Source organism: Bos indicus x Bos taurus, chromosome 8, assembly GCF_003369695.1.
Source record: "Bos indicus x Bos taurus breed Angus x Brahman F1 hybrid chromosome 8, Bos_hybrid_MaternalHap_v2.0, whole genome shotgun sequence".
Taxonomy (NCBI): domain Eukaryota; kingdom Metazoa; phylum Chordata; class Mammalia; order Artiodactyla; family Bovidae; genus Bos; species Bos indicus x Bos taurus.
Genome location: NC_040083.1, coordinates 73,463,652 through 73,596,937, shown reverse-complemented (window position 1 = coordinate 73,596,937; position 133,286 = coordinate 73,463,652). Strand labels below are relative to the sequence as shown.

The following is a 133,286-nucleotide window of genomic DNA, read 5'->3' as shown; positions in this document are numbered from 1 at the left end:
ATTTTATGACATAAATGTCCAATATCCTTAAGTAAATTGATACTTTTCTCTAAACTAAAAGTAGCAACTGGAAAATATTCTTTTAACTTTGGAAGTAGGTCAGATATTTCTCCACTGATTTGTAATGAAAGCAAACAGTCCCTCTACACGGATAAACTTTTTTTAAAAAGTCAGAGAAAGGTTTCATTATTCCAAAAATTTCAATAATTTGCTATTAAAGCCCCACTTTGACCCCTGAACTACAGATAAAATCCCAAGCCACAGATTATCTGTACAATGAGTTCATCTCCTGTTTTTCAAACTTGTGCAACTTTGCCCAACAAAGAACTTCAACTTATCAGCAATTTGGGTAGTATTAGACGCCTGAATAAGTTGTTTTGCAGAGTGTCCAAAAATCACTTGAAGGAATCAATAAGCCTTCTTGTTTTGTTCAGTCCAGATTTGTGTATCAGGCTTAAAAAAAAAGAGTGAAAGGCAAGAGAAGCATAATGAAATGTGGCACCATCTAAAAGCTTTTCAATAACATTTAAAGCAGTTCGCCCTAGCTCCAACAAAACACTTTCTATCTAGCAGATTTCCCGAAGCAACATTTTGATACTATACACACAGGCTGAGCATCCTTGCACTTCTGTAACAGCTAATACAAATGTATCAGCACCTGATTGGTCAAGGACATCAAAGACCTCAGGGGTCTGTCAGAACAGGGAGGAAAATCATCACATGGAGTGCAACCCCATTTTTCTGTTACATGGTCAAAGGTAAAGAAAAATTCCTTTGCTTTCTGTGATGCCAGGGACATATACTAACCAAACAGCTAATTTGTATCACAGAAAAACTGGAGTGCAATCAAGAAACAATATACTACAAAGAGATCCATAGGCAGGTCACCTCTGTACATTAGGTGGGATATAACACAGGGAATAAATAAGAAACACACAAGATCAGGGGATTGTGGGCCACTGAAGAGAAGTGTCCTGAAAGGAACACTAGATCGGGTGAAAGTAAAACCTCAGCTCTAGGATTTAGCCTGTGGTGAACTTGGACAACACACCTGACTCTAGACTTGTTTCTCTCTTTTTATGTGCTGATTTCTGCTGTACAGCAAGGTGGCTCAGTTACACACATAAATATATATTCTTTTTTTACATTTGTTTCTAATATGGTTTATCCCAGGAGACTGGATATAGATCCCTGTACTATACAGGAGGACTTTGTTGTTTATACATTCTAAATAGACCTGTTTCTTTACCAGTAAAGAACAGTGGACAGCTACTGCTAATGTTTCTTCCCGTTTTAAAATCACTTGCTTTTAAAAGAGTATGTTTAAAAAAAATTCTTTTTAATTAATAATTTTTAAATGCATATTAATATGAGGCAAATAACATTAAAAGACAACGAAATTAATCCTAATTTACTGTAGGAAATAATACATAAATCTTACATTCCAGAACATAAGACACTTCAAATTTTTGAAAAGTCAACATTTAAGGAATCACTTAATCAAAAGATGGAGCAAGAAAAATAAGCACTGAAAACATTTTTTAAATACTCAAATTCTATCTCAATATTGTGAGGAAAGGAACTCTCTTCTTTAAAATAATTGTTGGGCCATGTTGAACACCTCTCCCTGATCAAAGATCTTGCAGTGCTTTTAGTGTCATTTAAGCATCCAACTGATTTTTAAACGACTTTATGTGGCCATATGTTAACTGTCCCAACTACCTCTTTCAAAAGGCAAATTACAGGAAGGTTAGGCAAGAACCTTCCCAAGACTTTCAACGAGCTTTAAAGGGAACTGGGAAAAACCTCAGAACAAGATGTCTAAGCACCAGAATGTTAGGAAAAGCAACCGTATTTGGTCGTAATTCGTAATTCGATATTGGCATTGACTTTCAACAGCCCACTTTTAACACATTAAAAACGAATGAGTTTTTAATCCCGTCTCTGAAAATCCATTGCCCCAGACGCCAAGATTTGTGCAATCTTGGACGGTTCAAGAGGCTGTTCATAATCAGGTTTACAGGACACACAACACGATCGTTTAAAAAAAAAAAATTACTTGAGCAACTCTGAAACATCTTTTTTAAAAAAAAGTAGCATAGCCTCCTCACCCCCACCCTCACGTGATACAAGTAACCACTAAATTACCAAATAATTTTCCTGGCCAGCCTGTGCTAACAAAAGAACGCAACAAGAGGGCTCACGTTCCGAGCCCAGGGGAAAGGCCGACCCAGAGAGGTGGGGTCAGCCGGGCCTGGCCCAAGCTCCCAGCACCCTTGACCTCCCGCCCGCCCTCGGCCGCCCCCTCCTCTCGGCCTGCTGCCCGCGTCCATCCCCCGGCGTCCCAGCCGCACGTCCCCATCTCTGCCCACGTCCCCTTTGCTGCCCGCTCCGCCCACCCTCCCCCCCGCGCCGCAAGGCCCACCCCTCCACACCCCGATTGGCTCCTCTCTGGGGCCCACCACAGGTGGGATCTGCTCGACCCCCTCGTCTTCCCGCCCAACTATCCTCCCCAACCGCGAACCCAAGCCGTTCCCCATCCAAGACCCCAGGAGAGAGCGGAGCCAGGTTAGGAGGAAGACAGAAGCGACTCCTCCAGTCCTGTGACGGGAGCTGTCAGTCATCCGCACATCCTCGGCCTTGACCAATGGGCTGTCTTCTCCTCCCGCCCCCCGCGCGGAGCTGGCGGCGGCGACCCGAGCAGCTCCTCCTCCCCCATCCCCTTAACCGAGTCCGCTGGCCCAGCACTCACTGTTGAGGCCGGCAGGCGGTGGCAGAGACTGTTCGCCTTCCTCACAGTTATTGTTGTTGTTGTGCGGGGGCGGCGGCTGTTCTACTAAGTGAGACGACATTGTCTGGCGGCTGGAAGAGCTGCGGCCCCGCAGCAAGGACCGTCTCCGGTTCTCGGGCAGCAACACAACAAGCCGAGTCCCCCGCCCCCCTTTCCGCGCCTGCGCAGTCCCTCCCCCACGCTGACGTCAAGACCCGCCCCGACCACGTGAGGACAACACAACAAGCGACGGGGCGGGGCGGGGGCGTGCCCAGGCGAGCAAGGTACGTGGAGACGCGGGAGTCGCGCTGACGCGCGCGCCAGGAATGAATTCCTGCGTGTCATTGACTGGCGGGATGGAGTAAGGTATGCGGCTGTAACTGGAATAGAGGATGAGGAGACGTGTAATGAGGAAGTGCAAGGGCCTCAGGTGCTGACACGCAGGTCTCCCACACCTGCGGGATCATTGTTTTATCCCACCCGTGAGCATTTCTTTTTTAATTTCCGTAAGGACTCTTTAGATATTTACCATAGGTATCGTGGTGACACAAGGGAGGTGCCTCCCCGTCATAAATCTAAAATCAAGCTGGTGGAACACTGACACGCCAAACAAGGAACAATATAAGGCAGGCCAAATTTTTTAGTTGTTAAACAATTTAAAAAAAAAAACATAATTACAAACAACACGCCATCATTATTTTAAAAATGGAAAATTTCAGGAAAACAGAGAAGAATATAATCACATAAATCGCATCACTTGGCCCATTCTGGAACAGGACATGTGAAACGTTGTTTCCTATAGGTGGGTTAACCTTAAACCATGTTCCTTAACCCTCCACCTACGTCCTATCTCCGTGTCTTTGTCGTTTCCTTGGTCTCATTTATGTGTGGCATCTATTTCTCTCGGTCTGTCATTTGTTTTTTTAACCTTGTTTCACTATAATGTGTTCTCTCTAGTGTTAGTCGCTCAGTTGTGTTCGACTCTTTGCGACCCTATTGGCTTTGGACTGTAGCCAACAAGGCTCCTCTGTCCGTGGGATTCTCCAGGCGAGAATACTGGAGTGGGTTGACATGCTCTCCTCCAGGGGATCTTCCTGACCCAGGGATCCAACCCGGGTCTTCTCCTTTGCAGACATTCTTTACCAACTGAGCCACCAGGGAAGTCCAGTATTTCACTATGCTGATGTTAAAATTTTCAGGCAATCGGATATGTTATTTTTATGACTTGGGAATACCCTCACACCATGATTTTTAATCTATTCCCTAGAATTTTTTTCTAATAGGTTGGATTTTTATACTTATACCTTAGTCCATCTGAAACTTATTTTTGTATATTGTAAATTGCTTAACTTCAGTTCTTCACAGTTGATCCAACAGTATTTATTAAACCATCCTTTCTACACTGATTTGAGAGTACACCATTATCACATTTTGAGTGAGTGAGTGGAATCGCTCAGTTGTGTCCACCTCTTTGCGACCCCATGGACTGTAACCTACCAGGCTCCTCTGTGCATGCGATTTTCCCGGCAAGGATACTGGAGTGGCTTGCCATTTCCTTCTCCAGGGGATCTTCCTAACACAGGGATTGAACCCTGATCTCCTGCATTGCAGGTGGATTCTTTACCACTCAGCCACCTGGAAAGCCCTTTATCAGCTTACTTGAGATATAACTCACATACTCTACAATTAACCCATTACAGAGTTGTGCAGCCGTCTCCACAATCTAATTCTCAATTTATGTCACCTCCAAAAGAAACGCTATGCTCATTAGTTATGTCTGATTTTTCCTAACTTCTTACATTTGATACTTATTCCATTCATTATTTATTTGGGTGTTTAAGAATTTTTCTCTGTTCAGAGTATGTTTTCGTACTACTTCTAGTTTGGCGATTTCTCTTAGGTTTTCTCTGGCGCCTAATTTATGGTTAATTTGGGGAATGTTCCATGAATATTTGAAAAGAAGGTATGATTCCTGTGTTGAAGACAGCACATTTGACATATCTATTGGAACTACCTTAATAATTATTTAAGTTTTTTGTATTTTTTCCCTCTGTGTATTTCAAGAGGTCAGTTAGTATTTCACTCCTGATATGTTTCTGTTTCTTCTCTTTTGTTGTAATTGAGGCTTCACTATTTGATGCATAGATGTTCATAACTGTGTCTTTATCATTATGAATTGGTCATAGTTTTGTCCTCAGTCCAACCTTGTCTGATACCATGATTCTGGGTTTTATTATTGTTGTTGATGTTTGTGTTTAGTTGCAACATTTTGAGAAGGCAATGGCATCCCACTCCAGTACTGTTGCCCAGAAAATCCTATGGATGGAGGAGCCTGGTAGGCTGCAGTCCATGGGGTCGCTAAGAGTCAGACACCACTCAGCGACTTTACTTTCACTTTCCACTTTCATGCATTGGAGAAGGAAATGGCAACCCACTCCAGTGTTCTTGCCTGGAGAATCCCATGGATGGAGAAGCCTGGTTGGCTGCAGTCCATGGGGTCGCACAGAGTCAGACACGACTGAAGTGACTTAGTAGTAATAGTAGCAACATTTTGATGTACTTCTACCCATTTTTTTTAACTTAAAAAAAATATTTATTTTTAGCTGTGCTGGGTCTTTGTTGCTGCATGGACTTTTCTCTAGTTGTGGCCAGCGGGGTATTCTCTAGTGGTATGCGGGCTTCCCATACCGCAAGAGAAGTGGTAGCTTCTCTTGTTGCGGAGCACGGGCCCTAGAGCACAGGCTCAATAGTTGTAGCACAAGGGCTTACTTGCTATGCGGGAAGTGGGATCTTCCCGGACCAGGGATCAAATCCATGTACCCTGCATTGGCAGGCAGATTCTTTACCACTGTGCCACCTGGGAAGCTCAGCAGCTAAACCTATTGTGCACTTAATCTGAGCCAGGCTTTATGACTATCTCATTGAGCTAATTTCCTATTTAATTCTCCCAACCATCTTAGGAGTTAGGTATTGTTACTATTTTATAAATAAGAAAACCATGACACTTGCTAAGTACCATACACATGATGGCGATACAGCTGGTACTTGGACCTGGAACCATTTGACTGCCAAGTACAGACTCACCACTACCATGCTCCCGTTTCATTTCCACACACATGTGAATGAAGCTGCCAGTGTATTCTGATTATCGTCTTGCTTCTTAGCCTCCAAGGCACTGTCTAGAAAAATGGTTCCAGTTGAGCCAGATTCCTCTTTACCCACATTTAGAGATCCCACCTGGATACAGTCTGCGTTATCCTAACCAGCTGCACTGCCAGGCACCCTTCCTTTGGAACTTTTTTACTATAGATCACAGAGTTCCTACTTATCAATTATGGGCTTATGCAAAGTTCAGTATGTTAGGTGTAATTATTTACCATTTCATTGGTAGGAAAGAATGTTTCCTTTCAGACACTAAAAAAAAAAAAAAAAAAAAATGCTGCCTAAATGCTGGTATGTTAATCCAGTGAGTGATTTCTCTCAAATTATAGTTTTACTTTGCTTTCAAGAGAAGAGCCATAATTGTATCATGCAGAAAGTGTTTTCCCTTGATCTCTGAAGTTTTGTCAAGTTTGAGAACACTGCATTGTTATTGCCTTTGAAAAAATAAGGACCAAGTGATACAAATCAGTCAGGAAATGGACATTTTGGTCCACAATTTTTGGAAATTGCTTTGGTACCTATAACACTGATAGCTAAATTAGGACCTTAACTTGTCTCATTATGTAACAAATCTTTGTCTACAACCATTCTGGTGCAGACTGCATCCAGATTTTAAATGTAGTCTATTGGTCTAGAACTTTCACTTTTGGGAAATTGGCCTAACAAAATAATCAAAGAGGTCTGTCCATGGATAATCACTGCAGTATTACTGGCCACAAAAAAACATAGATAAAAAATCTAGATGTGGCCAACAGAAAGTCAATAACAGTGGTACTTACTTCCTTGTCATGTAGTCATGAAGAATGAAAATGTTGATCAGTGATGGGAAAATGTGGGCCATCATGTGAAAACAGTTTACAGAACAGTATGAATAGCCCTCCAGCTTTTGTATCTATATGAAACCAAAAGAAATGTATCTGAGAGGAAGAACTGTGGATAGACTTGATTTTTATCTTCCTTTCCTGGCAGTCTATTAAAGAAGTGGTTAAGACTGTGGGGTCTGGAGATGACCCAGTTGGGTAGTATTTACGAGTCATGTGGCTCTGGGCAAGTTACTTTGAGAAAATAAGTTAATTTGTGTAAAATCCTTAGTAAAGTGCAATTATCATCATCATTACCATTATGAAATGGAAATTAAGTAAAAATACATATGTCTTTAATATCAGAGAGGCATCGTGTATAAGATAGAGCAAAAAACATGGGACCCAGAGTAAGAAAAACTGATTGAGTCCAGGCTTTCCAGTGATGAGATGCTGGGCAAGTCACATCCTCTCTGAGCCTGATCGAGGGTGAGCTAGGAAAAGTAATCCTCTTTCACCATCTCGGGTATGTAGTAGGCATCAAATGAGATGTTTGTAAGACATAACCATGATGTACTCTGCAAACCATTATTGTGTGTGTGTGTGCTCAGTTGCTCAGACGTGTCCAACTCTTTGTGACCCCCATGGACTGTATTCCCACCAGGCTCCTCTGTCCATGGGTTTTCCAAATAAGAATACTGGAGTGGGGTGCCATTTCCTCCTCCCAGGGATCTTTCTGATCCAGGCTCCAACCCACATCTCCTGCGTCTCCTGTATCAATTGGCAGGTGGATTCTTTACCACTGAGCCACCCAGGAAGCCCATTATAAATTATATTGAGTGTTGATTGCATATTGTACCCAATTACAAATAATTTTGCCTTGTCTTGGCCCTAAAGCAGAAGAGGTGTGAACTCAGTGGTTTCAGAAGGGAGGAAAGGAAGCAAACATGGTAGAATCAAAGCATGAGCTCTGAGAGGCCTTCTCATCCAGTGACCAGATCAGCTTCTCTGCAAGGCCCATCAGCACTCAGCTGCCAGCTGAGACAGTGAAGAGGCTCAGAGGAGGAAAGAACTTTATAGTATTTTCTTAGACTGGCAGCATTCCTGGTGTGGCATTTCACCACATCCTAATCACCTTGTTCTTTCCTACTGAAGGCAACAGCTACCTGGCCTGATCAGTGGATCCTTTCAGGCAGTACTAAGTAAACTGGGCAGCAAGAGTTTGATCTGGATTGGGGCTAATACATTAACATTTTCAAAGATCCTGTGAGGAAGCAAAATGTCACTTGGAAAACTTCAAATTGTGATGGTTCATTCTGCCGACTCTGCTGAGAGATTCGGAGGATAATAAAACAATAATACATTTCAATTCTCGAAAGGGACAGATACTGCAGTTTTCTTTGTAGTGACTCACAATTAACATGACCCTCAACACAACAATTTTATATTGTGTCATCTTTAAAATGAGGAGTTTGGTTTAATGAAGTTTGAGGTCCCTTTAAACAATAAAGTAATTCTTTGATGTATAGGTCAAGATTAATTAATGCTAATGAGGGACATTATTTGGTATTTTGAAGTGAACACTTCACCTGTAGTAATTTTTCTCTCATAACCTTTAATGGAGTTCAGAATTAGAACAAGAACACCAGTAATAGAAATTAAAATGTATTAAGAAATAAAAGCATCAAATATAAATATGAACATAAAATAACTTTTTCTCATTTTAAGCTGGGGAAGACCTAACTACAAATGAATAACTCTTTGGTTTGACTATAAAATAAAAAATTAAATCCCAGTTTATAGTATTTTGAGCAGATTAAAAAATGAGTGTTATTAACTGTGGTCTTAAACCTGACAGTTTGTAAAATGGACAATTTCCTTGAAGGGAAAACAGCCAAAACTCATTTAAGTAATAGATAATTTGTATAACTTTATGTCTTCAAAAAAAATTAAACTCAGTTAACGTTCTAAAGAGACCCAAAGGGCATCACTTGTGAATTCTATCCAACACTGAAGGAAGAAATTATATGAATTCTGCCTACAGTCTTTGATAACATAAGTAAGAAGAGAAACTCATTTTATGAGGTCAATACTACACAGACCAGACAATGACATTGAAAGATAAACAAACTATATGTTAATATCCCTCATGAACCTTGCAAAAATACTCAACAAAATACTAGCAAAAGAATCCAGCAATGCTCTGGGAATGCAAGGCTGGTTCCACAGTTAAAAGCCAATGTAATTGACTATGTCAACATCATGAAGAAAAACTACATGATCATTTTTAATAGATACAGAAAAAACATCTGGCAAAACCCAACATCCATTCATGATTAAGAACGCTCAGAAAACTAGGAGTAAAGGGGAATTTCCTCAGCCTGGTGAAGACTATCTACAAAAACCTACAACTACTAAACTTAATGCTAAAAGACTGCATGCTTGTTCCCCTGTATCGGTGATGAAGCAGGTTGTGTCTAGCATCACTACTCTTTACACCATCATACTGGAAGGTCTAACCAGTGCAGCAAGACAAGAAATAAAAGGCATTGGAAAGGAAAACTGAAAAGACTGGGAAAAATAAAACATTTATTATAAATAATAATAATCTGCAGACATGGCTATGTAGAAAACTTTAAAGAAATCTACATAAGTAATCTGGCAAAGTGTCAGGATACAAGGTCAATATACAAAAATCAATCGTATTTCTAGATATTAGCAATGAACATTTTGGAAATTGAAAATTTTTTTAAAGTACCATTTATAAAAGCACACACAGAGAAAACCAGAAAGTACTGATAACGTATTTGCGAGATCTTTATGCTAAAATCTAAAAACACTAATAAAAGAAATCAAAGACCTCTATGAATGGAGCAATATGCTGCTGCACTCATGGACTGGAGGGCACATATTAAGATGTCCTCTCTTCCTGAAGTGGTCTACGGATTCAATGCAAATCATTAGCAAAATCCAAGCAAGTGGTTTTGTTCTTGTCAACAGGCTGATTCTAAATTGTATATGGCAAGGCAAAGGATCTAAAATTAGCAAAAGTTCTCAAAAAGAACATAGCATTTATGCAAAGCTACCGTGATCATGCAATGTAGTATGAGTGAAAGTTCAGACATAAACTTAACAGAATAGTTCAGAAATAGACTAATGGTGTGTCAACTGATTTTCAACAAAGGTGCAAAGAAAAATGAACCTTAATCTATGTATGGTACATATGATTTTTATATGTAGCACATAAAAACCAACTCAAATGGATTACATTCACATCACTAAATGTAAAAACTGAAAACTATTAAGTTTCTAAAATATTTAAAAAACTTTGTCACCTTGTTAGGCAGATTTCTTAGATATGATACCGAAAGCATAACCCATTAAAGAAATAGTTGAAAAAGTGAACTTTTGTGAAAATTAAGAACTTCTGCTCTTCAAAAAGCTCTGTGAAAAGAAAAAGAAAGCAAGCCTCATTCTGAGGAATATTTATAAAGCACATGGGTGATAGTCTTGTAGCCAGATTATAGGAAATAATATCTGACTAAAAATATGTAAACACAATTTGGCTTATCATTTTTACTTTTTCTGATTGACAAAGATAAAACATGAGATTTTTATCCTTAGTTAGGGGTATATTTGTGACAGAACTTCCATTTTTGGAATGGAAATTTGACAATATGTACCAAACTTTAATACAGTAATTTCTAGGAATGTATCCTAAAAATCTTACACACCAAGGCTGGTGTGTATGTTCACTATTCCAATACTTCCACTTGCAAAAATGAAAATAAAAATCTCTCTTGATGACAGGACTAGTAAATAAGTAATGTATCAGCCACAAATTGAGGCTATTCGAAGGGGAAATCTGGCTTCAAGTATGCCCAGAAGAGAGCCAACAAAAGTACATAAAAATATGAATGGGAATTTTCTCTGCATGGTTACTTCTGGGTATTTTTTATTCTTTCTGAAGAATAAATTCAGAAGAAAAAAGTTAAATTTTTTTTTTAAAGGAATTTAGACATTCCAGAGTTAAGAGCAACATGAAACTCCTGGTCTTCTTTATGGTACATAAGGATCTGATTTTGCAAGAAGGGGGCAGGCTGAGTAATCTCTGACTAAAAGAAAAGGCAGCTCATAATTTTCAGTGTCATTTTTGCTACTTCTGCAGTAAGGCAGACCATGGACAGATAGCAGTTGACATCTGGGTCGCCCCTCAGTCACTCACTCTAGGGTTGTGTTAAATAGTGGTTTTGTTTGGGCATAAATACACTTTTAACTTCCCCTTTGTTTGGTTCCCAGTTTGGTTCTTAATAATGAAGCTCTTTTGGTATCTCATTTATGCATTCTCAAAAACACCTCCTAAATGTTGGTCGACTCACCTAGTGCCCCCTAGTGGGAAAGTCCTCAAATAACTGGCTGCTATTCACATATTTTTGTTTGCTGAATTCCTTCTTTTGGAGAAAACTAAATTTTGTAGTGTCTTCCTTTTTACAGGTAGCGTGCTAAGGTGGCCTTTTCATATGTATTATTAACTTTAGGCGTGCAATTCTTACATAGTAGGTCACATAGTTTAAAACCATTATGCAATAATCTGTCAAGCAGACAAAACTCAATTTATTACTACACTTACAACATTTGAGAATCCCAAGATTTCTCTCAACTTCTGATTAATACTAAAGATGTCTTGACCTTATATGCATAGTTGTAAGATGAAGCAGAATCAGTTTCCAAGGCTTTTTGGAGAGGAGGGGTGTGTAAAGAACTTTTTTTTTTTGTAAAAAACCTTTTTAAACCGTGGTGTCTCTTTTGCTCTCACAAACAGCTTTAATTATAAACCATCTGAACGTGTAAGTACCTAAAATAGTAGTGCTCTTATATACTATAGTAAATGGGCTTCATTCTTGATTGCCTAGCACTACCTTTCTATTCTGAAGGTTGGAGCTTGGTTTTGTTCTTCTATAAGTACACACTACTATCTCCATTTAGTGTCCCCCAGCAAGGTAATGGCCTAAATTTCACTAAAAATACTTTTATCAGTTAACTGTTTCGTTTTCACAAATAATTTTCCAAGAATAAACACATTACTTGTATAAATATTGTTAAAAAAGGTAAGAACCTCAATTTTATTGTTTTCTTTAGGAATGTCTATGACCAGAATAATTCTCACATTTAAGGTTTTTTAAAAATCCTCACTTAATCTGAAAGGAAAAAGTGTGAATGCACTTTTCTATTCCAAAAGTCTAAGGGCTTCACAGAAGAAAGCTTAACATCCAACAGTTACATGAACATGTTTATATAGATACAGAGATTTAGATAATAACTATTGCCCAGCCACTAAAGATCGAGATTAAAAGAATGAAAGTTCTCCTACTATTATTTTTCAAAAAGGTTGAGCGAGAGGGACAGAATATGTATGTTTATAGGTGTCAAGAGAATGGGAGAATATTAAGCAACTTGACAAGACTAAGTTTAACTTTTATTAATAAAAGGATTAACCATGACCATGAGTGGCTGGGCTTATAGTTTGCTACATCAAAGAAATTAAAAATTGATTCTTAAGAATATTTATAATAGCATTCATTTTATAGAGGCATTTTAATTTTTAAGCAATGTTTTTTGTAAATATATAAAACTAACCCTTAGTGTCATGGAGGAGAATCATCATAACTACTGCTAAATCAAAGAAGAATTTCCGAGAGCTGCCTGACGATGTTTATCTCAACACCTACACCCAAACTTTAGGGAAACAATCTCTCTTTAGGGAAAGATCTGGAAAACTGCCTGATCAGAGTCATCAGTGTCTGCTTGTAGCCAGGGAATAGCCCACTTCCAAGTCAAGCATGAAGAATAACACAAAGTACAAATGTACCCAAGATCCCCAAGTAAATTAGGAAAAGTGCCATTATTTTAAGAATTATCAGACATATAATCAGTGTTTAAATACAAATTCCGATTTGTTAAGTCCGAAAGATAACAGTAATTTTATTACATATAATTTCTCCTGTGTGCTAAAAATGTAACTTACAAGACACAGTACTTGTATACCTGTGGAGGGGTTACGGTGGAGTTGTTGAATCATTTTTCATTGATGAGAACAGAACGACAAGGTAGTGGACAGATAAGCACTTGGGTCCTCTAAAATTCAAAGCGGTACTACTGCTCAACCAAAACACACTACCATTCTGTTAATATGAATGCCTACTCATTTATCTTTTAAAAATAAAGTCCATCTTTTTCTCCATTAAAGCTTCTGCAAGATTGACACAAGGTTCCTTCTACCTGTTAAAATAGGGGTGCTCTTCATCTTTGGACAAGGTATCACCATTTAGGGAAAATGTAATCATATACATTACTAAATTTTTACTTGAGGCAGCTGTTGGAGTCCATTAAGCACTTTTGGAACACTGTACCTTTAAAGTTTGTCTTTAATATTAATTGCTTTGGAAAACCAAAAATAGAAGAAAAACATCTATGGCAAAGTACATTTCATTCAGATTTGACAGCAGTAAAATACGCGCCCCCCCCCCCCCAAATATTAGTGCAGTGTCAATTTTGTCTATGTAAATCACTTGAGGATAGTTTTGTTATGGTATGACTGAATAACCAAAAAAGTTTTAACTTGTTTAAAAAGTTTGTCTTTGACTTAGTATTCAGTAATGCAAAAATGAAATTAAGCACTGTAAAAAGTCTTTAAAAATGAAGTTCTACAAATGTGGTTCCCATTTACAACAGTTTTCATGAACAGATAATGAATTAAGTGTAGACACAATGTATCCAGTACCCTTATAACTACAATTAAAAAAAATCTCTAGTAGCATGTATATAGATCGTGATATCTTTAGGAATACCAATATATAGTCAAAATATGTTCATACAGAACCAATACCTCTCCTTCTCCATGTAAAGAACACTTTTTAAAAATAATTAACAAAAATACCAATTAAACAGTGGAACCTCATTTCACTTGACTGCACCCAAAGGTATGACACAAAATATTGGCTTAAAGAGGTAGATTAAAAAGAAAAAGGAAACCAGATTCTCCATTCTTTGTCACTTTTATTCAGTAGTAGTATTTTTTTTCCTTATTTTCAGTGCCAGACACGGCAAGGAGTGATTACAGCCAACTGTTATTAAAACATTTGTTCGCAACATGTACCCCCTTTACCACTGACCCCAAACTGACTCGTGTGCTTTCGTTCTTTCCTTTTTATACCACCACCAAGACTGGGTGGAGGGGCAAGGGGAAGAGATGGAGGGGAAGAGTCCAGGAGCCAGAGAGGAGGAATGCTACAAGCCACAGTAAGAATGAGCTGTATTTAATTTAAAAAAGGGGAGGAGGGGTGTACCCCACAAATGATACAGTAATGAGGATACACAATTAAATCCCATAAGCATGACTGAAGGCTTTCACTGTGTTTGACGTCATCACAATGGAAGGCATAAAAAGTGGAGTAAATCAATGTTGACACAGTCCAATCTAGTCCATTAGGCAAGATGGTGCAAGAAGTCATTTAAATTAAAAGTGCCCTACCCTTACCTAAATGGCTAGCAGACATGGAGAACACCACAGGGAGGGATCCACAGAGCTTTCTCCATGTAGCTATGGAAAATGTGTTGTCGAATGGCACATTGTCAAACACTGGAAAAGGGGCGCCACAATGGACCTCTCTCTTTTTTAAGTACGAATGCTAGATTCAACTATCTCAACTAAGCAGGAAGTGGGTTCTTCTGCTAGGAAGGCCAACCCTAATTCACTTTGTCTTGAAATATATACAGATTGTTTGTAGTAGCTACAGCAATGATATTTTCCTTGGGGTGCCAGGCTGTGTGAAGTATTTTCTTGTTGAAGTCTAGGCTGTCGACACTGATTTCATCTTTCTTTCGCTTGCCACTTGCACACACTTTGCGTGGCTTCAGAACCGTGCGAGGTTTATTGTTTTCTCGTGATGCTTCCAGGGTTATGTCTCGCTTTGTGTTCCGGTCAAACATTCTGAAGAAATTATTGTAAGATCCAGTCATGACAACACTGGAAAAGGAGACAGAGCATCCAGTCAAATAATGAAAATGAGTTTTCGATGAACATTTCGCTGGTGAAACTCAGCCTACTGCTCCAAAGCAGGAGCTACTGCAAGCAGATCTGGGTTTAGGGAGAGGGCTGCTGGCACCAACCCAGAGACCGATCACTGGAATAAACTAGGAATACGGTATTAGTACTTTGATGTCTATTCATGACTCCTTTCATGACTGCCCAAACTGTCACCAAAGTTGAAAGCATCCTCAAGTAAGGCTTGTAAGTAGTAGTGAATGGTCTTAAATTGAAAACATTTACAACCCCAGTCTATGCAGTCCTCCAGACCAGCCAACCAACAACAAAACATAAAAGTATGGTATACACTTCTAAGAAAACAAAGCTTTATTCTCTGATTTACATTATAAGCTACTGATGTTCCCAGGACACGTCAGGTTCAGAAAACAGCTTCTTATGAATGCTTTAAAGAAATCTGCATCAAAGAATATAAAACAAGTAGCATATATGATTTTTATTAATAAAAAACTCACTTAACCTAAACAATATATTGTAAACAAATATTTTTGACAGATATTTTTATAATTTCTGTAGTTTAGACTGGCATTCCCATGTTACCTGCATTTGTGAGGTTTTAATGGATTTTAATGGATTCTGACACCTAGTCTATAGCTATTTAAAAGGTGTTGCTAGCCAGCATTTCTATGGTATTCTTGCCAAGTATAACCTGAATCTAATCATGAGGGAGTATTAGACAACACTCAAATGAAGGAAAATTCTATACAATGAATGGCCTGTGGTTTTAAAACAAGCTGAGATCATGAAAGACAAGGGAAGAATGAAGAACTGTTCCAGATTAAAGGAGACAATGAGATGGGACAAAGAACACGATTGAGGGAACTTGTGATATTTACAGGGATCTGTGGATTAGACAGCAGTACTGCATCCATGTGAATTTTTCTGCCTTAGATGCCCACACAGTCATTATATAGGAGAGCATCTTTCCAAAAAAAATTTTTATGTTAAGGGAAACAAACAGTTTTTCTATAGTGTAAGATGCTGTTCAAACACAAGGAGAATGAGCTGGTGTAGCTGCGCGCTGCATCCTACTCCAGCAGCGCCTTCCCTTTTCTGTTCCCCTGATGCCTCAGGCAGGGCAGTGGTGGTCAAAGGCGAAGCCTGCTTACTCCTTCAGCTTTACTGTGGCCAGCCTACTACGTGGCCTCATATTATAACCAGATAAAAATAATTAAAAAAAATCAGACAACAGATAAATGATTCAAGTTCTGTTATCTTCAATAGCACCAGGAAACCTGAATCACTTATCAGGCTTCAGTGATAAAACTATTGTTGAATAAAGTACTCTAATGAATATCTTGAAGGTAGGTTTAGTAATTCCAGAATTATGTTTTCTTTTACTATTGTCTGTTCTCCTGGAACATAATGAATGGTAAATAAATACATGGAACAACAGACTGGTTCCAAATCGGGAAAGGAGTACATCAAGGCTATATATTGTTACCCTGCTTATTTAACTTATATGCAGAGTACACCATGCGAAATGCCGGGCTAGATCAAACACGAGGTGGAATCAAGACTGCCGGGAAAACTATCAGTAACCTCAGATATGCAGATGACACCACCCTAATGGCAAAAAGCAAAGAATTAAAAGAGCCTCCTGATGAACGTGAAAAAGGAGAGTGAAAAAGTTGGCTTAAAACTCAACATTCAGAAAACTAACATCATGGCATCTGGTCCATCACTTCATGACAAATAGATGGGTAAACAATGGAAACAGGGACAGACTTTATTTTTTGCGGCTCAAAAATCACTGCAGATGGTGACTGCAGCCATGAAATTAAAAGAGGCTTGTTCCTTGGAAGAAAAGCTATGACCAACCTAGACAGCATATTAAAAAGCAGAGACATTACTTTGCCAGCAAAGGTCCGTTTAGTCAAATGTGATTGTTTTTCCAGTAGTCAGTCATGTATGGATGTTGAGAGTTGGAAAGCTGAGTGCCGAAGAACTGATGCTTTTGAACTGTGGTATTGGAGAAGACTCTTGAGAGTCCCTTGAACTGCAGGGAGATCAAACCAGTCAATCCTAAAGGAAATCAGTCCTGAATATTCATTGGAAGGACTGATGCTGAAGCTGAAGCTCCAATACTGTGGCCACCTGATGCAAAGAACAGACTCATTGGAAAAGACCCTGATGCTGGGAAAGACTGAAGGCAGGAGGAGAAGGGGATGACACAGGATGAGATGGTTGGATGGCATCACCAACTCAATGGACATGAGTTTGAGTAAGCTCCAGGAGTTAGTGGTGGACAGGGAAGCCTGGCATGCTGCAGTCCATGGGGTCACAAAGAGTTGGACATGACTGACTGACTGAACTGAATAAATACTGACAACCAAACTGAAAAGATTAAGACTTATCCTTTGAAATAATGATGCACATTTTGATGGCACAGTAAAAAGAAACTGTACTATGGCAAAGCTGTGGATTATAACAAGCCTAATCACTCGTGGTAATATGGTTAAAATAATACATAGTAATTACTTCTTCTCTTCTATGAGGTATTGATGTAGTATCCAGAAAAACTGGTGTGTAAAACTCCAAATGAAGTATCTATCACCTAAATATTTCTAAAACCAATTTAACAGCAAAGTAACAAACACACTGAAATTTCACCATTTAAACTACTGGTATGTAAAAAAAGTGATTGATATGGTTCATTAAAGGGATAAATTAACATTTATATAATAACATTATAAGTTTCTAGTGTATTTTCACATTTACTTAATGAAACACAATGTTTAATTTTTATCTGCCAATATTGCTGTAAGATTTCAAGGAAACCCTGGGGAAAATAAAGTTGGGAAATGTAATTTATCTCAGTTGAAAAACACATTGGCCATTAGCAAATGTGGCAATCATACTAGGAGTGAAATAGTAAATTTCTTTCCTCTAACAATTCACATTTGAATAAGATGTTCAGTTCAAATTAAAATCAATTTACCTGTCAGATCCATTCCAACAACATTCAAATTTGTCAAATATGCAGTCATTTTCATACAGTGAACAAAGTTTACTTCTGAGGTATTCATGCACCTGGGGCGGGGCAGGGGAGAAAAAAATATTATACACACACACAAACACATGGGTACTTAGCTTATATCACATGATCTACTGCTCTTGAAACTGGAAAATGATTCAACAAGTCTGTATCTTTTTAAGAAGGAATATATAGACACATGGATTGAGTGAAACTCACTCAGTCGGGTCCAACTCCTTTACGACCCTATGGATTGTACCCACCAGGGTCCTCTGTCCATGGAATTCTTAGATCATATACATACTTTAATCTCATTAAAACTCAATTCTCAGAACAAAACAAAAACTCAATTCTCTGAGAAATAGTAAAGGTACCGAGCTCCCCGTTCCACAAATACACATTTTTCATTCATACAACTGAGAGATATACCCTCTTGGGGATGGCACATTTACTCTTTGTAAGTTTGACTAAAATAGGAGGCCAGAAAACATCTTAAAATGGCACAGATAAGACACTGATTAAAGAATATATAGCAATATTTGAATTTTCCAACACTTGATTTTCTATTAATTGTTGATTAAAAAACATATAATACTGTGGCTTTACTTCCTTTTTAACTACCGTTTTTGGGGCATAACTAACTGAAGCCTACAGTACCATTAAATGCATATGTTATGCACTGCATGACCCTGCCCTGATCCAGTGATAAATTATATGGTTACTTCATGTATGCATCATGGAAATATCTGACACACTTGTTATTGCTTACACACAATATGTACTCGGTCACTCAACCATGTCCAACTTTCTGTGACCCCATGACTGGCCCACCAGGCTCCTCTGTCTATGGAATTCTCCAGGTAAGAATACTGGAGTGGGCTGCCATTTCCTCCTCCAGGGATCTTCCCAATCTAAGGACTGAACCTGCATTTCCTGTGGATTCTATATTGGCAGGTGGATTCTTTTACACTGAGCCACCTGGGAAGCCCATTTCTTATATAGTACCCAAAGCTAATGAAAATAGTTGTTTTTTTAAGTACAATTCTATATTCATTAGTTTTCCACAAAGGGATCAACTAGAAAATAAATTTTTAAAGCATTCTTAGAAATGATACATTTCTATATTAATATTACTATGTTGTGATCATAAGGGAAAAAAAAAGAGTCTCCATCTCACTGTTCTTTTTCATTTAAATGAGAACCTTAAAATGAAGTAATGATAGAAAAGAACAAGTACTTTTTCAATGCTTAGAATTCTCTATGAAACAACCTAACTCATTTTAAGTGTCTGTTTTATCTTTAATGGAATGATTCAGACCACTGTGTGTGACATTTTAAGTGAAAATCTGTTAACACAGAGGATTTACAACACTTGTGGGTTAGGACCCACCATGAGTATGTGAGGCAAATAGTAATGTTAACATTACCCTTCCATCACATAACAGGTCAGCTAGATGCTTATACAAACTCAGTGGGAGTTGAATCTGCACCTGCTACACTGAGTATGATGTGAGTCTACTCCAATCACTAAGCCAGGCCAGCACAGGTAGAAAAACTGCACCCTGTCCCAGCTGTGCACATCTTCATTCTCTTCTCCAGAAGAAAGGGACCCACGGGAGCAGCTTGGCTGACAGGGAGAATCCAGAATTGACATTCTATGACAGACAGGCAGCCCCCAAAGCTGTCTGCTGGGTACTCATATGCCCCTCTCCTTCAGCTTAAGACAACAGTTACCAGCCAGTTCACCTGACTGGGCAACACGCCAGGGTTAACCTCTAATTCAACTAGCACTGTCCACACTCCATCTGGGATGCCTCTAGTGAAGGCCTGGCTATTCTCCCCCGTCTTCTCCCCAGACCTCGGTAGAGACCTAAATTCCATCCTCACTTCAAATGTAGATAACAGTAGGAAAAAAAAGTTATCACTGAAACAAATTGGTAGCTTTACATTTTAATTGTAAAACTAAATAGAAAACACAATCTATAAAAGTAGATATAAATTTAACATAAGGAAAAGCAGTGTATTCATGGATCTCTGAAGGAAAAAGCCCAATGGTGAACATACACTTTGTACTAGGGTTAACACATACAGGCTATATACTCATTGAAAGAATTCCAAATACCTGGTATGTTTCCACAGGCCTGTTTTCCATATTTAAGTCCCAAATTTTGACTGACAAATAGTCTCTAGTCATCATATATCGACCACTATGGCTGAATTTTACATCAGAAATTGAAGAGATGATTTCAGAAAAAAAAGACCTGTTACTGGGATCTTCAGGTTCTTCAAACACTGAAAACAAGCAAAAAAGGTTGGGACCATCTGTAATTACTCTGGCTTGGACAAAGCATTTACACAAAACATTATTCACAAACTTCCTAGCAGTGAGCTAAAAATGACAGGCTAATAAAGAACTGGAAAACATCTCAAAGAACATCTGTAAGATTGTAACCTCCCTGAGAGAGTTTCTTAGGAGAATGAGAATACAGAAGCTGAAGAAGCAAAGTACATTATGTAGCACAGCACTTTCCAGAGTCACGTGGCTAATTCACCAGAACCAGACTTGTCTGCCACATCTGACATGTGTCAGCTCTGTGGTCCTACATATACCTCACTGACTTTGCCTATACCGTCACCACAAGACACAGACCACCTTTGCCACTCCCATGCATACCCACGGTTTTCAGTGGTCAGGTAAAATTAGATTGGTAAGAGGTATGTAACAGTCTTTGTAAGTTTTTTAAAAATTCAACATGGAGGTAAGAATAATGCAACCCCTGAATTTCTTAACCTTGTACTCTTCAAACTTAAACGAGCCAAAGAAACCTCTTCTCAGGAAAAAATCTTCCTAGGAAGCCCAAAACAGGAAGGAAGGGAGTGGGGAGAAAAAAGAGGGAGGCAGGCAAGAAAGGAAATGTTCTACTTGCAGACAGGACTGGAGAACCCAAACCCAAGTTCCCAAAGAATAGCATTCTATTAAAAGTACATCTACTGAGACTCAACAGATGTGCCCCAGAGATAGTCTTCTATGTTTTTCCAGTAGGAGAACCTGTAAAGTCTCAGGTTGAGTCAGGCAGCTTACCAAAAGGTACAGGAGGTTTAAGACCCATGTGCTGTGCTTAGTCGCTCAGTCCTGTCTGACTGTGCAGCCTCATGGACTGTAGGCAGCCAGGCTCCTCTGTCCATGGGATTCTCCAGGCAAGAATACTGGAGTGGGTTGCTATGCCCTGCTCCAGGAGATCTCCCCAACCCAGTGACTGATCCCAGATCTCCTGCAGGTGGATTCTTTACTGTCTGAGTCACCAAGAAAACCTATGTACATGTAGTTACAACGTCTGAAGACAAACAGAAAATGTTATCATTTGAAAATAAACTTACGTTTAGAATGCCTATCACAGAGGGCGGATGCCCTCATGTCACATAACCGAATGGTTCCTTTACTGCTACTGTATACAAATGTGTTACAGCTGTTGGGATGGAATTCTGCAGCTGTAATCACCTCTGTCAGCTCTTCCATATTGGCAGGCTTGATATCCACAATATCTGGAGAGCATTTTATTAAGGAATTTCCACTTAAAAGAAAGGTCAAGTATAATTTTATATTTCTCAAATCTACAGCTCATTCACAGACTTAAGCACACATATTAATTCTATTTTAGAATGTAGAGGGTTTTTTTTTTTTTCTGAGTATATAAATCCCAGAAGACATAAAGAAAAGATTGCTAGGCCATCATCCTAAATATCAAGAACTTACCATATTTCCAAACAAAACAAAAGGAAAAATCTGGAAGGCAGCACAATGGGGAAGCTGCACACAAACAATGGAGCTGATTTACCTGATATTAAAAAGGTGCTTAAAAAAAAAAAAACCTCCAATAAGAATATATGCAAATCCAATGAAAATTTTGGAAAAGAACAAAAAGAAATGGTTGAAAAAATATGAAAACATGCTGAAGTCTACTAAGGATGAAAGACGCAAATGAAAACAACTAGAGACCCTTTCACTAACTAGACCACGAAAGGTATAGGAAAGCAGGCATTTTTTATGCATTACAGGCAGACCTTGTTTCTTTGCTTTGCTTTACCGTGTTTCACCTATCAGTTCACTGCACTTCACCTATGATTTACTGCATTTTTTATAAATTGATGTTTTGCAGCAACTGTGCATCAAGCTAGCCTATCAAACACCATATTCCCAACATCATCAGCTCAAACCTTTACATTATTATTACATTTGTTTCGGCGATCTGTGATCAGCTCAGCTATCTTTGATCCTGTAATCGTGTGGGGGTGCCATGAACTACACACACAAGGTGGTGAATTTAGTCAACTGCTGAAAGGACAACCAAGGGCTGAGAACATTACAAAAACTTAGCTGATAAAGCAGTGGCAGGGTTTGAGAGGGCTGACTCCAGTTTTGAAAGAAGTTCCACTTGCGTGAAATGCTGTCAAACAGCACTGCAGACTACAAAGAAATAATTCATGACGGGAAGAGTCAAAATTGATGTGGCAAACATCACTGCTGTCTTATTTCAAAGAAACTGCTACAGCTACCCTAACCTTCAACAATCACCACTGATCAGTCAGCAACCTTCAACGAGGCAAGACCCTCCAGCAGCATAAAGATTACCGCTTGCTGAAGGGGCAGGTGATGATCAGCATTTTTCAGCAATATTTTTAAACTAAGGTATACATATTGTTTTTTTTTAAAAAGACATAATGCAACTACATACTTTAATAGACTACAATGTAGCGCTAACATTTATAAGCACTGGGAAACCAAATAATTTGTGTGACTTAATTTTAGGGCAGTATTCACTTTATTCTTGTGGTCTGCAACTGCATCTGTAGTATCTCCGAGGTATGCTTGCACTGGTAGAGTATGAATTATAGTACAGTGTTAATTTTTCAAATGATATCTATTTGGAAAGATATACATTAATAGTAGTATGATAATTAACATTTATCAACAACTTAAGTACTTAAAAACAAACATGTATATACATTTCTATATATGTGTGTGTGTATATCTCATAATCACAGAAAATTTTTAGGAGGATAACATAAACAATGAGAAGTATTTAGACCATCATGCATCATGCCACGGATCTTTTTCCAACCTTAATGAGAATACTTTTATAATTAAAAATATTTTAAAGATAATACTCCACATATTTGTTTCTGTTACAAGAAACAGCTATTAAAAGTTTTTCTATTTTCATAGGTACAGAGAGAAAAATTCGTTAAAATTCCAAGAATCCAGTTTTTAAATTGATACATTATAAGCCTTTTATCAAATAATTTCACCCAGTGTTTAATAACACAAAAAAGTGCTACAAAATAATAAGCTATTATGTAAGAATCAAAACACCCCAAGGAGAGAATGAAAATAAATCCAGTATGAGGATAACATGCCTTCTTTACCCAACACCGAAAAAGGAAACCAAATGGATACTAAAACTCCTGTCTGTTATTTCCAGATGCCAAAGATTAATCCGCAAATCATCTGCAGATAAATATGTTTCATAATCACTATTAATAGAAATAGAGTTGATGTGATATGTATGAGCATTGGCAAATATTCTTCGTGGACTGGCCTCAACCATTAGATCCATGGGCCGAAAGACTGGCACCTGTCAATAAGACATGAAAAAGAAGTGATTACAAAATATTCACTTTCTACAAGAGAACTGAAGGTTCAGAAGACTTCATTACTCCAGTTTCTGAGGTAATATTAAACAGCATAATACTACACAGATTTAGTTTTATAAAGTAACTGATATTGGTTGTTTAAAGTGCTGACAGGGGAAGAAAAATGAAAAACAAATTTGCCTTCCTACGCTGGGGTGGAGGAAGCACAAGCTGGAATCAAGATTGCCAGGAGAAATCTCAATAACCTCAGATATGCAGATGACACCACCCTTATGGCAGAAAGTGAAGAGGAACTAAAAAGCCTCTTGATGAAAGTGAAAAGTGGAGAGTGAAAAAGTTGGCTTAAAGCTCAACATTCCGAAAACTAAGATCATGGCATCCGGTCCCATCACTTCATGGGATATAGACGGGGAAACAGTGGAAAGTGTCAGACTTTATTTTGGGGGGTTCCAAAATCACTGCAGATGGTGATTGCAGCCATGAAATTAAAAGACGCTTACTCTTTGGAAGGAAAAGTTATGACCAACCTAGATAGCATATTCAAAAGCAGAGATATTACTTTGCCAATAAAGGTCCGTCTAGTCAGGGCAATGGTTTTTCCAGTGGTCATGTATGGATGTGAGAGTTGGACTGTGAGGAGAGCTGAGCGCCGAAGAATTGATGCTTTTGAACTGTGGTGTTGGAGAAGACTCTTGAGAGTCCCTTGGACTGGACGGAGATCCAACCAGTCCATCCTGAAGGAGATCAGTCCTGGGTGTTCATTGGAGGGACTGATGCTGAGGCTGAAACTCCAACTTTGGCCACCTCATGCGAAGAGCTGACTCATTGGAAAAGACTCTGATGCTGGGAGGGATTGGGGGCAGGAGGAGAAGGGGACGACAGAGGATGAGATGGCTGGATGGCATCGCTGACTTGATGGACATGAGTTTGGGTGAACTCCGGGAGTTGGTGATGGACAGGGAGGCCTGGCGTGCTGTGATTCATGGGGTCGCGAAGAGTCGGACACGACTGAGCCACTGAACTGAACTGAGAGCAATACTATCAGAATTTATAGTTTTTCCTAGTTTCAATCTTTTGCTTGAAAGACTTGCAAAGCTAATAAATGTTTATGATTTAAAGTGGCTAAAAAGGAAATCAGCCCAAAGCATCAAATTCTTGGTATTCTTCATTGCAACTAGAAGATTTAGTCCATTTTTATTTTTTTGATCTCCAAAGAAAGTTAATCTTGAAACTTAACCTTCTAATAGCTGACAACCAAACCATAAGAACAAAAGAGAGCATGGTGGCATAGTGAAAAACAAAACAAATCAAAACACAGTCTTGTGTTGAGTCCTGGTTCGGCCCTGGCCACGGTGAGACTCATCTGTAGGTCGGGGTCTGTTTAAAATTTGAGTCTTTAATGTTGTGTCTGGTCACACAATCTTGGGAAGGGGCAGAGTGTAATTATTCCTATTCATGTTCTGTTGAGGATCTAGACTACATAATAACAGTACAGAAGACTATTCATTGGAATCAGATTTTTTTTAACATGTACTTACACGTAGTGTAGTGACTGTAGTAGGATCTCTATACCTTCCATCTTCCTCTTTCAAGTTATACCCTTCCGGTCTTTTGTCCCTTTCACTGATTTTCCATAACTTTATTGTTTTATCTGGGAAAAAATAAAGAAAGTCTTAAAAAATGAGAGATTAACCTCGACAGAAGAAACACATTTTAAGTATACTTAAACATGTGATTTCATATCTCACCCAAAAGGATCCCAAGAATAAAATCCCTGATCCGACTCAACAAAACACAAACTTTCTACTACCAGGTGAATAAAAACATCTGTACATATAAAAACAGCACAGAAATAAAAAAAATCTATGTTAATGCCACTCATTAAATATCACTTAATATTAAAATCAGGTCACAGCCAGGTCCTTATCCTTCAAAAATTATTATAGCTAGGGGGGGCGGGGGAACTCTGTGTGTGTGTGTGTGCGTGCGCTAGAGGGGGTGGGGGAAACCGTGTGTGTCTGTGTGTGTGTGTGTCCATCCCCTGGAGGAGGGCATAGCAATCCACTCCAGTATTCTTGCCTGGAGAATCCCCAAGGACAGAGCAGCCTGGTGGGCTACAGTCCATGGGGTCACAGAGTCGGACACAACTAAGTGACTAAGCACATGCTTAGTCATATGTCTATATATGCATAATGCTTAATATTTAACTTTTACACACACAAAAAGTCAGTTAAAATAGCCTAAGGGTTAGTCGCTCCTTCATGTCTAATTCTTTGCCACCCCATGGACTGTATAGCCCACCAGGCCTAGTTTTTCCTAGTTCATGGAGTTTTCCAGACAAGAATATTGGAATGGGTATCCATTCCTTTTTCCAGGCTATCTTTCCAACACAGGGGTGGAATCTGGGTCTTCTGCACTGCAGGCAAATTCTCTACCATATGAGCCACCAGGGACTATTTAGAGTAAAAGTTACATTTGTGATTCAAGTAAGTACAAGGCCCTGAAAATAGTTTACCAATTAAAAGCATACATCCCCAAGTCCTTCAAGACAAAATTATTCAGTATCGAGAATATATAAAATAGTGTTTTTTACAATAAACTTTACCTCTGAAGTAAGTCTGCAATGAGTGTTTCCATATACTCTTTACCCAGTTTTTTCCTTATGTCAGCATCTTATGCAACCACAGTACATTTGTTGAAACTAAGAAATTAACATTCCACGTTACCATTCACTAGACTTCAGACTTTACTCTGATTTCATCAGGTTTTCCACTAACGCCTCTTTCTGTTCCAGGATCCAAACAACACCGTATTTAGCTGTCACGGCACCTTAGTCTCTCTGCAACAATTTCTCAGCCTTTCTTATTTTTCTTCATCCTGACAGTTCTGAGAAGCAGTGGCAAAGTGTGTGGAATGTACCTCCACTGGGCATGTCTGTTGTTCCCCTCATGATCAGATTGAGATCATGGGGTATCAGGAAGAGCCCAGAGTGAAGTAAATATATACATAGTACTGACATGACTTTTCCACCGGTGATCACTTGGTTAGGAAAGAAACTGCCAGGTTTCTCCACTGCACACTTACTCTCTCCCGCTTTGGAAATGAGGCATTAAATCCATCTATGTCTAATAGGACAAGTTACAGTCCGGGCAGGGAGGAGTATCCATCCACATGTTATTTGGAATTCTCTGTAACAAGCACTTTCTCCCCACTTATTTACTCAACCAACCATTTACATCACGATGGAATCAAGCACATTTATTTAACTCGGTGTGCCCAAGTGGCCCAGTGTAAAGAATCCACTTGCCAACACAGGAGATGCAGGTTCAGTCCCTGCATCGGGAAGATCCCCTGGAGTAGGAAATGGCAACCCAATCCAGTATTCCTGCCTGGAGAATCCCATGGACAGAGGAGGCTGGAGGGCTACATCCCATGGGGTTGCAAGGAGTCGGACACAACCGAGTATGCATGCCCATTATAAGCTTAAAACTGGACTTATAAAATGCCACATCTTAATGGGCCTTCATATGCAAATGAGTATACCAGAATCTGAAAGGCAGTGTATAGAGTAATTTGTAGTGCTCTATACAGAGACATAGCAGGGACTCCTCCAGCCTGGCCACCCCTCTGCCCAGTGGAGAAGAGCACGCTAAGCACCACTGTGGGTGCCCCAGCAGAGATGACATGTACACAGAGAGCAACTGCCAACTTTACTAGCTTGCAGCTAACTATTTCATCTGAACCCTATGTACCTGGAGTTTTCAGGTATATTGCAGTTAAGTTGGAGAAGGCAATGGCACCCCACTCCAGTACTCTTGCCTGGAAAATCCCACGGGCAGAGGAGCCTGGTAGGCTGCAGTCCCTGGGGTCGCTAAGAGTTGGACACAACTGAGCGACTTCACTTTCACTTTCCACTTTCATGCATTGGAGAAGGAAATGGCAACCCACTCCAGTGTTCTTGCCTGGAGAATCCCAAGGACAGGGGAGCCTGGTGGGCTGCTGTCTATGGGGTCGCACAGAGTCAGACACAACTGAAGTGACTTAGCAGCAGTTAAGTTATATGTGTTTTCTATGTGCCATTTGGTTTACATATATTTATATAATTTAGGTAAAGAATGACAAATTTTAGAGTATTTAACCTGTCCCCAAATCTATCATATAAATGAGCCATGCCTGAATTCTACATTTTGGAAGAAATTATCATCTAAAGATTATAAGGATGAACCCCTCCAACACCATCACACACACATTCCCATGATTTCTTATGGCCTGCTCAAATTCATCATCCTTATTAAAGATCCAGATAAAGAAATCACAATAAACTTATCAAACATTTCAAATAAGATGTAATTAGTTTGTGGTTCCTAGTAGTGTTATAGAAAAAAAAGAAAGAAAAAGAAAATAAACTGGGCAAACAGATTTTTGAAATAAATTAAACTTCAGAACAAAAAATTTTAAGTGATAAAATCTGTGACTTAAGAGAGTGCTAAAAACTTTTAATGGCATAAACAAAAGACCGAGAAGTACTACACAATATCAGTGCAGTACTTGTGAAAAGGCAGGTTGGGAATTTAAAAAAAAATCTAAATTCTTATATGTTCTACAGTATTTTTTAGAACTTTTTTTGGGGGGGGGCTGTGCTGCTGGGCTTGTAGGTTTGTTGCTTTCTTTCTTTTTTTAAAGATTTATTTATTTATGGCTACATGGGGTCTTCGTTACTGTGAGCAGGCTTTCTCTAGTTGCAGCACGCGGTTTGGGGGGCGGGGCAGAGGCCTACTCTCTAGTTGCGGTGTGCAGGCTTCTCGTTATGGTGGTCTCTCTTGTTGTGGAGCATGGGCTCTAGGGTGCTTTAGTAGTTGCTGCCCATGGGCCCTAGAGCAGAAGCTCAGTAGTTGTGGCACAAGGGCTCAATTTTTCCACAGCATGTGGGATCTTCTTGGACCAGGGATCGAACTTGTGTCTCCTGCATTGGCAGGCAGTCTTTACCACTGAGCCACCAGAGAAGTCCAGCAGTTACTTTTACCTGGAATTTTGGGCTTGTAGTTGAAGGTACATGAGAATAATCAAAGTCCAAAAAACTGCACACAAGAGTATGTGAATATACTCATTTTCTGTGAAGAGGGTTATTAGATTCCTCAGAGAATTGTTACAGTCAAAAAGTTAAGAACCATTGCTCTACAGTGTTCCCCGACATTGTGAATACTGATATCTCAAGTGTTTCAGAAGTTCAGAGTCCTGGTGTTCCCCTCACCACAGAGGGTTAGAACAGGGAACACCAAAGCTACCAAGTTTCCTTTCCAAGTGGATGTGCGGCTTTTACATACAATCCAAAAAGCTTCTTATTAATAAGCTGTTAATACAAGCTATTCACAAGTGAACTTTTATTAATTATATATTCAAAGACCCATCCATGGTCAACAGATTTTAGAGCTGGATGTTTCTGCAACATACAGAAACTGAAGAGAATTCAGAGAAAGGCAAAGGAGGTTAAAGAGAAAGAGAATAAAGTCACCCGAATAAACATTAAATGAATAAAGTTATAAGAAGAGGACTATGAAATTATTTAAGTAAAAACAATCTGGGAAATACTTGAATAGCGACGATCACAGAAAGCCAATGCAAAGATGAAGACTAATTCTGATCACTCAAAGTTGGAACGTTTGGTCCTATTCTCCCTCAGTCTCCCCAGCAGTTTTCTAACCTTTCTGTGAGTATAAAGACCCATTACACTATGAAGAGAGAAAGTACAGATATTATGCTGTCTGTCAGAGAAAACTCTACCAAATAATACAGAGACACTGCTCAGATTTAACCGAAGTTGACATTTTTCCATATTTGCCTTCTCTCTTTTCAAAGAATAAAGCTTTTCAGATGCAGCTCAAGTCCTACTCCTCTCATCGCTTTTCCTATTCTCAGCACCCCCAGATACTGTGGTTTGTAAAATTTCCATACTTGTTACATTCTTCCACATTGGACTCTACTTTTAGCACAAAAAATAATACAGCTACCATCCCAAAAGTTGTGTTTTACTTAGTATTCATTAACAACAACAACAACAAAAAACCCCAAACAGGTACAATGCATTGTGTATTGCTCTTAAAAATAAGCTGTATTACTAATCAATGATTTTTCAAATTTACATAATCCTATTTGGGGAACACTGTTTTTTCTGTCTACACAAAAACAGCACTTAGATTCACGTAACCCCTGACCCAACCCTTGGAATTTCCAGTGGTTTCTCCTGCCACTGAGCTCTTGTCGAGTTCAGTGTCTATAAAGGCTGGGCTGATTATATGATGCCTTATTTATTTCAAATCACAAAGGAAACCTGCATGGATAACACGCAGAGATACAAATGAGAACTGAGATGAAATGGGGTTTGCTTTCAAATAATACTGAGAAGGCAGGGTAAGAAGTACCAACGAAACACAACTGGTGATGAACTGAGAACTGCTGAAGCTGGGTGTTTGGTATATGGGACTTCATTATGCTACTTCAACTTGTATTTTAAAAATTCCCCTCTATAAAAAATAAAACAATTTAGCCTGTAGGAAGTGAACTGCCAAAATTACTATGAGCAAACACACTTCCTGGGACATTTACTTCCAAAGTAGAAACTGCCTAAATTGTATAACACATATTGCATGCATGCTTAGTCACTTCAGTCATGTCCGCCTCTCTGTGACCCTATGGACCATGGTCTGCCAGACTCCTCTGTCCATGGGATTCTCCAGGCAAGAATATTGGAGTGGGTTGCCATTTCCTTCTCCACAATAATACACAGTGGATGTCAAAGAGCAGTACCTGAAGTGCTCTTTGAAAGAACTCAACTGTACAAATCAAAACTGAACCAAGATTAGAAACCAACATACAACATGAATAAACATATAGCCTCCATTTATAATGTTGTAAATTACAAGCTTTAAATCATTATTTTTATGTATTTTTTTTTAATAAGGAGAGGAAAATGCAGTTCATGTTATCAGCCTGTGGTATCATTCTGTGGAATGCATTTCCAAGAATTTGACACAGTGGGTGAGACGGCCTAAGGTGACGAAGTGAAGTGAAGTGAAGTCGCTCAGTCGTGTCTGACTCTTTGCGACCCCATAGACTGTAGCCCACCAGGCTCCTCTGTCCATGGGATTCTCCAGGCAAGAGTACTGGAGTGGGTTGCCATTTTCTTCTCCAGCACTTAATGTTTTCCACTGTGTCAACCAAAGTCACCTGAGTTTAGATTCTGCAAGTGCTAAAGAATGGTGAGTTCTAGGTGCTAATATCTGATTTTACTAATACCAAGGGGATGAGAAAATGGAAGTCTTTCCCCAATCCTTGTTCCAACATCAAAAAGCTTTTAATTTAAATTTTTACAGACTGGCTACCCAAAACACCTGGAAGTACTCCTCAACCATGCTAATGACTCTCTTTAGACCCAAATCCACAGGGATAAGCCAAGTCACAACTCAGGTGAAAATAAGAAGAACAAAAAGAAATGACCCACTTCTTAACCTGTCATAAAGGACTTTAAATTCTTATAGTCATTATATAATTCTAACCTTCATTTAGTAACTCTTCCTACAGAAACAAGACAGAATGGCAATGAGGCAACTCCAGTTTGTGTCCTTCCTGAACGAGGATCAAGTAGGACGAGCACTCTTCTATACAGTGTCCTGGAGTGGGGACTGTCCTTTGACAGTGTTTTGCATTTATAGTATGAAATACTCTTTGGAGAGTTAGGCACAGTTAAAAAGGAAGAGGGAAGGAAATGAACACATACTGAGCACTCACTGTGTACACCAGGAGTCATCCCCACAACCAGATGGTAGTGCAAACCCACCACCCTGAGTGTGCACACGAGGAGACCCGAGCAGGGTCAGCAACCTGCCCAAGGCTCCTAAGCCAAGAAGGAGCAGGAACAGAATCTGACCCAAAGCAGATGTAAACCTCATTCTTTTTACTACAAACAGTGTGTGTACTAAAGACAAGGACACCTAAGGAGCTCTTTCAGAGAATTTAAAAACTGAAAGAAAATAAAAAAGGAAAAGACAAAAAAGAGTTTACATTCTATATGAAGAAGAATATTTCCAAATGTCTATCTCCAGAGCCCTCTTAACAACTACTCCTCTTTGAAAAGGGGAAAGAAACCCACAGGATATGTGTACATAGTGGGTATATGAAAAGAAAAAATGTACACTTACCATTGGTAGACAATAAAAACTGAGCAGCATTTTTCTGGGGTAACCACCTAATTTTGTTGATCTTTTCTTCTATTTCTAAACTTTTCAAGTAGTCAAACTCTGGTTCATGGCTCTGAAAGGTGCTGTAAACATTATATTCTCCTCTGCTATGAGACTGGATTTTGTTCTAAAATGGAAACAAAAATATTTGGACCAGTTGAGAAATATTTCAAATTAATCAAACATTTAATCAATTCTAACAGACCCTGTATCATCTTTTATACAATTCTATTGTTTTTTATATTTAAAGCTTCCAAGGAATCAATACAAATGCTTTAAAGAAAAAAAGGAAAAGCTAGATAAATCCTTTACTTAATTAGGCCCAATTTATTAGGAAAAGTGATATTAAAATATGTATCATTTTGATTGCTACTTTACCGTTATATATGACATACTTAATAGAGGACTACTGAGCATACATAACAAGTTTCATCGAAAAAGTAAAGACTAAATAAGAAAAACTCATCAGAAACAGCAGAAAGAAGGATGAGGCACACCTTGTTTCTCTGCCTTTCTCATGCCTGTCTTTAGGTCGTTTCACTGCTGGAAGCTCTTGAAGAGAAGAGCCCTCATAAGTGCAATGGAACATTTGACCCCAACCTCCCCTACTCAAGACCACATTTACAGGGCTGTATTACTCACTGAGACCACATCCAACACTACCCAAAAACGCTAACCCTCCTTAAATTATCTTTCTTAATTATGAGCCTAGCATACACCAATGATTTATTTAGTATCAGTGCGAGTGAATATAACATAAGCTACTGGATAGAGACTACTTGTGAACTTCTTCAGTTAACACTAATACCTTAGCAAAAATGAAAACTGTAATCATTTCTAGAGTTTGACTTATTAATCCATCATCACACAATCAAAAACATTTCCAACAAAAACATTAAATGTCTAATTCAAAGAACCAATGGAAAATTCGTTTAAAAGAAAGGTTAGTATTTATAATCAACTATTTCAACTAAATATGAATTAACAAATGAAATGTTTAAGATGATGTGATACTAAGAATAGCCTATTGGTCATTATTATTACTCTTTATAAAAAGAAAATCTTATTGAATCATTATCTCATAAGCATAGGTTTTAGGTTGTTGCTTCCAGTAGTTTGATTATCTGGATTGATCACTCATGGTCACAGTTCTATCTGGATTAATTATTATTGAGTGCATTCACCAATACTGAGAATGCAGAACACATCACAGAACATAATGCACTCTGGGGATGTGGAAAGGGTAAAATTCAAACTGAGAATCTCGGTCTCATTATAATACTCTTACACCAAATCTAATAACCCAACCCATTTAATAGCTATATACCAAATCTCTTTACAAGAAATTCCATATATCTTCCACTGAAAATTACTTATTCAGTCTCAAAACATTTGTCATATTATTCTCCAAGAAAGTTACAATAAACAGCAATTCAATTTTTTTTCTTTTTTTTTTTCAATTCAATTTTTAATATGAATGCTATTTTCAATGTAAGCAAAAGACTACAGTACTATGTACACTGGGTCCCAGAGGTGTACAGAGATTTAATAACAGAGAATCTCAGCCTTCAGGTAACTTGTGTATAAGAAACTTTAGTCAAGAGTAGAAACTGAAGTTCATATAATTCAGGTAGGCCTGAATTAGGACAAAAGTGGAACTGCTGGGCCAGGATGGTCTTTTCACTAAATAGTTTTCGGTTTATTGGTTATTCATCTATTCAATATAATAAAACAAACCCTGACCCTTACTACACCCACCTTAAACCACTCATATAAATTGACTGCAGGTGAATTATCAGGAATATAACTGTAAATGCTTCTAGTACAACACTATCCAAGAGAGCTTTCTGCAACAATGGAAACAGTCCTTATCTGTGCTGTCCAATATGGTAGCCACCAGTCATATGTGGTTGTTGAGCACCACTGTAGCCACTGTGACTAAGGAAGTGAAGTTCACATTTATTTTAACTAATTAAATTCTAAATAGCCACATGGAGCTAGTAACTACCATACTGGAAAGCACAGATCTAAACAATAACAGGAATATATTATCTTCCTGGACCTTGGGGTAGAGAAGTATTTCTTTTACAGGAAAGAAAAAGCAGTTAAGTCTAGAGAAAAACATAGATAAACTGAATTATATTAATAACCTCTACTTATCAAAAGATATCATTCCGAAAAATAAAAAGGTAAGTCATAGAATGGGAGATACTTCCAACAAATACAACTGACAAAGGGTTAATATTCAAAAGGTGCTAAGCCTACATACACATCACTGAGAAAAACGACAGACAATCCGGTAGAAAAAAGTGCAAGAAATTTTAGTAGGTACTTCACAAAAGATGACATCCAATGGCCCATAAACCCATAAAAAGATGCTGAACCTCAGTATTATTCAAGAAAGTACAAATTAAAACTATAACAAGACACCCTCATAATCTCAAAATGCTTAAGTTATAAAATTAAGGACAAAGCATTGGCAAAGATGTGGAAGAGCCAGAATTTTCATACATTGTTCATGAGAATAAAATGGGCAGAACCACTTTTTAGTATTGTTGTTCAGTCGCTCAGTCGTGTCCGACTCTTTGCGACCCCATGGACTGCAGCACACCAGGCTTCCCTTTTTACTATGCTTTTTTTTTTTTTAACTTTTTACTATGTTGTCTTACAACTTTTTATTCTTTATAGCCAGCCACAAACTGAACCAACCAAAACATCCACATCTGTAACAGAATGGATAGATTATGGTACAGTAATACAGAAGACCACAATACAGTAATGAAAGAGAACAAATTATTACACCAACAAAAACTGAGCAAAAAGGCCAGACACAGAATGCTTACTGTAGATTCCATTTATAAAAAGTTCTAAAACTACAGGCCAAACTAAGTGTTCAAAGACTTATGAAGAGGAAAGAGAAAGGAGTGGCTTGGAAGGGGAATGAGGAGGGTTGATGGAAGTGGGGAAGTTCTAGCTCCTGACTGAAGTATCTGCTGCGTGATAATCCACTAGTGTTTTGTGCATTTTTCTGTGTATATTTCAACAGAGTTAAAAACAAACAAACAAACAAACAAAATAGCATACAAATTGTGTGGCCACTTTGAAAATAGTATGGGGGTTCCTCAAAAATATAAATAATAGGGACTTCCCTGGCACTGCAGAGGTTAAGACTATGCTTCCACTACAAGGGCCATGGGTTCAATCCCTGGTTGGGAACTAAGATCCCGTATGCCACATCGAGGGGAAAAAAAAAAGGAACTACTGGATGATCTGGCAATCTGGGTATATATCCAAAAGAAGTAAAAAAGGAATCTCAAAAGACATTATTCACAATAGCTAAGAGGTAGAAATAATCTAAATGTCCACTGACGGATAAGTGAATAAAGAAAATGTGGTAGGTGGGTATGTGCCCACACATGTGTATATACATATAAATTATTCAGCCTAAAAAAATAAATGAACTCCTCTCATAGGCTACAACATGGATGAACCTTAAGGACATTATGCTAAAAAAAAAAATAAAGCCAGTCATTAATGATAAATACTGCACAATTCCACTTACATATATGGATTATCTAAAGCAGTCAACCTCACAGAACAGGAAGTAGAATGGTGACAGCCAGGGACTGGAGGGGGGCAGGAAGCTGCTGTTCCTTGAGTACAGGGTTCCAGTTATTCTGGGGGTTTTGCTGCACAGTAATGTGCATGTGGTTGGCAAGACTGTGCTGTACACATGGAAACTGCTGGGAAGTTGAATGTTATATTTTGCCACAAATAAATACAGTTCAGTACACAAAAACAAAACGAAAATTACAAAAACACATTCAAACAGTTATCTATGAAGTGAGAGGTGAATGGCAGCACGTTATGCAAATCAAAGTTCATGTGTGCACTACTGCACACCTATATGCAGGTTTACTTAAATAAAGGGCCTGGCCATGACCTCCAGTGGCAGTGTCACGAACTCAAGTATGCCCCTGAGATTCAACCAACCAAAACAGAAAACAGCAGTAAAATCCAATGGTGTTAGAGCCAAACAAACATTTGGAAAGAGAATTAGAACTTCATTTCTTACACAAAAATAAATTTCAGAGGGAGCCATTCTTCAATTCCAATTCAGTGTGGGTGACAAAGTGAAATTTAGAAGTTGTCTACTTGATATTTAAATCTTTATTAAATCTTTCTTTAAAAAAAAAAAAAGTACATAAAAGAAGCTAAGAGAAAGTACAGTAGTGAATTTCTATATAATTCTCAAGTGAAAAGGCGCTTCTAAATACAAAAGTGAAAGCAAAGAGCAGAGAAAGGTTGACTTCTGACAAGGTAAGAAGAAAAATATTTAAAAGTTAAAAAAAAAAAGCACACTAGGGAGAAAAGTGCATCGTAAGACAAGGTTACTACCTTTCATGTGTAAAAAATGTTACTATCTTTTCAAGTCCTTAAAAATAATTAGTAAAAATATTAACACTCTTCCCCTTGAGAGATGAAAAGGTCAACAGTTGGTAGCTTAGCTAAAAAATGGTCAGCAAATATATAACTACTCATCACTACTACGCAAAATTAAAGAATAATGTTTTGCCTTTAAACCGGTGAAGAATTTAAAAAATGATAATGGTCATTGCTTTAAAGATGAGAATATGGACAAAAATTATACACTACAGGGAGAAGTATAAATTTACACAGCTTTTCTGGAGAATAATCTGTCAATACTTATTGAAAGCCTTAAAAGATGTACTCAACAATTCCACTTCAAAGTATACCCTAATGAAAAACAAGGTACGCAAAGATGTATTAACATAGGGGTTATGGTGCCAAGTTTCTGCACAGTGGGAAGTCCAGGTACAACTTGTATTTGGTCCTCTATATTGTGGATTCAACCAACCATGGGAATGTGTAAGTTACAGTTAATACAGTTGATCCCTGAACAGTGCAGGACTGCTTTTACATGTGTATTTTTAATAGTAAATACAACTGTACTATGTATCAGGGAATGCAGAGGGCTGACCATAAATTATACAGGGATTAACTCCATGTTGTTCAAAGGGTTAAATGTAATGCTTTAAAATGTTATAAAATCTAAAAAGGTTAAAGTGCTATGATTCAGACTGTATCAGTTCAGTTCAGTCACTCAGTTGTGTCTGACTCTTTGCGACCCCATGAATCGCAGCATGCCAGGCCTCCCTGTCCATCACCAACTCCTGGAGTTTATCCAAACTCATGTCCATCAAGTCGGTGATGCCATCCAGCCATCTCATCCTCTGTTGTCCCCTTTTCCTCCTGCCCCCAATCCCTCCCAGCATCAGGGTCTTTTCCAGTAAGTCAATCCTTCGCATGAGGTGGCCAAAGTATTGGAGTAAGTAAGGACTTCAGCATCAGTCCTTCCAAAGAAAACCCAAGACTGATCTCCTTCAGAATGGACTGGTTGGATCTCCTTGCAGTCCAAAGGACTCTAAGAGTCTTCTCCAGCACCACAGTTCAAAAGCATCAATTCTTCGGCGTTCAGCTTTCTTCACAGTCCAACTCTCACATCCATACATGACCACTGGAAAAACCATAGCCTTAACTAGACAGATCTTTGTTGGCAAAGTAATGTCTCTGCTTTTCAATATGCTATCTAGGTTGGTCATAACTTTCCTTCCAAGGAGTAAGCATCTTTTAATTTCATGGCTGCAGTCACCATCTGCAGTGATTTTGGAGCCCCCCAAAATAAAGTCTGACATTGTTTCCACTGTTTCCCCATCTATTTCCTATGAAGTGACGGGACCAACTACCCAGGATAATTTAGTTCTAAACCATGACACAGAATAAAAGGCATAGAGCAATTTTAATTACTGGGAATATTAAGAGGTAAACTGAAACTAGGAATCTGGAGAACAGATGGCTGAACAAGAGAGGTGCTTGGACAAGTTAATGGATATGAATGAGGACTAGAGCCCAGGTCTCTAAACTCTCGAGGCTTCCAAACTCCAACTTTTCTGTCACTAAACTTCTACAGAGAGGACATCATTCCTTAATGGCTATTATTAAAAAGTCTGAGGACCAAGTCTTTTCTCATTACTATAAATGAAACGGATTTTCTTGATTTATAAGATTCATTACTTAGAGGAGTTAAGACTTGTTTTTCATTGTGGATATTCATCCCAATTTATACCGAATTAGCTTTTCTTTTTTTAACCCACTTGACTAGCTGTGTGATCTTAGAAAAGGCATTTAACTTAGGTCTCAATTCACTTATAAATCTGTAATAAATTGAGATGTAGTAAGTAAGCATAACATCTCCATTACTTTACTGTGAAGATTAATAAGATTTAGGGAGCTTGGCAGAGAGTGTGGCACATCAACTGTTGTTGCTAAACCCGGGTCAGAAAAGGGAATGCAATGGGCAGGGAATCGGGAGCAACAGCAAGGGTTCTAGAGTAAGAGTTCACTTCTTTGTTAACTGTACCACTTCTGACCAGTAATCTGTCTGAGCTCCTCCATTTCTTTATTGGTAAAAGCAAATTGCATTGCCAGGAGTTGCAAATCTAGGGCCCCCATACTACTCAACTCCCAAGAGAACGCTACCCTGTCACCCTAAAACAGCAGGTTCTATCCCTTCACTTTAATGAATACACTAAACCAAGCCCTTTGTATATATGATATTAAATTCTATTAAACAATACCGTGCGGTTGAGTCTCATTCTAGTCTTTCCAAATAATGTAGAAAGGGAATACAAACATATAAACAATACTATCCATCTTTTGAGATAAACATGCTAAAGGTTTCTTCTAAACCATGTTAGTTAAGTCAAAGTCGCTCAGTCAAGTCCGACTCTTTGTGACCCCATGGACAGTCCATGGAATTCTCCAGGCCAGAATATTGGAGTGGGTAGCCTTTCCCTTCTCCAGGGGAATCTTCCCAACCCAGGGATCAAACCCAAGTCTCCTGCATTGCAGGCAGATTCTCTACCAGCTGAGCCACCAGGGAAACCTAAACCGTGTTAAGTTTTAGGAACACTACATTAAGAACAGAAAAGTGAGAAAGAAATCCTAGTAAGTAACCAGCAGTGGTAGAAAACAGAGAACAAAGGCTGCATAACAATCCAGAAAAATCAGTAAGAACAACCTTTTTGTTCACCTTTCTCCTTAACTGTCTATTAAAAATATTAACCCTCCCCCAACATTTTAGCTTATATGTATCAAAAAGCCTCAGAGAAACCAGAAGAAGGTCTGAGCAATCCAAAGCCAACAGGAAACCAGTTACTTCAACAAGTGCTGACCACCTCCTGTGAGCACCCATAGAAATAAAGATTCCTTAAAAAGTATGGAACACCACAGTCTGACAGCTGCTTGGGCTCTCCCTCCACATTACCATCATCAGAAAGAATACTGCCCCATCCACTTTGATGTCAAAAGCTATTATTTAAGCTGTTACAAAAGTAACTGCAGTTTTGCACCTGTTGAACTTTGCTGTTTTGATATTGCAGTCAATTCAGTTCAGTCCCTCAGTTGTGTCAGACTCTTTGCAACCCCATGGACTGCAGCACACCAGGCTTCCCTGTCCATTACCAACTCCTGCAGCCTACTCAAACTCATGTCCATCGAGTTGGTGATGCCATCCAACCATCTCAGCCTCTGTCATCCCCTTCCCCTCCTGCCTTCAATCTTTCCCAGCATATGAGTCAGTTCTTCACATCAGGTGGCCAAACTACTGGAGCTTCACCATCAGTCCTTCCAGTGAACACTCAGGACTGATTTCCTTTAGGACTGACTGATTTCATCTCCTTGCAGTCCAAGGGACTCTCAAGAGTCTTCTCAACACCACAGTTCAAAAGCATCAATTCTTTGGCACTCAGCTTTCTTTATGGTCCAACGCTCATGACCATACACGACTACTGGAAAAACCATAGCTTTACCTAGATGAACCTTTGTCAGCAAAGTAATGTCTCTGCTTTTTAATGTGGTGCTAGGTTTGTCATAGCTTTTTTTCCAAGGAGTAAGCGTCTTTTGATTTCATGGCTGCAGTCACCATCTGCGATGCTTTTGGAGCCCCCCAAAATAAAGTCTGTCACTGTTTCCATTGTTTCCCCATCCACTTGCCATGAAGTGATGAGACCAGATGCCATGATCTTTTTCTGAATGTTAAGCTTTAAGCCAACTTTTGCTCTCTCCTCTTTCACTTTCATTAAGAGGCTCTTTAGTTCTTCTTCACTTTCTGCCATAAGGGTGGTGTCATCTGCATATCTGAGGTTATTGATATTTCTCTTGGCAATCTTGATTCCAGCTTGTGCTTCATCCAGCCCAGCATTTCGAATGCCGTATACTGCATATAAGTTAAATAAACAGGGTGACAATATACAGCCTTGATGTACTCCTTTTCTGATCTGGAACCAGTCCACTGTTCCGTATCCAGTTCTAATTGTTGCTTCTTGACCTGCATACAGATTTCTCAGGAGGCAGGTCAGGTGGTCTGGTATTCCCATCTCTTGAAGAATTTTCCAGTTTGTTGTGATCTACACAGTCAAAGGCTTTGGCGTAATCAATAAAGCAGAAGTTTTTCTGTAACTCTCTTTTTTTTTCTATGACCCGATGGATGTTGGCAATTTGATCTCTGGTTCCTCTGCCTTTTCTAAATCCAGCGTGAACATCTAGAAGTTCTTGCTTCATGTACTGTGGAAGCCTGACTTAGAGAATTTTAAGCACTATTTTGCTAGCGTGCAAGATGAGTGCAATTGTGCGGTAGCTTGAACATTCTTTGGCATTGCCTTTCTTTGGGATACATCCGTAAATAAATGTGGTTATGTTATATAGCATTTTAATGTGCATTTCCTACTTTATGTTTTTTTCTGCTAATGATTTATTACTAGGTGTTTATATTTACTTTAGACTATGGAAATGATGTCAGACAAAAGGCAAATTCGAGCTACTTTTTTGAGTTCAAAATGGGTCATAAAGAAGTGGAGACAACTCGCAGCATCAACAGCACATTTGGCCTAGGAACTGCTAACGAATATACAGTACAGTAGTGGTTCAACAAGTCCTGCAAACGAGACAAGAGCCTTGAAGATGAAGAGCACAGTGGCTGGCCATGGGACGCTGACAATAACCAATTAATTGAGAGTCATCATCAAAGCTGATCCTCTTACAACTACATGAGAAGCTGTAGAAGAACTTACTTAACATGGAGCATTCTATGGTCATTCAGTATTTGAAGCAAATTGGAAAGATGAAAAAGCTAGGTAAGTGGGTACCTTATGAGCTGACCAAAAATAGTTGTTTTGAAGTGTTGTCTCCTTTTATTCTACACAACAACAACAAACCATTTCTCAATCAGATTGTGACATGCGACAAAAAGGGGACTGTATATGAAAACTGGCAGTGGCTGGACCAAGCAGAAGCTCCAAAACACTTTCCAAAGCCAAACTTGCACCAAAAAAGGTAATGGTCACTGGTGGTCTACTGTTGGTCTGATCTACTACAGCTTTCTGAATCCTGATGAAATGATTACACCTGAGAAGTATGCTCAGCAAACCAATGAGATGCATCAAAAACTTCAACACTTGCAGTTGGCATTGATCAACAGAAAGGGCCCAATTCTTCTCCAAAACACAAAGCTTCAAAAGTTGAACAAACTGGGCTACAAAGTTTTGCCTCATCTGCCATATTCACATGATCCCTTGCCAGCCAACCAACCACTTCTTTAAGCAACTCGACAAGTTTTTGCAGGGAAACTGCTTCCACAACCAGCAGGAGGCAGAAAATGCTTTCCAAGAGTTCGTCAAATGCTCAAGTATGGATTTTTATACTACAGGAATAAACATTCTTATTTGGCAAAAATGTGTTGACTGTAGTGGTTCCTATTTTGATTAATGAATATGTGTATGACCCTAGTTATGATTTAAAATTCACTGTCTGAAACCACACTTTGTACCAACCTAATACACACAAGCTGTGAAAATCAGCAAGATGGGTGCCTTATTTCAGGACACACTACACAGAGCACTGGGTGAAACTCCAAAGTCTGGACTCTGACTGTGTGATGGGTGTGATGCCTCCTGGAAACTCGATCTACCCTGTGCCTCAATTTCCCTACATGCCCTGCTTCTATCAGAGATTCTGTCAAAAAGAAAATCATTCAAACATGTTAGTTTAAAACACACACACACACACACAAAACAGTAGACCATGCTACAGAATCACCAGGCTGAAATACACTTGAACCAAATGAAAATCTTGTAAATGAGCACCCAGTTTCTTTGCCTGGGGAACAGATGGACAGGCAGCAAAGTGTGCCCGACAAGATGACAGGAAGGGGACCTGCCACACCTTAAGAATAAAGTGAGACAGAAAGGTGGGATAAAGCCATCAAAGTCTGATGTGCAAGGTTCACTGCTACTGTAGCATGACCTTTTCTTCTTAATTAAGTAAGGTCTATAAAAGGAGTGAGTGGAAATATTTAAGTCTCCAGTCAAGTGAATTTTAGCAAGGAACCCTGCCACTGTAGACACAACAGTTCAAACATCATTGTATTTTGCAAAGAGAACTAGCAGGTTCTTAAAACTGCTCACTTGTTAAGTGTCAGCGTACCCTGGAATGTATGTATAATAGCTGTGGTGTTTAGAAGAAGCTACTGAAATTTAGGGATCCAAGTTCTAATCCCAGGCCTTTGCTATTAAACTGAGCAATGTAACTTTATGTAAACTTTTGCTGAAATTTACCTAAACATTAGAAAAAGACTATCTCTAAGTTCACTTCCAAGTTTCAAACTCTAACACTATTTTACAAACATTTAGCTATGAACTCATAAAATCTAACCTAAATATGTTAGCTACTGATACAAGGCACATACATTTATAATTAACATAGGTACTGAATGTCCTGAAGACAGCATAATGTTAGAAGCTCCAGAATAAGGGCTTTAAAAATGTAGAAAATATATTGGGTGAAATGCATCAAATTAACATTAACAACATCAATTTCAAGAAGGAGAATAATTATCATCTTTATTATTTATCACTAAAAAATACACTGAAATTTACACTAAGTAATTCTCAAAAGACATACTACTAATCTGAAGTTCTAGATAATGGATTTCTGTCTTGAACACTTACATGCAGTTAAGAATGACAATTTATACTTTTAAACAACACAAAGCCCCCATTAAAAATGTAGGCTCAGAAACCCACAATGTAAAGCCCTTCAAGATGGAAATGCTTGGGAAGCAAACTTAAATTTAAATGTTTATCTCCAAACACCTTTTGTTTTTAAAACAAAAATATATAGAATGTCATTAATTTTCAGTAAAAAACCAAACCAAACCACAGAAGGGCAGAGAATGTCTATAGGAAATCCAGCTCTAACTTCTAAAGAACAACATTAACACTCACATTTTGGTGACTTAACCTGAAAGGCACTGGAGTGCACCGAGAGGGGACATGCTGGAAGTTCTGGGTTCTGGTTGTGAGTCTGGATAATCAAGTGATCTCTTAACAATCTGCTTTCTCATTTGGAAATAAAGGTAAACTATAATGATCTGTAAGGCTCTATTTCGACTCCAAGTTTTCCTAGATTGTTATGGTCAAGTTTTTAGCTGCTTGAAAACAGAACAGAAAACTGATTTTGCCCCCACTTCCCACAAAAACATCCTTTGCCAAGAAAACCTTGAGTCTTATTTTCATATTTCCTTCCAACCAAAAAGAAAAATAATAAAAGGAGACATATTTAGTGCTTGTGCACCTTCTAATCAGACACTATTAATCATTTCTTTTAAAATTAAATTACCTACCTCACTGGGTGTTGTGAGGATTAATTCATTAGTGTTTGTAAAGCACTTTGAGATCCTCAGGTCAAAGGCGCTATAGAAGTGCAAAGTAGTAGTATTATTACTAGATTCTTGCTTATTTAAGGAATTTCACAATCCTTTAAAAGCTAACTCTGTGTTATGATTTAGACATCTGTTCATAAAACCCTGCATTTTATCCACAGTACTTTCAACTCTTTTTGAAGATAGTATAGACAGGGACAGAATGTTTGGAAGCAAATGATAAATTAGCTTTGATCTACAAATGTAGAGGGAGACTAAGGGAAAATCTAGTGTGACAAATCTTGTTTAGTATAAAATTTTAGTGAGAAATCTAGTCAATCAGATTTAGAAGTGTGCCTATGTTGTACACAAAACCAAACCAACCCTACTTTAATCACAGATTCTGCAATGAGAAATCCCTTTCTTCAAAGAGAAAGGAAAACAATTTTCAAATCCACTTTAAAGAAGGGTAACTAAGCTTATAAATTACGTACATTACATGTGTATACATGCAACTATCATTTAAAACCTTTATACTTAAATTGCAGTAATTGTATTAGTATAAACTGATATCAAAATAGTTGAGCAGTTTTTTCCTTTAAACCAGGCTCCCACCCCTAATTACACAAGGAAAATTATTCACTGAGAAGAGGTCAAAACAATTTTACTTTATGGAATTTTAGGAGAAAAAAAAGTGAGGGCCAAGGCTGTAAAATCAATTAAAATCTTGTATAACACACTTCTCACTCCTTTCTCTAACCAAATCCTTTCACAATTAAATCAAAACAACACACACATGTACACAGACACACAAAGCTAAGAGAACTAGAGCTACTTACACATTCAATATTCTGCTTGATATACAACAAATTTTTAAAGAAAAATTTGCCAACATCCTCTGATGAGATTCTCCAGCATAAGCTCCAGTCCCAAGAGCAAACTGAAATTTAGATACCAAACTTTAAACACTTACCTCCTGCTCCTGCTGAAAGATGACAACTCTACCACCTTTATCTCCGGTTGCTAGTAACTCTCCAGAATGATTAAATTCTACTGTAGAAATTATATCTGCTGTATAATTGAAACAAACAAAAAAGACATTAGTTCTTCTCTCCCAACTCACGAAAGAGTTTCTTAGTAAGAACTCAGCATGTTTTCCTAATATATTCCAAGTCTATATATCAACCTGCCCTCAGAAATAAAGTAAATCTAAAGTTCTTTCATGAAATTTTGAGTCATGAATATTTGGTTCACTCCCCCCACAAAACTCTTCCCAAAGTAAACCAATGACACTATTTTTTAAAAAAACAGGCACGTAACAAAAAATATCAGTGCTTTATTAATAATTCACTAAATTCATGAATATAAAGAAATCAACAATTCATGAAACATTCCATGATAGCACATTAAATGTCAATAATTATTGTGCTAATTTTTTCTTATATACTTCTGATAAGCTGATATACACAAACCCAAAGGACTGTAAAATTAAGACAGATATAACTAAAATGGGGAAATTCTTTAAATGCAAAAATAATTTCAGATAGAACTTTAACAATCATAAATAAATAAATTCAAATTATGGCCTCAAACAAATGTTTGTAAATAGAACACACTTATACTAGCAATGCTTTGTGCTATGCACCTTCAAAATGCACAGCTCTTCTTGTGGTTCCCACACATAGACACAGCAGGGGCTACTAGAATCAGTCATGTTACACTCAAAGTCGGTGCTAATTTCACAGTCAAGTTCAAATAAAATTATCAGGTTTTTTTCCTTGCTTTTTGACACCAGTCATTTTCCTAAAGAAAAAAATCTAAGTTACAGAATTGGGCATTAAGATAAAGCAATCACACTACACAATTCCCCACTGTTACAAGTTCTTCACTACTAAGCATTATGCTAAATTTTATGTAACATCCATCAAACGCATGTTACATAAAAAATCAAACTCTTACTATGGGAGAAGGGTCGTTTTCTTGCCAACATTAGATCACTGTAAGAATTTTAAAAGTGACTTTATATAATAATGGAGAAGGAAATGGCAACCCACTCCAGTATTCTTGCCTGGAAAATCCCATGGATGGAGGATCCTGGTAGGCTACAGTGAGCAACTTCACTTATATAATAAAGAACATTATATACTTTAAATTTTAAAACTTACTGACCAATGTAGCACATCAATAAACTGACCAGCACTGCATTTTATCATTTTCATTTCAGTGATTTTTTCCAAGTTGAGCTTGATTTTGCAAAGCTTTCTTTGCTTCCTCCACTGTCTAGGTCCAAGGCACTTTATCTTTTTGGAACTCTCTGAGAATGTACTCAAAGTTATACACACTCTCCCAAGGAACTGTACACATTTAAGTACACACAAAAATTTGCACGTAATTTCAAAAGGTCTTGGACAGCACCCCATCTCCAGCTTAAAACCTTTGGCCCAAACAACCCACCATGGTTGGTGCTATAAGGAGGAAGGAATAAATCTAGTGTTTATGCTACATGCATATGTAACACCAAGATGTAAAACTGAATATATTGTACTATTTACTCTATAAAGCCCTACATCAACCAGTACTTAAAAGCCATTCTATTAGGTGCTCTGTATTTATTTCTGTATTGAGTATAATAAGGGATTAAAATCACACAGTCTTTGCACTAAAAGCACATTATAGTACAGTTACAGAGAGAAAATAAGCAGGGGCTAACTATTTGACAGAGCAAATGGCTGCATGTTACTTGTAGGTCAGATTATAAAATCAGGGAATAAGGGGGAAAAAAACTCCCATACATAGTAAAAATTATCTTTAAATTCAAATCCCTCAGACAGGCACCACTTTGGAGATGCAAACGTTCTCCTGTTCTTTTAAATCCAACTCAGCCAGTTTCCCCTACAGCATTCATACTTTGTATTTCCCATGAAATGAACTAGTTAATTTGGCTAAAAACTCATGCTATACCAAAAACTCCTGACCTCTGGACTCCAGGATATACTCTTGGCTTGGTGAAATGCTCACACTTTATACCAAAATCCAGATTCATTATCCAGTTCACTCAATGGAGTAACAGGAAGTCATACAGGCTGAGGAACCCTAGAAACAACTGACCTAAAGCGAGAGGCTGACTGTCAGGAAACGACAAGAGCCAAAGATTTACACCATAAAAGTCAACCCACATTAAATCCTTGAGGGTGGGAAATACAGAGAGAAAGGCAAATAATTTTCTCATTTCAGCTATTTTCAAGGCACTATTGTTTTGTGACTATTTATCTTGCCAAAAGCCAATGAACAAACATAACATTTTAGAAATAGCTAACTAAGCCACTGATGCTTAGGTGAATAGTAGAGTAGAATTTTATCTGGGGGAGAGGTATGCAGATTCATGGCTTCCTCACTATAATTTTTTTACTGCATGTATTTAATATGGTCATATCTCAGATAGGTAAATTATTTTCATGACTTGTATGGTGAAATTAAATAGGTACATGTCATGGTGTTCCTTCCTCCCTCCTATCAAATAAAGGAGAAATGACACACCATGACTTCTGCCGGCTTGGCCATCCATACGTAAAGTGAGAGAGCCACTAAGTACAGAAGCACCTATTAAATCTCCAAGTGTGTGAATGCTTTCAAAGTTGTTCTCAGTTGTAAAATGCCTAGATCTCACAAGGTCTTCTTGGGAATATGACATATAAAAAGGATGAGTAACAGGGAGAATAAAATCAAATCCTGCTTTACAGTCCAAGAGGAATTTTATCCAGGAATCCATTAAGGAGTACGCTATGAAACTGAGCTTTGAGCTGTATGTGCCTCTCTGCAGCACACTAGTATGCCAGGAAGGGGATATGGGTTTGCAACCACCCAAACCTAAGACTTCCAGCCTGGAGCCCACACTTGACCTCAGAGTGCCATAGAAACATTTTTGCTCTCAAGTATGCCACAATGTGGAAAAGATAAGGAAGCATGGCTCTAAAAACAGTGCTCCCATTTCGTGAGGAGCGATACCCAGATGAGTGAGTGAGTGAGTGAGTGAAGTCGCTCAGTTGTGTCCGACTCTCTGCGACCCCATGGACTGTAGCCCACCAATCCATGAGATTCTCCATGAGACTGGTCAAGTACTGCTATCTCGTGTTTTTGAAAATAACAATAACCCTGCTTCTAGAAAATATTCTTCATTGCTCTGATTTCTATACCATTAAAAAAAAAATTACACAGTAGATGACTGCAGGAATAGCACTGTTTGCACAATAGCACTGTTCAGCAGAAATCTGTTACCATAGAGGGGTCCTATATCCGTGCTATTCAATACAGTAACTACGAGCCACGTGTGGCTCCTGAATTTTTAACTTTAGCCATATATGGCTAGGGGCTACAGTACTGGAGAGTCTAGGTCTAAAACATTACAGAGTGGACACTGACTTTTAAAAGACAAGAATGCTGAAGCTAAGAGAATCCTGAAACTTTAAACAGGTAAAATAAAACTACTGTGTACGCACACACCCAGATTGTTACCTCAAGGAGCAGGCTGAAAATATGAATGTACTTCATGAAAATTCAGATTCCTGCACACTATTCTTAAAACAAAGTATTAATGAAAGCCTTGAAAATTTGCTAATACTTTACTCTTGAGATTAAAATAACTATCACATACTTTAAAAAGACAAGGACACTAACCTCACCGTTAAGAGTCACGTTACTGAACTCGAGGCAGGGTCCAGTATAACACATCAATTATGTCTGTTCTCATAAAGGATTCCTAAGAATCCTTCCTATGACCAGTACAAATGCTTTTTCACAATGAAAAAATAGTGCCTGTTTAATATCATATAAAAGAACATTCAAATACAGTTAATGAAAAGGAAGGACTCTGGATGAGAACATCAGTCAAGGACCCTCTACTGTGCATCCAGTCAACACACAGCATTCTAGGCACCTTAAAGACAAGGCTTGAAAGGCACAATCTGACTGCTGGCAAGAAAACTTAACCACAGTGTTCTCGACCTTTGATGCGAAATTCTACATAGTATTAATAAAAACCAATAAATTTATAATGTGTTATATAAAATGGAACTCAATTTCTTCAACCCTTTTTTCCTGAACCATCAGCATCCAGGTTTCATCCTAAGAAGATGATATGATTGCTTTCTTTTGGGGGCAAGAATGGTTAAGTGGTGGTGGTGGGGATGACAACACTATTTCTGGTCTGTCTTTACTTCATCAGGCACACCACACCTTTCCCTTGTTACTCACCTTCTCTACTTCTTATGTACTCTAATCAGTGGAAAAGGACAGAGACAGCCAGTCAATGGTTAAAAAATACAACTCACTCAACATAAAAATCTCATGATGGAAAATTAATAGACAATATATATGCATAAATGGTAGTAATTAACAATAATTACTATATATTAAGTGTTCAAATTATTATTAGCTCTGACATTCTCTAAATACGTCAACTCTTGCACTGTAAGACACTTTATGGGTTACTCAGTGATTTTATAATTCCACTTGAGGACTACAGTTCAAACAAATTATCTGAAAGAAACCAATTAAAATTAGCACCAACATGGTTATAGGTGAATTACCTATATACAGGCATACTTCATTTATTGTATTTCCCTTTACTGTACTTCATAGATACTATGTTTTTAACAAATTGGAGGCAATCCTGTGTAGACAAAGTCTATCAAAGCTACTTTTCCAACAGCATTTGCTCACTTAATATCTCTGTGTCTCATTTTGGCAATTCTCTCAATATGCCAAACATTTTCATTATTATGCTTTTAACAGTGATCTGTGATCCAGTGGTCATAAATATTATACTGCAAAAAGACTGTAATTTGCTGAAGACTCAGATGGTAGTTAACATTTTTTTTTTTAGCAATAAAGTATTTTTCCAACTAAGATATGTACATTTTTGGGGACATAACTCTATCTCACACTTAAGAGACTACAGTACAGTGTAAACAACTTTTATATGTGCTGGGAAACCGAACAATTCATGTGACTCTATTTACTGCAGTCATCTAGAGCCACATCCTGAATATCTGAGATGCGTCTATAATGAAATAAGACGAACGTATTTCAAACATCCAATAATGAGGAGATATAAACGCAATCTCTAGTACCTAGGTTGGAAAATTATGGCCCGCCAGCTATTTTTGTAAAGAATGTCTTATTGGAACCCAGCCACGCCCATTTGTTTATATATTGTCTTTGGCTGCTTTCAATTGACAACAGCAGGGCTGAATAGTTGAGACAGACTGAAAATATTTACTACCTGGTCCTTTATAGAAGATGCTTGTCAACCACAGTTCAAGTATATTAATACGACTGAATGCTGTGCTAAGTCGCTTCAGTCGTGTCCAACTCTTTGTGACCCCATGAACTGTAGCCCTCCAGGCTCCTCTGTCCTTTGGATTCTCCGAGCAAGAATAAATGAATATTAACATTAAAAGAACAAATATGATTTATGTGGGGACAGAGACCCGAATAACCAGTGTCAAAGCACACTCTATTTACAGAAAGATTCAACTATAATATGCCAAGCACTGTATTAAATGAGCATTTATATATATATTCTCATTTAATCCTTATAATGCCACTATGATAGAGACAGCACTTTCAATTAATAGGAGAGTGTACAAAAGCACTGAGGCATTAAATAACTTGCCTTTCACACCTCTGTCAAGTGTCAAAGCCAGGATTCAAATTTAGCAGGTGTGAACAATCATTACGTATAAGGAGGCAGCATAAAATCCTGTAAGCCACTGGATGATGAATAAATAAATAATATAAGTGTTCAGTTTACTGCTTCTTTTTCACTGCCAAAGTGCCTGTGTTCAAAAAAACATTTAAGGTCAAACTACATCAACCTTACACTATTTACTAATGATCTCATTACAATTACTGGTCTGGCCCTACAATAAAACTAAGCATTTTTCCAGCACCTGCTATACTCCAGGGGCTGGGTGATCCAGAGTCTAAATTGTACCCTTTAAAGAGGTTTATAAGCAAAATGTTATTAAAACAGGTAAACAGCTAACCAAGAAAAGATTTAGTAAATGTTTAAAAGAACCAAAGAAGGAATATTGTAAGCATTATAAAATGAATTCTAAGACATAAAGACTGAGTAAATATATAAAGAAGCTCCCTTTATTTTAAAAATAGAGGGGGAGGAAATCAACTGGAAGCAACTGCTCACACGTATATTTAACCTTCTGCTATACAGTCCCCAAAGGTTCACCTGAAACAGTTAACAAAGCATCCACTGACTGTTGACACACCTGATTCTGTTATTTTTGTCAATAGGCTTACTCTCTGTTTTTTAATTTTTGCTGACTTGGAATTTTTATTGTTAAATATATATATAAATGAAACAGGAATGTGCAGTGTTCTTTCAATAAAATTGTCAGATCAGAAACATTTTACTTAATCCTAAATTCAACTTTATCTTTACTGCACCCAGAAAACAATGCAAACTGTATCTTATCTTGCAAATTCACCTGCTCACAAAAACTTTACTTCACTCTCACTGTGCTGTCACTGAGACATCAGTAGTAAAAGCCCCTATAAAAGCAGCTCCTATTTATACACTGCTTGCAGGGCACTGTGCTCAATTCCCTCAATACGACTAGTCTTTAAAGCCAAGCAACAGAGAAGAAAATTTAAAAGGTTAAAACTCAGAAAATACTATAAACATTGTTACAGTAAATAGTTCCAAAAATTCAGGCAGATTTGCCTTATGCATCACGAGACAGCATAAATCTCAAGACAAGAGGTTTGAAATATTCACAGAGAAAAACATGAGGTTCACAAGAATTCTAGGAATAACCTCTGCTTCTTAAAATTCTACATTCTGAATATTATCTCAAAAGGGACTGCTCTGGGGGGAAAGTGAGTGTCAGCAAAGACTTGCTGCAAGAGCCGCTGCCAGCATGGCCTTCTAGGTATCAAATGAAACTTTCAGGTCTGGAAGAAAACGAGCTTATTAGCAGGTTGGATATGCTGAATCTTATCTTTCTGCAAACAGTACTTAATTACCTATAAAACTCTACCAAGGTAATCAGTCTTCTTTCCTTTTTGTTATATTTCAGTAAAAACAAACATTAACAAAGAACATTAAGGCTACCTGCATAAACTGTCTCCAAAAAATACCCAATGAAAACATGAAGCAACTTTTAGCACTTCAAAGTGAAAGAGAAAAATCAAAATTAAAAATCTGTAATTGGTCTTCTGCTTCTGGCCATGGGGAAGCAAGACCATCTGGATTCAACCTCTAGCTGGGAATGACTAGAAAATGAACAGAGAGAAAGTTCAAGGGATCTACAGAAATCACTTAGAATCTTTAAAGGGTTTAAGACTGATCTGAGGATAGGAGGGCATGGCAACCCACTCCAGTATTCTTGCCTGGAGAATCCCTTGGACAGAGGAGCCTGGCAGGCTACAGACCATGGGGCCACAAAGAATTGGACACAACTGAAGCAACTGAGCATGCACGCACGCACACACGTAATGGTGTAACACTCCACAAGGCCTACAAAAGAACTATCAGGAAGCTTAAAAGGTCTCAAAATAAACAGAGATCCCACTCAGCCAGAGGAGGCTGGTTGACAATGGTTTAATCGATAATTTGTGTCTGACTCTTGCGACACCATGGGCTGTATAGTCCCTCAGACTCCTTTGTCCATGGGATTTTCCAGGCAAGAATACTGGAGTGGGTTGCCATTTCCTTCTCCAAAGGATCTTCCTGACCCAGGGATCAAGCCCAGGTCTCTTGCATTGCAGGCAGTTTCTTTACCAACTGAGCCACCAGCCAGAGTAGAGAAATGTAATTAACATGGCATCGAGTGGAGTCCTCAGAAGAGAATCACCTCAGAGACCAAGTCAGCGCCAAACTGAATTAATCCTGACAAAGCTTCACATTGAAGAATTGATCTCAAATAATTATGTGCAAGAATAAAATCCAACACTCACCAACGCAAATTCACATTGTCTGGGGTCTAAAATCATCAGGAATGTAAGAAGGCAGGAAAATGTGACAAAATAAGCCAATAGAAACAGAACCAGAAATGCTAAAAACGATGGACGAATCATTTCTGGAAGACAAGGACTTTAAAACAGCTGTCGTAAATACGCTCCATATGTTTAAGACAAAGGAACATGTTAAAATGAAAAGTATACTATCTGAAATGAAAGATACATTGAATGTGATTAACAGATTAGATGCTGCAACAGAAAAGATCAAGAACTTGAAGGTCTCCTAAGAGTCAAAAAAAATGATGCAGAGGGGGAAAAAAAGAACAAAGACTTGCCTAGCAAGAGAAGATCTAGTGTTCCAACATACGTATCACTGCAGTCCCAGGGGAAAAGTTGGGGAATATTTGAAAAAATGACCAGGATGGAAGTCCTCCAGCATGATGACATTATATGCAGAATAATCAAACCAAGGTATAAAGGCAGACTTACAAAGGTACACAGTAGTGGCAACTCAATAAATTAGTCTTGTTTTTAGGATATGACTGTAAAATCATGAAGAATTCCGACATTTCAAAGCATAATATTTCCCTAATTTACAAAGTAAACTTTAGTATATAAACACATGCAAAAAAAACAAAAATACAGTTGGGTTTTTAGGCTTAGAAAATAGTTTTTTTCAACACCACAAACATGGCACAATATTCTAAACCATGAAGACTATGGAACAACTTTTTCTAGTTCAAGATTGTCCTGAAAACTTCAGAACAGCTAGTACACTCAAGCCTATGACTAGTAAATGCCAATAATGCCTTCACTCATTGGTAAAATTAGATAAAAAAAGAATTCAATAGGACAAAAGTTTATATTATGTTTATATTTATTTGATAAAAGGTACAGTGAAGATGTAACGGTCATAAATCTTTATGCGCAAAGATTGTTACTTTATATATTTCAGGGTTACCAGGAGTAGAAGAGTTGACAATAATTGTCCAGAAGCTGGACAAATCATTTTCCATGCCTGACAGATTAAAAATAGGTGGGGCAGGAGGCAGGAAAGCAGGGAAAAGAAGGGACAGACACATGAAAAATGTAACTGATACACATACAGAATTTATACCAATACAAAATACGTTATTTCTTCAAATGAGCTTTGTGATTTAAAAAACTCACATTTACTGATAGAGTCCCTTAAGGAATTCTAAAGACCACATTGTCTAAGCACAATAAAATTAGCTACTGATAAGTAACTACTGGTTCTAATCAACTACTTAGTAACCTTAAAACCCTAAGGGCAAGGACAAAAATCAGTACTGTAATAAAAATATTTTTAAAGATTTACAGGAACACAAGTATATAAGTATTTAAGATAGTACTGTTCTTTTTTAAAAAAAGAGATACAAGGATCACTATAAAACTAACATAAAAACTGAAATAAAAAACCTGAAATCCCACCACAAGGAGTAACAACCATAAAGTAATAAATGAACAATATTTTAGCAAACACGCAAACTGCAAAATACATATCAGATGTATTCATATATAAGATCAATTTCAGTAATGGAATTACAATTAAAATTTACTTTTTTTTTGATCACACAAATTACTACTTTGTTTAAAAAAAAAGAAAGAAAGAAAAAGATAATCATTCACTCTTAACCCCACTTCTGAGAAAATTTCAGTCCAGTATACCCTTCCAAAGTTTGTCCACATGTACTTGCTGTCCTCAGTACAAAAAAAAAAAAAATCTATTGTACTGAGAAAGAATGTTATCTATAATATATATATTTTAAAAGTTACAAATCATGCTTTATCCTATTGGTGCAACATAAACAAATCCATCAGAGCATTATGGAATTGTTGACCAGAGCTTAGATAGGAGACCAGGTACAGATACATTTTCTCATTCACGTAACAGTAACATAGAAACGAACTGACTAATCTCTACAAAGTAAAAAAAAGTAGTGAGGTTAGCACTACACAGTATTCAAATGACAACCTTTATTTAAAAACTGACAGTGGCTGGTGCTGGTATTGAGGAACTGCAACCCTCCCATATAGCTGGTAGGAATGCAACCCTCTTTGTGGGAAGAAACAAGTTTTTCAGCACTGCCAAACACAATGCAACCCAGCAATCACTAGATATTTACCAAGTCTAATGAAAACTACCATTCATACAAAATTCTGAATGCAAATGCTTACAGCAACTTTATTTGTAATCACCAAAAACTGGACACAACCCAAATGTTTCTCAACTGGTGAATGAATAAACAATATGTGGCATATATCCGTACAATGAAGTACCACTCCACAACAAAAAGGAACAAATTATAGATACAAGCAGTAACATGAATAAAATTCAAAACACATCATGCTAACGAAAAGAAGCCAGATTCAAAAGGTTGCACACTATATGATTCCATTTATCTGACATTCTGGAAAAGGTACAACTAGAGGGATAGAGCGGAGAAGGCAATGGCGCCCCACTCCAGTACTCTTGCCTGGAAAATCCCATGGACGGAGGAGCCTGGTCGGCTGCAGTCCATGGGGTCACTCAGAGTCAGGCACGACTGAGCGACTTTACTTTCACTTTCATGCACTGAAGAAGGAAATGGCAACCCACTCCAGTTTTCTTGCCTGGAGAATCCCAGGGACAGAGGAGCCTAGTGGGCTGCCGTCTATGGGGTCGCACAGAGTCGGACACGACTGAAGCGACTTAGCAGCAGCAGCAGAGGGATAGAGGGAGGGTAGAGGCCGACTTCAAGGGGACATGGAACTCTTTGGAGTGATAAAACTGCTTTTTATGTTGACCAAGTTGAAGAACTGTACATAAAGGATAAATTTCACAGGATGTAAATTGTACCATAAGAAAACAACAAAATCCTGGAATCTCAGACATGCCAAAATGTGTTTCTTCTGTTTTACTTACAGGTTACAAAATGCTTTCCTGCTCCAAAACCTTCAAGGTCCTCTAAGGATTACAGCAAGATCTGTGAAGTACTGAGTGGCATCCCATCTCCTCCATAATATGAACCCTTCCCTTAAGCATACCAACGTACTTCCAAGGACCACAGCACTCACCACATTCTCCAGTGAAGCTCATGTTTACACCTCCCACATATATACTTATGCCCAGGCCTCACTACCTCTTCTTTACACTGGATATGTGGTCTACCTTGCCTGAAATACCTTCCTTCCTCTCCTAGTTCCTTCAGCCCTTCCCTATGTGCCCCATCAGGGAAAAGTTTCTTAAAAAAGCATTAATTCACATTAGAATTCTGGTGAGGTAGAGCTACACCGGAAGATTACAATCTACAAGTGTAATAAAAGAAAAATGTGATTTTTGCATAAATAAATAGAAGCCAAATAGACTAGGAAAAACACTTGTATTTTTAGAAACAGTTCTTACAATGCAGCAGAACAATTCACAGAAGAGGAATACTAGTAAAACATAAGGAAACAGCCAGTCAAATTAAATTAAATACATTTTTTAATAAGACACCATTTTCTATCTCCTACAGGGAAAATACAAATTGTTCACAAGGCTGGTATTTGCTCTATGTGTTCAGTCACTTTATACTTTTATCTACAATGTAGGTTACCTGCCTACATTGTAGACAAAAGTATAAATTATTACTGTAGAAAACTATTCCATAGTTTATAACAGAAGCCACAAAACATTCATTCCTTTGGAACGTGATCAGTTCCAGAAGTCATCCTACTGAAATAACCCCCCCAAATTTTTTAATGTATAGTCACTAATGCTTTTATATTATTTAAAATGTTAAAGAATATATGAGAAACATCAAATGTTCTTACTCTGCCAATATCCTTTCACATTTTGCTCTAATCCTCCTCCACATTCACTACAAGCTCTGGCTCTTCATTAACCATGAAGAGCAAGAGCAACAAGATACCTGGGGAAACAGTCTCAGCTCTGCTATTAAGTAATAATTTGACTAGGAGTAAGTCAATTAATCCTTATGAACTTCAGATTTCTTACCTGCAAAGAAATATGGATAGATGATCTCATCAGAGAATGTCAGAGCATGTACTCTGACACTTAAACCCAACATATTTAAGGAAGGAAGAAAACAGAATAATGGCTGGAGGAAAATAACAAGCTTTTATTAGGATGCATAAACATCTAATATATGAAATTAAAGACTGAAAGGACAACCCTTCTGCAAAAGCTGCATAGCTCTACCCAGGACCATGTGTCTCTACTGAAGATCACACAAGGACAAAAATTGATCCCAGACTTATTTCTTCTTTAATGTGGAACTAATTAACAATAGTGATTTACTTCCAATTAGTTCTAAGCTACTCGATGGTGAAATAGGAATGAACCCAGACAATGAAGCTGCTCTGCTCAACATGAGCCACTGCTGCCGCAGGGAAGCACCAGAGATTCTCACGTCATCTGTCATCACACAACTTCAGGAAATGGCATCTTCCTCACTTTTACACAAAGTCAGAGACTGCTTAATACATATACACAAAGCGGCAAAGTTCCCCATTTTTCCAATGTCACAGAACAAAAGCTGACTAACACAAGAGTTAATTGAGCTGGATCTTTTTGGCTTTTGTAAGTTTATTTTAGCATAATTTTGGATCTACAGAAGACCTGCAAAGACAGTAGAGTTCCCATCTACTCTCAGGTGGTTTCTCCCACTGTTTATATCTTACATTACTATGCTACATTTGTCACAAACTAAGGAACTGACACTTGAATATGATTATTAACTAAAGTACACACTTTTGCTCAGATTTCATTTGATTTTCCCTAGTGTTCTTTTTCAGCTCCAGGACACTGCAATTAGCTTCTTATGGTCTGTGACAATTTATCAGACGTTTCTTATTTTTGATGACTTTGACAGTTCTGAAGAGTACTAGACAGGTACTCTGCAGCAAGTATCTCAAGTGTGACTGCAATGTGTTTTCCTCAAGGCCAGGCTGCAATTATGGGGCTTACTGGCAGAAAGATCACAGAGATGAGATACCATTTTTATCACATCATAGCAAGGGGACATCCTACCAGCATGACTTACTGATGATAATCTAGATCATCTGGCCAAGGTATGGTTTGCTAAGTTTCTCCACCAGTCACTTCACCCTCTTAAGGTACTCCAGAAGGAAATCACTAAAGGGACTGAGTGCATATGCATTAACTAAGCTCCATCTATTTGAGGGGGGAGCAGCTAAATTATCTAGAATTCTTTTGTCTGGGAAATTTGTCTCTTCCCCCTCATTTATTTATCCAACCAATCATTTATCAGTAAGAATTTACAGGTATTAATGTCATACTTCGGAGAAGGCAATGGCACCCCACTCTGGTACTCTTGCCTGGAAAATCCCATGGACGGAGGAGCCTGGAAGGCTGCAGTCCATGGGGTCGCTAAGAGTCGGACACGATTGAGCGATTTCACTTTCACGCATTGGAGAAGGAAATGGCAACCCACTCCAGTATTCTTGCCTGGAGAATCCCAGGGACGGGGGAGCCTGGTAGGCTGCCGTCCATGGGGTCGCACAGAGTCGGACACAACTGAAGCGACTTAGCAGCAGCAACGTCATACTTTGGGTTATAATCTAATAGTATGTAATTTATTGTGCTGCTCAAACTGTTCCAGATTTGGCCACTGAGAACTCTTTTCAGGTTGGTTCCTGGGTCCCTTTGACATTTTCCTATTCTGCTTTTTGAGAAACTTTGGAATACTCTTTTTAATGTAAACTTTCAGATAGTCTTAATATTACCACAAATTAAAGATGACTTGTATTTTAACTCTTTCATTCTATAGTTACATACTAAATTTTAAGAACTGAACTCTCAATTCTGAAGTATAAACATACTGAAAACAAAAGGAATAACTAAAAGAAAGATTAGCACCATAACTAACGCTCATCCTTGGAATAACTGACCGTGACTAAGATTTCTACATGGCCCAGTGGCACAGCAGTGAAGAATCCATCTGCCAATCCAGGAGACATGGATTCAATCCCTGGGTTGGGAGGATCCCCTAGAGGAGGGCATGGAAACCCACTCCAGTATTCTTGCCTGGGAAATCCCATGGACAGAGGAGCCTGGCGGGCTATAGTCCATGGGGTCGCCAACGAGTCAGACACGACTTAGCGACGACACAACACAGATTTACATCCTGGAACAGATTCTCATTTGGCCAGCTGAGGTTCTGGAAGTTAAGAAGCTGTGTGTGTTAGCCAGTACACTTGGATTTCTTAATTCTAATCTTCAGGTACTCACTGCTTTTTTTTTTTTTTTCAGATGTTGGGGAGATGGGGTTAAAACACAGCAGCAAACTACTCTGTTACAGTCATGGGCCTGCTGTCAAGCATTCTGGCACGTTAACAGCACAGAAATGAATTCTCATTTGATCCAGTTTGTTTCAACAATTAGAGCTCTCATTAAGAAGCATGTTATCTTGTTTGGAAACATGACCAATTTTTACAATCTTTTCTCCTCTATTCATTTAATACAACCTATGTGGCAAACACTGGACTTCAGGATTGGCCCCACATAGCTAACTAGAATATAATTCACCCAGATTTCTTCCCAAAGGTAACTAATTCCTCCCCAGTATAAGACAGTATACTTTGTTGGATAATGCAGCCATAAAATGCTAGTTTCCTGATAAAGGGTTGGCAAGCTTTAAGTATAGTTATTTCCCTTCACATTACTATGATGTTCATTTATCTCTGTTGACCTCTAGAGGGAGCTCAAAGTTCTTATTACATTTTCCCCTCAAGGTCAGGACACTCCTCCCACAAATTTGATGTGTTCAAAACTTAAGAACATTTTATTTCAGCACTCCGAAGGGAAAGCTAAGTGTGTGCCATCCCCTTAGGAACTGCTTGCTTCTCAGGGCTGAGTATGACATGACCTGCTTACCGGCTCCTGGGGTGAGCAGACCCCAACCATTTCTTCCTTTCTCCCTCCCTGACTCCTCTTTCCTGCTTGGCACTGACTAGGGCACATCACTGTCATCTGAAAGGCTGTGAGCACTCCCTGCTGCAGCCAGTGCACCACCTCCTCCCTCCAGTGGAGAACATTAGCACAGAGGGGAGAGGAGGCTGCTCCCAGCCGCATTCAAGAACCCACCTCCAAGGACTGAGGGACTGTTAACTTAGCACACCTGCACCCCATCCTTGGGGCCACATCTGCAGGGAACTTGGGCAGCAAATGACCAGAAGCCAGACCGGTCATTTCCCCACTGTCAAATCACTACTTCTCCTGTCCATATGATCCTGAGGAAGTAACAGCACCTTAAAGACTTAGCTTCCTCATCTTAAAAAGACCTACCTCAGAGTTGCTTTTAGGGCTAAACAAGCAGTAAATGCAAAGAAATAAGCCTTGAATGAGGCACACAGTAGGCACACTGCTTGAAAAAAAAAAAAGACATGGGCTGGAATCTGGGCTTTGTTGCATGAAGCAGAAACAAGCATTTAGCCTTATTCGTTTCTAGACTATTCTGCTGAATCCTAGCCTAAGTAAAAAAGTTCTCCAAATGGTCCAGCGTAGCTCCCAGGAGCCTGAGGCTAAAGCCCAAGCTAGGAACAAAGTCCTGCAACTGCCTGGCTTGCTGCTTCTCTGCACAACTTAGGAGGCCTCAGGCTGAAGCACAACTGACCGAGAACAGGATCTTGCACTCCTATCTCTCGGCCCAAATACCCCCTCAATACACCATCATTTCCACAAACAACGTAAAGTGCTAGCGGCCTATAAGCCTTTCCCCAGCCTCTGACTCAGTGACCTGGAACATGTTATGAGATAAGCTCCACAAAGACCACTGGCTGTCGATGCTCACACAGAATCTACACTGTAATGTTGCCATGAGAGTCAGGATCCATAGGGTAATTCCAGAGATGTGTTCTGGAACCAGTCTCCCTTCTTTTTAACTTGTTCCTGGATAATCTGATATCATGTTTGGATAAAATGGAATGGAACCATACCCTCCTGCAACAAAGCACAGAAAGATACACAGTTGCTAATACATTTAGTCTACAAGGGTGATCTTAACAAACAAGCCCTGGTGTATCAATGTTACACACAATGTCTGAAAAAAGAGCTCTAAATTGACCATTCTAAACCTAGTTACCATATTCATTAGATGTTCACCAACTTTTAAAGAAGTCATAATTAAGTCCATTAAACAAATCATCTCATTAAGCTGCCTTATCAAAATGGACTGTAAATAGTTTCTCGTGGAGATCATACAAACAAGCAATACTGCACAAAGCTCCTGCATCTTCGCATGTATTAAGACACTTTTACAACCAGAATGGTTATCTGGTTGCTGATATCTCTCTAAAATCTTTACAAACTAGGATTATTATGGCCATTTACAAGAATCAGGAAGCACTTCACTGGACAGGTCTTAGCAGACTGACAACCAAAGCAAGTGTGTTTTCCGACAGGATTCCTTCAGCTCACCTACAGACTGTGTATAAAGAGGCAGAATATTTTAGAGAAAGAAGTTAAGAGAACTTTACGATAGAAAAAAATATTACAGACTTTATTCCAATGACAAAAGGAAGCCCACTGGGTAGATATGCACCTTAGATTACTCACAGCTGAAGCAGCCTGGGAATTAGGAGAAGAGTAAGCAGGGGGCAGTACAGAGACAAACCCAGCGTCATTCCAGAAATCCTGCTATGTGATGACTAGGACCCAAGTGAATCAGTATTAGCACAGTAACGATGTTATCAAAAGTAGCCAACATTTGAAATTCAGGTTAAGTATTTCATCTTCACAACAAACCTCTGAAGCTGGTTATATTAATATATCCATTTAAGAGATGAAGAAACTAAAGCATGGAGGCAAAAGAGGGGACAGAAGTCTACACACTTTAAAATCTATTTATGAAGTATATAAAGCAAGGCTTGATCACTGCTAACGTGTGGAAAACCGAAGACGAAAGCAAGCACAATGTCCAGCTCCTCAAGCTGGATGAATGTATTGATACTTACTATTATCAGTGGACAGATATTTACCTTACATTAGGTATTATTTCGGAGAAGGCAATGGCACCCCACTCCAGTACTCTTGCCTGGAAAATCCCATGGACGGAGGAGCCTGGAAGGCTGCAGTCCATGGGGTCGCTGATGGTCAGACACGACTGAGCGACTTCACTTTCACTTTTCCCTTTCATGCATTGGAGAAGGAAATGGCAACCCACTCCAGGTTCTTGCCTCAAGAATCCCAGAGACGGCGGAGCCTGGTGGGCTGCCATCTATGGGATCACACAGAGTCGGGACACGACTGAAGTGACTTAGCAGCAGCAGGTTATTATTTAACAGCATCTAAACAGCTAAACAGCTAAACAGCTAAACAACATCTAAACAGCATCTATTATTTTTCAGCATCCCCTGAAAAAGAGGAAATGGCAACCCACCCCAATTTTTGCCTGGGGAATCCCTTGGACAGAGAGCAGTCTCGCAGGTTACAGTCCATGAGGTCGCAAAGAGTTGGGACACGACTTAGCAACTAAACAACAACCCAACTCGCAGGTCCAACTTCAGGTAAAAGAAAAAAGTTAAGCCCCATTAGCTAAGTTAAAGATTATGTCAAGAATGATTTCATGAAAACTCTTGAACCAAAAGGGATACATCATATGTTACTAAAAAAAAAAATTAGCTCAGAACATTCTTTTTGCTCATTTTTCCTGTCTTAAATCTTTTTCTTCTCAGTTCTACATTAGTCTGCGCAAGGTGATAATTCCCTGACCTTCTTTTCAACTGTATTTACACTGTAATCATTGTTTCTACTATACTGTTTAAACAACTATGTTGGACACTCCCGGTTATGCCAGCATTTCTAAGTGCTAGGGATACAGGAGTTCATAAGACATCCCAAAAGATCCCCAGTCTCATGGACCATAGATTCTAGAGATGGGGGTATATTATACAAATTAAAGATAAATATAAAACATATTTGGTAGTGCTAAGTACTATACAAACACAGTAGGGTAGTAAGAGAAAGCCTATCTGAGATGACTTAGGTAGAAACCAAAATGAATAGGGAATCACTCATCCTACCTTATAAGGAAAGCATTACAAGCAGAGGACCTAAGTAGAAATGAGTTGATAAGACTAATGCAGAACAAGGTGGAGGAGAGATGGCACATTTAACAGATGACAAACCATATTCAGCCTATAAGCCAAGGGAGGACTAAGACTTTGTCATAACAGTGATAAGAAGCTACTGCAGAGTTTTAAATTTGTTTTAAAACCCTTATCTGGTTCTTAAGTTATTGCAGTATCCTAAGCAAGAGATAACGATGGTCTGAACGCAGGTGGCAGCCAAAGAAATGGATGAATTCAGAATACATTCTGAAGACAGCACTGCAAAACTTGCTGAGGTCTCAAAAGAGGTGTCAAAGGATGATTCCAAGGTTTTAGTACCACATCCAATGGAACAGCCAGTGCCATTTACTGAGGAGACACATACCAGGAAAAGAGCAGCTTTGGATTAAGAAAGGAGCCCAGAATTCCATTTTCCATCTGTGGTGTTGATTTCGACCAGACACGTAAGTGGAAATGTCATCTAGGAAGCTAGACAGATTTGACAGTTTAGGGAAGGAAGAGGAGATATAAATTAGCGTATCATCAATTAATAGAGGCATTTAAGGACTAAATGTGATTTCCTAGTGAACAAGTACAAATAAGAAAACAAGAGGTTTGGCCTCAGGACTAAACCTTCAGGTTCTCCCATAATTAGCTGAAAAGGATAAAGCAGATAGGAAAGAATACCCAGGTGCTACTGGTGTGGTAAGGAGACGTTTCTAGAAGCCAGGTAAGAAGATCTTTCTAAAGGGAGGCAGTAATAGGGACTTCCCTAGCGGTCCAGTGGTTAGGACTCCACGCTGACACTGCAGAGGGCACAGGTTTGATCACTGGTTGGGGAACTAAGATTCCGCATGCTGCGGTCATAAATAAATAAAGGAGACAGTGATGAATTGTGCCTAGAGTGCACAGAAATCAAGCAAAGGCTAAGAAATTAAACTTTGATTTGGTGACATGCAGATTTTTGGGGTGATTTCAACAAAAGTGGTTTCAGTGGATTCAGTTCAGTCGCTCAGTCGTGTCCAACTCTTTGCGACCCCATGAACTGCAGCACACCAGGCCTCCCTGTCCATCACCAACTCCTGGAGTCCACCCAAACCCATGTCCATTGAGCCAGTGATGCCATCCAACAGTCTCATCCCCTGTCGTCCCCTTCTCCTCCCGCCTTCAATCTTTCCCAGCATCAGGGTGTTTTCCAATAAGTCAGTTCTTCGAATCAGGTGGCCAAAGTATTGGAGTTTCAGCTTTAGCATCAGTCCTTCCGAAGAATATTCAGGACTGATTTCCTTTAGGATGGACTGGTTGGATCTCCTTGCAGTCCAAGGGACTCTCAAGAGTCTTCTCCAACACCACAGTTCAAAAGCATCAATTCTTCAGTGTTCAGCTTTCTTTACAGTCCAACTCTCACATCCATACATGACTACTGGAAAAACCATAGCCTTGACTGGATGGACCTTTGTTGACCAAGTAATGTTTCTGCTTTTCAATATGCTGTCTAGGTTGGTCATAACTTTCCTTCCAAGGAGTAAGCGTCTTTTAATTTCATGGCTGCAATCACCATCTGCAGTGATTTTGGAGCCCAGAAAAATAAAGTCAGCCACTGTTTCCCCATCTATTTGCCATGAAGTGATGGGACCAGATGCCATGATCTTAGTTTTCTGAACGTTGAGCTTTAAGCCAACTTTTTCACTCTCCTTTTTCACTTTCATCAAGAGGCTCTTCAGTTCTTCTTCACTTTCTGCCATAAGAGTGGTGTCATCTGCATATCTGAGGTTATTGGTATTTCTCCTGGCAATCTTGATTCCAGCTTGATTCCAATCTTGATTTCAGTGGATGGGCATCCTTAAAATAAAAGTTATTTTCTGTGGCTTTATTCTACAGTTGTCAGGAGAAGCAGCTCTGGCGCTAAGCTGGCAAGGTTGAAATCAGTGCTCTGACAGTATGAAATGTGGTTTACAGAGGGCGTCCTCTTTATGTCTGACATGGATGAAGATCTCCCCTTACTTTTATTAAATCTATGTCTTGGGTTATTCTGGGAACCAGAGGGTTAAGCAAACACTGAAGCTGACTCACCATGCTCCTGAGAGGCTGATTTCTCAGGGGGCTGGGTGCACTGAGAGTGGTGTTTTTTTCCCAAGAAAAGCACTTGAGTGATATACTTTGAGTCACTACAAGCCTGAAAAATGCTATTTTGTTGCCCTATGTGAAGCACAGTCTCACCAACCAAAGATTCTTGGGTTACACAGCTTTCCTCTTAAGTTCTCTAGATGCCACTCCACTGTTTTTCACCAACACAGCCAAAGTGAGGAAGAGAGCATTCTCACGTCAGAGGCCTAGCTGCTCCCCTGAGCTTCAGCACTCTCTTCTTTCTGATCTTATACCTTTCAATAAAGCCACTGAGTAGGCAGATTTGGATTAAAGGAGGGAACCAGAAAAGGGCCCCCCAAGTTTTTAATCAGGCAAAATGCTACAGTCTAGCTTTTCACAATTCTGTTTTGGACTATGAAACACAAGCTAAATTAACCTAAGGCTACACTGCTCTCCTTTGTCATTGCCCCTTATGAATACATCTCTTTGTTAAGTCCCATGGGAAAATGGCATGGCCATGTTCAACAAGGTACTCCTGCATAGTTCAACAAGGCTTTCTGATCACAGAAATGTTCTATTCTGCACTGTTCAACATGGTGGCCACCAGCCACCCATAGCTACTTACTGAGTACTTGAACTGAGAGGAGCAAAACTGAGGGAATGAAATGAGTTAAATTTAACAGCTGCATGAGGCTAGTGGCTACCACTAACTGAACAATTCTAGCATACAGAAGACAAACTCGATGTCTACCTGATATACCTTCCTTCCTGTCTCAATACTTGAATTATTTATTTCCACATCCTAAAATTTAGAAATCCACTAGGCTATTTCTAGGTGTGGATCCCACTTATTTTCTTGGTATGCACTTCAGTTATCTGTAAAAGGGTAATATCAACAGATCCTACCACGTGGAAGCTGTGTAGACAATTTTAAATGAGTTTCAACTTGCCCAACACAGGGTATACACTAAGTGCTCAATAAATGCAAAGTATGTTCCCTGAATCCATTTGATCTGTTCTGACTTTTCACTTTGAACTCTCATTCTAAACGGAAATCTATTATTTGTGTTTCTTATATTTGTGTCCACATTATTCATCTTTATTTATTTCCCCTGAGTTGCAAGAGTATTTCTAGAGCCCTGCACCTACCTGCCTGCCTCCGAAGAGTCAATAGGTTAAGAATCACATATTTCACCAAAGAACTTTTTCTGTTCTCTGTTACTTCTTCAAATGCTCATGAGTCTCCTTGAGAATACTAACTAGTTTTTCTTTAAATTTCAACGTTTTCTCTTATTTCTTGCAATAAATCTGTCACCTTCTCTTAGACTGAGTCTATGTCTATCTTTTCATGTATTTAACTTTAAAGAGAAAGGTCTACGTTTATGCAACACTGGGAACTGTACTGGGTTCAGTCAAAAAACATTCAGAAAACCAAGTTAAAATCTTTAAGCATGGGGAGATGTTTACATGGTTACTTCCTATATTATTGATAGCTCGCAATTGCTGCCTGACAAATTACCCTCAAATTTAGCAGTTTAAAACAACAAACTGGCATCAAGAACCTGGGTGTGCTGAGTGGTACACGTGTGGCTCAGGATCTCTCAAAAGGCAGCAATGTGTCAGCCAGGGTCTCTGTCATCTCAAAGCTTGATGCAGGCTGGTGGAAGGATTGGCTTGTAAACCAAGCTCGTGCACACGGCTGCTGGCAAGGCATCAGGTCTTCACTGGCTGCTGGCCAGAAACACCAGCTCCTTGCTGCACAAGCTCCACAGGGAAGCTCACAAAATGGGAGATGGTTTCCCTCAGAGCAAATGAGCAGCAGTCCAACGTGGAACCCAAAGTCTTTTCATAACCTAACCTTGAAGATGACATCCCATCACTTTTGCCACACTTGTGGAAGCAAGTTACTACGTCCAGCCATTCTCAGGGGAGGGAATAACACACAGGACATGAGCACAAGGAGGCAGGGTCACTGGGGCCACCTTAGAAGCTATCTGCCACACTTTATCCTCAGTCAGCTGCTCGACCCAGTCATGTGCAGTCAGGAAGCAGGATTAAAAAGCCAAGGTGGCGGCCTCAGAGCAGGGAGTTTCAACACTGTGCTTCACGGTTAGTCTCTCTCCTACAGCCACAGGGAGCCAACCCCTCTCCACTTGTCACATTCTCCTTGGTAAGAACCAGTCTGTATCACTGGTTTTTTTTGTGTGTGTGAGTACTATTTAAGTTTTTTATTAAATAAATGAAACAGAACGCAGGGGGTTATGTCTGATCAGCTAATATATCCAAGTAGTTGGCTTCCAGATACAACCAATGTAAGGACACCAGTTAAACAAGGTTTACTCCATTTTATTTCTGGGCTCAGCATTTGATCACTTTTCAAATTTACCATTCAGCTTTTAACCCAGCTTAAGTACAAAACATTTCACCAACCAACTGCCCCATGAACAACTTTCAATTCTAGCTTTAGCTGCTTGAAGTAGGTTCCTGTAGCGCACACCACAGGAGGGCCTCTCAACCACATAAACGCACCCAACGCGGCCAGTAAGGACTTTCCTCACTCTGTTTCTCATTTGCACTGTTTCCTGGCAAAATTCTTTTCGCTTTGTTACGGCACTTCCAGGGTTTCCAAGGAGACTGCACTCTCCCCATTATGCTTGTTGGTCATTTCAGTGTGTCTGTCTGTCTGTTTTAACACATAAGCTTAGATCATCTTCCTCCACTGAGTGTCAACACAGCTATTTGTTTAACTAAAGCACTTTACACACTCTTTCAAAGACTCTTGTTTTGATAAATACAACAAGAAATGCTTGTTGATTTTCCGAGTCATATAATTCAATTCCGTTGTTGGATAAAACAAAGATTTCAATCTATACCATTTCCCAGACTTATTCTATGGCAATTTAAGTAACTATATTTTGCTGATTTCTAAAAAAATGCAGTGTCACCAAACTTAGTTCAGCTTAAGATGTGACTAATTAGAAAACTTAACTTCTCTGGTAGCCCAGCTGGTAAAGAAAGAATCCACCTGCAATGCAGGAGACACTGGTTCGATTCCTGGGTCAGGAAGATCCACTGGTGAAGGCATAGGCTACCTACTCCAGTATTCCTGGGCTTCCCTGGTGGCTCGGATGATAAAGAATCCACTGCAATGTGGGAGACCTGGGTTCAACACCTGGGTTGGGAAGATCCCCTGGAGAAGGGAATGGCTACCCACTCCAGTATTCTGGCCTGGAGAATTCCAAGAGGGGATGCAAAGAGTGGGATACAAATTAGAAAACTTAGTAAGCAAAGAAACACTTTAACAATATCTTTAAGGAATCACAACACACAGCTGCTCAGTGGGATGAACTAATCACAAGAGGGCTGTAAAGACGTCCCTGCCACTGTGTCCAGCAGGGGGCACCGAGCGCTATGGGATGGACACACAACACTTAGAAGACAAATGTGGCTGTCTAGTCGCTCAGTCGTGTCTGACTCTGCGACCCCATGCAACCTTGTATGAACTGCAGCATGCCAGGCCTCCCTGTCCCTCACCATCTCCAGAAGTTTGCCCAGGTTCAGTCAAAACACCAACAGTATTCTACCTCACAAACCAAAATATCCATTTTTGGTTTAACAATAAAAAAAGATTTTCCTATACCATATTATTCCTCTTACCCTATCCTCATTCCTATGAAGACAATTTATTTGCCCTATTTGCTTACAAAACTAACAGAGAGAATAGGAAGAGAACCAACAAAAACTCAAGGGACATCCCGGCAATCCAGTGGTTTAAGACCTTGCCTTCCAATGCAGATAGTGCAGGTTCAATCCCTGGTCAGGGAGCTAAGATCCCACATGCCTCGGGGCCAAAAAACCAAAAATAAAAACACAGAAAAAATATTGTAACAAACTCAATAAAGGCTGTAAAAATGGTCCACATGAAAAACAACAAAAAAAAGAAACTTTCAATCAGATGTCAACGAATTTTCAGATCTGATACTCTGGTACTGAACAAAAGGAAATCAGTTTCTTTGATGAATATGTGGAAAACATAATTAAGAAGGGACTTAACACAAATGCCTTAAGTTAACACAAGGCCACCACACGCTGCTGCACAGGACCTAACCTACACAAGCAGCATCCTGCTTTTTTATGACTGCACAGACAAAAGGTACTGCGCCCCAGGGTTAAACCCTGTATCTGATCTGATCAGATTTCTAGGTGGTATGTTTTGAGTCAAACAGGATTTTCAAACACTTTAGCACTTCACTTACTGTTCTGCATCCACCAATGTAATAACTGCCTCAGGCAAGGGCCATCAATGATTCACTTATTGATACAAAAGAGGGAAATGGCCTTTTTTTGGACAAGATTTAGCATATACTACATGACCAAGTGATCTGGCCAGAAATGTTTAGCATGGATTTCATTATGGGAAACAATTGGTGAAATCCAGAAAATGAGGTATTTTATAATAGGCCTTGACTCTTCAAAATTAACCAAACAGTTTGACTCAATCCTGAATTGAAAACAAAAAAAATTTTAAGGATGATTTTTAAGTCAGTTGGGAAAGTTTAAAAATGGACTGTGTAATAGAGAGCATTTCTGAATAAATTTCTGCTAAATTTTTTGGGTAACATAATGGTATTGTGGTTGTAAGAGAATATTCCTGTTCTTAAGAGATAAAAGCTGAATTATTTAGGGGTAAAGCATCATGCTTTCTAATTTACTTTCGAAAAAATTTAGGGGTCAGAATGCAGGTATAGATAAACCAAATGTGGCAAAATGTAATTCGTGAATATAAATAAAGAATGGTTATCAAATTTATTTTTCAGCTTCTTTGCGGGCTTAAAATATTTCAAAACAAAAGATGAAAAGGAAGGGATTGAGTGAATACAGCAACTCCAGATACATTCTCTTACATCATAGCAAAAAAAGGAAGTGCTCTCCTCTCTGGGTCTTATTCTAATGGGCTGCAAAGCCTTTCAGGGAACCAACCACCCTTCTGGTTCCTGCCTCCAGGAGACAGCACTTCATATTTCACTGTATAGATCTAATATTATCTATCTGACCTCATTTCACATATAACTGAGTCCTAAAACTATGAAGCCACCTATAACGGGTAGGGGCAGCAGGGGCGGGGGGCACACTGGCTTTTTCCTAACTAACCAGCATGAAAACCAAGATTTAAGTTGGCATATTTCCCTCAAACCCTTACTAAAACAGAAAGATAATCTGCCCAATTCTAACCAAGCTATACAGGGCACTTGTGACTGGGAAAGATGAAGTCACACCTCTTAAAAATGAGATGTAGGCCTACTCAACCCCACTTCAAACAAGACACAACCAAAAGTTCTAATTTTAAAGAGATTTAATTTTATTTTAACTTTTAAAAGTTTAATTTTTAAAAGATTGTTAACTGTTACTACTCTAGAACCTATTCTGTTCTGCAAATAATCAATATTTTATCTGACAATGAAAATTACAGTAACATTTTTGAACTTTTTTATGCCTTGAAGAAAATATCTAATGTTAAAGGCGCAGATGAGGTAGGTAGGAAGGAAAGAGCACTGAACTAAGGCGACAACACTGAGTAACACTGCTAAGAATGATGAGCTATAACAAACTCAATGACCCTGCAAGTGGCCATTTCCACTTTGCTTAGTAACAGAACACCCTGGTACTCCCCACAGCCCCTCACCCATACCCCTAGCAAAACCATGCACACAGTTTTAACAGGGAAGTAGAGATTACATTTCTTGGGCTCTCCTAAGGCCATGTGACCAAGCTCTGAACAATGGGATATAAGTATAAAATTCCCATGTCACATCCTTAAAAAAAGCTCCCTGTCTTCCTCTCTTTGGCTACCTCACAAGGAGTAAGCACAGATGTGACCCAGACCTGGCCATGCAGACAAGAGCAACACACTGTGGAAGGGTAAAGACAAAGACAGAAGAAACCCGGGGTGCTGGATAATCCCTGGGAAAAAAGCAGCTTATCATAAAAAAGTCACAGGGTTTAACCCTGGGGCGCAGTACCTTTTGTCTGTGCAGTCATAAAAAAGCATTTATGACTCCTCTCTACCACTGGTGGCTTATGAGAGAAATAAGCTTGCAATTTGAGGAACCACTGTGTATTTGGGTCTTTTACAGCAGCATGGTCTGTAACAGCTTGTATGACTTGGGGTATTTTTCTGGGTCTCATTTTGTGAAAGTGAAAGTCACTCAGTCATGTCCGACTCTTCGTGACCCCATGAATTATACAGTCCATGAATTCTGCAGGCCAGAATACTGGAGTGGGCAGCTGTTCCCTTCTCCAGGGGATCTTTCCAACCCAGGGATCGAACCCAGGTCTCCTGCATTGCAGGTGGATTCTTCACCGGCTGAGCCATCAGGGAAGCCCAAGAATACTGGAGTGGGTAGCCCATCCCTTCTCCAGAGGATCTTCCCGATCAGGAATCAATCCAGGGTCTCCTGCATTGCAGGCGGATTTTTTTTTTTTTAAAAGAATCCGTCTGCCAATACAGATGTGGATTCAATTCCTGGTGCAGGCAGATTTTTTACCAGCTGAACATTTTACTGGTTCACAAAGCTGATTAGAATGATATGAATGCTATTAACTTCTTTAGCTGGCTGTATCTTCTGTTATTAAATAAAAGCACAAATATATACTTTGGGTAAAATAAAAACTGAAGTTTTACATATATTTGAATAAATGGGATGACATATGAAAATACTCTGCACAATTTATCTACCCATTCAACAAATAATTACCAAATGCCCACTGAGTGCCAAATACTGTTACATACCTGAGACTACTCAAGATGTTAAGAATAAAATGGTAGAAATAAAGAAACAAGAGTTCACTGCCTCATGCATGAAAACTTTATAAACGTGAGAGGAAGCCTACAATAAACAAACAAATAGTAAGATTATTTCAAATAATAATATGGGGAAAAGGAGGGGGGAAAAGCAGATAACACTGAGTACACTTTGGAATTGGGAGGGGACTCAATTTACACAGGTACTAAAGCCATGCAAAAATTTAAGATATTCCAGGTTAAAACAGCAAACTCAAAACCTTCAACAAGGACAAGACTGTGTATGTTCATGGAACACAAGGATGAGATGACAGACAAGATCTCAGAAGCAGGCAGAGGCGCCCTGGCACTAAGTGAACAAATGTACAGTGCTGGTTTCAGGGGATGAATGCTCCGGATGAAAACCGGAGAAGAACTATCACTCCCTCAATTCTGTCTTGGTTTTAGTAAGTGATGTTCCCAGGAGAAAATTATGAACTCAGCTGCCCTGCAGTCAATAACTGACTACAATTTTATTCTATTTACTTTGGGACAAATATTTCAATTAATTAAGTGATTTTAGGAGTTGGAAAAAAAAAGTAAAAGTCATCTCTAATAGAGCAAAAGCTTTCTCTTGATATTTTAAAAATGTGAGCAAATTTCACATATAATTTTAGTCAACAAATTATCTCATGAGCAGCTATTACATATGCAGACACTGTTGCAGGCGCTGAAGGTATCACAGTAAGGAACTGGTCCTTGTAGAGTTTAACATATCAGAATACATTTCAAAGTTTAAAAATGATAATAGTAAATTTTTAAAAACTTCACTCATTTTGGCTGACTACTTAATGTCTAAAATTTGGTTTGAAAACAGTGTATCTTAATTTCTCTCTTTTTTTGCTGTAGGCTTATTATATTGAGAATAAAAGGACACAATGTTAGAATTTACATCTAAGAAAACAATTAAATCTACCTTTACACTAAAAGAATGAGAAATACTACTGTGAATTCTCCTATTGCAAGACAGAGAAAGTGATTATCAAGTGTCCTTTCCTGGCACACGGAGGAAACAGACCTATGTTTATTCATCTACCTGTTACATACAAAGATTCAAAACACTTCATTTATCGCTCCCCTTTAGAGCCCACTAAAATGACAATGAATAAAAACAGCTTGAGACACTAAGAACAAAAGAACATGTGGGCAAACAGCAGAAGACAACAAATGTGCTAGAAGACGGAAAGAGGTTAACTTAGCAAATAAAGGAAACTGACAACAAAGAGCATGTGGAGGGGGTTGCCAAGCAGACGATGCCCGGGGTCAGGAATACAACAGTGAGACATGAGATTCAAAATAAGACTGTTGGTTGAAGGATCTACTTAAGAGGCAGAGAAGTCTAATTCTCAAGGAGAGAACTAGTTTCTGAAGAAACCGAGCCAGAGGAGATATGGGTTGGAGCTGAAGGCCAAGTAACAAACTGAAAATGAGACCTAGTGAAAGGATGCATAGTCAACCATGAGCTGACCTTCCTGGCTCTCAGAATGTCAGCAGCCAGGCTTAAGACATGACATGCCCCCCCACACACAGAACTCCCTGTGAATGGGATTCCTTCTGCTGAGACACTGAGAGTCCCCAGTTCATCACCTTACAGTGAGCCCACCAGCTGATTCGCTCTGCCAGTGAACACAGCCCTTCCAATCTCCTCTGAGCATCTCACAACTAAGGATCATCAGATACTGCAGTCTACTAACACAAGAAAAAAAGGAACTCAAAGGAAACAGAATGCCAAGATTAGAATTGATCCTCTCAAAGACACTCCAATCTACAAAACAAAGGTTGCTGAAAAAGGAATACACCACAAAAAGCTTTTAAAACATAGTCAGATTTGTAAATATCAGTGAAATAGTTGTAAACAAAAGTGGGGAACTCTCCCAAAAAGAAACAAAATGTAAAGCTGATGGAAAATAGAAGGGGGAAAAAAACCCCCACAAAAACTAGAGGACCAATGCAGAAAGTCCAAGATTCACATGTCAGGAGTTCCAGAAAGAATAAGAGAATAAGATAGAGAAGGAAAAAAAAAACCCGAAGAAAATGAATCTACAAGTTGAAAGGGGCCAATGGGTACTAGCCTAACTAGTGAAAAAGATACACCATGCCACATTGTCCAGAGAGGGAAAAAAATAGTGAGCAGAACAGCACGAGGTTTCTTAAATGCCACACTGGACTCTTAACAGACAGAAGAAATGCCTTCCAAACTCTGAGGAAAAGTGATTCCCAATAACTAGCCAAACCCAAAAGTGTGAAAACAGAAAGACATCCTTTCCAAGCAGGTAAAAACTTCTACCAATTGGGGGGGGGGGTACGAAACAAAACATGCCACCCCAAAACTGGAAGATTCAACACAGGAAAGACAAAAGGAACTCCCACAACGGTGATGTGAATATGATAAGAACAAAGAAAAATCCCAAAGGTATGCAATAAACCTAGAAAGCACCCTCTGTCTCAGAGGGACAGAGTTCAAGGAAAAACTGAAACTGGTAGAACATCCTGATGTACTTTAAAATACTATCAGGAGAGCTAGTCTCTTAGAGGATTTGAGGGTGATTCAATGACAGATTCAAGAAAATGAATCACTCCAGACTGAAACAACACTATGGAGAACTCCAGGGGTCAAGGGGAGATAAACAACTGATTATCTGATTCTTTTAGCCATGTAGAAAATTATATTGAAAAGCTGCTGAAAGGTGCAGAAAGAAAACAGGGATGGCAGATTGAAACAAACAACAACAACAAAAAAACAAATGGAAAGACATGATAATTAAAAACTCTAGAGAAAACAATGTCGTAACAGCAACGATATAATTCATCATCTGACAGTGGTGAACAGTATCTATATGGACATAATAACGTCTACTTCTGTACTTCTTTCGCATGACTACTGTAACAAATTAACCTTAAATCGGGTGGCTGAACACAACACAAATTTATTTTCTTACAGTTCTGGAAGCCTGAAGTCCAAAATCAGTTTCACTGGAATAAAGGTATTGGCTGCCTAGCTCCTTCTAGACGCTCTAAGAACGGGATTTCTTGCCTTTTGGAAGCTGATGGAGGTCATCATTTGGCTTGCAATCCTTTTCCTGCATCACTCCAACCTCTTGCTTCTGGGGTTGCATCTACTACTTCCTCCTTAGATCCTAATCTCCTCCTCTTTTGCTTACAAGTACCCTTGTGATTATATTCAGGGCCTAGTAGGATAAACCCAAATAACCACCTCATCTCAAAAAATTCCTAATGTAACCACATCTCAAATCCCTTTTCCAAGTAATATGCACTCATTCCAGGGGCTACAAAGTAGAGATCTTCTTTGGGGGAGGGAGGCCATTATTCAGCCTGCTACAACTCTGAGTACTGGTGTAAACAATGATAATGGGACAACAATCCTGAGGAAACAGCAGGAGTGGTAACAGGAGCAGAACAGAGCTCAATTCTTAGCTACTATTTACATCTCAGGATGTCTAGAACAACTGTATGAGCATACTGTTTAGAAACAAAAAAACAAATACCAGAAGAAACTGCTAAGAGAGTCCAGGTGAGGAGGGACAGAAAACTTTTAATCTTCCTCAAAAGCATTGTGAAACTACTGATTTGTTAAATTATATACATGAACTATATGCATAAAATGAAAATCAACCTAAAATAAAACTAAGATTAGGTGGCTGGGGAGTGAGAAATTCTGGTAGAGAATGAAAAGGTAACTCAAGGCTAGTGAAGCAGAGGAATCACAAACATAAAAATTAAATGGTTGCTCATTTATACTTATTAAAAATCTGTGTTAGAGGTAATGAAACAACGAATTAAGGAGTTAAGACTTCACTTCTTAAACTCATCCTTTTCACAGAACTGGAAGGCCATCTACTTATAAAAGTAAATCATTAGCAAAAGCAAGGCTATAAGTATAGTAAGATCTTGGCCTGAGCCAAACTGCACTTGCAAACACAAACTTAACCCAACAATTAGATGGCTGAAGCATAGTACTATGATGCAAGCTGTTCTGTTAACACTAGTACAAAGCTCTCCAGGAGGTGTTTATTCATTTATTGAACAAACGTTAAATGATGTGACAACTGTACAATGGATCTATTCAGTCTGTCAGAAATGCTAAGTCAACAAATTAAGTTACTACCCTACCTGTTCTCCTTCCCCTAAAAAGGGCTATAAACCGCCTGGTCGCTCAATCTGTGGACCACAGTCCACCAGAGCAGCAGCAGCATGGCCATCACTGGAGCTGGTTACAAACGCAAAATCAAAGGCTCCACCCAGGAAATTCACAAGCACATAAAGCTTGACAAGTACTTGTACTGGGCTAACTCCATCCCTTCCGACAACCAAACAGCATACTTCTAAATAGAATGGAGGAGACAAATAAGGGTGCTCACTGGTATAATAAAACTTTCTCTTCAGACTCGTGCAGAATTTTTTCTGAGTCATACATATATTCATCAGTCTACTCAAGGTTTGGTAAAAGACTCAGATCATCATAGAAACAGCTAAAGAGTGAGGGAAAGAATATTGAGAACACTTAAACAATATAGAAGGATAATGCACGTATAAAGTTGCCTTCGACATGGGAGGGGGGTGGGGGTGGGGGGTATGAGAAAGCTTTTTAGAGCCTCAGTAATTAAAGGATCAATACTTCTAAGAGGATTTTCCTCATATCACAACCTCAGGTGTCCCAAACTCCACTCTTAAATGCCAAGGGAAAATGAAACTGATGGTGAAGGGTGCTTCTGGGCTCTACTGCCTGTCTCAAGTTCCCCCTCACTCCCAAACTGTAGTATTCTTCAGAGAAGATGCAGAGTATACAGAGGGAAGAACAAAACATGGAGGAACTTGAGATAAATGGGAAAAGGAAGCAAAAAAAAAAAAAAAAGGTTTGAAATTTTGTTGCCACAGAGTGATTTAGTTAAATTAATAGGCAAAGTGTCAAACCCCAGCCTAACCCCAATTCTGATGAAACTAATCTTCCCACTTGTGTGTTTGGATTTTCCAAATTCCTAACCCAACCAAGTTACAGCTGTATTCATGGCAACATATCCTGGTTCAAAGTGTCTATCAGTTCAGTTCAGTCGCTCAGTAGTGTCCGACTCTTTGCGACCCCAAGAATCGCAGCACGCCAGGCCTCCCTGTCCATCACCAACTCCCGGAGTTCACTGAGACTCACGTCCATCGAGTCAATGATGCCATCCAGCCATCTCATCCTCTGTCGTCCCCTTCTCCTCCTGCCCCCAATCCCTCCTAACCTGCCCCAAGTCTCAAAACCAATTAGGCTTTTTAAAAAAAAATTTATGGGCTCAAATAGGCTTTTATTCTTATGTTAATCGCTAACCTGTTAGCGTTAAATAGCTAAATAACTGCACCTAAATTTTCTGACCACTTAGTATGTAGTCAAAACTAAGGACACACAAGTGTTTAATCCGAATAACAAAGCAAGTCTAGTAATTATCCCCATTTATAGACAGAAAACACAACAGTAGTTCTCAAATGTTTGGTTTCTTACCCTCTGGCCTTCCTTTGCCTGTCAAACAAAACCACTTCTTTTAGAAAGTTTCACCCATTTACCCTAGACCCAAATTATTTCTTCTCTGTGCTTCCATACAACCTCACTCAGGTATCACATGACTGGGAGCGGGGTGCGGGAAGGGCAGGGGGTAAGGTGCGGATGGTCATACATATGAAAAAGACAAGCGTCCCCAAAGAACAACAAAGGACAGGAACAGAATCTACACACTTAAAACATGCACAAATAAGTGGAAAAGATTTTTCTGAATGGTAGTATTGTGCCAGACATTGTCAACAGGTCAGGAAATGGGCACTACCATTCACTGGTGGAGAAAGGGAAAATCAACACCAAGTTCTACCGAAATTTGATAATACATACCATTGCACGCATGCCAAGTTGCTGTAGTTGTGTCCGACTCTTTGTGACCCCATGGACTGTAGCCTGCCAGGCTCCTCATCCATGGGATTCTCCAGGCAAGAATGCTGGAGTGGGTGGCCATGTACATACCATCAGCCATTAAAAAAAAGATCACACCTTTTGACTACTAGCTTCTACTGCTAGAAATATGCCCTAAAGTAATAATAAGATTCCCACAAGGATGTTCATCATAACTTATAATAGCAAAAATTATAAATATGTCCAAATTAAATATATTAGGCATCCCTGGTGGCTCAGACAGTAAAGAATCTGCCTGCAATGCAGAAGAACTGGATGCGATCCCTGGGCTGGGAAGATCCCCTGGAGGAGGGCATGGCAACCCCACTCCAGTCTTGCCTGGAGAATTCCCATGCTACAGTTCATGGGGTCACAAAGAGTCGGACACGACTGAGCAACTAAGCACAGCACAGCATACAGCCAATTAAGTATCATATAGCCATTTATCTTCTTAAATGTTAACTGGGGAAAAAAGCTTAATACATAACTATACATGTAATGCCAGCTTTGAAAACACATATTCACAGCAGAAAAAGGACTGTACATTGGAAAAATCTATGCGAAAATGTTAACAGACGTTACCTAAAAATAGTGAGATTACAAGTAATTTTCTTCATTAACTTATGATGGTTTTGAGATCAAAAGAACCAGGTTCATCCCCTGGCTCTCCCATTTACCAACTGTGTGACCTTGGTCAAGATACTTTATCTAATCCTTGATTTCCTCATCTACAAAATGAAAATGATAATATCACCCACCCTCAGAGATTAAACGAGACAATGCATGCAAAGTGCTTACACTATAGGCAATCAGCCATGTTTCTTGGAGCTTCCCTGGTGGCTCAGGTGGCAAAGAATCTGCCTGTAATGTGGGAAACCTAGGTTCAATCCCTGGGTTGGGAAGATCCCCTGGAGAAGGGAAAGGCAACCCACTCCAGTATTCTGGCCTGGAAATTGCATGGACTGTATAGTCCACAGGTTCACAAAGAGTTGGACACAACTGAGTGACTTTCACTTTATGTTCCTTGAGCACTTATTTTTTAAAACATATTAAGAAAGAATAAAATTTTTTAACATTAGCAAATAACCACATAGCAAGAGTTTGATGAAGCTATGTTCTCATCAACCTGAGCAGTGCACTAACGTTAACCAAATTTTGGCATTTTATACAGTGTTAACCAATTCCCAAGAAATTCAGTTGAGAATTAGAGATGGTGGATATACGAACTAAAGGACCTACGTATTTACTCAACAGTCAGAAAAACACATTAAAGAAAAAAAATTAGGTCCTTGGGAACCAGCCTACTCTATAACATCTAGAATAAGCCTAATGAAAGAATCACCAAAAAGACCAGGTGGCTTCAGACTCTACCAGGAACAGTAAAATTCAACTAAAAACAGCTCAAGGTCTAATTTAAAAAGGAGTAAGACATGGACACCAGGAATCAATAAACCCAAATGTTATTTTTAAAGACAATGATCTCTTAGAAGCTAATTATTATAAATTTTACTTAGCTGTATTTATAGCACACTGATCACATATCTAGATTCACATCTCAAACATGTACACTCTTCTCAGCGACTCTTCAGACTGAAGCTATAGAAATCACAGAGCAGTTAAAGAAACGGTAGCTACTTGGGCATTCATTAGATCCTCTCTAAGCATCCGGCCTACAGACCGTGCCCATCATGGGCTTCTGGAATATAGTTACCCACTTTAAACCTAAAATGATGAACATGCTGCATTAACTCAAAAACATCAAATATGAAATGTTTCTGCACTAATCAATATGAAAGTTCTGACAGTGTATCTGGGACATAGGACCTAGGAGAATGGGTAAGAGGGAGAAACGTTTTCACCGTATACCTCCTGTACCGTGTGGATTTACCACTGTATGTGTCTGTGTATGCAGTGGTGGTGGGAGGTGTTTATATTAAATCCTGGTTAGTAAAACACAAAAATAACTGTCTTACATTTGGTTTGTAAAAAAGATATGCAAACTAGATTTGGTTATTACAGAGGGGAAAGTCAGATGTAGATGTGCTGTGTGTGTCAGAAGTACTACTTTTTTCTTTTGTGAATGGGAGTTTTTTTAATTGGCTCTAGAAATTTTTTAAGGAAGAGAATCCTACTTTGTCTCTGTTTATTTTTTAGTTTACTTACAATTATTACGTTTTCAAATTTAGTGTACATTATAGTAGTTTTTACTAAATTTACAGAATTTTGTGACCATCATCACTTTTCTAATTCCAGAATGCTTCCATCATCCCTTAGAGAAATGCTGTACCTGCTGGTAGCCACTTCCCTTTCTCCCACCCTTCAAAGCCCTGCTGCTGCTGCTAAGTCGCTTCAGTTGTGTCCAACTCTGTACGACCCCAGAGACGACAGCCCACCAGGCTCCCCAGTACCTGGGATTCTCTAGGCAAGAACACTGGAGTGGGTTGCCATTTCCTTCTCCACTTCAAAGCCCTAGCAACCACTAATTTATTTTCTGCCTCAACATATTTGTCTACTGTGGACATTTCATACAGAACCATGTAACATGTGGGTTCTATGACTGCTTCTTCACTTAGCATGTTTTCAAAGTTCATCCACATTGCAGCATGTACCAGGCCTTTGTTCCTTTCTATGACTATACAATGTTCCATTGTGGCTACAAACTAAAAAGTGCTTGCTCCTTGGAAGGAAAGCTATGACAAACCTAGACACATATTAAAAGGCAGAGACCTCACATCACTTTGTCGACAAAGGTCAGTATAGTCAAAGCTATGGTTTTTCCAGTAGTCATGTACAGATGTGAAAGCTGGACCATAAAGGCTGAGCACCAAAGAACTGATGCTTTCAAACCATGGTGCTGGAGAAAACTCTTGAGAGTCCCTTGGACTGCAAGGAGATCAAACCAGTCAATCCTAAAGGAAATCAACCCTAAATATTCATTGGAAGGACGGATATTGAAGCTCCAATACTTTGGCTACCTGATGCGAACAGCCAACTCACTGGAAAAGAAAAGACTGAAGGCAAAAGGAAAAGAGGGTGGCAGAGGATGAGACGGTTAGATAGCATCACCGACTCAAAGGACATGCAAAGAAGCTCTGGGAGATAGTAGAGGACAGAGGAGCCTAGTGTGCTGCAGTTAATGGGGTCCCAAAGAGTCGAACACAACTTAGCGACTGAACAACAAAAATCCTGTTTTAGTTTACCGGGGCCACCATGACAAAATACCACAGGTGGCTCCAACAACAGAAATTTACTGTCTCATAGCTACTGAACAACAATAATAATGGCTTACATCACCTTTTCTTTATGCATCACCAGTTGACAGATATGAGGTCTGTTTCCACTTTTTGGCTATTAAGAACAATGTTGCTATAAATATTCAGGTACAAGTTTTGCGGACACAAGTTTTCAATTCCCTGAGGTATATACATAGGAGTAGAACTGCTGGGTTATAGGTATATAGCAAATCTGTGTTTAACTTCTTAAGGAACTGCCAAAATTTCAAATGAAGATTTTGAAACATAGGATACAAAGGAAAGAGACAAAAGGGCATGTAAACTACCACAAACATCTGCCTGGAGAAATCTCCAGTTTTTCATTAGTAAATCCAACTCACAACCATTTGTAACCACAGTTGTGTCTTAAAAAGACTTGAGATATATGTGATTTTTTGAACAACTATGTATTCTACTAAACACCATCTCAGTATCAGGCAGAGTAACCTCAACCTGAAACGCGGGAAATAATTTACTACTCCCAGCATTATCTATAAAACTTTTACATGGGCTTAGTCAAGGATCTCCTGGTAATATGAACAAGTTAATACCAAAGGCCACAGTGTTATGGAGAATGCTTACTGTAATAAAACTGACCTTTCTTAATATACCTAAAGTGATGGAACCATGTCCTCTATTTCCCTCACATTCTCCAAAATACTGGGCACTCAACAAATACTTATTGACTGGTAGATGAATAATTAGGGTCTCACCTGAGCATTACTCCCTATGATTACCAGTGATTTATATGTAATCAAATAGTATTTTTTAAAAGTGAACCACAGAGAAGCAACATGGGAGCCTAAAAGGCAGAAAGAATAGTTTTTCTGACTAACTCATAATCTTAGATTAACATTCCTCAACTTCTTTTGGCTTCAGTGTCCTTCTGTACAAAATGACAATGTCTACCTCAAGGGCTTGTTAAGAAATGCAACCTTGGTCATCACTTATCTACAACTTCATTACAAAGAAATGCAATGTAGTTATCAAATTTTCCTTTTATGCTGAAGACTTTGCCTAATTAAAATACACACAAAACAATGTACTGTCTTTATTGTTAGTTTTACAGTAATGAAATGTGACACAAAATCCATGGGATTTTCTACTTTTAACCAGAAACTGAAAAACAAATAAGGTGAAACTCTGGTCAAAAATGTAGATTTTGCTTAATCTTATCCTGAAATGGCCTACAAAATAACCCAGTTCTTGTCCCCAAACTGTTAATCTGGGATAACAGACTTGTATCACAGCAGTAACAACCTGTATTTTTCAATATCCTCTAATCTGACACTTCCATTTTCTGCTTAGGGCTCTTCCTGTCTACCTTCAACCACTTACAGAAAGTTCTTATAATGTTCTTCCCCCACAGAACCCCAGGTGTATCTATAAAGAGGCTGGGCACACACAATGGCTACGAAGTGCAAACAACCTAAGTGTCTGTTCAAAAGATGAATGGAAAAACAAAATGTGGGATAGACATACAATGGAATATTATTCAACCTTAAAAAGGAAGGAAATCCTGTCATATGCTACAACATGGGTGAACCTTGAGGATATGAAATAAGCCAATCTCAAAAAAACAAATACTATGATCCCATCGGTATGAAGTATTTGAAGCAGTCAAATTCACAGAATCAGAAAGTAGCCTGATGGATACAGGATTGAGGGGAGGAGAGAATGGGGAGTTGTTTCAAGGGTCCAGTATCTGTTTTGCAGATGAAAACCTGTTCTGGAAACCTGCTTCACAATAATGTGAATACAGTTGGTACTACTGAACTGTACCTTTAAAAGCGGCCACAAGAGTAAACTCATGGGGTTTTTTACAGTGCAAAATACATAAAAATATCAAGGCACTAAAAGAATACTTAAAGAAGTTTTTCTGCTAGGAAAAAAATAATTCTCCTTTCAAGGAAAGAAAGAAGACTAGAAGCAATCCCTTCTCTACTACCAAGTCTGATAATAATCATTTTTAATGTTGCATCCCTGGGTAAAGACTTTGACAAGAATTATTGATTGCCTACCACAGCTTGTTTTCTTGAAATACAGCCCTCTCAATCTATTAGCCAACAGAAAATATTAAAGATTCCTCTTATGCTATTTTAAAAACACACCTACTTCAGGCCCACAAGACTCTCAGCTTGAGATAAACTGGGCGGGGTGGGGAGCTGAGGGGTGTGTGTGCATGCATGTTTAACACCAAAAAGGCTGTTTCCACTTTCACACAGAGCAGACCTGAAACTCTACAATGGCAAGTTCTAAAAGGTAACATTGTTTCAGAAGTTCAAATAATTTAAAAAACATTCCCACCAATCAGTTTTTAATAGACTAATAAAGAAAATTTAGATTCCTTCTGAATGAAGTATAAACAAGTAATCAAGTAAAAAATCCAATATATTCCTCTAATATTTTTATCCACAGTTAAAGAGACAACAGTTTTTAATTGAAAAAAAAATTAAGATGGGACTACACTAAAGCTGTCAAGTCCAATATCTTAGAAAATTCATCCCTCTAAAATTATATCAGGAGAGTTTAAGTACTAAAAAGATTCCTAAGAATAATCCTCTTAATAGGATTATTAAAAACTATCGTTCTCATATAAAATATCCTTGACTCCTCCAAATTAACCATATAGGCGTATTAGCCACAGACAAATTTTTAGATTAAAGCAGAGGTTCTTAAACAGGGTCACTGGTCCATGAATCCCCTCAAACTGGATAAAAGAGATCATTCAAGGACTTCGGAAAAGAAAATTCCAGTTAATATGTGACCATTCAGAGAGAAAAGCAACATACAGAAACTAAAATTACAAAAGTCTGACCTTGGTACAGTGGCACACTGAAGCATTCAATAATAAATTGCCAAGAATTCCATGTATGTCACAGGCAAAGATCTAGACAACATCTTAGTCAGCTACAGCTAACATTAAAAATGTCCGTATTAGTAAAAAATTAGTTGTTTTTTTTTTTTTTAATAAACTCAGTGTTTAAACATGGATGGAAAATTAGTAAAGCTAGTTTTAAAAGTCGTACACAGGTTGACAAATTTTTAAAAAGGATAGAAAAATAGCCACAAAAATACTGAAAATACTAAGCAATAAATAGTTGAGACTGCATTCTTAGAATGGAAAACTCAGCAACTATTTAAAAATAGGATTATGCTGCACTTTAAAGCAGAATTTAAAAAACACTGTTCCTTCTCCTTTCCTCTCCCTTAAGAGTTGAGAAATAGTTACCATGCCAATTCTGTGTAGCTCTCAGAAGGGGAGAAGAAAAAAAAAAAACACATAAAAACTGCTACATGTTGGGTTCAAAATAAAACACAATGGCAAGGGAACCAACTCATCTCCAATGACCAGGCAGCCAACCCAGAAATGGCAGTAGACTAGGCATTAAGGAATTTTTAATCCTACATTAATGATAGTGGACCTCATCAGAGATAGTGACAAAACCCCTAAAAAACTTAAGGGGTATTTAATTTGGTACCTAAAGAACAGCAAGGGAGTACGCTGAAACAATCTGAAGTTACAGGAAAGCTTTAAACATTCACACACAAAAGCAGCACTTTATGATTCTTTCTGTTTGTTCACTTATCTTGTTGTTCAGGAGACTCATCTAAAGCAAAGGTACAATGAAATTAACAGACTAAACCCACAGTTGTAAGCTATTCCTGGATAGCAGGATTTCCTTACACTATTAAAATCTGAGGACCCCCAAAGGCCTTTTAAAATATTTATTCATTTAAAAATGTAATAAGCAGCCCTACATGTTAACAAAGAAGTTATAAAAAGAAAAAGACTATCTCCCCTCCCTCCAAAATTAGTGTGAAGAATGCCATTTCAGTTCAGTTCACTCAGTCGTGTCCAACTCTTTGCAACCCCATGAATCGCAGCACACCAGGCCTCCCTGTCCATCACCAACTCCCGAAGTTCACTCAAAGTCACGTCCATCGAGTCAGTGATGCCATCCAGCCGTATCATCCTCTGTCGTACCATTCTCCTCCTGCCCCCAATCCCTCCCAGCATCAGGGTCTTTTCCAATGAGACAACTCTTCGCATGAGGTGGCCAAAGTATTGGAGTTTCAGCTTTAGCATCAGTCCTTCCAAAGAACACCCAGGACTGATCTGCTTTAGAATGGACTGGTTGGATCTCCTTGCAAGAGTCTCCTTGAAGAGTCTTCTCCAACACCACAGTTCAAAAGCATCAATTCTTTGGCACTCAGCTTTCTTCACAGACCAACTCTCACATCCATACATGACCACTGGAAAAACCACAGCCTTGACTAAACGGACCTTTGTTGGCAAACTAATGTCTCTGCTTTTGAATATGCTGTCTAGGTTGGTCATAACTTTCCTTCCAAGGAGTAAGTGTCTTTTAATTTCATGGCTGCAGTCACCATCTGCAGTGATTACACTGCTGCAATCTTTTCAATGTCTCACTTAACAAAAGATGCTGAGATTCTCTCAACTCCTTCTGCAGTCAACATACTACACCATGTTGTGTAGGTTAAATATATGAAGAAATCCAGTCGTACTCAGATATGTGGTTGGGAAGGTAGGAACAGTTTCCAGGTTTTTCAGGTAGTTACAGATATCCCTTTGATACTATTGCAAAACTCAACATGTGACAGTTTCTTACAAGTTTGTGGAATCTGAAACCATTATCAGTTGTCTGTTATATTAAAATCCAGCCTGGGAGTCGAAACTTCTGAGGCCATGTGCTGCAACTACGGAAGCCAGTATGTATTGGAGCACCAGCTCCAGCACCAGCACCAGCTCCAATACAGAAGCTACCACAATGAGAAGCCCATGCATCACAACAAGAGTAGCCCCTGCTCACCACAAAAGCCCAAGCAGCAACAAAGACCCAGCAGAGCCAAAATTCAACAAATAAATAAATAAAATTACATACACTGAAAAAACCTACTGCTCTTACACTTCAGCTTATGCACAATTCTTTAACATCACAGGTACTGGCCATTTGTAAAATACTGATTCAGTTATGTAGATCTTCCAAATGTTGACACATTTCATTACACAGTATCAAAAATCACTATCATTAAATATTACTACTGATCTCATCTAAAATTATCTGTAAGTATTCAGAAGTTATCAAGCTCAGGAGATGCACGTTTTCCAACACTTTCTGAGTTTTGCTTGGAAACTTAAATTTTATCAAGAGCAACACACACTGTCCAATGCAATAACAGATTCACTGTTTATTTGAGAAAATGTCTGCCAAATATTCAAGTCTCAACAGTCTGTCAGTACAGGGGGCTTCCCTGTTGGCTCAGATGGTAAAGAATCTGCCTCCAATGCAAGAGACACAGGAGACATGGGTTCAATCCCTGGGCCAGGAAGAGCCCCTGGAGGAGGGCACGGCAATCCACTTGAGTATTCTTGCCTGGAGAATTCTATGGACAGAGGAACCTGGTAGGCTACAGTCCATGGAGTCACAAAGAGTCGGACATGACTGAGCAACTAACACACACATAGCTCTTTCTAGTAAAAATGATGTCCCCCAAAAGCAGCTAGTTAGTTCATCTTGAAACTCAAATAACTGCACTCACTAATGCTTTTCCTCCAACCACTGTATTCTGGTTTACAGTTACTTACCTGGATACAGTTAGTAAATTAACCTTTCCGGCCTGTTTCCTGTCTCTGTGGAAAAACAACAGCATCTACGTATTTCACAGACTACTAACATACATGAAGCACCTACAACGACACGCGGCACATAATTAAGAGATCTGCTTTATGTATGACCAGGCCTTTACTTCTCTTTCCTTCTACTAAGGGAGCAACTTGCAAACCTGTGGTTACTCAATTTTAATTTCCATTATCACCCAAGAGAAGGGAAAGAAGTCGACAGTTGCGGGCATTAGCTAAAATATCTATTTACAACCCTTTCGTTTTCCTATTTAACAACATAAGAAGCTTAAAATAAAGTTTACCCTTCTCCCTGCAACTCAACTAAACTGGGCAAATACAGATATATAAACACAAAATATATGGCAATCTTTTTTTTTTTTTTTTTTAACTGATTTAATAAAATTAATTCTTTGCTTCAATCTCTCATCATTCTGCTTATTCCACAATTTTCAAGAATTTTAAAGTATAGTTCACTAAAAGAGAGTACTGAGAAAAACCTAAGTGTCATTTTTGGTTTATAGGCTGAGACAATCAACACCATTACTTCGTTTTTCCTTTTTTAAACCAATAAAGGAGTACAAAAAAACTCCTTAGTACCTTAGGAGAAAACAAGGATACTGCCTACTACTAGAGAAATACAGTCATCCATGTTGTTTAATGGGCAAAGTGACTACTCTATGCAATGGCACTGCATTAGTACCAGACTTCTGTCAGCAGTAATGCTAGTGTTAAGAGAAAGAAGTTGTCACGTGTGTTACAAAGTGAAAATGTTAAGACCTTCACCCCGAGTCATTAAGTTCTGGAATACAGCCGATGTGCCAATACTCTAAAATTTGCAAAAAACTAGGTTCTACTAGTTTTTACTACTAACTGACCCTAGTGCGTAAATCTAACACGCATACTACTCTAAGAAACACAGAACACAAATGATGTTAAGTTCTGTGATACTATAGCATTAAACATGCTGAATGGATTTAAAACTGTGAAATTCTGTGATGTCCCAAAGACTGTTTCTTAAATTTTATTTACTTCATTACTTGGGGAGTATTTAGATTCTCCCACTGCAAATTTTTTTCCCAAGAACTAGTCCACAAGTCTAAGTCCAAAAATAAACAGGAAGCAGTGTTGAAAAGACGCAATACATTTGGATCCAAGTTTCACTGGCTCATGTAGGAAAATCATACCCTAAAATAATACCCTATGAAAGAAAGTTTAAGATGGTCAAACTTGGAGATGAGAAAAATTACACTTAATGAAAATAATAAAAATTCATTATTTAATATTCAATATTAAATAGTGAAAATCTGCATCAAAATAATTAAAATAACCATATTGGTTAAATTTCTATTTTTTTTTACTCAAAATTACACACTTCAGATTGCCCACATGTATCTGAATTTTTAACAATCCTATGTTCACAAGTCAAATTTGAACAAATTAACGAATTAGGAGAATTGTCACTGCAAAAATTTATTAGGAAAAATTCCTTACTGTTTCACATTAAAATGATGAACTTTATTTTCAAGTTTGTTGAATCTAGATTTTAAAAACAAAACCAATGGTATTTCTATTACTAAATAATAAGAGCTGGGAAGGAGTCAAGAGATCCACAGCACCAGCCACATGTCAATGTTGGGTGATGAGAGTTCATCACACTATTCCATCCATCTACTTCCTGTAATGTTCAAAATCTCCACAATGAAGTATTTTAAAAACATTTTTTAAAGAACTAGGCAAATTATAAAGGAGGCAATCATTAGCTTCAGAGAAAATAAAGGGATGCACAAAAAGTGAGCAACATCGCAGAGTAGTGTTGGCTCAGGAATGAATTATTTGCATCCTCATGACAATGCAAGCACTGATTTCTAATTTGACCATAACACGTGATGCAGCACTGGGGCAAGGGGACAACCACATCAACAGCTAAATCTTCATCTACCAGGGAAGGAAGTCAATCGGAAATGTTTAAAATCAACGAGAAACAGAAATATCATTTTATTTACCAAACAAAATGTAATTAAGCCCAATGGAATACAGCTAGAAGAGTTCAATATAACTGCCCTTAGGAGAGGGACTAGAGAGGATATGAGACAGAGTGTGGAAGGGACTGTCGTTTTTCATTCAAATCCTTCAGTACAGTATTGGATTTTTTAGAAACCTTTTTTACTGTGAAGTCTACTAAATATAGAAAATTAAAATTAATCAATTATTACGAACATCTGTACAACCATCATTCAGGTCAATTCACCATCCCACTTATACATACATATTCTTTGACTCCACTCATACAGAGTTCAAAAACACACACACCATTTTCCTCACTTTGGCTGGTAAGTTTTTAGTTGCCTTTAAAGACAACTGCCCAGTTTCCTACTCTCCCTTACTCCCCATAAATGTTCAAGTAATAACAAGAGCTAAACCCTTACTATGTGCTAGGTTTCTTTTCTAGGAACATTAGCTTATTTAATCATCAAAACAACATCATAGGACACATTTTACTGTCATCCTCGTTTTACAGAGGGGAAAACAGGTATAAAGAGGCTGAGTTAACTGGCCCAGGACCACACAGCTTATCAGGCAACTGGGTAGTATTCCAACCATGCAGCCTAGCACTAGAGTCTGTGCTCAAACTACTATCTCATAAGAGAACAGCTATCAACAAAGGAAAAACTTAAAGCAGAAGATATGATAAAATGTAGTTAAAGCTACCATGAAGGCTAAAATAAAAACTACATGACATGAGACTACGTGAGTGCTAGGGGTTTTAGTGCCGCATCCTTCTCCAAGACAAGCAGCTACATCAAAGGTAAACTACTTGAAGTGCCTGAAGATCACAGGGCACAGAATAAGCACCCCAACACTGGCTGTAAACATTCTGAAGGGCTTACTTGGACCAAAGGACAATAAGAGAATATGATCAAATGTCAAAATTCTGTCTCAGTTCTGAAATCTGACAGTCGCTCAGTCCTGTCTGACTCTTAGCAACCCCATGGACTATAGTCCTCCAGGCTCCCCTGTCCATGGGATTCTCCAGGGAACAATACTGGAGTGGGTAGCCATTCGCTTCTCCAGGGGAATCTTCGCAACCCAGGGATCGAACCTGAGTCCCCCGCATGGCAGGCAGATTCTTTACCAAATGACCTATCAGGGAAGTCCCCCTGAAATGTTCTGAAATGTACTTAAGGAAAAATCCTGAGCCCTGAGTAACCAAAACCACTGTCTTCTTTTTAAATTAAGGCCCCCAGAGAATCCAACATCTCAACCAACTTAACTTACCAGTAGTAACAACATGAGGCTGTCTCTTTTCTAAGACATCTTTGAGAATTAACAAGATTAGAGGACCAGGAACAACAGAAATCACCTAATCCAGTTCTGTTTTCTAAAGGCTAAGCATACTGGAACCCAGAGTGACATATACTAGCCTGTTACTAGGACAGAAACTCAAGGTCGCCTCACTTCTTCCTATTATATGGCTATATGTGTATCATCAATCCACTTAAAAAGCTGCCAAGTAAAAAGTATGTCTCAATCATCGTATCTTTCATCCATATTTGTCCTCCTTCATAACCCCGTAACAGTACATTTTTATCCCTCCATTCAATAAACACTGAACACCTACCGGTTCCAGGCTTTGTTCTAAGCATAGCAGTTTTTATGTAGAAAGTCCCACATAGAGGACAAAGATACAGCAGTCCTGCACTAAGCTTATAGAGCAACAGTGAAGGATGGGATTAATATCTAAATATTATAGATACCAAGTGCTAAGAAGGACGATTTTAAATATTTCTGGAAACGGGAGATGAGTATAAGGGTTACAGACGTGACGTGAAGGATGAATATGATTCTGATAAGAGAAGAGTGGGAGAAGTGTCAGGCATTCCAAGGGAAGAAGCGCAAAAAAGAAAAACAAAAACAAAACGAAGACCTCAAAATAAGTACAGGGCTTGTCTGAAGAACAGTATCCATTCACCTGGACAGTAAAACATGTTGGCAAAGAACAAAGAAGTAGGAGTCATATTGGTGAGAAGTCTCACCTCACATTCTAGGCTAAAATATCATTCATAATCCTGTGGATACAGTGACCACTACAAATGTCTAAGGAAAATAAACTTGGGCAGCATTTAAGATTAACTTAGAAGCAAAACATTTAACAAGAAGCAAGGAATCATTTAGGAAGTTACAGCAATCCTGATGAGAAATACTGAGAACCTTAACCAAGGTGAAAGTGGGCATGGAAAGAAGATTAAAGCATTACAGAGGTAAAAAGGGCATGCCATGACAGCTGACTGTGTGTAGGAGGAAAAGACAATTTGGAGCCTTTGATGGAAAAGAACTTGGGATGTATCGTTAACAGAAAGCAGGCAAGCCAAAGACTGAGCCAGATGTAATCATTTACAGATCACACTCTGAAGCCAGGGGAAAATGTACTAATCTTTTTTTATTTCAGAAAAATAAACCTTTTCTTAGTAAAATAAACATATCAGACTATAGTATGCAAACTACAGTATGCAAAAATACCCAAATTAAAGCTATGTATTTTGAAAATTGAGTGCTTTTTATACTTACTACATTTGTATGGACACAGGTACTAGAATAAATCATGTTTTTATTAAAATAATACATACCACACTTCGGCATGTTAAAATGCCAAGAGTATACTGTGTGTAAAAGTAACACTTAACAACCTCATATGAAAATTATGTAATGCATCAGTAGCAAAATGCAGCTGTTAAGTATAAGCAGAAGAAAACTCCTACTGATCCATCATATATGTCACAAACTATCATTTGGTTCAGTTAGGTAAGTTTGAAATCATCAATTTCTTCTCATTAAATAAAATTCATGTGGTCTTTGCCTGTTTAACAAGCAAACTATGAACTCCTTCAGGGCAGGGTTTATATTCTAGACACATTGGATTCCTAGTGTGTTTAGGACCTGCAGATCTCTGATAAAGGGAATAAATGGAAATCAACAAAGGAATGTTTTTCAAGGATCCAGGACTTTCATAACTTGGTGGGTATTACACAACAGCACAGAACTAATGATCCAATATTTGAGTGCCTACTGTTCAACAGGTAATGGAGTTACAACATGAGTAACACATGACTCCTCCCTTGAACTTAGGATTTCTTTCTCTGGACAAGCTGAATGCCACAGGCTTCACCAGAAAACCTTGATTTGCACTATTTGTATGACCAGCAGTGAGTCTCGACTCCTTTAAGCTTCCAGTTTCTCATCTGCAAAACGGATGAGGATTCGAGAGAAGGAAACGTGAGAGAGCTGTCTCAGAAGTGCCATGGTAGCCAGCTGGCTCCCCCACACGGCTCCACAAACTCTGATCAGGTACTTAATCAAGAATGACACTGACACGAGCAAATCCAAGCATTCAACTGGCTCAACACAAGGCCATCATCCTACCATCACCTGGAAAAACTGTCAGAACAAACGGTACACTGACAGGAGGTCAGAAATAGGACCTTATTATGAGGACAATACAATCTAGAGAATTTATAAATTTTCACTAGACAGACTTTTGAAAAGTACCTATTTTAATTTATCTGAGTTTTAGACAATTCCTACTGTAATTCAAGACACAAAATACTATTAAAATTCATACCTTAATATTTCTGAACAATGACATAATACAACTACTCTAAGAAAAATGTCTCCTCCGTCTAAGACCATCTCAAATGCCATCAAAAATCAAAAATCTTGAAGTTTCAAAAATTGAGAATTCTGAAATATGCTAATAAACAAATCTGGGGGGAAAATAAATACTTAAGAAATTCAACTGATCAAATCCAGTTTCTAAGAATACAGAAGACATGCTCTATATCCATTACACTGTCTTTTCTTATCCACCTAAATTAACCTTTAAAAGACAATTAAAGGCATCATTTGAGCCAGCACTTCTTCACAGAATATGCCAATTTCAACACCACACTCTCAAAGTAGGCAAGTTAAAAAAAAAAAAAAAACTAAAAACGCCCCTTAAAAATGAAAGATGCTATCAAGAATATTTCTGAGCTAAATGCTGATGGCATCTATTTCAACTATCTAAAAATACAGTGTATAACCATGAAAATGTATCATCATTTATTGGTACATGAAATTTACACAGCAAAGATATTTTTACCATATGGACCTTAGACTCTTCTTGTGACAGTTTTATATACATCATTATCTAGTGCTCCTTATTTTAATCAGGAAAAAAAAATAAAACACACATAAACAATAAAATATTTTAAGACTATCTTTTAAAACTGTTCTCCCACTGCTTGGACAACAAACATAAAACGTTCTTAAACTATTACAGACTCAGCTGCAAGGAAGCCCTTCAGCAACTGAGATTTTGAAAAGATTCTATATCCAAATTCTGCATTATTAAAAGCTCTCTTACCTTCTGCTACATCATCGTCTACTGCTCCTTTCACCTGAGAAAAACACCACTGAATATCATTCCCTCCTCCAGCTCCTGGAAAAAGAAAACATACCAATTAAAACTGAGTTCTGCTCATGTTTACTCTCGTAAACACAGTGATGGTATCCATGGCTGGCATGAGACTAACCGCCTGGTACTACCCACAGATACAACCACCACCTCAGAGCACTAATTTGGAAAAAGGTTAGTCCCCAATAGTTGGTATTGTGTTCAAAAGAGAGAGATTCCAGGTCTGAAATATTTATTGTCCATGTACTATCATCACCACTGTACATGAGTGCAAAACTTTCCTTCCAGTTTTCCTTCCCCTCAAATACAGTAAAAGCCTCACTTCAAGCAAGACCTACCAGAAAAACGTAAATACCAAAAGTCAGAGTTTTTCTTTAAGGGTACAAAAGCCTGCAGAAGAGTTAATAAGGTTAAGCTACCATAAAACACCGAACGAAGAGAAAACTTCAGGAACATTACTGCCTGGGTGAGGAGCAGTGATTCATATGAACCCTATCACCACAGGCGCACATACAGCAAACACAACCTCACCACCCATTTCTTTGCAGTTCATTACCAGCAAATCACTGGCTCCAGACTGAGAGGAAGAGAAACTGAATTGAATGCTGAAGGGACTGCCACAGGAAGCTTGTTTCCCCTCCCTTTCACCTAATCCCTCAGAAGCCAAAGGACCTTGCAAAGAATTGAATTCTGCTCATTTGTCATCATCTTGTGCAAAACAACTGTAATTTCACATTAATTATTCAACGAGGCCAAAAAGCAACTTATTCACAGCAAATCTTAAGTCGATCCAACGTGTTAACTTTTTTACAGACTTAATGATCTGTCTAAATATTGATGAAAGCACAGAAAACTGGTTTAGTCCCTGAATGTTTCTATGTCACTTTCAAGCACGGAGAGGGAAATGTCCTGGATCTATCAAGAAACTGGATCGGGATCTAGAATTGATTCTATTAGATGAATGAAGATATTCAGCAACATCAAAATGTACAAAAATAATCCTCAAAGCAATTGCCTTTCTCCCCCTTCACCTCCATTCTTTGCTAAATATTCCAACCTGGTTTTCTCTCTGCATCTTTTTCCCCCTCCAAGCTTTTACCTAAATCTCTCTTCCGTTGGCTATTTATATCTCTGAACTCCACAACTATTTTAACTAACTCCATGAAACCCTTTTGGGAAAAGGACATCTGCACAAAAGCCAACATGCAAAACGTAAGTTTAAATTACATTTTCCACGCAACTTGCTGTAGTAGAGGCCTTGCACTCTTTGGATGTAAAGGGTAAGAAACCAAAGGCAGAATGGTTCCAGACCCTCCAAAAAATTCAGGCTTACAGTCTCAAAAATATACGTACCCACAGTGGAAAGAAATACACTATGTCCCCATTGTATTTTAACTTGTAAAGCACTCTTCCTTCTCGGTGCAAAATAGATTTATTCGTAAAAACACCGGAGAAGGCTTGCAGAAGGAAGAAAAATAGGAACTACCGGAAGGAAGAGCCGCAAAAAAGCCCCCCGGGGGGGGCGCGGGTGGGCGGGGGCGGAGGTTTCTCCCGGCTCCCAGGCCGCAGGGACAAATCGGCAGTCGCCCCCACCCCGCCCCACCCACGCCTTACCCCTGGGCTCGCCGGCACACACCCCACCCCCACCCATGCCCAGGCTCCAGCCCTCATTTTAAAAGCCACTGCGATGCCACAGCGACCACTCGCCTCCCCAGAACCCTCCCCACCCCCACCCCACCCGACCAATTCCCTGAAATCCGAGGGGCGCCCCGTGGCTCTCCGATAGGCGCAGGCGGTCGCTAGGGGGTGATGGAGGGAGGAGGAAGGAAGCGGTGCCTTGTCAGTGGAGAGGGTGATTTCTCCTTTACCTGCCATGTTGCGCTGCAAATGGTGACCCTGCTGGGTTCCTCGGGGTCTCCGCTTCCTGAACTCACCCCCCTCACCTGGGGATGGGGGGGTAGAGAGGGCGGATGGCGGCGGATGGCACCTGAGGGGGGAGGGGGCAGGGGTCGGGGGAGAAGGAAGGAGGGGCGGGCAGACCAGCCGGCGGGATGGTGGATTTCACTCAGGGGCTTCCCCACTCTTGCTCTTTCTCCAGCGGCGGCGGCGGCGGCTACGACAGCGACGGCGGCGGCGGCGGCAGGGCAGGCGACTCCACTTTCAAAATGGCGCCGGCTGGCCTGGCCAGTGACGTCACCCGGAGGGCGGAGCCGCCGGGCTGGGCCGGAGGGGCGGGGCGGGGCTGTGGAGGGGAGCGGAGGGGGAGGGGCGGGGGAGCGGCCCGGCGGTCTCCTGGTCCCGCCCCGCCCCGCCCCGCCCCGCCCCGCCCGCTGCGTCCCAGCCGGCCGGGCCCGCGCGTTTCTGGCTCCTGGCTGTAACCCTCCCTGTGCTCGCTTCCGTACCAGTCCGGGGTTCTGCTGCGCTTCGGTGCCCACACCTTCGCGTCAGTGCCTGCACTCTGGGGCAGGCTCAGTGGTCCAGTTAACGTGCTCGCTCGTAAGAGTTAATGGGGTCCTGTGTCTTTTTAGATAATACTCGTACTGTATTGCTACTTAAAATAATGACTATCGGGCAGCCCCGAGACCAATAAAATACAGGGACGGTGGTGCAGACTCGCTGCTCAGCCAAGGTGAAAGTTCGCGAATCTGAGAAGGACGTGGCTGGGCGGGTGCCATTTGGGTGAATTAAATTACCTTCTCTTGGGCCCGGGAACGAAGACGAGAGCCCTTGATAAGTGAAGGCAGTTGAGAATGGTTTCAAAAAGAAAAACTGAGTTTGTTAGTAGATTATGGTCGAAAAGGTGACCCAGATCTGTTCTTCCAAAAGTGCAGAAACAGTAGTTAAGTGCTGGGCTCTGAAACCACGCAGCAGATCCTGACTCCATGCAGGAAATGAGGGTAACAATCCTACCTTATAGGATTGTTTCAAAGATTAGATTATTTGAGTACGTGATAAACGTGAGCTGCCAGTATTATTAGATTTGTATTGAGAGCATCTTCAGTGGAGTTAGAAGGTTTAAGAATAAAAATAAACTGGAAACACCCCTCATCAGCCCAGAGAGGATGCGTACTTCTTTAAAAGATGCGCTAATGATGCATGCAGCCCCTAAAAACATACATATTACATATTTCAGTCTCTGCAATACTCCAACAGAATAGAGAATCACGATTTCCACATAAGAAACACCTCGAAAAACATCCAGGATTTGACTTTAAGGCAGAAAGGGGTGATAAGGCATTCAGAGACCAAAGAAAAGTTTATGATTATTTGCACCTCCTCTACAATATTTCCACTTTCTGCCTAATTCTTCTTTTTGGGGGCTCGGGGGGATGGCTGTACTGGGTCTTCCTTGCTGCTGGGACTTTCCTCTAGTTGCGGGAGTGGGGACTACTCTCTAGTTGCCGAGCTTGGGCTTCTCTTTGCTGTGGCTTGTCTTGTGGAGCACTAGCTCTAGGGAGCCCTGGGCTTCAGCAGTTGTGGCTCTGGGCTCTAGAGCACAAGCTCAATAGTTGTGGCTCACAGGCTTAGTTGCTCCAGGGCATGTGGAATCCTCCCAGATAAGGGATCAAACCTGTGTCTCCTGTTTTGGCAGGCCTACACTTTACCACTGAGCCACCAGGAAAGCCCACTGCCTGATTCATTGATCTGCAGAGGAGTTTGATAGTAAACTGTTAGTCGTTCAGTTGTGTCCCAACTCTTCTTTGCAACTCCATGGACTATAACCATGCCAGGCTCCTCTGTCCATAGGGTTCTCCAGGTAAGATTACTGGACAGGGGAGCTTCCTGTCCCAGAGATTGAACCTGGGTCTCCTGAATTGCAGGCGGATTCTTTACCATCTTAGCAAAAAGCAAATTTAAAAATCCCTCTAGATGGAACAGTTGCAGTGTTGTATTATGTCTCCATTTCTACATTAGTATTTCTTGCTTAACCAATGAACAAACCCAAACTAAAAATCCACCCTGTATATCTTTCAGCTACCTGAAAGATACAAAAATTCAATGCAGTGTGTCATCTTGATTGTTTTAGGTACAGTTAATCTTCAGTTCCAGGATCATTTGTTCCCATTTCTTTGTGATCAGTTCTTGGAATTGTGGCAGCTCGTCCTGGGTATACTCTGGTTATCAAGTAGTTAATGTCTCCACATGGTGTTTGAATATCTATAAGACAGCTTACAGGCTATGGCTCAGAATATTATCTATGGCCCTTCAGAAAGAACTAAAAGTCCTTAACTATGCTTAATGAGTACGTTATTCTTATTTAGTCTCCTTTGATTGTTTTCTTTTGTTTCCCTATTTCTCAGGTCTCTGATTAAATTTATTCTTTGACTAAAGTTTTCCACAGACAAAAGACAGGTTGAGGACTCGGGGAATGGAAGGGATGTGGCAAGGACCATAGGATCCTGCTCCGTTTCACCTTCAGCTGTGTTAGGTGTCCTTCTGAAACAGTCTCATAAAATCTAATGCACTTCTCTCTTACTTGATTATGTTCAGTTCAGTTCAGTCGCTCAGTCGTGTCTGACTTTGCTGCAGCACGCCAGGCCTCCCTGTCCATCACCAACTCCTGGAGTTTACCCAAACTCATGTCCATCGAGTCAGTGATGCCATCCAGCCATCTCATCCTCCATCGTTCCCTTCTCCTGCCCCCAATCCCTTCCAGCATCAGGGTCTTTTCCAATAAGTCAACTCTTCGCATGAGGTGGCCAAAGTATTGGAGTTTCAGCTTCAGCATCAGTCCTTCCAATGAACACCCAGTTCTGATCTCCTTCGGGATGGACTGGTTGGATCCCCTTGCAGTCCAAGGGACTCGCAAGAGTCTTCTCCAACACCACAGTTCAAAAGCATCAGTTCTTTGGCACTCAGCTTTCTTCACAGTCTAACTCACATCCATACATGACCACTGGAAAAACCATAGCCTTGACTAGACGGACCTTTGTTGGCAAAGTAATGTCTCTGCTTTTGAATATGCTATCTAGGTTGGTCATAACTTTCCTTCCAAGGAGTAAGCATCTTGATTATGTTAGAATTACCTAAATATGTGTCTGTTACTAGACTGAGTTCTGTGAGGGCAGGAGATTTGTTTTAATCATCTCCGTATCATCAGCCACATAATTTGTTGGATTGATGGATGAATGAACACATCTCTCTGGTTTAGGAAGAAAAATGGTGACTTGTTGGCTCCTTACTGCTTTGTTGTTGTTGTTGAGTCACTCAGTCATGTCCAACTTTTTTTGACCCCATGGACTGTGGCTCATCTGTCCATGAGATTTCCCAGGTATGAATACTGGAGTAGGTTGCCATTTCTTTCTCTAGGGTATCTTCCCTACCCAGAGATCGAACTCATGTCTCCTGCATGGCAGGTGGATTCTTTACTGCTGAACCTCCAGGTCATATCACAAATTGAGTGGGTGTTTTCACTCACCCTTCTTAATCCTGGAAGAAAGAGACATTTTACAAATTATCCTGGTCATACCAATCTACATTTGTTAGGCAGTAATTGGTTAAATATGTAAGTTGCTTATAGGTAGTCATCCCCACTACTTCCAGTGGTCCTGTGTCCCTGAATACATATTACCCAAGAGAATCCCATAGGGCACCGTTCCCTCCCTCACATGAACCATATGCTATTATGCAAGCATTTTTCCATGTGAGCCTGAGCCAGAACATCAACAACTGACCACATGTAAGATGTACAAAGTAATAGTTGCCAGCAGAACTGGGTTTGGCTTAGTTACACCAAGAGGAAAATTCCCTCTGGGTTTTCCTGAGGGGGTCCTACAAAGACTGTAAGGCCTGGACATGTTTTGCTTACAATCTGAACTGAAAGACTCAAAGGACAACCACAGTCTCACCAGTAGGACACAGATAACAAGACTTATCTGTGGGTTTTTGCAAGACGGCTTTTTAAAGAATTACGTGATGAGGGGAGAATCACTTGAAAGTTGTTCTTTTCCTAGGAGTTAAGATGAACACAAACTTCCTCCTCAGCAAATAGAAGTGGCACTATTTAGAGGCTCCTTTCCTCTAGGCGATTAGGACTGAGGGTGTCTAGGAAAGATCATCAACTCAAAGGTGAGAGGAGAGGTCCCTGGGAATTCCCTGGCTGTCCAGTGGTTAAGATTCCTCTGCAGAGGGCACAGGTCTGATCCCTGGTTGGAAAGATCCTGCATGCCATGCAGTGTGGCCAAAAAATAAATAAAAATGAAAGAGAGAGGTTCCTGATTAGAAAATGATTTGGTTTAGGAACTGTATTCAATATCCTGTGATAAACTATAATGGTAAAAATATGAAAAAGAGTATATATGTGCTTAGCTGAATCACTTTGCTGTACAACAAAAATTAACACATTAGAAATCAACTATGTTTGAATAAAATGAATTTAAGAAAAATAATATGGTTTAAAATTCTGGCATACCCATCAGGGTCATGCTTTCTGATATGGAGCAGGTTCAAGGACTTTACAGGGAATATTGTAAGTGGTGCGTATGTTCAGACTCTCAGTCACGACGGACTCTTTGCAACCCCATGGACTATAGCCTGCCAGGCTCCTCTGTCATGGAATTCTTCAGGCAAGAATATTGGAGTGGGCTGCCATTTTCTCCTCCAGGGAATCTTCCAGACCCAGGGATCAAACCCCAGTCTCTTATATCTTCTATATTGGCAGGCAGATTCTTTACCTCTAGCATTACCTGGAAAGCCCATTACAAGCAGATGTCAGCATTTTTTTACGTAATTTCTTAATATTTACAAATTTGGCCTGAAAGACAGTTTCCCAAAACTATTCATTCCACAATATTCAAGATGTAGAACTCACTATCAAGATGCCCTCCAGTGTTCATTTTGTCTTTGCTTAGGAACTTCCAATTAACCAAAAACTAAAATCCATTCTATTTTTAGATAGCTATAATCACTAAGTCATTCTTCCCTATATTGTACAGAAATGTATTAATACCTCACTGCAGCTTTATTCTGCAAACTCTGGCCCTCCCACAGGGGACCTCTTCAACATGAACACAAATATGGTTTAGATACTGGAATAGAACTACATCTCCCACATTTTCTCTTTTCCATAATAATCGACTTGACTTCCTCAAAGCTTCCTTCCTTTATCCAGATTTGGTCTATGTATCAGTGCATTATCTCAGTCAATATCCTCTGTATAAAATCTAATTATTCCAAATGTATCATACAGAGATGCTCAGAAATAAATATAACAATTCAGGCCCAACAATTACCCATTTGAGTAAAACCGTTACCTGCCCTCTTCTGTGCAAACTCTATTTCCATTAGTATTGCCAGGAGTCCGCTGGACTTGATAATCAAATATTGTAATTTGGGGAACTTTTCTGGTGGTTAAGATTAACTTTCCTGGTTAAGATTTTACCTTCCAATGCAGGGAGTATGGGTTTGATTCCCAGATTGGGGAACTAAGATTCCACATGCCTCACAGCCAAAAACTAAAACATGAAACAGAAGCCATACTGTAACAAAGTCAGAAGAGACAAAAAAATAGCCCACATCAAAAAGTCTTTAAAAAAATATTGTGATCTAGGCCCTTTTACATGCATAGGTGTTAATACACAACTCCTTAATCTTTCTTCCCAATGGCTCATCTTTTGGATTGATACGTATTCTCTGGAACATAGTAGGAACTTGATAAATATTTGAATAAATAAATAGAAAGTTTTATCTTTTTCTCCTTCATAAGTGATACCTTAAAAAATATTTTATTTATTTATTTGGCTGCTGCCAGGTCTTTGTTGAGGCTCACAGAATTTCTAGCTGTGGCATGTGGGACCGGGGCTTGAATCCGGGCCCCCTGCACTGGGAGCTTGGAAACTTATCCTCGGGACTACCAGGGAAGTTCCTATAATTGAGATTTTATTGGTAATAGTTTGGTGATCAATTCATAGAAATGACAATTAATTTGTACAGAAAGTCTAAAAAGCCATGTAGTTGTAATTCTTTCGAGAGAATTATTCCAAAGATTTTTCACCTTAAGATTTGGTGACAAAATGTTTTTTAAAAGAGGATATCAAGGAATTTCCTGGCAGTCTGGTGATTCAGTTCAGTTGATCAGTTGTGTCCGACTCTTTGTGATCCCATGGACTGCAGCACGCCAGGCTTCCCTGTCCATCACCAACTCCTGGAGCTTGCTCGAACTCATGTCTATCAAGTCAGTGATGGCCATCCAACCACCTTGTCCTCTGTTGTCCCCTTCTCCTTTTGTCTTCAATCTTTCCTAGCATCAGGGTCTTTTCCAATGAGTCGGTTCTTCGCATCAGGTGGCCAGAGTCCGGTGGTTAGGGCTCCACAATTCTACTGCAGAGGGCATGGGTTTGATCCCTGGTTGGGGAACTAAGATCCCAGCAGCTGCCTGGTGCAGCCAAAAAAAAAAAAAGATTTCAAATATATTGTCTTAAGGCATTTATAAGTTATTATATCCAGAGCCCTGTGATTTCATGATTATCAGTCACATTACATGCTCAAAAATTTGTACATTACACGTTAACAAATTATTACCAAAAAGTGGACTACCACAACCAAAGATAATATAGCTGGCTCATATATCTAACAGGGTAAGCCTCTTAGAAAGAGAGCTTCCAGGCTCCAACTCCAAATATTTTGATTTACTAGGTCTCTTAAGAAGCTTCCAACCATACAATCCACCAACCCCATTTCTGAGTATATATCCAAGGGGAATTAAATTAATTAAAGAATTATCTGTGCTATCAAGTTCATTGCAACATTATTCATAATAGCCAAACTCCAAAACAAATCTTAGAGTCTGTCAACAGAAGAATGAATTTTTAAAATGTGATATGTATATAGGAATATCATTCAGCCTTGAAAAAGAGATCCTGCCATTGGAAGCAATACAGATGAAACTGGAGGACATTATACTAAGTGAAAAGCCAGGTGCAGAAAGAAAATACTGCATGATGTCAATTATATGTAAATCTAAAACTTTGAGTCAAACTCACAGAAGCAGAGAGTATAATGGTGATTGCCAGGGGCTAGAGGGAAAAGGGAAGAAGGCAATGGCACCCCACTCCTGTACTCTTGCCTGGAAATCCCATGGATGGAGGAGCCTGGAAGGCTGCAGTCCATGGGGTCACTGAGGGTCGGACACGACTGAGCGACTTCACTTTCACTTTTATGCATTGGAGAAGGAAATGGCAACCCACTCCAGTGTTCTTGCCTGGAGAATCCCGGGGACGGCGGAGCCTGGTGGGCTGCTGTCTATGGGGTCGCACAGAGTCAGACACAACTGAAGCGACTTAGCAGCAGCAGCAGCTGCAGAGGGAAAGAGGAATAGGGAGATGTTAGTCAAAGGGTACAAAGTTGCAGTTATATAGGATGAATGAGTTCTGGAGATCTAATGTACAGCATGACGACTATAGTTAATAATATATTTAGGGACTTCCCCTGGTGGTCCAGGGGTTAACACTCCGCACTTCCACTACAGGGGGCACGGGTATGATCGATTCCTGGTCCAGGAACTGCTATAAGATCCCAGATGCCATGATATTTTTTGGTATGGCCAAAAAAAAAATTTTGCCGAGACAGTAGATTTCAGATGCGCTCATCACACACACACAGACACACACACACCCCAGTAACTATGTGAGGCAATGGATACATTAGCTAGATTGTAGTAATTGTTTCATTCTTTGTGTATAAAATACCATAGTGTATACCTTACATATATACAGTTTTTATCAATCAGTCAATCCTCTAGGTGAATCTGATGTGCAGTCAAATTTGAGAATCACTGATTTAGTATATCCACACTTTTGATCAACATGCTATAAAGTGTCTGATGGAAATCATTAATAGCAAATGTTGAAGGTCAGGCTTCTTACAGCAGAAGTACAAAGCAGTGTTCCTCTACCTGTTTTCCACAAGATTTTAAATATTCTATGGGAAAAAAAGGATTCTATGGTCAAAAACGTTGGGGAACATGAGATATAAATGGGTTCTTTACTGCGTGATTTTTTAAATATACAGTTGACCCTTGAGCAACTGGGTTAGAGGTGCCCACTCTCTACACAGCTGAAAATCTGCCTTTAGCCTGTAGTCAACCCTCTGCAAATGCATCTCCTCCCATCTGAGTTTCCAAGCCGTGGACTCAACCAATCACAGATTGTGTTGTACTGTAGTATTTACTATTGAAAAAAAATCTGCCAAGTAGTGAAGCGGTGCAGTTCAAACGTGTGTTATTCAGGGGTCAACAGTACATTGTGAATCCTCAGCAGAAAAGATCTAACTTGAAACATCACCAAACTTAGGGGACAAGAGACTTTGATCCATGAGCCAGAGTTATTTGAGTATAATCATTCAATAGTGAAGTAACTTAAATGAAGAACCTAAACTCACATTTCTCCATATTTTCTTATAAGTAAAAAAATATTTCACTGCTATTCCTTCCTTCCTTTTTCCCCCCTTTTTTATCTTGCCCTAAAAGTACTCTGATGTTCCTTCACTCATTGCTGTGGTTGCTTACACTGGCTTTTAAGAGCTGATTGTTAAAATTTTCAGGAGTTTTGTGAGCTGGTTGTTAAAAAAAGAAAAACAGCCATTATTAAAAATAAATTAGATGGACTGCCCTGGTGGTCCAGTGGTTAAGACTCCAAGCTTCCCCTGTAGGGGGCGTGGGTTCGATCCCTGGTCAGGGAACTAAGAAACATCCTGGATGCCTCTTGGAGTGGCCAAAAATAAATAAATAAATAATAAAACTTTACAATTAAATCACGTAAGTTATAAACGATGGTAATAAGTAATAAGTATTCAAATGTCATCATTTCCTAATTATTCTACTACATCTTACTATTTACTAGGCTTATTTATGTCTATTGTATTTGAAGGGAACTGTAAACTGGCCTTGATGGGAACATTTACACCTCAGAAATAAACAAATGCTAGGGTTCCCTCCATCCCACATCAGAAAGTCGGAAAAAGTTGCTAAACATTTACTGGCACACCACTGTCCATTCACTGGGCAGCAACGTTCCTACATAAGTAAATCTCTGTCTGACAGAGATTATTCTGCTTTCCTTCCTAATTGGCGTATTTTTATCCCAAAGTGTTTCATTGCATTGATGTATTTCAGTTATGATGAGCCTCATCTCCGTAATAAGTCTGAACTTTATATTTTAAAATTCCAATTTTAGGGGAGTTCCCTGGTGGTCCTGTGGTTAAAACTCTACGCTCTCACTGCTGGGATCCTAGGTTCCACCTCTGGTCGGGTAACTAAGATCCCACAAGCCACTCCAAGCAGCCAAAAAAAAATTTCAGTTTTAAGATGTTTACTAAAACAAGCCTATACATTGGGTATGAATCTTTTTCCTATCTAGATGGCAAAATAGTGATGTTTGAACATGTGTGGTCATGAATAAAGATGACTAAACAACATCGAAAGGTATCAATGCTTACAAATTGACGTTGTTTTTGAGTTGCAATAAAGGTTGATTTGGACATGCTTGAAGCTGTTACTTATTCGTTTCTAACCCTCTTGCCAGTCAGTGTTGCTTCCATAATTTACCCCCAGACATCCATCCACGACCCTGCTCCAACGTTTGATAATGTACTTTAGAACTTACTTAGGTTATTGTTTCTGTGCTTCAACCTCAGTTTGGACATCTGTTATATTAAGTTTATTGTTAATACATTGCCATTATCCTGTCCTATGCATATCTAACTCAGAGCATTCTGTAGTTAAGTCATAAGAAATTCTTGAGTGCTAATTGTTCTTCCGAGCCCTCTGGCAGGAGAATTGGCATTGTCCTTCATCCTTGATAGCTCAGTTGGTAAAGAATCTGCCTGCAATGCAGGAGACCCCAGTTCAATTCCTGGGTCAGGAAGATCTGCTGGAGAAGGGATAGGCTACCATTCCAGTATTCTTGGGTTTCCCTTATGGCTCAGCTGGTAAAGAATCCACCTGCAATATGGGAGACCTGAGTTTGATCCCTGGGTTGGGAAAATCCCCTGGAAAAGGGAAAGGCTACCCACTCTAGTATTCTGGCCTGGAGAATTCCATGGACAGTCCATGGGGTCATAAAGAGTCGGACATGACTGAGCTACTTTCACTTTCACTTTTCATCCTTCTACCAGATTCATCAACGACACTGATGAAGCAGCTCTTCCATGAGTTCTTTTTAAAAAATTTTTTTTTATTTACTTATTTTTGGCTGTGCTGGCTCTTCATTGTTGCACATGAGCTTTCTCTAGTTGCAGTGAGTGGTGGGATTATCCTCTAGTTGAGGCATGGGGGCTCTGTAGTTATGGTGCTCGGGCTTAGCTGCCCGAGTCATGAGTAATCTTCCTGGACCAGGGATCAAACCCATTGTTCCCTTCATTGGCTGCTGCTGCTGCTCAGTCATTCAGTTGTGTTTGACTCTGTGACCCTATGGATTGTAGCCCCCAGGCTCCTCTGTCCATGGGATATCTCAAGCAAGAATACTGGAGTGGGTTGCCATTTCCTTCTCCAGGAGATTGTCCTGACCCAAGGATCAAACCCATGTCTCTTGCATCTCCTGCACAGGCAGGCAGATTCTTAACCAATGGACCACCAGGGTAGTCCCTGTGAGTTCTTACCTACGTATATTTCCTTACTTACACACATTCTTAGCCATGGAACACTCAACCCCAAATCCTAGATCTTTGATGTAGGATGAATAGACTTTTTATTCATCAGTTTCACACTATTTAGATAAGCTATTGGGTCTGATAAGCTATTGGGTAATTACAGTGGCTCAGATGGGAAAGTGTCTGCCTACAATGTGGGAGACCCGGGTTTGATTCCTGGGTCAGGAATATTCCCTGGAGAAGGAAATGGCAACCCACTCCAGTACTCTTTCCTGGGAAATCCCATGGACGGAGGAGCCTGGTAGACTTCAGTCCATGGGGTCGCAAAGAATTGGACACAACTGAGCAACTTCACTTTCACTTTTCACTTTCATTGGGTCTGATACATTCAAGAACCTGGGGGTTCTCTAATATTGATTACTGAATCCTATTCAACCATATCCAAGTTCAGTCCATGTTGCTTCAAGGCCCTTCAGCAACAGTCAGTTTAATTGTCATCTAACCATCCAGAAAATAGCCTTTGATATTGACACACACATTTGCCAGTGTCCAACCTCAACAATAGCACTCCTGAATTCAAACACTGGTCCAACAATGAGTCTGCCTTAAGCACTGAAAACTCCTGAAGGGTGGGGGGCAAGGATTGCCAATGCAGGTCTTCCTACGTTCACCGTGCAAGTATTTGAGTGAGCTGAAACCCTGCTCATCTCCGCTTTTACCACAATTCAGGTTTCAAACCTCACATTATTATTTATGACAACAAAATCAGCAATAATATCTTGCATTGAACAGCTTTGTCATGTATATTATCTCAAAGATGTTCATAAGATAAATGAGGACACCTTGGGGTTCTAAGAGATAAAGGCATTTGTTATTAAATGCTGACAGCTTGTTTGAGGTCACCCAGCTGGTTAGTGGAGAGGCTGGGAGCTGTGAACCAGTTTTGGGCTCTATCCACTCAATCTAGTGTTTCTCCTGTCATCCCACCCAGCTGCTTATTTCTCTGCTATTTTCCTTGATATCTTATTTTGTCCAGAATACTTACGGAAGATACATCCTCAAATACATACTTTAAAAACAAACTGGGACTTACCTGGTGATCTAGTGGTTAAAGTCTGTGCTCTCAATACAGGGGCCCTGGCTTCGATCCCTGGTCAGAGAATTAGATCCCACATGCCATAGCTAAATTTCCATGTGCTGCAACTAAAACCCAGTTCAGCCAAAACAAACAACAACAAAACACTCAAACTAGAACTGGTCAAGTAAAAATTCCATGAGGGTAACACATATAAACTCTCTCTAGCCTGCTAGGCTCCTCTGTCCCTGGGATTCTCCAAGCAAGAATGCTGGAGTGGATTGCCATTTCCTCTCCAGAGGCTCTTCCTGACCAACCCAGGAATCGAACCTGAGTTTCTTGCATTGCAGGCAAATTCTTTACTGACTGAGCTGTGAGGGAAGCCCCAATGTACATAAACTCACCTATGAAGCTCCAAAATAATAGTCTAATATGAGTGTACCTCTCATCTTTACTTTTTTTTTTTTTTTATTTGACTGCACTGGGTTTTAGCTGCAAGATGCAAGCTCTTAGTTGCGGCATATGGGACCTAGTTCCCTGACCAGGGATCAAACCTGGGCCACCTGCATTGGGAACTTGGAGTCTTAGCCACCAGACCACCAGGGAGGTTCCCCCATCATCTTTAGAACAGACTCCCCTTTCGCCCCCTAAAAGCTTAAAAACACTTCCACCAACACTTGAAGATGGCTTTAGAGAAAATTGAAAGCTTAATGAATCACATCCAGCTTACACTTAATAGACCTGCAAAAACCTCTCTGACATGGTATGTTGGTAGCTTTGCAGTAAAAATTTAAATTTAATAACTTCTTAATTTGGAAGGCAATAACGCTACAACAAAAGTTAAACTTCAAAATTGCTTTTGGCAAGGGAAATTAGCTGAGGCACCTCTTTGCACATGCTATTTGAAGCACCCACCTCCACAACCTAACCTCCTCCACCATAGCAAAGTTCACAATCCCCACCAAACTGCAAAAGGAAAAATCTGTGGTTCTTTGGAAGGTCACAAGAGGATGCTATCGAGTGCCCCACCTATGTCTGCTGCCAGAGTCCTTTCCAACTTAAGAAGATTTCCATCCATCACAAGTACTTGCCTCAACAATTTAGCCTCTTTTTTTTTTTTGTATTTTTTTTTATTTTTAAACTTTACATAATTGTATTAGTTTTGCCAAATATCAAAATGAATCCGCCACAGGTATACATGTGTTCCCCATCCTGAACCCTCCTCCCTCCTCCCTCCCCATACCATCCCTCTGGGTCGTCCCAGTGCACTAGCCCCAAGCATCCAGTATCGTGCATCGAACCTGGACTGGCAACTCGTTTCTTACGTGATATTTTACATGTTTCAATGTCATTCTCCCAAATCTTCCCACCCTCTCCCTCTCCCACAGAGTCCATAAGACTGTTCTATACATCAGTGTCTCTTTTGCTGTCTCGTACACAGGGTTATTGTTACCATCTTTCTAAATTCCATATATATGCGTTAGTATACTGTATTGATGTTTTTCCTTCTGGCTTACTTCACTCTGTATAATAGGCTCCAGTTTCATCCACCTCATTAGAACTGATTCAAATGTATTCTTTTTAATGGCTGAGTAATACTCCATTGTGTATATGTGCCACAGCTTTCTTATCCATTCATCTGCTGATGGACATCTAGGTTGCTTCCATGTCCTGGCTATTATAAACAGTGCTGCGATGAACATTGGGGTACACGTGTCTCTTTCCCTTCTGGTTTCCTCAGTGTGTATGCCTAGCAGTGGGATTGCTGGGTCATAAGGCAGTTCTATTTCCAGTTTTTTAAGGAATCTCCACACTGTTCTCCATAGTGGCTGTACTAGTTTGCATTCCCACCAACAGTGTAAGAGGGTTCCCTTTTCTCCACACCCTCTCCAGCATTTATTATTTGTAGACTTTTGGATCGTAGCCATTCTGACTGGTGTGAAATGGTACCTCATAGTGGTTTTGATTTGCATTTCTCTGATAATGAGTGATGTTGAGCATCTTTTCATGTGTTTGTTAGCCATCTGTATGTCTTCTTTGGAGAAATGTCTGTTTAGTTCTTTGGCCCATTTTTTGATTGGGTCATTTATTTTTCTGGAGTTGAGCTGTAGGAGTTGCTTGTATATTTTTGAGATTAGTTGTTTGTCAGTTGCTTCATTTGGTATTATTTTCTCCCATTCTGAAGGCTGTCTTTTCACCTTGCTAATAGTTTCCTTTGATGTGCAGAAGCTTTTAAGGTTAATTAGGTCCCATTTGTTTATTTTTGCTTTTATTTCCAATATTCTGGGAGGTGGGTCATAGAGGATCCTGCTGTGATGTATGTCAGAGAGTGTTTTGCCTATGTTCTCCTCTAGGAGTTTTATAGTTTCTGGTCTTACGTTTAGATCTTTAATCTAATCTGAGTTTATTTTTGTGTATGGTGTTAGAAAGTGGTCTAGTTTCATTCTTTTACAAGTGGTTGACCAGATTTCCCAGCACCACTTGTTAAAGAGATTGTCTTTAATCTATTGTATATTCTTGCCTCCTTTGTCAAAGATAAGGTGTCCATATGTGCGTGGATTTATCTCTGGGCTTTCTATTTTGTTCCATTGATCTATATTTCTGTCTTTGTGCCAGTACCATACTGTCTTGATAACTGTGGCTTTGTAGTAGAGCCTGAAGTCAGGTAGGTTGATTCCTCCAGTTCCATTCTTCTTTCTCAAGATTGCTTTGGCTATTCACAATTTGTATGGAAATACAAAAAACCTCGAATAGCCAAAACAATTTAGCCTCTTTGATTAAAGAATCAGACTGGATCTCTGGTCGGAAGATCCCTGGAGAAGAAAATGGCAACCTACTCCAGTATTCTTGCCTGAGAAATTCCATGGACTCCAGAGGACCCTGGTGGGTTACAGTCCATGGATTGCAAAGAGTCAGACATGATTAAGCACACATAGACATAAACCCCACTATAGGTTTCCTGGCCCAGGAAACTCATTCAGGGGAAAATATTGCTTTGTGCCTGGAGGGAGAGGCTGATCAAAATGACACTGTGATAAGGTAGCAATCAGTTCAGTTCAGTTCAGTCACTTAGTTGTGTCCAACTCTTTGCAACCCCATGGACTGCAGCATGCAAGGCTTCTCTGTCCATCACCAACTCCCAGAGTTTATTCAAACTCGTGGCATTGAGTTGGTGATGCCATCCAACCATCTCATCCTCTGTTGTCCCCTTCTCCTCCTGACTTCAATCTTTCCCAGCATCAGGGTCTTTTCCAATGAGTCAGTTCTTCGCATCAGGTGGCCAAAGTATTGGAGTTTCAGCTTCAGGATCAGTCCTCCCAATGAATATTCAGGACTGATTTCCTTTAGGATGGACTGGTTGGATCTCCTTGCTTCCAAGGGGCTCTCAAGAGTTTTCTCCAACACCATAGTTCAAAAGTATCAATTCTTTGGTGCTCAACTTTCTTTATAGTCCAACTCTCACATCCATACATGACTACTGGAAAATCCATAGCTTTGACTAGACAGATCTTTGTTGGCAAAGTAATGTCTCTGCTTTTTAATATGCTGCTAGATTGGTCATAACTTTTCTTCCAAGGAGCAAGCATCTTTTAATTTCATGGCTGTGGTCATCATCTGCAGTGATTTTGGAGCCCCCCAAAATAAAGTCTGTCATTGTTTCCATTGCTTCCCCATCCATTTGCTATGAGGTGATGGGACCAGATGCCATGATCTAAGTTTTCTGGATGTTGAGTTTTAAGCCAACTTTTTCACTCCTCTTTCACTTTCATCAAGAGGCTCTTTAGTTCCTCTTCACTTTCTCCCATAAGGGTGGTGTCATCTGCGTATACGAGGTGATTGCTATTTCTCCTGGCAACCTTGATTCCAGATTGTGCTTCATCCAGTCCAGCATTTCTCATAATGTACTCTGCACATAAATTAAATAAGCAGAGTGGCAATATACAGCTTTGACATACTCCTTTTCCGATTTGGAACCAGTCTGTTGTTCCATGTCCAGTTTTAACTGTTGTTTCCTGACCTGCATACAGATTTCTCAAGAGGCAGGTCAGGTGGTCTGGTATTCCCATCTCTTGAAGAATTTTCTACAGTTTATTGTGATCCACACAGTCAAAGGCTTTGGCATAGTCAATGAAGCAGAAATAGATGTTTTTCTGAACTCTCTTGCTTTTTTGATGATTCACCGGATGTTGACAATTTGATCTCTGGTTCCTCTGCCTTTTCTAAAACCAGCTTGAACATCTGGAAGTTCATGGTTCATGTACTGTTGAAGCCTGGCTTGGAGAATTTTGAGATTACTTTGCTAGCGTGTGAGATGAGTACAATTGTGTGGTAGTTTGAGCATTCTTTGGCATTGCCTTTCTTTGGGATTGAAATGAAAACTGACCTTTTCCAGTCCTGTGGCCACTGTTGAGTTTTCCAAATTTCCTGGCATATTGAGTGTAGCACTTTCACAGCATCATCTTTTAGGATTTGAAATAGCCCAACTGGAATTCCATCACCTCCACTAGCTCTGTTCATAGTGATGCTTCCTAAGGCCCACTTGACTTTGCACTCCAGGATATCTGGCTCTAGGTGAGTGATCACACCATCGTGATTATCTGGGTCATGAAGATCTTTTTTGTTTAGTTCTTCTGTGTATTCTGCCACCTCTTCTTAGTATCTTCTGCTTCTGTTAGGTCCATACAATTTCTGCCCTTTATTTTGCCCATGTTTGCATGAAATGTTCCCTTGGTATCTCTAATTTTCTTGAAGAGATCTCTAGTCTTTCCCATTCTGTTGTTTTCCTCTATTTCTTTACACTGATCACTGAGGAAGACTTTCTCATCTCCTTGCTATTCTTTGGAACTCCAACAAAATTGGAAAAGAATGCCACAGATAAAGAATAAATGGGCTTGGGACTTCTCTGGTGGTCCAGTGGTTAAGAATCTGCCTGCCAATTCAGGTGACATAGGTTTGATCCCTGGTCCAGGACGGTCCTGTATGCCTAGAGGCAACTAAGCTTGTAGGACACAAGTACTGGGCTCAGTACTTGTGTCCTAGAGCCCATGCGCCACGAGAGAAGCCACTGCAATGAGAAGCCCATGCACCACAACTAGAGAGCAGCCTCTGCTCATCGCAACTAGAGAAGGCCTGTGTACAGCCACAAAGACCCAGGGCAGCCAAAAATAGATCAATAAATAGACTTAAGCTATTTCCGTTTAGCAAAAGGACAGTAACAGCCAACTGACTAAAGAGCACCAGTGCTTGGTAAGTTGCTCATTTAAGATCATTGAATTAACCAGATGCTGTTAGGAAATCTGAAGGTGAGACAGCAACACCTAGGTGGATGTTGAAGTATTAATAACTGAGATCTAAATATTTTAAAGGGGTTGTGTTGACTGACTCCTGTTCCCAATTGGTCCCAACCATGCTGAGAAATGGAGTCCCAAAAGCCAGTCTCACAAGTTTTATACTAGCAATTCACTCCATATCAATGCAGTGAGATCATAAAGGCTTATCAAACATCTCAGAGTATGGTAACTACATTGGACCCCTTGGGGGAAAACCTAGGTGGTGCAAGAGAGATATATAATAAGACAGCAGTCTGTTCTTGGAAGGTCCCCAAAGGGTAAAAGACAACAATTTAACTCATGAGAATTAGCACCTACAGAAATCTGACTGGAGGTCCCACTGATGTTGCCCAAGATTTGGCAGATATTGAAATCCAGCCCTAATCAAACAGAGCCTAATTTGGAAAGAAGGCAGATCTGTTTTTGTTTTGTTTTGTTTTTCACCTTTTTAGTATATTTTTATGTGGTGCTGGAGAAGACTCTTGAGAGTCCCTTGGACTGCAAGGAGATCCCACCAGTCCATTCTGAAGGAGATCAGCCCTGGGATTTCTTTGGAAGGAATGATGCTAAAGCTGAAACTCCAATACTTTGGCCACCTCTTGCGAAGAGTTGACTCATTGGAAAAGACTCTGATGCTGGGAGGGATTGGGGGCAGGAGGAGAAGGGGATGACAGAGGATGAGATGGTGGGATGGCATCACTGACTCGATGGACGTGAGTCTGAGTGAAGTCTGGGAGTTGGTGATGGACAGGGAGGCCTGGCGTGCTGCGATTCATGGGGTCGCAAAGAGTCAGACTGAGCGACTGAACTGAATTGAACTGATGTATTTACAAATATTTTTGGCTGCGCTGGGTCTTTGTTGCAGTGCGTGTGCTTCCCTGGTTGTGGTGTGGTGTGTGCACTTCAGAGTGCAAGGCCAGACCGAGTCCTTGCAGCGCTCAGGCTCTCCAGCTGTGGCTCCTGGGCTTAGCTGCCCCATAGCATGTGGGATCTTGGTTCCCTGACCAGGGATTAAACCTGTGTTCCCTGCGTTGAAAGGCAGATTCTTAACAACTGGACCACCAGGAAAGTCCCAACCCTGTTTTTTAACAAGCAAAAATCATACAGAAATTGAAACATCATCTTCTCAAAAAGAGGACCTCAAAAAAAAAGAAAAGAAAACCTCTGGTGGGAAAGAGAACAAGTGCACTCATCTGGGAAGCAACACTGCATCTCTGGGAAAGAGAAGTCAACTCAGAGAGACTTCATACGGAGTGAGGGTTTCATAACCATAAACTCCACAGGAAAGAAGTGAAGCAGGAGGTACAGGACACACATCTGAGATTTTACTACCAAGGAAGATGTATTCATGAAACCACTCTCAGAAAAGTCCACGTGTTACTGCCTTGGAATGCTAGGGTCCAGATGAAAGAGGGAAAAAAGAGCAATAACAGGAGTTACCAGCCAGTTTGATTTTTTTTTTTTTCTTTTTAAGCGTTTATTTGGCTGCACCAAGTCTTGGGATTTTTGTTCTTTGTTTAGTTGCATGCAGCATGCAAACACTTAGTTGTGGCATGTGTGATCTAGTTCCCTGACCAGGAATCGAACCCTGGCCCCTGCGTTGGGAGCATGAAGTCTTAGCAACTGAACCACCAAGTAGGTCCCCAGCCAACTCTTCTTTTGATTGACAACTTAGTGTTCTCAATGGAAAGAGCTGGCAGATGACTTGAAGGGCATTGAAAAGATACTAACAGCCACTCTCCAGAATCATTGATGGTAGAATTATTAATATGGTGACTACTACTAAGTCACTTCAGTCGTGTCCGACTCTGTGCGACCCTATAGATGGCAGCCCACCAGGCTCCCCTGTCCCTGGGATTCTCCAGGCAAGAGCACTGGAGTGGGTTGCCATTTCCTTCTCCAATGCACGAAAGTGAAAAGTGAAAGTGAAGTCGCTCAGTCGTGTCTGACTCTTAGCGACCCCATGGACTGCACCCTACCAGGCTCCTCCATCCATGAGATTTTCCAGGCAAGAGTACTGGAGTGGGGTGCCATTGCTTTCTCCGAATATGGTGACAGATAACATCAAATGACAAATAATGGCAAATGGATTTTAAAGGGAAATAAATCTAGGTTTGCCTGTTTGTTTGTTTTTTCTTTTTCCTCTCAAAAGTGCCTAGGTTTGGATGATAAGGTGTCTGGTCACCTTATTAACGAGTTACATTAGCTTTCTCTGTTCACCAGATCTCTTTCGGCCATAGAAACCCCAATCAGCCTGGCATCACAGAAGATGAGAAAACACTGAATTCAGAAGATCTGGGCCCTGTGCCTGATCCTACTACTCCAAGCTGAGATCTGAGGCAAGGGCACCAGCTTGGGTTGCTTTCTCATCTATAAAATGAAAGAAATGGCACTTGACTATCTCAGTGGTCTCATTGAGTTCTAAAATTATGACTACAGGAAAAAACTTTTTGTTTTTTGACTGCTCAATCCCACCTACTCAGTCTTCACCTTACTCTTCACCTCCTACGATGAAAGGAACATCCCTCCTTAGATGTTTCTGCCTTGTCTCTGGACGTCATGCAGATATAACTGAGTCATCTACCTTTTCAAAATCAGCTTAAAAAAATTTTTTTTTGGTCACCACCTCCTCTTTGTCTTTTGCTCTTCCGGTAAAGCATACTGTCATGAGATTGGATGGAGTTCAATAATCCAGCAAAGGTTTTCTTTTGCTTCTTTCTTTTTTTTTTTTTCCTGTTATAACTTCTGAGTCAAATGAAGTCTTTTTTAAGCAGAAGTTGAAAAATACATTTCTTAGTGACATGAGGTGAAAGACAATTATTAGCTTAAAGAGTATATTGTACCAAACACAGAAAAGGTACAAAGTCCTGGTGGATCAGTGGTAGAGAATCCGCTTGCCAGTGCAGAAGACACAGAAGATTCAGGTTTGATTCCTGGGTTGAGAACATCCCTTGGAGAAGGGAATGGCAACCCACTCCAGTAATTTTGCCTGGAGAATGCCAAGGTCAGAGGAGCCTGGCAGACTACAGTCCATGGGGTTGCAAAGAGTCAGACACAACTTAGCAACTAAGTAACACAATTTAGAATAGTGAATATCCTTATATCAGTAGAATATTGGCCCTTTCAAGGATAGACATTGGGAGTCATTGCTCCTGGTTGAAAAAAGTATCACTCACAAGAAAGCAATGTATATTTTCTAGGTCCTCTGCTCTGATGAAACAGGGTTAATGCCACCTGTTCTGTCCCACAGGTGTGTCATGTGAAGCAACAGCATGGCCGGTGCCCAGTGAAAATGAAGCACTTTCAGGAGGGAACAACAAAAACACAGGACAGCAAATATTGACCTTGCACTTACCAGCAGTGCCAGACAGGGATCTAAGCCCTTGATGTACATTAACTCATTTGTGCTTTCCAACAGTCCTAGGAGGGAGGGACCATCACTCTCATTGTACAGGCAAGAAAACGAAGCACAGAGACTATAAGTAACTCAATGAGGTCTCTCAGCTAATAAGAGACAGAAGTGAGATGTAAACATAGATAGTGTGACTCCAGGGTCCATCTTTAACTAAGTGTCACAGAAACGAAATGACCGATGGGACTTCCCTGGTGGTCCAGTGGCTAAGACTTTAAGCTCCCAGTGCAGGAGGCCTGGGTTCAATCCCTGGTCAGGGAACCAGACCCCACATGCTGCAACCACCAGTTCACATGCCACAGCTAAAGATCCCTTATGCTGCAACTTATGCTGGGAAAGATTGAGGGCAGGAGGAGAAGGGGGTGACAGAGGATGAGATGGTTGGATGGCATCACCAACTCAATGGATGTGGGTTTGGGTGGACTCCAGGAGTTGGTGATGGACAGGGAGGTCTGGTGTGCTGCAGTTCATGGGGTCACAAAGAGTCAGACATGACTGAGCGACTGAACTGAACTGAACTGAACTCATACACACAGCAATGAAGATGCTATGTGCTGCAACTAAGATCCAGCACAGCCAAGTAAAAAAAATAAATAATTTTTAAGACAGATGTTTTAAAAAAGAAATGGTCAGGTGAACAACCAATAACAAAATCTTTTTTGAAAACCTTTCACTGCTGCAAAGCAAGTCATGCTCTTCTTTCTCATGACCGCTTTTGCTGGGCTAGAGATCTCTGGGGACAACAGTACGACTAAGATGACAACACCGTGGTTGAACGAACTGGAGTATGAAGCGATGAAATGTGCTCTTTTTCTATTTATTTACCAAGAATTTCTACTCATCAGTTGCTGCTGAGAAGGTGACCTTCCTTCTAAGGGCTCATGGAAGACAGGCCTTGGGAGAAAGGCAGATCAATTACTCCACACCTTGAACATGACAAGCAGGCTGCTTTGGTTTGACGTTGTAGACTCATCCCCATGCTTCTTTGTCACGGGACGGAATTCCTCTGCAGAAAGCCTGACAGCACAGTCATGATAAGAGTGCCATTTCATACCACCCCCATCCACTGGCACACCATCAATGATTCCACGCTAAATACAGGTCCTACTGGTTACCCAAGTACCTACCGCCTCCAGGCCGGGCTTGGAGATGTGCTTCACAGCTCACAGGAGGAAGAACTTGGGTATTCTTTAGGGTGAGCGTCAGGTCCTTTCAGGGAAATTGACTGTTGGGTCAAATCTAAAATATCTGTGAGCTCCATCATGTCACTCCAGCTCCTAAAAATTCACAGAAAGTGCTACAGTATTCATTCATGTTGCTTTCGTTTTTGTTTTTTTTTTTTTTGGTCAACTGAAGCTTTGCAATCTGGAGTTTCACCGTGAAATCCTGAACTTTCTTCTGCAACTCAATAGCCTACACTGGTTTTATCAATGACATCTAGGAGATCTCTCTCTCCAGTATCCCTAAGGACACGCTCTCCTCTGTCACCAGACAAAAAATCCTGGGGAAACTCTGCAGCCAGGTTACTGATCTTATCTGCCTGTGTTGCCACCAGAAGTCACAGAGCAACACAAACAAAGCAGGGGGAAAGGCAGACATGTGACAACCTCAGCCTCCCAGGAGAGTTGAAAACATTTCTGCAAGTGTCAGAAACATAATAGAACTGTCAAAAGTTGACGGAATAGCTTAGGTGTTGTGAAATGTCACAGGTTTTTTGTTGCTGTTGTTCAGTGACAATGTAAAAGCCACAAGATTTTTCATTCAAATAGAAAAGAAAAATGAAGAAAAACTATAAAGGTGCTGGGATAAGTCAACAGATGATTGTCCCCACGTGGCTGTCACCACATTTGTTTACATATCTGCTTGAAGGCTTTGCATTTCTACACGCACATCTTTCTGATTCTCCCTCTGGATCGCACTGCTGAGAGATGCCGAATCTCTAGAAGGACTCCTTGGGTTCTTCCCTTCAGTTAGTTGGTTTTTTTGGAGGATGTCCTGACTACTCAGTGAGAGAGAATTTGATCCAGTTCAAAATAGACCTGGTTCCCTCCTCTGCTCCAGCACTCCCCACCCCCCACTGGTAGTAATGTAACAGATGAAGTCTAAAAATTGACCTGGGAGAGAAAGAGAAGAAATATGTGTGGGGACATAAAAGGGGCCTTTTTGTGATCTGATTAGTCTCTCTCAGGTGATGAGAACTAACGTACCAGTGAGCCAACTGGCTACTTGGGACATCAGTATAAAAGGTGTATTCAACCACCACCGCAGTAGAGTTGAATAATCCCACCCCGTGAGAACAGGTCTCGTACTGAACTGATGAAATATAAATCAGTCCTGCTACCACCAAAGGACAGGGCTTCCCAGGTGGCTCAATGGTAAAGAACCTGCCTCCCAATGCAGGAGATGAAGGAGACACGGGTTCGATCCTTGGGTCTGAAAGATCCCTGGGAGGAAGATATGGCAACCCATTCCAGTATTCTTGCCTGGAAAATCCTATGGACAAAGGAGCCTGGTGGGCTACAGTTCATGGGATTGCAGAGAGTTGGACACAACTTAGTGACTCAGCATGCACGCACCACCAAAGGAGAGTGTATTGTTTGGAGAAAAACAAAACCCTCCACCCTTATTCTTTTAGCATTTTTGTGGCACATGCGTGTAAGGCCCAGATACAACTTTATTCAGGTCCTCCCCTGGCCTTGAAGGCAGTCAGTTGACAGTTGTCTGAATAATGGATGACACTGTGTTGTTTACCTGGAATGATTTATTTTTATTTAAATTGGAAACTATGCTCTCTGCCTTCTAAGAAGCTATCTGGTTCAGAAATTCAGAAAAAAGGTCTCATAAATCTATTCTTTTGAACACAAAGAGGTATACACTATGTATCTATTTGTTTAAAAAAATGAACTCCTCTTTAACCGCACTCAATATGTTATATAAAAAAACACATGTTTAAAAGGTACATAATTATTAGTCTCTGGGAGATGGTGAAGGACAGGGAAGCCTGGGGTTCTGCAGTCCATGGGGTCATAAAGAGTTGGACATGACTGAGTGACTGAACAACAACAAATCACTAGTCTGCCTAAAGTACCATTTGTTTAAATCAAGTTCTATATTATTCACATTATATCAGCCTAGTAAACCACTCTGATGACCTGTAGTCTTTTGTTTATTTATTTATTTGGCTGTGTTGGGTTTTAGTTTCAGCACACGGGGGTCTTGTGTTGCATCGCACAGACTCTACAGCTGTGGCTTGAGGGCTTAGTTTCCCTGCAGCATGTGGGATCTTAGTTCCCTGACTAGGGATCAAACCAAGTCCCTGGCATTGCAAGGCAGACTCTTAACCACTGGACCACCAGAGAAGTCCTGATCTGTAGTTTTTTTGAAAACAGTCAAAATGTGTATCAAATCATACTACCTGAGAACTGTTAGAAGTACCTGGAATAGTGAGGCTTATACTGTGTCCTGTATGAGTCATCTGGAAAGCTTTTCTCTTTTTTTATTATTTTCCTCTCTTCTTTTAAACTACAAATTTATAGGTCCTAACTGAGACCTCCTGAATCATTCAGAAATGGAGTCTGGGAATCTGTCTTTTAAGATACCTTCTTGGGGACTTCCCTGGTGATCCAGTGGCTAAGACTCCATGTTCCCAAATCAGGGGGCCTTGGTTTGATCCCTGATCAGGGAACTAGACTCCACATGCTTTAACTAAAAGATCCTGCACGTGGCAACTAAGACTCAGAGCAGCCAGAAAAAAATCCCATTGTGATTCTTCTATAACCCAATGGAGAACTAGGATTTGAGAACCACAAATTCAATCAATGGACCTCGATGAACCAACCTTACGTAGATGACAAATGCAGCCCCGGAAGGTCCCAGGCCTTCTTCTGGTACCTGTCAGTAGAATGCTTGCTGCATACCAAATACTGTTCTTTGTGCATAAGCTACATCAGTGGACAGAATAAGACCAAATCTACTAGTTCAATGGTGTGTTCAAATTGTGGACCTAAAATATATTCACAACCTTCCTGGAGAAGGAAAGGGCAACCCGCTCCAGTATTCTTGCCTGGGAAATCCTATGGACAGAGGAGCTTGGTGGGCTACAATCCATGGGGTTGCAAAGAGTCATACATGACTGTGTGTGTTGCAACCTCCTTCTCACAAATTATTAGGGATTTTAATTATATGTGTGGTTGTGTGTTGTAATTAATAAAATGTGCCTATATCATATCATACACAGAAAAATATTCACAACCTAAAAGTTGAAAATTATGTTTTATTTAGTGGGAATCTTCAGGACTTCAGACCCAGGAGACAGCATCTCAAGTAACCCTCAAGACTGCTCTCTGGAGGCAAGGGAAGGAGCCAGGTTATATAGAAGTTTTGCAGCAAAGGGCAGGTAGTCTGAACATCAAAAACTTATTGTTAATTAGAGGAAAGTAGATAACTCAAGCTCATAAATTTAGCGCTTTTCTATGTATGGGAATATGCAAGAGTCTGGGCTCACTGAAATCATCCCTTTGATATGCACCTTAGCTCTCTAGGGCCAGTACCCTGTGTTTTTACATCCTGAGCTTCCTCAGGACTCACCATAGGGAGCGACTGCTGTCTGATGGCAGGTATTCTTTCCTTCCTTAGTTCTCTCAGGGCTCACATGCTCACATTGGAGGGCTGTAATTGCTGGTCACCGTGACATCCTTTCTACTAATATGGCAGGAAATATTCCATTTCTCAAAAGTAATCATTAGGTGATTACATGTGCTTATGCTCAGTCACTTTAGTTGTGTGTGACTCTTTTGCAGCCCCACGGACTGTATCGCACCAGGCTCCTCTGTCCATGGATTTCCCAGGCAGGAATACTGGAGTGGATTGCCATTTCCTCCTCCAGGGGATCTTCCTCACCCAGGGATCATACCTGTGTTTCCTGCATTGGCAAGTGGATTGTTTACCACTGAGCCACCAGGGAAGCCCCCAACTTATTACATACCTATCGTGTATTTTGTTAAGTTCTGGAAATACAAAAATAAAAGGGGCATTGTCTCTGTCTTCAAGGTGCCTTTAGTCTAGTGTGAGACAAGTATGGAAACACATTATTACAACACAGATAAATTCTATATAGTAGAGATACACATGAGGCAGGACAAATACAAGTAGAAACAGGGAGGACCAGAAGCCATTCTTGCCCATGATGCTTTTTACATCACTCTCTGTTTTTCTGTAGTTTTATGATTCTGTTACTATAGCAATTAGTTAGTCATTTGAGAGCTGCTAATGAGATATAAGATTGGAATGCTGATTTAAGTTTTCAGTGTCACTAAGGCCTCTATGATTAAACTATAATACAATGGCATGAAATTAATTGCTAAGCTGGAAGGTACTAATAAAAAGTGCCATTAAGGGGTAAGCAAATAGTACTGTGGGTTGGACTGGTAAGTGGAGGGAATCCTAGGTGGGAGGGGAAGGGACTTCTTTTTCTTTTTAAGATTTTTTTTTTCATGTGGACCCTTTTTTTTTTTGTATTGGATTTGTTGCAACATTGCTTCTGCTCTATGTCTCAGTTTTATGATTGCCAGGCTTGTGGGATCCCGGCTCCCCAACCAGGGATCAAACCTGCACCCCTGCACCACCCCATCCACGCCCCATTATTGGAAGATGAAGTCTCAACCATTCGACCACCAGGTTAGTCCCAAGAATGGACGTCTGTCTATTCTACTCCCCTGGCACATCACACCTGCTGCCTTATGAAAACTTCATTCTAACCTTCAAGGCAGTTATTATTACCAATTAGTGTTGTTTAGTTACTCAGTCATGTGTGAGTCTTTGCAACCCCGTGGACTGTGGCCTGCCAGGCTCCTCTCTCCTGGGGATTCCCCAGGCAAGGATACTGGAGTGGGTTGCCGTCTCCTTCCCCAGGTTTCTTCCTGACCCATGGGTTAAACCCACATCTCCTGTGTCTCCTGCACTGGCAGGTGGATTCTTTACCACTGAGCCACCAGTGAAGCTCTATTATTACCAATATCCCTCCTCTTATAGAGGAAGATTCAGAGGTTCAGAGAGGCTGAAACTTGCCCAAAGTAACAGCTCCCAAATGACACAGCTGGCATGTAAACTCAGGTCTCTAGGACTCCCAGTGATGGGATTCTACTAGTCCACCTCCTTAGGATCTTGCATTTCCCCAGGTCCCCTTCACCGGTCTCACAAAGCCTTAGGCATGATCCTCTGTGCTGGATTATTGACGTGGAAGTTGCACTGGCAAGGAACTCAAACCTTGCACGGGGTGCCCTGAACCTCTGAGCACGGAGCTTTCCTAGGCGTTAGAGTCATCACCCAGGGTTCAGCCAGAGGAAAGCATTGTTTGAGGAACCAGGCGCCTGCGATGGCCGGGGTGAGATAAGGCTGCTGACGATTGCCGAGAGCCTGCTGCAAGGCCTGCTCCATTCAAGCAGGAAAATGTGTCACTTCCTCCTGACTGCTATATCATTTCTCCGCGGGGGAGGAGGGGAAGGGAGCCGAGCCTTGAAAGAATTTAGAATGGGGCCGGGTGGGGTGAGGGGGAAGGCCGGTCGGAGTGGAAGAGTAGGATTTAACCAGCTCTGGCTACACCCTATTTAAAAAAAACCCTGCATATTTTTACTTCTTGGCTCCTTGGCAGCCTACCCTCCTAACTGCGTCTTCATCCTTTTTTTTTAATCCAGTGCTGGAATCTCAGCGCGGTGACTCCTCCCCCATCTCCTTCTCATATGCAAAAATCTCACTCCTCAATCTTGGCTGCATTTATTTTTCTGCAAAGCTGAAAACATGGAGAGCTGGCTGAATGTGTTCCCCACCCCCCACCCCACCCCCGCCTCCCCCCACATCCCTTCACGGCCCCACCCCAAAGAAATGTACATACACACACATACACACACGCACACGCACACACACACACAGCACCCAGTGCCTGATTCCCACAGAACAGCTATTTTCAACAGTCCTGCTTTTGCTAACAGCCCTCATGATCTCATTGGAAAAGTAATGAAAGGCAAGGAAAAAGTGGAGTTAATGCTCAATCTATTTGCATTTGCAGAGGAGCTGCAATATTTTAAAACAATATTCTAAAACAATATTTTAGAGATGGAAGAGCTTATCATGTTTAACTTTCTTTCTGCGGAGGAGAAAACTGGGGCCCGCAGAGATTAAATGACTTATTCCCAGGCTCACAGCTGGCGAGGAGTGGAGCCGCGGCAGCAGCTTGGGTCCTCTCTGTGGACTTTGCTCTGTTGTTAAGAGATCAGGCCCCAGACGGTCCAGTTCCAATGCCCACAGCTCCCCTTCCTTCTGTAATTCACGACTGCGTGCCTAATTGCACCACTTTGGTGGCATGTAAGGGACTTCCTTGAACCCTACTTTAAAGGGTTTTTCCCTCAAACGTTCTGTATTTGCTGCTCAGGTGCATTTTCAGTTTTCACAGGAGGTAACTCCTCCAACCTCTCATCCTGAAGTCACCTAGACTTTGGCAACAGCTAGTTTCCTTATTTGTCCCGCTCCTAATTAGAAAGCCCTTCAGCTTTCCCCCAAACATGTCGGGACCATTTTAATTGGTGAGGTGTGTGTCAATGCTTCCAAGCATCCTGGCCAACTTGCATTGTTCACCTTTCAAAGTGGTTCTAGGAGAGAAGCCGGTTCCCTTCCCAGCCCTTGCTCGATACCACACACACCCAGCCCACAGGATCAGAAGGGCTTGTGCGAGGAGAATTTCCTGTTCTGCTGACTCATCTCCTGCAACAAGATGGAAGACAAGTTTATGTTTTCTTTTCCAGCTTTTAAAGGGAAATGGGAGTCTTACATGTTTGGGTCGCTTGGAGATGAAGTCCAGCCTAGGCAATCCCTGGCACGTAGTAGGGCTGATTACATGAGCATTGTTGAGTGGATTTCTGGTGGCCCAAAGAGTCCTGGTGGCTCAGATGGTAAAGAATCTGCCTGCAATGCAGGAGACGCGGGTTTGATCCCAGGGTGGGAAGATCCCCTGGAGAAGGGAATGGCTATCCCCTCAAGTATTCTTGTCTGGTGATTTCCATGGACAGAGGAGCCTGGCGAGCTACAGTCCATGGGGTTGTGAAGAGTTGGACACTAACACTTTCATTTCACTTTCAAAGAGCCGACTCAGAGTGGGGAGCGCTTAGGGGAGGGGTGTGAGACTGGCTGGTGGTGGAACAGGGCTAAGAGGCTCTGACCTTCCATTTTGAAGGGAGGCTTTTGACTAATGGCCAAGGGGACAGTTTCAAGAAAGCATTCCTGGGTTGCACTTGTGAATGGGTAACAATGCAGCAGCCAGACTTGGTACCCATATACTTTTCCACTGAAAACAAAGGCATTCCTCTTTTCTAAGCAAACCTAAATCGAGGGAAGGATGATTCAACTCCCTGTAGGAAACAGCAGGAAATCCGTCAATAGCATTTACATCTGGGAGGCAATTGAGCCAGATTTCTGCCAAACAAGACTGGAATTGGGGGATGGGGGAAGGATCCGGATAAGATTTGTGCATTTCAATATACATTTTACCTGAGGGGGGGAAAAATATATATATATATACACACACATATAATAATGATGGAGTAGGGGGTGGGAGTGATGGATACATGAGATTCTATTATAATATTGTCTATTTTGTAACATTTGAAATTTTTCATAATAAAGATATTTTAAACACTTGGATCCTAATTTTGGCTCTAATTTTCAATGTTTCTTCATGCCTTTTATTTCTGTACTTCACCATCTTCATCTGTAACATAGGATTAGCTCAGTGTATTGCTTTCTTGGTAAGGATGTTCAGAGTATTGGTGAAATCATGAATAAGAAAGTACTTGGTAAATTATAATGGTCTAAGGAATGTGCTGGTTAGAAAGGATACACGTTTACCATGGTAAAGGTAATCTGCAGACTTGCCTGGTGGTCTATCCGTTAAGACTCTGAGCTTCCACTGCAGTGGGCATAGGTTTGCATCCTGGTCAGGGATCTAACTGGTGGCTCAGACAGTGAAGAATTTGCCTGCAATGCAGGAGACCCAGGTTTGATCCCTGAGTTGGGAAGATTCACTAGAGTATGGAAACCTACTCCAATTCTCCTATTCTTGACTGGAGAATTCCATGAACAGAGAAGCCTGGCGGGCTACAGTTCATGGGATCACAATGAGTCGGACATGACTGAAGCGATTAACACACACACAGGGATCTAACATCTCAACTGCAAAAAAAACAAAAACAAAAAACAGAAACACACATACAAAAAAGCTAATCTGGGCACATACCAAAAAAAAAAAATTCAAGCCAAAGAAAGGTAATGTTGAAGATTCTCCCAGTACTTTCCTCCAGAAGCAATTGTTGTTATCATAGAGACCTACAGGTATGAAATTTCTATTTTCATATAAAATTTTTAAGGTAACTTGAAACTTCTAAGCCAGGGGATCTCAGATTTTAGGAAAGACTGAATGAAGGAGAAGCCAGAACTGCACCTTTCTCAGCAGCCTCCTTGACACTGGGAAAGATTGAAGGCAGGAGGAGAAGGAGGCAACAGAGGATGAGGTAGTTGGATGACATCACCAACTTAATGGACACAAGTTTGAGCATGTCCAGGAAATGAACTCCAGGAGATGGTGAAGGATAGGGAAGCCTGGCATGCTGCTGTCCATGGGGTTGTAGAGAGTCAGATACGACTTAGCGATCCAACAACAACTTTCTAGGTGCGCTCCTAAGCACCTATGTAAATGAACATTGTCTTCTCTCTTGCAGTTCTGGCTTTCATCAACTGAACTCACAGGCCTTCAAGGACTTAATTTACCTCCCTGTTACCTATGTATAGTACCTCAGATACGATAGAAAACTCTTGATGGAAAGTATTACTTCTTTTCTATTTGAAAAAAATTTAATTGTGGTGGAATGCACATAACGTAAAATTGACCATTGTAACCATTTTTGAGTACAGTTCAGCATTATGAAATATATTCATGTTGTGTCATCATCGCCAGGACTTTTTCACCTTGCAAAATTGAAACTCTGTACCTGCTGAAAAAACAACTCCCCATTTCCTCATCCCCCTGGGCCCCCAGCAACTACCATTTTACTTTCTGTTTCTATGCATTTGAATAATCTAGATGTTTCATATAAGTGAACCATACTATAAATGTCTTTTTCAAACTGGCTTATTTCTCTTAGCATAATGTCCTTAAGGCTCACTCCTTTATTTGGAATTTCTTAACAGAATGAATACTCATTCATAGAGGTATTTCAGAATTAGTGTCCTGTCAAGTTTCCTCTTGTCAGATTTTATTTTTGTGAGGATGAGTTTTAGCTCTGTGTGTGTGTGTGTGTGTGTGCGCACACACGTGCATTTTTTCATGTGCTCACGTGCACGCCTTGTGCCTGTCTGTACGATTTGTTTTATTTTTTCTTGTTGAGGCTGGTATTTCACCATCTGAAAGGCTCTAAGTGATTCATGTCATCTTACCTCACACTATTGCTGTTAAGTCATGAAGCTAAAATAAATAGATATTTCAGAAACAAGTGAGTCGTTGGTTGAAAGTCAGATAGCTGGGCTATGTTCTGTTTGTGGCTAAATTGTCTCCAGCATGTTTCTAGAGGAGACAAAGCCTTGTTGTAATCCCTGAGTAGGTCAGCTGGGTGTGTTCCGTGGGTGCCATGGCCATTCTAGCCCTGCTCCCCTCTTGACTTTCAAGGGTATGTGTGACCATGACTACAGGGGGGTATCTATAAGTCACCCAAGGCTTGTGTCCTATGGGTGCTGGGATGTGGCATCATCTCTACAAATAAGGACACATTCACGTCCCTGGCTTCCTCCCAAATGACCTTAGATTCCTGCCAGAAGGGACTGAGAAAAGTGAAGTTCCATCTTCCTGGAAACTGTAGTATTTTTATCGCTGTGAGTGCTGATCCTCTTAGGAGGCAAGGCCAGAGGTCTCCCCACCACCACCCCAGGGGACTGCGACAGAGGGTGGGGAAGGACAGAACCTGATTTCCAGCGCTGGCACTGCCACTCACATCCTAATGGAACATACCAACTGCTGGGCCCCAAAGCCTGGGCTGTGCTGGACTCTGAGTCGGCACCCAGGAACTATTTTTAAGTCTTTATTGAATTTATTACAATATTATTTCTCTTTTCTGTTTTTTTTTTTTTTTTTTTGGTCTCCAGGCATGTGGGGTCTTAGCTCCTGAACCAGGGATCGAACCCTCACCTCTGCACTGGAAGGTAGTCTTAACTTTTGGACCACCAGGGACGTCCCTACCTAGCAACTATTTACCAAGAAAATGGAGTGAGTTTTCCCACATGACCCTGGACACACCAGTCAACCTCCCTCATCTTTAATTGCCTTCTCTGTAAAATGAAATAACAGGAGAGCTCGAGCTCTGTTTTCCCTCTCAACTTGAGTATTCTTTGATTTGAGAAAGAACTTTCTAAATTTAACCATTATCACTTCTATGTCAGCATGTTCTGGGTAGGGATAAATTCCAAGAGAATGGTTTTTTAAAATTTATTCTCCCAAAGAATTAAAAAACAAATTTTTTCTCCTTAGGGTAACGCTTTGGAGTTGGGGGTTGGGTGGAGAAAAGGAACAGAATTTTGGAGATTAGTCATCAGCCTAGAAGAAGAGTCTACAGCCTGTCACTGCCTTGGGTTACTTTTGGGACAACAGGAATATCCTGCTAAGACAAAAAGATGCTCTTAAAAAAAAAAAAAAGAAGATTCATTACTAAAGTGAGGAATCAATAGTTAAACTCTCCAAGTTATCCGACAAGGATAGTATATGCTTATATGCATTTGAAAGGCCACCATGCCTTTTACAGTTTACTGAATATATCTGTTATACAGGAGTTTGATCAATTTTGTGCTTAAAGGAATTTGCTCTTAGAACAACAACAAAAACCAAACCAAAACAAAAAAAGCCAGAAAAGAAAGAAAAGGAAATCTGTGATCAGCAAGGTTTTTTTCCTCTGTTAAGTCAATTGTTCTGTGAAATGTTGGAAAACTTACAAAGACTGCTGCCTTAGGGCAGGACAATAAGACAGCCTGTTGTGGTCTTATTTTATAGCTGGGACATTTCCGGTGTAAGCAAATTCAGTATAAAATGAAAGTATAATCATAGCGCTGTTCAAAATGATGTTATTTTCACTCTTGGAAAAGGATGTGTAGTTGTCATTAGCAAACCCTGAAAAAGAGACACTGGAGCTAGAAGTGTAGATACTTGGGAGCTCTAAGTTGAGCATTTTTTTTTTTCTGTATAATTATCAAGTGCTTTCATTATTTAAAAGGGATAGAAGGAGGCACAGAAATTTGTTGGACAAATAAACAAGAGACTTGGCACAGAGCCTGCATCTGGGGAAGTGGATTGGTGACTGGGAGACTGGAGTCGGGGTTGAAAAAGAGAAACTTAGTTCTCATAATGTACTTTTTCTATTCGAATTTTTCAAAACCACATGCATGTAGTACATTTTCAATTTTTACAAAGAGTCATACATTATTACTCAAACTGTCGGATAAAGTTTGGTCTAAAAACAGGGAACAAACCATCAACAGGCTAGTATGTAATAAAGCCTCACAAGACAGCAGAGAAAATAAAATTGGAAAAGACACTAGAGCACAGTGAAAACAACTTTAGCGTGGTAGTCAAGGGGAACCCTACTTCTGTCTGGTTTGGTTATTTTCCTTTTTCGATCCTCAGTTTTCCATGGAATAATAGGGAGTTGATTTGGGTCAGTGGTTTGCAAACCTGGCTGTGGATTTTTCTACTACAGTAGAAAATATATAAAACAGATAACCTACAAGGTCCTACTGTATAGCACAGAGAATTACATTCAATATTTTGCAATAACCTGTAAGGAAAAAGAATCTGAAAAAGAATGCTGCTACTGCTACTACTGCTGCTAAGTCGCTTCAGTCGTGTCTGACTCTGTGCGACCCCATAGACGGCCGCCCACCAGGCTCCCCTGTCCCTGGGATTCTCCAGGCAAGAACACTGGAGTGGGTTGCCATTTCCTTCTCCAATGCATGAAAGTGAAAAGTCAAAGTGAAGTCGCTCAGTCATGCCCAACTCTTAGCGACCCCATGGACTCCACCCACCATGCTCCTCTATCCATGGGATTTTCCAGGCAAGAGTACTGGAGTGGGGTGCCATTGCCTTCTCCAGTACACTTGACTGGCTGGATTCAAAGGCTGCTTATAAAACCTGTCTTCCATGTAACAAAGTGCTGCTCTAGCACAACCTGAGAACTACCCTGACCACATTCCACCTCAAAACAAACTTACGGGACTTAATTCTAGTACTGACATTTTACAGTTACACCTTCCCTTGAAAAAACTTTTTTTTAGAATAATATCAAATCTGAGTATAAATCTTTGATTGCACTGAGAAAAGAATATATATATTATATATATATATAAATATATATATTTGAATCACTTTGTTCTACACCTCAACATATATTCTTTTATGCATATGTAAATATATCTATGTATATATGTGTTTGAGTCACTTTGGTCTACACCTGAACACCTGAACATCACACAACATTATAAATCAACTATACTTCAATAAATAAACAAATTTTTTAAGAAAATAGAAATAGTTTAAAAAATACTATTGGGAATTCCCTAGTGGTCCATTGGTTAAGACTCAGCACTTTCACAGCAGGGCCCCTGAGTTCAATCCCTGGTCAGGGAACTAAGATCCCACAAACAAGGCATCTCAGCCAAAAACAATGAAAAAGAGTATTGCTTGGATTCCATGCCTAGATTCTGATTTAATTCGTCTGAAGACACTGGTCTGTTAGTGTCTCTCGATTGTTTTTTCATTACCGCATCCCTAAGGAGCCCTTTTAAAAATATATTTTCCTAATTTCTCTTTCTTATAGAATTTTCATACCACGAGATATACTGTATATGTTTATGAACTGTATGTACATTTATGCTTTATATATAAAAAGAGTAAGATTTGTTTTGGCCAGTATTCAGAATTCATGATGTAGATGAACTTGGAATTCCCTTGTAAGTTTACCAACAGAATAACTCTGTAAGTTTAACTTATCTGAAATCACAGAAGAAAGAAATAAAAGAGGATACACTACAGTGTAAATTCCATCACCATCTCCACCGGGGTTTGTTCTCCAGTTGTATAACATTCATATTATCCTGTGCCTTATCAAGTTGGACCTGCCTTGGCAATTCAAAACATTACACTTGGGGCTTCCCCAGCTGGCTCAGTGGTAAAAAATCTACCTGCCAATGCAGGAGACGTGGGTTTGATCCCTGGTCTGGGAAGATCCCACATGTTGCAGAGAAACTAAGCCCATGTGCCACAACTACTGAGCCTATGCTCTAGAGTCAGCAAGACACAACTACAGAGCTCACACGCCGCAACTACTGAAGCCTGTATATCCTAGAGCCCATGCTCAGCAACAGAAAAAGACACTGCAAGAAGCCCGAGCACTGCAACAAAGACCCAGCACAGTCAAAAATAAAAATGTATTAAAAAAAGACATTACATTCAATGAAGAAGGAAGAAGGGAGTGGGAGGAAAATTTTCTGACACATCTTTGGAAGATCCATCTCACCAGCAGGACATGTCCTGACCACTCTTGGTGTGCATCCTTGGGCAGAACAGCCTCACACATGGTAATCTGCCAACACTGGGAGTGGTCAGACAGGCCAGACAGAAACGAAGATCCCAGAATTCCCTGGGAGTGTGAATTAAATAACCTTTTAAAGACAATTCTATGCCCAAAGCAAGAACAGATAATCTGAATAAAAGATAAAGCAATCTCCTCTCTAGGATTTCACAGCACATGGTGTGTGCTCCCTGATCCTAGCTACCTCCACTCGTACTAGAGTCATTTATAAACATGTTGGTGGGCCTCCTACGCATAAAGGGAATGTGAGAAAAAGTCAGCTGCTGTCCATTTGATGGATAAGACCGAAACAGCTCTGTTGCTGAGAATGGAGGAATGACCTCCAATAAATGAGTTAAAAAAAATTTTTTTAATCTGTTTTTAATTGGAGGCTAATTACTTTACAATATTGTGTTGGTTTCTACCATATATTAACATGAATCAGTCATACATATACATCTGTCCCCTCCTTCTTAAACCTCCCTCCCCAATAAACGTTTTAGATTAAGTCCTTTTTAAAAAAATTTGCAGCTGCATCACTAGGCACAAAGGACCTTAGTTTCCCGACAAGGGATCAAACCCACACCACCTGCAGTGGATGGGCAGAGTCTTAACCTTTGGACCTCCAGGGAAGTCCCAAGTCTTTATTCTAGAGGAATCTTTTACATGTAGACTGGACCCCTCACAATAACATTTGTTTACTTTAACAACAACAATAACAAAAGTTCATGGAAGCCATTTGTAGATACATAGAGTCCTAACTTTAGAACTCAGGTTTGATCTGAAATACTCTGGGCTTCCCAGATGGCTCGGTTGGTAAAGAATCTGCCTGCAATGCAGGAGACCTGGGTTCAATTCCTGAGTCAGAAAGATCCCCTGAAGAGGAAAATGGCAACCCACTCCTTCTTGCCTTGGAAATCCCAGGGACAGAGGAGCCTGCTGGGCTAACATACATGGGGTCACAAAAGAGTCAGACACGACTTAGCGACCAAACCACCACCACCAAACTTCTGATGTCATTATTTGCGGACCCCGATCCAGAGTTCTGGGGCTGCCTTCATTCTGGTAAAGCAGGAGCTCTCTGTTCCTTGCCTCATTTTCATCTGAATGCACCTGTGAAAACTTTTTTGGTCTAAAGTTGAAGATTCAGGGTCAAAGGAGGGAGTGAGAGGTGGAAGGGAGAAGTCAGTCTATAATAGAAAATTAACAAATAAATAGCTATGTTAGGGGAAACACGGACTGAAACCACCCACCCTGGCCTGGCACCACCGTAACCATTCACATGAGTTGTTTTATGCCAAGAGGTCCTGTCAAAGAACACAGAATTAACAAGCCACTACCAACCAGAAGAAGCTGGAAAAGGTCACGAGGAGATGCCACATGACCTACCACCTCTCAAAATCCTCTTTGCTGGCATCTATCTTGACTGAGCAATGCATGTGTTACCAGGAAGGACCTTGAGTCAGGATGCTTGGTTAGAGACAGTTTGGACACTAACCCCATCACCGTAAAACCTGATACTGAGATCCACGTGGGAGAGCAGTCGTCCTGGGTTCCCTTACTCAGCTGCTCTCTGCCCAGGCAGCCCTTTCCAACAAAGTCTCTTGCTTTGTCAGCACGTGTGTCTCCTCAGACAATTCATTTCTGAGAGTTAGACAAAAGCCCACTCTCAGACCCTGGAAGGGGTCTCCTTCCTTCATCGACAGCAGTAATAATACATCTGGAAACATGTTGGCTTGTGTTCCTCCAAGGATCTGACAATACAGTTGGTATTGGTAAATCAGATAATTTTTATGAAGAGCTGAGTAATAATGTTAATGAATCCAAGCTCAGTCAGCTCCCTGCAAGAGAGGCCAATAAATGGAGGCAAGGAACAGCAACTTTATTCAGAAAGCTGGGTGTCTGGAAGATGGTGAATTAATGTCCTAGTGAAAGTGAAGTTTCTCAGTCGTGTCCAACTCTTTGCAACCCCATGGACTGTAGCCTACCAGGCTCCTCTGTCCATGAGATTTTCCAGGCAAGGGTACTGGAGTGGGTTGCCATTTCCTTCTCCAGAAGATCTTCCTAACCCAGGGATTGAACCCGGGTCTCCCGCAGTGCAGGCAGACCCTTTACCATCTGAGTCACTGGGGAAGCCCAATGTCCTAGAGTACCATCTAATCAGGGTCTGGATACCAGTTTAGGAGGTGAGAAAATAAAGTAAAAAGGCCATAAATCTTGCAAAGTATCTCTTGGCTTGGCCAGCATCGGGGAGAATATGTGCTAATTTCTTTCTGGCAGCCATTCAAGGTGGGCAGGGTAAGAAAGTCTCCCTGTGAGCTGAACAAAGGCATCAGGGCAGGGTTCCTTTAGGCAGGCTTACAGCTTACAGACAGTGCTTAGAGCTAGTGAATAGCTGTATGCTTACAGCTACAGACAGTGCATCCTTCTAATGATTATAGTAACAAACATAGTGAAAAGCAAGGAAGGTCAAACCAGTCAATCTGAAAGGAAATCAATCCTGAATATTCATTGGAAAAACTGATGCTGAATCTAAGCTGCAATACTTTGGCCACCTGATACAAAGAGCCACTTGTTGGAAAAGACTCTCATGATGGGAAAGATTGAAGGCAAAAGGAGAAGAGGGTGGCAGAGGATGAGATGGTTAGATAGCATCACCAACTCAATGGACATGAATCTGAGCAAACTCTGGAAGATGGTGGAGGGCAGAGGAACCTGATGAACCGGAGTACACGAGGTTGCAAAGAGCTGGACACGATTTAGCCACGGAACAACAACAACAAAGTGAAAGAAACAAATCCAACACAGAGTCAGATTTTGCTTTTCCTGCTTACAATAATATATATCATTAAATAGGAGGTACAGATAATAAGGAATTTAGAGGAGGGAGTGATCCCTGAGATCTGGTGTCAGAGATATTCAGGAATGCTGGGGGTGGAAATACCTGAATATGTATGAAGCAGGAACAAAAGCCAGCTGAAGACTGAAAAGGAACAAAGCACTCTGGGTTAAATTATTCAAGAGAAGTTTGGAGTGAAATTTCTTCCATCATAGCTCAATTGGTAAAGAATCCGCCTGCGATGCAGGAGATGCTGGTTCGATCCCTGGGTTGGGAAGATCCCCTGGAGAGGGGAAAGGCTACCCACTCCAGTATTCTGGCCTGGAGAATTCCATGGACTGGACTGTATATAGTCCATGGGGTCGCAAAGAGTCAGACACAATTAAGCGACTTTCACTTTCGCTTCTTCTCTGAATTCTGATCCTTCAAGCTGCTGCTTCTGGAGCTGTTCCTCTGCCTAATAGCACAAGTCTAGAAGAAAATGAGGTGGTGTTGGCACAAAGATGTGCGTGCTAACTCGCTTCAGTCATATCTGACTCTCTGCAACTCCAAGGACTGTACCCACCAGGCACCTCTGTTCCTGGGATTCTCCAGGCAAGAATATTGGAGTGGGTTGCCGTTACCTG

The 133,286-nt window shown here is 40.0% G+C and overlaps 2 protein-coding genes across 6 annotated transcripts in view; both read right to left on the bottom strand.

Annotated features, from left to right (window-relative positions):
* BNIP3L (BCL2 interacting protein 3 like) overlaps positions 1 to 2,955 on the bottom strand; it is a 25,524-nt gene extending 22,569 nt beyond the window's left edge. The window contains exon 1 of the mRNA XM_027549956.1: positions 2,753 to 2,955. Within this exon, the coding sequence (XP_027405757.1) occupies positions 2,753 to 2,852 (100 nt within the window). The 5' untranslated portion in view covers positions 2,853 to 2,955. The remainder of the gene's footprint in view (positions 1 to 2,752) is intronic.
* A 10,813-nt stretch (positions 2,956 to 13,768) lies between these two features.
* On the bottom strand, positions 13,769 to 94,958 carry PPP2R2A (protein phosphatase 2 regulatory subunit Balpha). Of its 5 annotated transcripts, XR_003512326.1 has the most exons (11): positions 94,637 to 94,957; positions 92,718 to 92,792; positions 44,452 to 44,549; positions 43,461 to 43,530; positions 31,661 to 31,826; positions 25,004 to 25,116; positions 23,269 to 23,446; positions 21,192 to 21,356; positions 19,936 to 20,105; positions 17,778 to 17,869; positions 13,769 to 14,758 (listed from the first exon to the last, which is right to left on the bottom strand). XR_003512326.1 is itself a non-coding variant. In XM_027549953.1 (10 exons), exons 1-10 carry the CDS (start codon positions 94,641 to 94,643, stop codon positions 14,479 to 14,481), a joined length of 1,344 nt encoding a protein of 447 aa, XP_027405754.1. In that variant the 5' UTR covers positions 94,644 to 94,958; the 3' UTR covers positions 13,787 to 14,478. The 5 variants fall into 5 exon arrangements, 4 of the variants coding, with proteins under 4 accessions (XP_027405753.1, XP_027405754.1, XP_027405755.1 ...); XM_027549953.1 differs by lacking the exon at positions 43,461 to 43,530 and having other exon boundaries at positions 13,787 to 14,758; positions 94,637 to 94,958; XM_027549954.1 differs by lacking the exons at positions 43,461 to 43,530; positions 94,637 to 94,957 and adding an exon at positions 94,122 to 94,140 and having other exon boundaries at positions 13,787 to 14,758.
* Between the last annotated feature and the right edge of the window lie 38,328 nt (positions 94,959 to 133,286).

Coding starts and splice junctions, on each gene's coding strand:
- PPP2R2A (XM_027549953.1), bottom strand. Junction 25,117..31,660: donor GTTTTTATTGTCTACCAATG/GTAAGTGTACAT, acceptor ATTTTTTCCCAG/ATAAAACAATAAAGTTATGG. Junction 17,870..19,935: donor GGCCTGTGGAAACATACCAG/GTATTTGGAATT, acceptor GCCCCGCCCCAG/GTGCATGAATACCTCAGAAG.